General features: G+C 45.6%; 2 protein-coding genes across 4 annotated transcripts; both read right to left on the minus strand.

Moving 5' to 3' along the window:
* Positions 1-773: 773 nt before the first annotated feature.
* Positions 774-69636, minus strand: SPAG6 (sperm associated antigen 6). Of its 3 annotated transcripts, XM_060248379.1 has the most exons (11): positions 69459-69636; positions 68137-68232; positions 49862-50028; positions 36787-36970; positions 32827-33032; positions 31445-31618; positions 26637-26789; positions 22004-22195; positions 8829-8945; positions 8001-8146; positions 774-1606 (listed from the first exon to the last, which is right to left on the minus strand). In XM_060248379.1, exons 1-11 carry the CDS (start codon positions 69481-69483, stop codon positions 1540-1542), a joined length of 1527 nt encoding a protein of 508 aa, XP_060104362.1. In that variant the 5' UTR covers positions 69484-69636; the 3' UTR covers positions 774-1539. The 3 variants fall into 3 exon arrangements, with proteins under 3 accessions (XP_060104362.1, XP_060104363.1, XP_060104364.1); XM_060248380.1 differs by lacking the exon at positions 31445-31618 and having other exon boundaries at positions 1501-1606; positions 69459-69488; XM_060248381.1 differs by lacking the exon at positions 22004-22195 and having other exon boundaries at positions 1501-1606; positions 69459-69488.
* Positions 69637-97675: 28039 nt separating this feature from the next.
* Positions 97676-114525, minus strand: BMI1 (BMI1 proto-oncogene, polycomb ring finger). Its single transcript, XM_060248382.1, is given in 16 exon segments — positions 97676-97738; positions 97740-97999; positions 98002-98032; positions 98135-98215; positions 98933-99031; positions 99500-99545; positions 99643-99751; positions 100021-100071; positions 100173-100228; positions 101351-101447; positions 101631-101750; positions 111663-111733; positions 112376-112410; positions 112519-112582; positions 112702-112813; positions 114302-114525. Coding segments are annotated over 16 exon segments (1434 nt in total). The 5' UTR covers positions 114441-114525.
* Between the last annotated feature and the right edge of the window lie 27178 nt (positions 114526-141703).

Below are 141703 nucleotides of genomic sequence, written 5' to 3' on the forward strand. Positions count from 1 at the left end.
AGAATTGTTTTCTGTGGCCCCATAAGGTAGGACCAGAACCAACAGGTTGAAATTAAATCAAAAGAGTCTCCGGCTCAACATTAGGAAGAACTTCCTGAAAGAGAGTGGAACCTCAGTGGAACAGGCTTCCTCAGGTGGTGGGTTTTTAAACAGGGGTAAATGGCCTTCTGACAGCAATGCGGATCCTGTGAATTTAGGGGGAGGTATCTGTGAATTTCCTGCAATGTGCAGGGGGTTGGACTAGATTACCCTGGTGGTCCCTTCCAACTCTATGATTCTATGATTGTCAGAGTTCTCTCAGCCATATCTACCTCACAGGATGTCTGCTATGGGGAGGGGAGGGGAAGGGAAAGGAGATTGTAAACTGCTCTGAGACTCCCGAGTGAAGGGCGGGGTATAAATCCAATCTCTGCTGATTCTGCTAATTTAAGATTAGTTTAGAAAACAAGTGAGAATCAAGGCTGTGCTGGAGATGTTAAGGCTTATGCAGAGCCTACTGAGAGTAATATTACCCCTTCCAAATACCCTTTCACTTCCACACATTATGGATGCTCAGGCAAGCACTGGAATAATATAAACACAATAAGATGACAGTTTAAGAAAATGGAAGTATATTGTTTCTTCTTGGTACTACATGCAGAGTTTAATTTTGTTTCATCAGGTGTCATCACCTAGAGTGACTCCAAGTTTGCCAGGATCTGATTTTTTTCCTTGAAACCATTATCTTCTTGGGAGTTAAGAAAGAGTCAAAAGAAGCATTCAGAAACATCAAGCAAAATTCACTGCAATGTTTATTTTTATTTTAACTACTTACCAATCTTTACCAGCGGTCTATTACCCAGACAGAAGTTCTCCTGAAATCCACTCCTAAAAATTACTGAGAGTTGCAGCTGTCTCATCAAAGTTACATAGAGTAGAAGATGTCCCATTAGCTGGATGCTAAAAAATCGAATGGCCATTAATTCAAAGGGTTTTACAGTCACATGTTAGTTGTTCAGGGTGTCTGAGATAGTTCTGCGGTGGAAGCCGCAGCAGCAGCCAATCAAAAAAATGGGAGAGTGAAGGGCACAGTCCACTGCTCATCTGCATGTTTGGAGACAGTTCCTGCTTTCTCAAACTGAACTGCAAACTGCACCTCCATGCAAATACCATTGTGTTGAATGAGAATTATGCTGTTTCAGACTAACATACTAACATTCTGATCTGCTGGAACAACTTTTTAATCTCAAGCATCTAATTGATAATTTCTCTGAAGACTGCAGGACTAGTACATTCAGAAAAGGAGGTGAATTCTGCATTTTCAAGTCCTCAAGGAATTCTGAGAAATGTAGACCTCTGAATACACAGACACACAACAGTCTTGGATCGTAGAAAAACTAAGTGCGGCTTGCAGAAGAGAAGGGTGTTATCCTCCTGTTATAACTGGACAGGACAGAAGGCTAACTATCCCATAGACTAGAGTTTCCCAAACTATATAAGCCTCAAAAATACAGGTAGGGAATAGAGGAAAAAATATTCAAGTCATAAATGCTGAAAAGTTTATAGAATGGGCTGATAATTTTCTATCCTTTCCAGAAGAGCTTCAGAATATCCAGGGGAATAGTACCTGGAAGAGAAACAAGCGTTCCTTGATTAAAAACAAACCTCATCATGAAAAATATCAAAGCTGCAATCTAGCAGAGAACAAGGCCCACTTAAGCCCCGCATTGCTGGACAGTGGCCAACGATGGCCTGAGACATAGATTGATATATTTATGAGGAATAAATTAAAGAGGCCCAGAGACTGTCTGACATAATGATGCAATTATCCACCAATTGAGCCTTGATGTCATGATTTCCAGGTGCCTGAGATGCCTCCCTACTTGTATCCTTAGGCTGGAACAAAGTAAGGGTTTAGGGCCAGGTTCTTAAAGTGGCAGGTGCAACATGGCAAAGGCCTTTTGGGATAGGGATGCCAACCTCCAGGTGGGGCCTGGGGAGCCTATGGAATTACAGTTCATCTCCAGACTACAGAGATTAGTTCCTCTGGAGAAGAGGGATGCTTTGGAGGGTGGACTCTGTGCTGTACTAAGGTCCCTGTCCTCCCCAGGCTCCATCCCCAAGTCTCCAGGAGTTTCCTGACCTGGATCTGGCAACTCTACTTCCCCCCACAACACCAGTGAACAGAGAGGATCTGGCAACTCTATTTTGGGCCCCGTGGCAGAGTGTTAAAGCTGCAGTACTGCAGTCCTAAGCTCTGCTCACAACCTGAGTTCAATATTTGGCGGAAGCTGGGTTTTCAGGTAGCCGGCTCGAGGTTGACTCAGCCTTCCATCCTTCCGAGGTTGGTAAAATGAGTACCCAGCTTGCTGGGGGGAAAGTGTAGATGACTGGGGAAAGCAATGGCAAACCACCCCATAAAAAGTCTGCTGTGAAAACATTGTGAAAGCAATGTCACCTCAGAGTCAGAAACGACTGGTGCTTGCACAGGGGACCTTTCCTTTTTTTATGTGCACCTTTATTTATTGACTGGGGAAGGCAATGGCAAACCACCCTGTAAAAAAGTCTGCCGTGAAAACGTCATGATGCGACGTCACCCCAGAGTCGGAAACGACTGGTGCTTGCACAGGGAACCTTTCTTTCCTTATTTACTGAAGGCCTTTCTTTTCCCAACTCAAGGGAACTACATCAGCCCCTAACCATCAGTACATGGCCATACGACACTGACTTGCCTTGACTGAGAATGTCACAGCAATTGGAGCAGTTCCCTATCCACGTTTTTTGAAAAATACTCCCCTGAAATCTTTCAGTGAATTTGAGAAAAGCAGAGGAAATATGATCCTCCTCCTTCGTTTTTATCTGGTTGGAAAAAGTAATGCCAAGCTACTATTTGATGCATTTTGATCCTCCTTCAGCAATTACAAAAAATTAGTATGCATTTCTTTTCCTGATTTCTCTACTTGTCCAATACCTATGGATATATGAAAACTGCATTCTGATTGGGTTTAATGTTTATAAAGAAGATGCTATCTCCGTGCTTGACTTGGAGAACAGAATCAATCTAGAAAGTTGTTTTCATGTTGCTAATCTCTCTGCAGGAAAAAAACTTGGGGAATTGGATTGCATTAGATATTGATCAAATATTAGCTTTTCCCTACTTCTGGCATCTCCCCCCCCGCACTGTGTGATACAGCTCTCTCACTGGGTTGTAACTCTTTATTAGTGCCCCAGGCTCAGGCCTGAGCAAAGCTGACACATAAAGACAGTTTACATGGGTACTGTGCATCTGACATCCCCCCCCCACCCTGGTCATTGTAGTTTAGATCTTAAGAACACAAGAGGTACTATGTTAGATCAGGGCAGTGGTCCATCTAGCCCAAGATCCTTTATCATAGTGGCCAACCAGTTGCCCTGGAGGGCCAAAAAACAGAGCATAGAGGCCAAGGACCTTCCCCGATGCTGATATCCAGGTGCCCACTTCCTCTGGGTATGGAGGTTCTTTAACAAGATGGATTGCACATGCTTCCCCACTGGGAACAATCCTCTCTCATTTGTCTGTAATTAAACAGACATTTGAATAGATAATTGCTGTAAATCTGCCCCCCCCCAAAAAAAAACCCCTCCCCAAATTATACTCTAGCATCCTTAGTGCTTTGGTTACAGACAACAAGGGAAGGAAAGCATATATGCTGAAAAATTTCACCCATACAGGATTTGTATAATACTGATTGTTTCCCTTAAAGACATTTACTTGGAAGCATTTTACTGCTATCTAACTATTGTCTCTTGCAGAAGCAATAAAAGTATAAAAATGGGTCCTAGTGCCCCTTAGATTCAGGCATGGAAGTCAAATGTAAAGTTAGCATCACCATTCATAGAAAAAAGATTTTTAAAAAGAATCAGACAGGGAGGAACTATATGGACAGAACCAGAAGAGAACTCAGTTTGATTGGCTGCGTTCAGATATTTGCCCATGATGGGTGCAACCAGTGATCATTGCTGCACTCATGTGCTCTGCTAGCTCCTCCCTCATCCCCTCATGTGCACTGTAAGACTGAAGGCCCCTGGAGAACCCTCAAATCTGTTTACAGCTTTAGTTGGTGAGTGGGGAAGCTCTCTGCCTTGGGACACTGCAGTAAATTGGGAGCTTGGTTCAAGGTTTCTCAGGTCCAGGAGACTTCAGATGCATTCGACACCCCAAAAGGGAGAGTGTTCAAGCACAGCAACAAGCAGAGTTTGTGCCCATCATGGACAACCTTCTGTCTCTCCATGATGTCTGAAGGTGGGTCATTGACTTAATGCAGCCATTGCACCAAACCCTTGCTTTGTGCTCTTCCTGTTTTAAAGTCAGAAGGCAAACCCCAGTTTAGATCTGCTTGCCTGCTTTTATTTTTCATCTGCTCAGCCCTCCAGTTTGTAGATAGAGGTAAAGTAATGGCTTGCCTATCCAAACAATATGCCAAACCAATGTTAGCACAAACAAGTAGTTTGCAAACCCATTTCAAATCAGGTTTTCTATTCTCTGTATAGACCCACATGTCACACTGAATATAACTATGTTTTCATTTCTTTCTTTCTTGAGCTTGATTTGATGACTGATTGATGCTTAATGTTGTCAAACCACCCTTTTGCCTTTGGTTTCTATCACTTATTTATTATGCAGTCCTATTTATGATACACAAACACAGAGAGAGAGAGAGTCATCTTCCTAAACATAAGAACATAAAAAAATTCCACCAGATAAAATGGACTGGCACCTTCAACCTAAGTAATCGCATTGGCTGTCTTCCTACAAAGTTAGTTTCATAGTCTCTCTGACATTAGCCCAAGACTGTGTCTGTCATTGGTGGCAGAACAGTTTAAGCACATGTTATTTTATTTTATTTACTCCAGAAACCAAAACCACTCTACCAAACTCTCCTGCTCTAGCTGAAGTGAGCTATAACAGACTTCAGTGGGAAAAGCCAGTGACCAGTAGAGGGAGTGCAACTGCATGACATCTTTGTGATCTGGACACAGTGAGTGTTGACCAACTTCTGATATGTTGAGGAGGGAGCTGACATCAGCATATTGTTACAGGGGAATCAGTTCATCTTTATACACCAGAAAAGAAGTATGAGGAAGCATTAAGAAGGTTGAGGTTTGTTCCTACTCATGAGATTAGCAGTGCTGTCTTAAACAGAGTCACACCATCCTAAACCTACCATTTAGGATATTATTCTGCTTAGGAGAACACTGTGGAACAAATTGGGGATGAGGCCAGAGAGCCAAGTAACCAATCAGAAGGGACTTTTCTGTCCTGCCCCTATCTTTGGCCACTGTGGGCCAGATAAAACCATCATGGTGGATGTATGGTACCCATGGGCCAACAGTAGCCCTTTTCTTGTCTAGGAAAATGAGAATATGGAGGACCTTTCTCTTGTTCATTTCAGGACTAAAGGCATTGGATTTCCAGTCATTCCAATAGCAGATCCGCAAGAGGCCAAACATCTCCTCAGAGCTGCGGTTGGGTATTTAAGACACTCTGTTATGATAAGAGGAAAATAATTATATTTATTTTCCCAGCACCTTATTACAATACCTAATTAAAACAACAAAACTCCAAATTTCCCTGTAGTAAAATGGAATTGTTTATGAAAAGGCTTTTATAAAGAGTCAAGGGTTGTAGTTGAGGACACTATTTACTTCATCGATTTCTTGTTTTCACTACATTATTTTCTAACTTCTGCAGTTCAGTTTTTGCATTTCTCATTTCACGTCCTCACTCTTTTTATTGCATTGCTTTCTGCCCTTGTAATTCAATCTTACTACAATGTCTATTATATGGCTTATACAGTCCCTACTGGATTGTGAATTTTAATGATTCACAATTATAATTAATTATAATTAATTGATATTATAATTATATAATTATAAATTATAATGATATATATGGCTAATTATAATTTTTTTAATAATAAAATTTAATAAAATGTCTACAATCCACCCTCCAGTTAAAGCTTGGGTGAATAAAAAAGCTTTATGGGGCCTCCTACAAGATTCCAAGGATGGAGCCAATTCCACAATGTGGCAGCCACAAAAGAGAAAGTCTGGGTCCTCACTGATGCCAGGTGGGCCACTCATAATGGAGGAGTGGTATTTCTACCTTCCTGGCACACACTGATGCCTTAATCCCTGGGTATCATAGTTCAGAATGAGCACATATACAGCACATGACCCTTTGTGGTACAGTGGGAAATGTATACATGGAGGCAAGCAATGGCAAATCACCTCTGAACATCTCTTGTCCAAAAACCCTGTGGGGTCACCAAAAGTCAACTGTGACTTAACAGCAAAAAAAAATGCTTTTTAAAAATAAGTGTACTGTCCCATGCTGAAGATAAAACTCTTAGAAACAAAGGCCACTATAGCTTCATCCCAAGCTTTTTTCTGTAATGCAGGATGGATCCACAGCAACACCAGGACTGTGTCCCGAGCATGATGTAGATGAACCAAGTCAATGCTTAGAGTGAAGGCAAAGCCTCCATCCCTTTTGTAGCTGGGCCTGGTCTCCACAAGCAACAAGGGTGAGGTGGTGGAATAGACTGCACCACTTCAGACTGTAGGTGGGATACCATTTTGGAATGCCCCCATATTATTTATAAACATCCCCTCAGATAGAAAAGCAGCGTATCAGGGAGCAAGATTACAGCTGAGCCATTTGCTTGTGGTTCTGGATTTCTGTTTTCAGGGAATTTTTTTTCTGTGGGGGAGCATTCCAAAATGGTAGATCTGGAAAAAGTGCAGAGGAGGGCAACCAAGATGATAAGAGGGTTGGAGCATCTTCCTGATGGGGAAAAGCTGGGACTTCACTTTAGAAAAGAGACAATTAAGGGGGTCATGATAGAGGTTTATAAAATTATGAATGGGGTGGAAAGAGTTGACAAAGAGAAATTTTTCTCCCTCTCCCATAATACTAGAACTCCAGGGCATCCAGTTAGGCTGATGACCAGTAGGTTCAAGAAGGGCAAAAGGAAATGTTACTTTACACAAAGAACAATTAAAATGTGGGATTCACTGCCAGAGGATACTGTGATGGCCATAGGAATAAGCAGCTTTAAAAGGGGATTAGGTACATTCATGGCTAGTGCTATTAGCCATGGCGACTGAGGAGAACTTCCGCATTCAGAGACACTAAACCTCTGAATCAGAGAGACAGGAGGCAACATCAGGGGAAGGCCTCAACCTCTATGCCTTGTTGCTGGCCCTCCAGAGGAACTGGCTGGCCACTGTATGAGACAGGATGCTAGACTAGATGGACCCCTGGCCCAATCCAGCAGGGCTTTTATTATGTTCTCATAGTATCTTCCACATTTTGTTTGGAGAGGAAGAGCACATGCCACCGCTTCCCCATTCTACCACCTCATTCTGCTGTGTGCATAGATTCAGCCTTTGTCACATTGTCGCCTTCTTTCTGCCTTGCAAATGAAGGGCAGATCTAAAAAGCTTATACATGCTACTCTAAGACCTAAGCTGCCAGTTCTGGGTTGGGAAATACCTGAAGGTTTTGGAGGTAGAACCTGGGGAGGGCAGGATATGGGGGAAGGAGAGACCTCATCAGGGTAGGGGAACTGACCTCTGTTGTCTGGAGATCAACTATAATACCAGGAGATCTCCAGGATGCACTTCAGACTATTTTTGAAACTGAGGTGATGAGAGTTGCTCTTTGAGAAACCCAACCCTGCAAACCTGACTGGGAATAGTTGCACTTTTTAAAATTGGGGTCTTGATAGATTTCTCTCTCTCTCTTTCTTTCAGTAAGTAAACTCATAGAAATAATTAGATACACTTTAAACACACACAAAACAGCAGAATTCTTGAGGAAACAATAGCAGTACACCTACTGTTTTGTATGCCTAACTGGATGCTATCGTTGTCAAACTGAAAAGAAAAGCACACAAGGAACTTAAATTATACTATAAATCTCCCGTGTTTGAGCATGGCTTTGAAGAGAACACTCCACCGTTCTCTCTGTGCCTCACCTGACTATCTCCTCGGGATAACAATTGTTAATAGTATGGATGTACTCCTGGAGAAGTGAGCCAGGCTCTGCTTTTATCTCCTGGACCTTTTTAAGGCCACCACTTGTCACGAAAAGGCGTCGGGCTTTGGCATCGTGTGGCAGAACCTATAAAAATTAAAATAGCAACTTCAGTCTTTCTCATGTGAAATCCTTTTCTTCTGCAATGAGTGCACAAGAAATCAAAAGAGAGATAAACCCAGAGGATACAAATCCTGCGAGAAATTCTCCTCCGCAAGTCTTGCTAAAATAAAAATGGAACAGAATTTCAGTGGGGCTCGTGAAAGACAAGTTCCTGGGGATGATGCCCAGAGAAGGGGAGGGGGAATTACAGCTGTCCTTCGGGGCCTTTTCATCCATTAGGCTTAACAGAGCAACCCTCAGCAGGCCCACTCAGAATTGTACTCAGGTCTATTCAGTGGGGTTTAGTCCCAGGAAACTGTGCTTAGGATGATACTGCACAGCACCTGCTGTTAAAGTGGGTTTGTTAAGCAAACACTGAGGAGAGAGGCCATGGCTCAATGGTAGACCTGGACTGGCCAGGTCAGTATGAGGGGGAAAAAATCCTAAAATCATGGCTGACTATCATTGCCCAGTCCAGAAAACTGAACCTGCTGTCTCTTCTTAGGCTCATAGTGACTGACATCAGAGACCCAGAGATGGAGAACTCCGTTTGGATGCAGAGATAGCTGCCTACTGTCCTGATATTGGTTGCATGTTTTGAAACCTACCCAGAAGACAGGATCCAAGCATGGAGCCCAGCAGGAGGGGTGGACAAGGGCCCACTTACTTTACTAAACTGTCCAACGATATGCTTCAGAATGTTGGGAGGAGCATCATGGAGCAAGGGCTCGAGCGCCGGTAGATAAGTGCATTTCTGGAGGATATTCTTTAAGGCTTTCTTAGTCTGTGCAAAAAAAAAAAAAAGATTGAAAATCATCATCACTTGCATTCACCTAATTCACTTGCAAAAAATGGGCTTGAGTTATTTCATCCACTGCAGATAGTTTTTTGAATACTTTAATGAAGCTTTTTGGCATTTATACTTATATATTTAAAAAGAAATCCATCCTCTTAGTTGGTGGAGGTGGCTCACAACATAACCACTAAAAACACGTATCAGTAAAATGAATGAAAAGCAGAATAAAAAGGTAAAGCAGCAACAGATTGTGATGCCCCCTTGGGTCAAGTCCCAACTCAGCTCCTGAAGACGACGAGTGAAGATGGCTGAGGGACCAGGAGCAAGAAGGCTTAACAACAAACCCATGTGTGGAGCAGGTGTGGCCAGACACCTTAATGTGGGGCAGCACCCACCTCTACTGGGGGAGAGGACATACCATGTGGGGAACCTGGGGAAATGTTCTATGAGAGAGCCAGTTTGGTGTAGTGGTTAAGTGTGTGGACTCTTATCTGGGAGAACCGGGTTTGATTCCCCACTCTTCCACCTGCACCTCCTGGAATGGCCTTGGGTCAGCCATAGCTCTGGCAGAGGTTGTCCTTGAAAGGACAGCTGCTGTGAGAGCCCTCTCAGCCTCATCCACCTCACAGGGTGTCTGTTGTGGGAGGAGAAGATATAGGAGATTGTAAGCCGCTCTGTGTCTCTGATTCAGAGAGAAGGGCGGGGTATAAAACTGCAATTCTTCAATTCTTCTTCTTCTGTCGGGCTGGGGGTTGGAAGCAAAAGGGCATGCCCACATTTCCGTGCAGGCCTTAAAAGTGGTGGTCAGCTGTAATTTGGGGCGGACAGAGGAGGGAGACAGGGTGCAAATCCACAGGCAGGGAAGGCTGAAAAAGTCACTTCCTGGAGAAAGCCCAAGGCAAATGTAGAGCACTTCTAGATAAAGCTACTTTAAAAAGACCTGGCAGTCCCTGACTCCTTCTTATTTATTGATTTATTAGATTTTTTGTCACCACTCACCTGAAGGGTCTCATGGCAACCTACAACATTAAAACTAATAAGGTAAAGACAACATAAAACAAGTAACAAATATAAAATATTAACATTAAAATAGTAAAATGTGTGGCTATCACCATACCACTATTAAAACAGCTCAAACGTGTTTCCCTCCAATGACCAACCTAAATAATTCAGCTTTGCATGCCCTGTAGAAACCATACAAGTCCGGCAGGGCATAGATTTCTTCTGAGAGTGCATTGCACAAGGTAGGGCCCACAATTGAGAAGGCCCTTCTCCTGGTGGCAGCTAACTGAACCATCCTGGAGCCAGGCACCTGCAAGAGGCCCCTAGATTATGGGCAAAGGAAGAGGCAGTCCTGTAGGTATGAGGGTCCCAGACTGTTAAGGGCATGAAGGCAAGTGTGGAACCCCTAGATTTCTGCAAGAACCAGTCCTACAGGCACCCCTTAAGCCCACCCCACCAGTCACACAGATAATGACAACTGCTATTAAAAGGGGCAGCAAATAAAAACAGGACATCAGAGTAGAAAAATTATGGAGCCCAAAAAAAGTCTACATAACAGATGGTGGTTCATAATGGGAGTGTAGTCAGATATTCCCAAACCCAAACGGCCCAGAATAGTTTGATCTTGTCAGATTTCAGAAGTGAAACAGCAAAATACCCTATCAGTATTTTCCAGATATATTCAAGTCACCCAAGTATATCCAGGAATTTTTGGGATACCAAAAAAGGGTCCCAAAATAGCCTGGAAATATTTGGGATTAATGGGAAATAACAGGAGCCAGCGTTGACTGGTTTTCAGGCCCGTGTTTCTCTGTCTCCTGGAGCTTATTATGGGCTTGCCAGGCTGGTTTAAGTAAGATTCTGCAAGTTTTAAGTGTTTTCGTTGTTTTTTAAAAGTTCAATCTTTGCTGGAGTTGGTTTGGGTTGGATTTACTTTTTTGGGTAGATTCTCATGGTTTACATCAAAATTCTCATGTTTTTCATAGGTTGAGGTTCTCATTCAGATTCTTGCACTTTACATTGTATAGGCTTAGCAATGCCCTGAATGTGATGGCCCAGGCTAGTTCAATTTCATCAGATTTCAGAAGCTAAACAGGGTTGGCCCTGGTTATTATTTCGATGGAACCAAGGAACACCAAGGTTCCTACACAGAGGCAGGCAATGGCAAACCACCTCTGCACATCTCTTGCCTTGAAAACCCTACAGTCAGCTGTGACTTGACAGCACATTCAACCTCCAGCAGCAATAATTTGCAAAGGAATTCCTATGGGGGGAGATTCTCAGGTTTTACATTTTTGCAGGGTCCCCCCCCCCCTTCAATAGGAAACAATGGAGGACAACTGGGGGCACCTTGTTCAGGGGGCAATAGAACTGGACCCTGTCATCCAATTCAGTTGAAATTTGAGGGTTATCTAATGGACAGGCACCAGCAGCTTCCCTGCAATTTTGGTGCCAGTACCTTTAAAAACACCTCTCCAGAAAGATTCTTCCTGACTGTGTATGGCCTTAAAGGTCAGTACCATAACAGCAACCTCCCCCCGGCCCGAAAAAAAAAAAAGGATTCAAATGCCAAACCAGTATTTGGAACCCAGGAAACTGGGAATACCAATATTTTCCAGCTCTAATATATCTGAATACAAATATATCTGTTTATGCTGCACATTCCTAGGAGTTCACTCTACTCAGGCTACCCTTGGGGTTGACCCAGAAACCCCAACTGGTGCAAAATGCAGCAGATGGGTCCTTATGGGGATGCCTCACACGGAGCATATCCATCTGGTGCTGCATGAGCTGCATTTGCTTCTGGTGGAGTACTGGATCAGATTCAAAGTTATGGCACTGACCTTTAAGGCCATACACAGTCAGAGGTACCTACGTACCTCTGAGACCACCTCTCCTGGTATACCCCTAGAAGAGCATTATGCTTCAAAGATCAGAACTTATTGTTGGTCCCCCAGCCCTAGAGACATTCAGTTTTCCTTGACCAGATCCAGGACCTTCTCTGCCCAGGCTCCAACCTGATGGAACTCTCTGCTGAATAACATCCGTGCAGTTCCATGCGGCATACAAGGTGGAGTTCTGCCAGGCATTTGGTTGAGGACAGTGACAGTTCTGTCTCGGCACACTCATTTCCCATTTTTCCTCCACCACCCCCCCCCCGCCCCCGTTCCCCTGAGATAGCAGCACTGTTAGGATGTTAGGCAAGTAATGAATTAGATTATTATGTTTTTATTGTCTTCTTTAAATTATATTTTTTACTGATATTTTATATGACTGTGTTGTACACTGCCGAGCCTGGCTTCACCAGGGAAAGAGGCTGATATATTTAAGTATAAATAAACAGAGCTTAGCTAGCTTGATGGCTCAGTAAGCAGCTGAGGAGAGGGAAGAAGATGATGATGATCATGGTGATGATATTTGATTTATATCCCGGGCTATACCCTAAATCTCAAAGTCTCAGAGTGGTCATAATCTCGTTTACCTTCCCCTCCCCCAAAAACAGACACCCTGTGAGGTGGATGGGGCTGAGAGGGCTCTCACAGCAGCTGCCCTTTCAAGGACAACTGATGCAAGAGCTATAGCTGATCCAAGGTCATTCCAGCAGCTGCAAGTGGAGGAGTGGGGAATCAAACCCGCTTCTCCCAGATAAGAGTCTGCGCACTTAACCACTACACCAAACTGGCTAGTGAGTTGAGAGCCACCATGGAAAGGTCCTCATCTTTGGTTGCCACCCATCTAACTGGCTGCGGTGAAAGACACACAGAAGACGGCTTCTATAGAATATCTTAACTGATGGGCAGGTTTATACAGAAGCCTTGGAAGCTTAGGAGGATTGGCCATGATAGCATTTGGATGGGAAACCACCAACGAAGTCCAGGATTGCTACACAAAGGTAGGCAATGGCAAACCACCTCCAAATGTCTCTTGCCCTGAAAACCCTCCAGGGTCGCTGTAAGTCATCTGCGACTTGATGGCATTTGTTTCCAGCACCAGTCAGTCCTTCAAATAACCTGGCTCTAGGCCATTTAGTGCTTGAACAGTAAGAACCAGCACTTGGAACTGTGCCCAGAAACAAACTGGTGGCCAGTGTCATTCTCTTTAAATAGATATTTTTCTATAGCCTGTACAGAATGACAACAACAACAAGAAAAGCATGCAAAAAAATGTACGTCCATTAAGTCTTATGATGGAAGGCTGTAAAATTGTGAATAAGTGGATATGTGCACTAGCAGACTAGAACAAATCTAGTCTCAACACAGTATGCAATAATATGCAATTATGGCTCATCAAAATCAATGGGATTGGAAACAAAACCACTCTGTGCTGGATTGTGGCTTTTAAGTTTTAAAGCCCCAATGAAAATAGAGGAAGCAGGCCAGACAACAGCTGAAATGATGTTTGTTCAGATGATCGTTCATTACATAAAAGAAATTGCAGTAACATTAGTGCTTGTACTCAATACAACTTTTGCCACTAGTAACATCTGGCAATGGAACGCTATTTAGGACAGGAGAGGAGAGGAGACTTCTCAACCTCCCTGCAGGATTTGCTCACAACAATACTGTGAACATTTGCTGGAGAAGATATGACCTGACAGATACATCTTGTTTTCTGCCATTCGACTCACAGTCTGCTAGGCAGGACTCTGGTATATTGTGCAACATTTGTATTCTTAAAGATCTCACACATTTCTCCCCCCCCCCCCTCCAGGTTTCTAGTCCTCATAGTTGCAAAGCATTCTGAAAATACGCACATGGTTTCTGCAAAGCGTCTCATTAGTCTCGAATGGAGCTTCTATATTCGGCAGGGATACCTGTCCCTCTTGCATGACCTCTACCAAATGCAATTAGGTAATGACACGATATTCTATCCTCTGTACTTGTGTTGCAAGTGGATTAAAATGCTCCAAAGATTAACAGCTGGCATCCAGGTTCCCTTTCAAGAAATTTACGGGACAGACATAACTGAGCTAGCCACAGCTGGGAGTTTGCCCTTCGATTAGCTAACTAATATTTACCACCAATGTTCCCTCTAAGCTGCAGAGTCTTGTGAGCTAGTGACATTAAAGTTGCAAGCTACTGGCATTAAAAATTGTGAGCTACTGCATAAATTAGTGTGCTCTGGGGTCATCCTTCCTGAGCTAAGAGAAAAATGTGTGAGCTGGAGGCTAAAAATCTATGAGCTAGCTTATGATAACTCAGCTTAGAGGGAACACTGTTTACCATTCAATTCAGCCATAATACAGCACACTTATCTAGAAGAAGTAAGCATGCACGCAAAAGCTTATACCCAGAATCAAACTCAGCTGATCTTAAAGGACTCAAACTTTGTTCTGTTTGTTTCATACTGGCACAGCTATCCACCAGAATCAGCTACCGAGGGAGGTGGTGAGCTCCCCCTCACTGGCAGTCTTTAAGCAGTGGTTTGATAAATGCTTTTCTGCTGACAGAAGAGAGGACTCACAATAATGGGTTTAAATTAAGGGTGGGAAGGTACCTGCTGGATATTAGGAAAAACTCTTAAATAGCAAGAGTTGTTCAACAGTGGAATTAGCCACCAAGGGAGATGGTGAGCTTCCCCTCACTGGAAGTCCTTAATCAGTGGCTCAACAAACACTTCTTGTGGATGCTCAAGGTTAATCCTGCATTGAGCAAGGGGTTGGACTGGATGGCTCCTTCCAGCTCTGTGATTCTATGATTCTGGTAACATCCTAAGCAGAGTTACACCTTTCTAAGTCCCAATCAAGGCAGTTCATCCTATCCATAGTTTTACCTTCTTGGAAAGGGACGTACCACAGTGGTAGAGTCGACACTTTGTCAGCTGAAGGACTCCAGCATTTCTAGCAAAAAAGGATTTCAGGAAACAAGACTGGAAAACACCTACAACATCCTGGAGAGGTGCTGCAAATCAAAATAAACACAACTAGATAGCTAGATTGGTGAGGAGTCTGGCTCCACATAAGGCAGCTTCAGGTGTCCACATGAGCTTTGCTGCAAGACTGCTTGTGCCACACAATTCCTAAAGCAGCAGTTTGCACAACATTAGGCAACTGAAGCAGGATCTTTTTGTTCTGGTGAACAATCCCTTTGATGTTCCTTCAGTCTTCCTACTTGACCTTACCAGTGCAAACTGGCACCAGTGCAGGCAGAACAGGTTCATGCTTTCCATCTCTTCCCACCAGAAAAAGCCCACAGTGTGTGCTCTTTGGCAACACCAGATGTTTTCCTCAGGGCTAACACAGCAGGGCCAATGGCTGATGACAGCCAGGTGAAAAGAGCCAGCTTCCAGAATTTCCTGCATTGCGCAGGCGGCTGGCCTAGATGGCCCTGGGGGTCCCTTCCAACTCTACCATTCTATGATTCTATTCCAGTGCTACAAGGGGACCATGATTTAACATGTATCAACAACTGACCATCGCATCTTGGCTGTTCCACTACATGGCACTAAAGGATCAGGCTGCTCATTTGCTTCAATCAAAATTCTCCAGTAGATTAGGGTGACGGATCTTAATTCTGTCTGGATTCCAGGGCAACCCCACCCCCTAAAATCTCAGGCACCCACAGGCAGCTTGGCTTTGTCTTGTGATCTTGATATGTTGCGGTAGATTAGGGACCCCAATGTGGTGCCTTTGGGTGCCATGGTGGTCACTGACATCTTTCCTGGCGCCTGGAAGTGCTTTTAGAAAGTGGGCAGGGTAGGTGAGGGATTTGCCCAGCAGGGCTTCTGACTGGCTGTGCAGATTAGAAGACATCCTGTTAGAGAGAGCTTCCACCTGAAATACTGAAGAAGTACTACTAGAGTTGTATATAAAACCTCGCTGCCTGACATCTTGTGGTTGGCTCTGCCTTTTGCGTCAGCCATTCAAAGATTGTGCCCACCACTCTGTATCAGTATTCTAAAGGTACCCATAGGGTCGAAAAGACTGCTGGCTCTTATGGTAGATGTTGTGATACTTGAAGCCTTGGGTCATCAGAACAGCCCTGCTGGATCAGACTGCACCGTCTCACACAGTGACCAACCAGTTCCTCTGGAGGGCCAACAACAAAGCGTAGAGGCTGAGGACTTCCCTTGATGTTGCCTCCTGGCTCTTGGATTCAGAGTTTTAGTGCCTCTGAATCGGAGGTTCCCCTCAGTCACCATGACTAGTAGCCACTGGTAGACTTATCCTCTGTGAATCAATCTAATCCACCTTTAAAGCTATTTATTCCTGTGACCATCACTATATCCTCTGGCAGTGAATTCCACATTTTAATCGCTGTCCATATAAAGTAGTATTCCCTTTTGCCCATCCTGAACCTACTGCCCATCAGTCTAATTGGATGCTCCAGTGTTTAGTATAATAGGAGAGGGAGAAAAATTTCTCTTTGTCAACTCTCTCCACCCCATTTATAATTTTATAAACATCTATCATGTACCCCCTAAGTCATCTCTTTTCTAAACTGAAAAGTCCCAGACTCTTTAGCCTTTCCTTATAGGGAAGGTGGTCCATCCCCCTAATCATCTTGGTTGCTCCCCGCTCTGTACTTTTTTCAGCTCTGCAGTGTCCTTTTGGAGATACGGTGGCCAGAACTGTACACAGTATTCCAAATGAGGCCGCATCACAGATCTGTTCAGGGGCATTACAATATCAGCTGTTTCATTCTCCATCCCTGGTCAGGTCCAGATGTTCCATGAGGTCTTTCAGATGTGTGCTTTCAGGTTTCCCACTGGCAATTTAGTCCTCAGATCTGTAAGTACTGCAGTCGGAACCCTCTGCTCACGACCTGAGTTTGATCGCAGCGGAAGCTGGGTTCAGGTAGCCAGTTCCAGGTTGACTCAGCCTTCCATCCTTCCGAAGTTGGTAAAATGAGTACCCAGCTTGCTGGGGGGAAAGTGTAGATGACTGGAGAAAACAATGGCAAACCACCCCGTAACAAAGTCTGCCGTGAAAACATTGTGAAAGCAACGTCACCCCAGAGTCAAAAATGACTGGTCCTTTTTTGGATCAGAACTTTGGCATGCAGGGAGTGGGTGCTTATATTTCACCTGCCCCTCCACAAACACTATTTTCCAGACCTGAATCACCTCTGTCCAGTGCTCCTTAGCCGAACGGGGCAATGTCTGTGTACCCCACAAGCAGGCCTGTAGCTACAGAGGGGCCCAGAGCGACCAGGCCACTCTATTCAAACGCCCCTTCCATCTGTATGGCCCCTCCACTGGAGGGCCTCCAGTCTGCCCCCTTTACTCACCTCCACTCTGAACAAGTTAAGCATTGTTACTGTAGAAGCTTCAGATTGGCACAGGGCAGTGGGAGAAGCCTACTTGCAGCTGGATCCCCCTGGAAGGTTTACTGAGTTAGACAAAGGGGGGGGGGCTGCAGCTTTACTTGAGAAGTACAGAAAATGCTTAGGGCCAAACCGGGTGCCCCCCCCCAACCAAAAAATGCTGCTGCTGGGCCACCAAATATGAAATCCTGACTACGGCCCTGCCCACAAGCACCTGTGGAAACCCAACAAGGAAAATACTGTCCCCTCCCCCCCCCCGCAAGCTGTTTCAAGTTGGGACAATGGTGCAGTAAGAAGCTGGAGGTCCTTTACCTTCCACACTGCAGCGTCCTGAGCACCCAGGAACTGAATTCGCAGCAAGGAACTCACAAGTGCATGTAGAGCTGGGGAAAAGCCAGGTGACAACTGATGTGGGATTGGGCTCTCAGTTACCCCTAAGGGATTCCTGGGAAAGTTAAAGGCCTGAACCTGTGCACTGAACAAGCATGAACACATGAAGCTGCCTTATTCTGAGTCAGAGCACTGGCCTATCAAGATCAGTAAGGTCTTCTCTGACAGTGGCTCTCCAGGGTTTTGGGTTGAGGTCTTTCATAACTTATGCTATCTGATCTTCTTTAAATTGGAGATGCCAGGAATTGAACCTGGGTCACAAGCTCCTCCCCCATGCCAAATGCTGCATGGTCTGATGATGTCACCACACCCTATTTCATGAAGCAAGGCCCCTTGGTCTGCTCCTGCTCTGGCTGCAATCCCTGCTGCAGTGCTCAGTGGCCACCACTGATGGGTGTCCGGTTTGGAGGCCCAGTCAGTGCAGTCAGCTATGTGCCTCTCTGCACAGCCATTGCCCTGATACATATTGGGCCCACCCCAGCTATGTAACAGGCCCCCATGATCCAATCAGCAGTCCTTCAGGCAGCCCCTTTCGTCAAATGTGGTTCTCTTATGCTCGACTTGAATTATGACTCTTGGTTGCAGAGAGGCATAAACTAGGGCCTCTTGGATGGACAACCAGTAAAAGGAATGGAAGAAATGTATGGGGGGGGGAGAGAAGAGAATTGTAGAGCTGGTGTTTTGTACGACTCAATGTGTTTCTCATGGGAGAAGCAACATACTCTTGGTTACTCTCCATCTGTTACTCCGCAGCCTGTACATTTCTCAGTAAGCTGATTTACACTTCCGTGCCCCAACTGCTATCCTCACAAGGAAGCAAACTCCAGAGAGGCCCCCAAACTTGCCATGACAGATGATACCATGTCATCTTATCCCATGCTGCAGAAATGGTAACGGCTTGGAGCAAGGAGGGCAGAGGGTGAGAAACGTTGCTGCAGACAGCTGTAACATCTGAGCTGTGCTTTTGTTTGCTTTTCCTGCTTCCCAGTATAAAGCTCAGGTGTAGCCAGAGGCACCCTTGAGTTTGTGCCATGTGCAAGTTGGTTTACGAGATCCAGACCCACCCGATGATTGCTTGATCTCTTTAAAATTGTACTTTTTTCTATTAGATTTTTATTGGATTCCCACCCACCCCCCTACTGTTATAAGCTGCTCTGAGTCCCTTTGGGGAGAAAAGTGAAGGAAGTTAAAAAGTACATAAATACAAAATACTAACACCCTGGTCTTAACTTCATTTTCTTGTCAGTGTGGCTCAGTCGATACTGCAATGTTGGAAGGGAGCTATTTCCATAGGATGTAGTGTTGCCAACCCCCAGGTGGTGGCTGGAGATCGCCCACTATTACAACTGATGTCCAGATGACAGAGATCAGTTCAGCTGGAGAAAATGGCTGCTTTGGAAGGTAGACTTCATGGCATTATGCCCCAAGTCTTGCCCTCCTCAGGCTCCACCCACAAAATCCCCAGGTGTTTCCCAGCCCATAGCTGGCAACCCTAATAGGATGTGTTCCATGCCCTTTTTGGAATGGCCTCCTCTATCCAGGAGGAGGCAACATAATTCTGATGTAGTGGGATGGATTATACTGTTTCAGATTGCGGGGAGATGTGATACACTTGAATGCTCCCATGCAAGTAGGCAACTGGCACAGCAGGGAGCAAGCTCAATCTTTCCCCCTGCTATGCTAGTTTTCTAATTACAGGGGTTTCTTCGAACACAGGAGGGAGCATTAAAAATGTTATTCTGTGCTTGCAATCTGAAGTGGTGCAGCCCACTCTACCATTTTAGGACTCTACCACCCAATCAATTGCACCAGGCCAATGCTTAGATGAAGGAATTATATTGGTGAGCAAAAAAAAGGCTCCTTCCTGCATTAATATCACTCTCCTTGTAGGCTGAGCAATGTTCACATGGATAGGAGGCCCACCACAGTCATCGCTCTTCTAGTGAGCCCATACCAGGATGCCATGGGAAGAAGCCACAGGGAAGCGGCTAGTACTAAAAAGTTTTGTCTGCATGTGGTTGCAGAGTCAGACTAATGGGTAAATCGGCCCACTGAGCCGCCTAGCCGCCTGAGCCGCCTAGGCGGGGAGGGCGGGATAGAAATAAAAATTATTATTATTATATTATTATCACTGCTTTGGAAGTTTTTAATGGGAGCAGCTGCCACACAAGTTGGTCAAAACACAGCCTGTGGGGCCACAAGAGTTCAAAATGAGAGGATTGCTTAATTCACCAGTGCAGCCCCTCCAACAATAGGATTTGTCAGTTTTGTAAAACTGTTATATGGATCCTATTAATTATATTCAACTAACCCAGGCAATTCAACTGAAGTCTCCTGACTGATTCTGTATTTCTAGTGCAGCTGAGCAAGCTGCTCATACTTCCCTCACCCTCTAAAAGGAATAACCCTAAAGTCAGTATTCAACTCGTAGCCAATCCCCAACGCAATATTTTTAAGATATGTTTAGCCTGCCCCATCCCAAAAGTTCAGGGTGAGCAACAACACAATTAAAAAAAAATTATTTGGTTGTAAAGCTTGAATTGATATCCCACCTTGAGAATTAAATCAGGACCTCATGCATAACAAAGCATTAAAGCAACATATAAATACGTTCAAGTGGGTAGCCGTGTTGGTCTAAAGCAGCAGAACAAAGTTTGAGTCCAGTGGCACCTTTAAGACCAACCAAATTTTATTCTGGATGTAAGTTTCCGTGTGCACGCAGACTTTTTCAGTGCATCTGATGAATTATACATGCACATGAAAACTTATACCCAGAATAAAATTTTATTGCTCTTAAATGTGCCACTGGGCTCAAACTTTGTCTAAAAGTGATATAAAAAAGAAAAAAATTCTTAAAGTGCAGAGCAATAGTTATGGAAGTCACTTCAACAACATTTTAAAAATACAATCATGAAGGAGAGGTTTTTCCTATTCAAACTTGGTGTGTGTGTGTGTGTGCATGCGTGTGTTAGGGTTGCTAGGCCATATCTGGCAACCAGCATGAGCTTTGGGGGTAGGGACATGGGGGGCGTGGCATTATATGCACTGCACTGTCACTCCTGGGGAACACCATAAAGTTTTAATATGGAGTTTCCAGCGATTCATAGAGCTGCCCTACCTCACTTCCCCCCACTTCCCCCCACTGTCCCAAAGTGACGTTGTGGTGCATGCAACACTAACATGTTGTTTAAAAAATTTTCTCCCACCATCTGTCAGAGTGGTGGCAGGCAACAAGGGACACTGATGGGAAGCCACTCAACATAGCAGGAGGCCTGGTATCCCCATCACATGCTGAGAGATCACCTTCCTCTCCGTGATATGCACCTACTGAGTGAAGAATGGAGAGGAAGACTGAGAGGGATACAGGAGAAATGCAGGAGTTTGCCATTACAGCCTACTGTGCCACCTTCACAGAAGAGGGGCAAGGAAGAAGTCAGAGCTTGAAAGATGACCACAGGGATCCTTCCATGGGCAGGTCCTGTGCTTGTACTGGAAAGATCCAAATCCACATGCTCTGTTTCAAAATTTACCAATGTTAATGCTTCTGACCACTGCTGCCTCCATCCATCCATATATAAGCAAACCCCAAGGCCTACTTGTTTCAGAAATTATTCAAACAGCTGCTGCTCACAGAGCGCACAAGGCTCAATGCATGGGCCAGGCCTAAAGGTACCACCCTTCGAAATGGAGCCTAGTGTTTTCTCAGAATTACAACTGGTCTCCAGGCTACTGACATCACTTCCTCTGGAAGAAATGGCAGCTTTGCAGGGTGGACAGTATGGTGTCATGTACCAACTGAGAGCTAGTTTGGTATAGTGGTTAGCAGCAGCGGACTCTAATCTGGGAGAACCAAGTTTGATTCCCCACTCCTTCACATGCAGCCTGCTGGGTGATGTTGGGTCAATCACAGTTCTCTCAGAGCTGGTCTCTTAAGAGCAGTTCTCCCACTTAGCCCCACCTACCTCACAGGGTGCCTGTTGTGGGGAAGGGAAGGAGATTTTAAGCCACTCTGAGACTCTGAGTGAAGGGCAGGGTACAAATCCAATCTCCTCTTCTTCTTTCCCTCCCCCAAGTCTGCCCTCTCCAGGCACCATCCTGAAATCTCCAGGTATTACCCAACCCAGAATGGGCACCCCTAGCAAGGCCTTCATGCGTGACTTACTTTGAATGTCACTGGATGGCCGATTGGGGCAAGAGGTGTAGGGGTGGGAGGAGCTGGCCTTGCTTTACTGTCCTGCTGTCCTCTCCAACTGAACCACTAAAGGGTGCAATTAAAAATGGCTAATTTGGGCAACAGTCAGGCATCATTGGCTTCCGCACATGCAAATGTTTGGAGCAAGAGGTTGCTACAAAAAGGGAGCAGAAAGGACACTTAACAAATGTGCTTACCTTGACTTGAAGATCTTCTGAACTTTCACTTGCCATATACAGGGAAAGGAACACAGGCAAGACGTTGGCTACCGCCACTGCACGGGCATGTTCTGGGGTGTGTCTCCCAATCTGTCCCAAGGACCAAGCAGCTGCTGCCTTAATATGATCTTCTGGCTCTTCAGACAAGCACACAGCCAGCTGTGGCACCCCCTGCAGGATTCATCAAAAGATGTCATGCAGTCACAATCTAGATCGGAATCACAGAAACTTGGTAGAGTTGGCAAAAAGGAGGAGAAAAATTAAAAGCTTCTCCCTTGACTCAAAGGACCCAAACAGAAGTCAAGTTGCACCTTTAAGACCAACTTAGTTTTATTCAGAACATAAGCTTGAGTTCTGAATAAAACTAAGTTAGTCTTAAAGGTGCAACTTGACTCCTATTTTGTTCTACTACTTCAGACCAACACGGCTGCCTACTTGGATCTATCAAAGGACCCAAGACAGATCCCCCTTTACACAGCGACTGTCTGCAAATGGATTTTGCTCTCCTTACACAGTAAAGATCTAGTTGCACCTCTAAGACCAACTTAGTTTTATTCAGAACGAAAGCTTGAAAGCTGACGTTCTGAGCAAAACTAAGTTGGTCTTAAAGGAGCAAATTGACTCCTATTTTATTCTACTACTTCAGACCAACACGGCTGACTATTTGGATCTATCAAAGAACCCAAGATAGCTCCCTTGAACAAGGTTGTTCCTAAACACAGTGAATTCATGGGTCAGAAGAGTATTAAACCTTTGTCTTTTTCTGACATAAGGGCAGTCAGAGCTGGCATGTTGACTGCCTCGAGGGACTCAGAGAGCAGATACCACAATTTGGGCCACAAAAGAAAGTAAAGCTGGCAGGGTTTTTCCCCCCAGAAATGTCAAAGTTTCAGGTTTCTCTCCCAGTTTTACTGGAAAACAGCCAAACACTCCAGGTTTTACATAGCGACTGTCTGCAAATGGATTTTGCAATCCTTACACAGTAAAAATCTAGTTGCAAAGCGCGTTATTTAGTGTGTGTGAAGGCACCCTCCGACTGTGTTTCTTCCCTGCTTTTCTATTAGACCTGCAGGGCTTCCATGCAAGCCAGCCCAACTGAAAACGAATGGACTGGGTGCAGCCGCAGGGCTTGGAGGCAGGGGAAAGCTTCTTCTCCCACCCACCCCCCTTTCTCCTTTCTTTCCCAGCAGGCATCTTTCATATATTTAGAGTCTTTCCCCCCCTCTCTCGTTCACTGCACACAATAAATTTAAACGCGACTTAACAAGTTATTATTCATGCAGGCACTGACCCTAACGGATGAATATTGGAACTTTCATCAGTCAGACTGGCTTTTAGTCCTGACAATTTTATAATTAGAATACTTTGCAAAAAAAAAAAATCAATACATTCTAGTATTCACCAAGAACCATTGCATTTTTTTTTTTCAAAAAAGGAAAGTAGAGAGACAGAGAATACCATCAATACATATATTTCACATACATGGCAATGAAATATTAGATTTCTCTCTGCCGCATCAGGCTATCTCATAGAACCGATTTCAGCCTGAAAAACCCCAGACACAAAAGCTTGCTTAGCAGTCTACCTATTTGGAATGTAGGAAAACCAAAATATGTTTTGTCTTTTCAGAAAAGACTGTTCCATTCCTAGGGTTCATGCACATTCCATGGGATCCCATAACTGCAAGGCTAACAACTGCAATATAAATGCAAAGGTTTTCTTTGTTGTTACTGGGCTGTTGTTGTTTTTACAGATGTATAATCCTTTTTTTTTTTTTGCCTTAAATCATAGCGCAGTGGGGGAGAAACAGCCACACCAACGTAACAAAAGAAGGCCTATTTTATAAGTTTTTGTTTTAAAGACAATTAAAGCTAGACATCAAATATTTATTCTAAGAAGCCATTTGCCAGCTTCCTTTCTGCTATTTGTAAAAAGGCAACTCAATTAGCATCTCATGAAAATGCAAAACTCTGCTAGCAAACTAATCCATAACCTTTTAAAAAAACAACACAACTCCAAGACGACTACACATCACACTCCAGACACAAAGAACAGGCATATAACTCAGGTTGCAGAGTGCAATTTAATATAATCATTGGGGGGGGGGGGTTGTTCTTGGAAAGAAACATTTTTAAGGAACAATTTCCTTTGATATCTTCGTTTGCCTCAAAACAATCCTGGGTAGGCGATCAACTATTATTTCTGTGTTATTTTTAAGGACAGAAATAATGGTGGCGGCTTAATAAATAAAACCAGCCATAATGTCCATGGGAGAGACTTGAACATGTGTTCCCCTATGCCTTTGGAAATCACAGGTAATGAGAAATGCATGCCTTTGGTCAGATTGCATCTAAAACAGTTTTCCTGTGGTGCTGAATACAGAAATTATTGGAATAACCACTTCCTTCAACAAGATACATTTTTATATAGAGATAATTTTTAGAGAAGTATTATGTGAAATGTATTACAAGTGTACATTAAAATAATAACTAAGAAAAACCTAACCTGAGCAGATCCATTTTGTAAATACAGTTATTACAACACATCTGAACATGCAACTTAACTAAATTCAGTAATAATGATTGAAGGTTGTTAAAAATTTGTATTGTCTGCTCCATGCCATCTATTCCATGAGGTATGAGGCATCAGGAAGGGAAGAGGAACTGAGGGCCCAACTGCACCTTACAGGGAAAACATAATCTATAGTTAGGTTAGGCCTCGTGTCAGCAGAAAATGTAAGTAACAGACAGGTACGTTGACCAACCAACAATGTTCTTTCAGATAACAGATTTTCTGTCTATATTTCCACCAACCACTGATTTGTTGGGGAGTGCTATGTGGAGCTGATATAACCCTGAAGCATGGCAAACCCCACCTGTGCTGAGTAGCTTTCTCCCTAAGAATGCATTTTCTGTTGTTCCACTGCTTGCTACTGCATTTCAGTTGCCAAGCTATAGTGTGCATATGAGAGAGAATAGCAGCAGAGTCCTAAGAAGAGTTCCATCCTAGGCAGAACAAAGTCTGACACCGTTTTCACACACAGCTTACCACGTGGTCACGTTCCTATTCTCTCCGCAGCATCTGTCAGATTTCCCATTATCTGCGCCGGAGTTACAGGAAGTGCCACAGCTTTTGCGTAGCAAACGTAAACTGGGTTTTAGCAGTTTACGTTTGCTACGCAAAGCCGCGGCACTTCCTGTAACTTCGGCGCAGATAATGGGAAATCCGACGGACGCTGCGGAGAGAACAGGAATGTGACACCGTGGTAAGCTGTGTGCGAAAACGGTCTGAGTCTTTGTTGGGCTTAAAAGTGCCACTGGACTCAAACTTTGTCCTGCTGGTTCAGACCAACATGGCTAACCACCTGAATCTACCCTAGGCAGTTGACTTCAGTTGACTTACGGTAGATGAGTGTAGCTCTGCACCATATGTTTTCCTGTTCAGAGAGTCAAGGGTTCTTGCTTTCTTCAGTTAGTCAGTGGGGTGTACTGGTTAGAGTGTTGGATGTGGATCTGGGAGAATCAGTTTAAAATTCCCTCTCCACCATGAATGCTTGCTGGGTGTCTTTGGGCAGTCACATGAACTTAGCCTAACCTATCTAATTCACAGGGTTGATTTGAAAAAAAAAAAAAGGAGAGAGCTACATAAACCACATTGTGTCCCCATTATGGAGAAAAGCAAGGTATAAATGAACTAAATGGAATAAAATAAATAGCTTGTCCTTCCACTTGCCTTCTGAGGTTGCCGAATGCCTCCCTGGACCCACTCTCAAGACAATCATTTTCCCTGCTTCTGTGTTGTCACTCGTTAGTCTGAAACGCAGCAGGGATGATCCCTGGCGTGAGGGTGGCTATCATGAGAATTCTTCACTCAGATTAGTTGAAAGAAATCTATTAGAGCTGCAGGTAGGCTTGCTGTACCTTTATTCATCGCCAAAATAGGAATGTTTTCTTTTATCTGTCTGAAATCTGATATGAAGGATCTCATCCCATAAGTGAAGGGTACAATACCTGAAATTTTACTCCAGTTTGGTGGGGAACAGAAACAGAAATGTATTTCCCGATGAAATCAATTGGAATGAATTAAGAGTAGAATAAAGATTCTTAACAACAATGAAAACAAAATCCCTACTAAAATAAACACCTTGCGCATAGCTTGTGGGTGATCCGAAATTAAACTTGTTGGAGTCAGAGCCACTGAAACAAACAAGGCTGATAACTAAGCAAATGTGTTTAGGTGTCACAATAGCAGCAGAATTTTGCTAGCAGCAGGGATTATATATATTTAGGCAGATATTTGCAACACTCTCCTGCTGATCAGGTCATTCAATGATCAGGTCATCCAAAATGTTTAGATAAGCAAGCAACCTGCAGTGCTTTCCCCTCTGGGGTTACAGTAACAGAGGGTGCATGAAGCCACTGTGGTGAATTCAAACAATAATAAGAAGGAACCTAGTGTCACATAAAAGCTGTTTTGAAAACCAATCTGGCCTCCTCAGTCTTTGGTGTGCCTCACTAGTCAGATGAACATTTAATTCCAGTGCCTCTGCCTCTGCCTTGCACAGTCACACACACTGACACAGTCTTCTCAAATTGTGCTTGCAAGTGCTAACCTTGGAGATTATCACCGCCATGGCCAGGTTCTCTGAATGGGCTGCCACGTAGCCCAGCATCATGATTCCAGGGAGCCGGACATTCCCTTTGCAGCTGCCAACGCAATCGATCACAGCAGCGACTCCCCCAGCATTCACTATCAGTTGCGAAAGCTGAAAGAAGATAAAGCAGAGAGGTCAAAGATGCTACCATTTCAAGCACCTGTCCAAACTGTACAGTCAAGTAGTCTTTTTACCAAATCCCTTCAGTCCTACAAGGCTGCAGGGTCAATCCATTTTTATAGATACGACTGAAGCTCCTAAGAGTTAATCCATTATCCCATAACATGCTTACAAATGAACACAAATTAGCAAAGCATAACACGGTGCTATCAGGGTGGATGCTTCCCCTGTTCTACCACAAAGTTCATTTATTTATTGAAATTTTTACATCACAACATTCCTTTTGGCTCAGGCCTGAAGATTTCCTCTAATCTGAGGAGCCTTCCTCCCAACTGAGTGGCTCTTCCACGATACAGCCCCTAAAGCTGGAGGAAGGCTACTTGGGGGATAGCTGGATCCAAGTCACTGTCTTCCACTGGATGTGCTGGTATGAACTCATTTTGCCCCAAGGATACCTTAGAGTGCTCTTTTAAGAGCATGCTGCTCTGAAAGCATGGTTGCTGAGCACTGGGTGTCAAGGTCCATGCAAGAACAGAGTCTTGTGCCTACATACATACAACCTCAGAGAGGCCTATGTTGATCTATCCTCCCTATATAGAAGTGAACAGGCAAGCCAACAAATGAAGAACATACATGGGCTGTGGAGTGGGGTGTAAAGCATTGCCATTTATTTAAAGCATTCATATCTCGCCTTATCCCCTTCGACTCGAGGTGTTTCAAAAAGCAACAAGCAGTTGCAAATCCACAAAGTCAGTCAGAGCATTCCATCAGCAAGGATCGAAACAGCTTCTGGACAAGACATGCAGCTATCCGTATTAAATGCATAAGACACATCTAATCCAGAGCTAGGCATCCTTAAACTGATTTAAGTGAGCTTAAGCCCACCTAACCCTCTGTTGACTGTGCCCACACAGCATGTGTCTGTTCACACAGTGAGTGGCCACAGACGCACTGAGAACTATAGACTGCAGCTTCTGTAGAAGAAGTAGGCTTCTAGAGAATCTCAGCCTTTATATTTTTAGATGGGCAGCTATGTTAATCGGTCTGTGGTAGTAGAAAACGGCAAGAGTTCAGTGGCACCTTAAAGACTAACAAAATTTGTGGCAGGGTAGGAGCTCCAGTGAGCCACTGCTCACTTCTTCAGTCTCACGAAAGCTCATACCCTGCCAGGGTTGCCAGCTCTGCACTGGGAAATATCTAGATATTTTGGGGAAAGGCTGAGGAGGGTGGAGTTTTGGGAGGTCAAGGACCTCTGTGAGGTACAATGCCATAGAGCCCACCTTCCAAAGCAGCCATTTTTCTTCATGTGAATTGATCTGTTGCCTGGAGAGCAGCTATAATCCCAGAAGACCTCCAGCCCCCACCTGGAGGTTGGCAACCACACCTACCACAAATTTTGTTCCATCTCTAAGGTGCTACTGGAGTCTTGCTCTCTTCTACTTCATATTTTTGGTATTGAGTTTCTAGTTCTCACAGAGCGATGTTTGAAAATTATATGGCCTAAGTCTTCCTTGAAATTGCAATTGAGGTTAGCAAGGCTTCTGGGGTCAGACTTCAGAGGATATCCTAAGCACTGCTCTACCTTCTAAGTCCACTTATTTACCGTAGATAGACTTAGAAGGGTATAACTCCACTGAGGATGGCGCCGAGAGTTCACTAAGCCTGCTCAAAAATCCTACTCCTCCCCCAGTGCTTCAGCCTATGCTCCACCTCCTCTTTACTTCCAAAGTTTTTTTTCTAAACTGTATTTCTCCCTAGATTACAATTTCCTCTCTATTTTTGCCCCCCCCCCAAATCCACCGAGGGAGGGATGAATTTATCAATGGATTCAAAGTTGTACTTTGTTGAGCACAACATTTGATGTGGTGAAGCTCTGAAGAATACAGCATCATCACAAACAGAATACCCAATTTTAGTTGTCAATTTCATATTCTAGACTTCCTCCAAGGAATGCAATGTGGCATTGCTGGGGGCTATTTCTTTTTTTATTTTTATTTTTACAACAGCCACCTTGCTGGCCTTAGGAAGGCAGACAAACGGGGTATAAATTTTGTGAAATAAATAAACCTTGTGAATTGATCAGATAGTCACTGTAACTCTAAAAGTCACCTTCTTGACTAACTTTGGACCTGAACCCAGTTTTTTTGTGTTCAATATCCTATCCATGGCCATGAGTTCACTGAAGAAGGCTAAGAAAAATAAGCTTGACTCCTATGTAGCGTAGTTAATACTGAGTTATAAATATCGCACACTTTCTTCCTCTCTCACACAGTCTTCCTGTGACTCTTAAAGTTGTGCCCCTGTGGGTCAGAGGCACAATTCATGCAGGCCAAAGGGGAAACAGCTGCAGTGAGAGGCAAGAATTGGTGCAAATCTCCATCCTCCTCTCCCGCAAACAAAAATGCCTTCCACAAGCAGAAATGGAAGTTAGAATCAAAGTCACCATCTAATGTGGTAGAAAGTGCCGTCAAGTCTCAGCTAACTTATGGTGACCCTGTGGGGTTTCCAAGGCAAGAGACATTCTGAGGTGGTTTGCCATTTCCTGCTGCCACCTAGTGACCCTGGACTTTCTTGGTGGTCTCCCATCCAAATACTAATCAGGGCACATCCTGCTAGGCTGACAAGATTGTGCTAGCCTGGGTCATCCAGGTCATACATACCTACAAATGTTTATGCATAAAATTAGGGTTTGAAATTGTGTTTGGAAGGTTACTGGAAACCACCAGAGGAATCTGGGCAACTGAGATAACGTGCACCTAATAACCTATATCCCTAGTGGATGTGGGCTAGAAAGATCTACAACTAGAATCTTCAAAAGCAGCACACTGCTGTTGTTTCTGGTGACTATGGTTCACCAACCAGAAATTGGTTGCTATCAAAAACTGAATTGCTATAGACCTGCATGTATTTACTCAAAAGCTGAAATCCTTCAAAATCCATGGGGCAAGCCAAAACAACATGGTGTGCAGAGCCACATTCATAATATAGTTCACAAATATTCCCAGTCCAAGATTCAGTTTGCCCTATAGCTCCTCTGCTCTATCACTTTGAATGAGCAAACCCATCTCCTCTTGATATGAGGACTTCTGTTTGTTCAAACAAACTACCAAAAATGACATCTGGTGCAGCATATTTAGCAGTGTTAACTGAAGTCTCTTCACCTCCAATGCCAATTCAGGGTCCCACATACTGTGGGTCAATTTCATTTTTCAATAGGCCAGTGACACCTCAGAAAGGAGCAGAAACCAGAGCGAGCTAACATTGGTGCAGTTTCAAAGCTTCCACTGGAAAGCGGCAGTAGCGACAGGATTTGCTTCATGATCAAATCCTACATCTAATCAGAGAAGAGATGCGAGGAGAAAGAAATCCTCAACCAAAGCGCAAGAGCAGATCCTCTCCACACAGACGGCTGCTGCCTGCAATTCAAGGAGCCCCTCCCCCACTCCTCCTCGCCTTCAGATGCATGAGCTTTTAGACGCAGAGCAAGGACTCCCGTGGAGACTGGGCTCGATGGCACAAAGGAAGTTTTGACTATGGCAAGGATTCCCCAAATCCTTCCTCCTCCTCCTCCCCCCCATGCATAGCAGCACCAGAGCTCCAAAAAGGGCACATGCCTCATGATATGGGGTGAGAAGATTCCCAAACATCCCAGAGCACCTGAACTAATTAGAATACTGGACTTCTGTGTGGGGTTCGGGGACTTAAATTAATAAATACTGTCAAAAAGGAGACCCTTGCATTCACATGTGTTTGAAACTCAAAAGAAAAGTTCTCCCACCACCTGCATTTCTTTTAATGCATCATTACATTTGGAGGGGCTTACCTTAGGCTTTTTTTTACAAGCACTAATTTTACATCTCATTTGGGGGGGGGGGGGACTTGGAGCTATTGTAGGGAACAGAGGTTCCACAAATCTGCCAAAACAGAGAAAGAACCAGTATGCAAAATGTCCTGAGCTTTGACACATGGGATGTGCATACATTTAAAAAGATGGTGGGAGACAGATATGTACTGTATAAATTCACTTTCATTTAATTCAGTGTGAGGGGATAAATCTAATATTTGTTTGTTTGTTCTACCAGTCTCCATGTTCCACATACGGAGCATCACTCCACTATGTGGTTTAGAGAGACATGTGGTTTAGAGAGATATTTTCCATCAGTTCCTGACAGAACTACGATAAAGCATTCAAAAAGAGGCCACTATCATCCTCTTACTAGGGAAACATGTTCAAAAAAGGATTTCATGCTGATTTAACATTCTGAGGAGTCCATGAAGCCACAATTCAGCACACTGTTCGATACAAATAAGCATGTTGACTTCAGTGGGCTTAATTGTGCGCAATGTGTGTTTTGTTGCAGCTTAAAATTTTTGTCACTTCATAACTGCCTTCCAGCCACTGGCCACTACCTCTGGTAGAACAAACGACAGGAAAAGTGGATTTTGCCCATTTCTTTCTTTCCGATTTGTATTCCAAGCACATCCAATAACAGCAACAAATATTTTCCCCCCTCCATTGTAACAGTGGATATTCCACAGAGGTTTTTGCCTTGCCTAATGAAAGAATAATGCTGGGGATTTTTAAAAAAATATTTAAGTATAAACACTAATAACGTGACCTTGTATTTGCATTCTCAAGGTTTTACCTCAGGCGTATGCCTCGCTATCTCTCTAATTAGAGTTGCTGCATTTTTCTTGACGTATTCATCGGAGTCCTTCAGGCATGTGAGCACAACAGGGAAAATTTCTGCTTCCACCACCATTTCTGCCAGATCCACAGAGTGCTTTGCTATCTGGCTGAGAGCTGAGAGCACCTGACGCTGTGGTAAATAGGAACCAACCAATTGTTTAATAAATGGCTTATTGGGCAAACATTTTATGCACACCCACACTCATACAGAGGGTCATTCAGAGCAATCAAGGCAAGGAGAAAAACTTCCCTTCTGACTGGAAAGGTACCAAAACCACCCAGAATGGCTATAAAATTCACAGTCTAGCCACGTTCTAATTTAACATCAGAAAAAAATTCCTCATTTTTACTGATCAACATTTGTCTTCATTTTCCTCCATGAAAGCAGTTAAAAAGGGAAAATGCATTTACATGAAGGAAATCTCGTTAGTTTAATTGTAATGAGCTCTGAGTAAATGTAATTTTGAATCAAAGACGAAAAATATGCAGTTATAATCATAAACATTCAAAACTGAAGCTATGCAAGTTATTGCTGCTTTTTAAAGCAACTAACTATGAAGCAATTGTTCATTTCTTTCTGCACAAATCCCACAGATCAGTAGTTGCCATTACAATTTTCATATTTGGAAAATATATATTAACATACTGCTGTTTTAATTAAATGGTAAAAACTACATTATAAGGAACACAGTAGTTTTCGTAATTTTATGTAGTGTTGCATTATTGGAAAGCAGTAGGGTTGACTACTTTAGATACTCCAATTTCTTGTCCTATGACTCTCTGTAGGGGAAAATCTATGAAATACGAGTGGATATCACACACACATTAGAAACTTTGCAGCCAGATCCAAAGCTGACTAACTAAACACTATGTTCCCTTCCACTGAAATCACCAGACCAACTTCCAAATAAATGTGTTTAGGAATGCAGTACAGCCACTTACAAAATACCAAAAAATGTAATTACTCTTTTCAACAGTGCCTAGATGACGCACACCAAATGTAAGAAAACAATTCTAGGTAGCATTCAAAAACAAAGACTACTGTACCTCAGACTTGCTCCCCATTCCTGAAACCTGCCCATGCAACATTTGGTCTGGGAAATCAAAGAATCCCAGCACTTCCAAGGTTTGTTTTGTTCATTCTTTTCTCACCAATATAAAGTCACACTCTAAGCAGCTCAATCTCCCTTTTGTTTCCAGTAGTTCAGCTAGCAATTTATACTTGGGGGGAGGGAGGTAAGACCCCCCATTGAGATTGATGCATTTCTATATCCAATCACAAATTGAAGCCTGGTCCTGTTTCTTGGGGGGGGGGGGTGGAGAGAGTTTCAAAAGTACCTTCAGTTTGGCATCGGGGTTGAGGATCATCTGAGCCAAGTGAGCAATGGCCCCTGCATCCACCACAGTCTGCGCCAGCTCCGGAGAATGTTTTGAAATATCACTGAGCGCCGAAGCAGCAATCCTTCTCAGGGCGATCTCCGGCTCTTGGATACAGAGCACTAAAAGAGGGATGGCTCCCGCATCCACCACTGCCTGTGACAGTTCTGTGGGTTGGAGGAAAGTAATTAAGCGAGTCTGGGTGACTGACCCTGGTGCGAGCCATTTGTCACCCTGACAGATCCAGAGGGAAGGGGGAAGGGGGGGAGTGGACTTCAGTGGCTTGACATCTGCATTTCAAATCAGCTCTCCTGGTTTCATAAAACCATGTGGACCAATCCTCGGCTGAAAAGAACACAGGTCAATAGCTGGACCCTCATTTACATGTACTCATTTGAGGTAGATTAGGCTGAAAAGGGTTTGTTACCCTGTGTGTGCCTGCGAGCCAGGGTGTGTTTAAAAAGAGTAAGCAGATGTCAGCTGCTTAAGGCCTGACTGTTGTGCGGTGATCAATAGGCAAGCAGTTTGTTGTGGGGTTTTTGCACAGCTAACAAAGAAAAGCTAAAATGCTAAAATGCAGACCCCCTTCCCCACACACACACTCCACAATGGAATTTGATCCCACTTACATGACAAGCAGAAAAGAGCAGGCTTAAAATACAGTAAGGCATCGTTTTTGGGGGGGGAACCCCAACATGCTCCTGTTTGACCATCCAAATACCTTTTTCAAAGTAGGGAAGTCACCAAGCATCCTCTCTCCCTCCACTCAATCAGGGCCACAAACAGCTGCCTTTAAGCCCCCACAGCCGATTGCTTAACCTGAGAACCCACAATTAACTGATACAGTCAGTGGGCTGTTATTGCAGAAAATTCATTACTCTCCCTCCACATATTTGTCATTAGCTTCAGGGGTGAAGTAGAAAATTACGGGGATAGCAAAGGCAAAGGATTACAGCAAGGGCTGTTTTGGAGATGATGAAAAATGAATCCCAAACCCCATTAATTTCAAATAGGCTATTATCAGTTCTTAAATAAGGTTTTGTTCGGACTTCTCCTTGTTATGCACATAGCCTCTTATCTTTAGCATTTAACCTGCCCTGCACTGCCATGGCAACAAATAGCTGCTGTAATTCAAGGACTCAACTTTGATTTTGCATTTTCAGTCCATCAATCAAACCCCGCAGCAGAACTTTTCTTAATCAGGTTCTTAGAACCACTGATTCTGTACAGTTTCTCAACTGATGAGCTGTGCTTATGATGCAATTATAGATTACTTAATCTAAAATGTACTAAGTGTTTTGTACTCCCCTTGGTGCCAAAATAACTGTTTGGACTAAATTTGCTTTCAGTGGACCATGCAGGACACTCCAGTCTCTAAATCCTCCAGTATCTTCCTACTGTACTTAGAACACATATTGTTTTACCATGTCATCCTGCTCCTACATTTTATTCATAATATTCAATGGTGTAATCATGACAGCAAATGCATGTACTGAGATAACTAGGCATTTTTCATAAAACTGAATATAGGTATCAGGAAAGTACTTTTCCCCATTTTAAAAATATCTCGGTGCAATAGATGCATCCATCCTTTTATTCACTTCATTTATACTCTGCCTTTCTCACTCCCCTGTGGAAACCCAAAACAGCTTACTATATCCTCCTTTCCTCCATTGTGCTCTCACAACAACTGTGTGCAGTAGGTGAGGCTCAGAGTGTATGACTGGCCCAAGGTCAGCCAGTGAGCTTCAGCTGCCCCATGGGGATTCAAACCTGGATCTTCCAGATCCTACTCTAACACTCTAACCGCTATACTACATTGCCTCTCAATATATATTTGCAATGTGATCTTAGAATAAGGAATGGCACTGAGATAGTATAAAATTCTAGCACATTTTCTTTTTTAAAAAAATCTTTGAAATGACTTGTAGAACAAGAACAGGAAGCAAAGAAAGATCTTTAGGATTAGAACTATACCAAATTCCTTTAAAAAAAAAAAGACACCCCCCCACACACATAATAACAACAATACAAAGGCAAATCTTTAAAAGTGAGCATGAACAGACAGACCACTTTTAAATGCACAGTCTTCCTGTTTTTATTCACTAGTTTCAAAATCTGCCTTCCCCATTCTCTTGGTCTCCATCTGGATCATGGATATAGGGAAAGAGAAGGCAAAGAGCTTTTTCACCCCGTAGGTGTTTTTTATAAAAAGCAATGTCTTCTTAGAGGAAGGAATAATAAGTGCCATGTATACACACAAAACTTGGTATATGTTGAAAAAAATCCCTCAGATTTGAGAAAGTGAACAAAAGGCACTAGGGACTTTAAATCCTGCTTCTTAAGATTAATTCTGTAACACAGAAAGGGCTTGTATTAATCGTACCTTTAGTTATAAACCAGCTGGGTACAGGAGAAATCTGACATTTTATTAAATGTAACCAACAGGAATTAAGCAAAATCTCAAAATCAGAGGCAATCTGAGACAGAACTTTAGCAGCAAAGAGTAGCAACCAAGGATGACAAGATGAAATAAAAGAGAAAGAGGGGAATCGGTGTGGTGTGTTGTTATTATGCAGATACTGAATTCAGCCTCTGTTAGGGAAACTTTCAACATCTTAAACTTCCATTTTGCCAAAGAAATCAGCATTAGGTCAGGAGGTGAGGAATTACAGACTAAGCCAGTCTATATGGATACTGAAACCACTTAACACCCATTGTGAAGGTCTTTCTTTGAACTCCAAGGTGTGCTTTCCTCCCTACTGGGCTGCCAACAGCACTGATTGAGTTTATCTGACTGCAGTTAGCTTTCCCCAGGAAAAAAAAAAACAACACACTCCCTCCCTCAAGAAACATACCGTATGTCTCAATCAATCTATTTGTCTTTAAGGTGAGGCAAGATTCCTTTTTGTTTTGTTAAGAGTTAACCTTCTGGGCAATTCTATGCTGTCTGAAGTGTCTCAGTTTCAACGATATTAGGTTGGAATAACTGTACATAAAATTGCACGATAACAAGGCAAGCCCCCTTTGGAAATGTCCCCCGTTTTGTTACCTCAAATGGAATCTGTTGTAATAGTTCACCTCCATTAAAGGTTGTCATTCCTATGAGAGGGAGGATTCCCCAATTGGCCATGTGGTTGGTTCTGCATGCTGTGTATGGCCGTTTCCATGGACACAGCTTCTCTGTGTGTCTGCATTGACTACTGCTTCATGAAGAGAGCAGAAATGCTGCTCTCTAGAAGCATGTTTTGGTAATTTATGAAGTCTTTCTAACAAGTATTTTATCCTGTCTTCTTGACTTCGCTGTCTGGTGAACAAGATGGAAACCCATTTCTTTTTTAAAATGTTCAGATACACTTGAATTTTTTTTTTATTTTTTTCCTTTAAAAAAAAATCACCTTTGCTTTAGTAATTCACTGTTTTGCTTCTACCCTATTTGGATGCTAGGAAATGCATAGAAAAACCTCCAGCCACCTGGAAAACAGATTACTTCTGATAATAAAGAGAAGAGTTTGAAACAAGCAGCCAGGGTTGTATTGGCTCTTATTCCAGGGCTGCCACTAAATACATGATAAAATGTTAGCAGCGTTATTGTTACCTAGGGTTCCTAGTCTCGCACCAGGGCTGGGTTTCCCCCAATTTCAGGGCCCCCAACCGCCCGCCACAGAACTAGCCAGTGGAGGGAGCCCTGCCCCTGAAGAGTACCAGTGTGCCATGATGTGTTCAGCACAATGACATCACCCAGAAGTGATGCTATTAAGCCAGGCATAGAGATTTTTCCAAAGTGCTACAGCATCTGCCCTGCAATGTGCCCAGTGTGATGATGTCACTTCCGGGTGATGTCATCATGCCGGGTGCACTTTTCATGCATGAAGAGGATTCCCCACCAGGAGCCAGGTAAGACCTGGCAACCCTATTTACCTGCATTGTGTCTGGCTATATAGCCAAGAGCCCAGGATGCAGCTTCCTTTACTCCAGGATCAAAATCCTCCAAGCAGATCACCAGTGTGTCTAATGCTCCGCAATCAACTATTGCTTGGGCTAGTTGAGGCGAATGTTTCCCAACTGCTCTCAAGACAAATGCAGCGGCCTTCTTGTAGAAACGCTGCAGGAATACGGAGGGGGAGAAAGAAAGAGAATAAACTGCAGTTATCCAAAGCTTGTTCATAACTTTAAGTGTAAAGTTACCTGCTGTAGATGTGCACTTCATGCATCTGATGAAGTGACCTCTGGCTCATGAAAGTGCAGGCTGGAATAAATATTGTTCAGTCTTTAAAGTGCTGCTGGATTTCTGTTTACTTGTATTTGAGGTGGAAGGGTACAACTCAGAAATACATTAATATCTTGATTATATTATAAAACTTAAGTGATTAATAGAATGATTGAGAACACTTTGTTGCCTCATTATAGTCCCACTTGAAGCAACTGACAATTAAAATAATTTTATGAATATAAAAACAAGCTCCTAGTGATTCATTTTGATTACATTTGGGGGTAATGTTCTACCAGCCCAGGAGACAGGGGCCCATTATGTGTAATTTTAGAACTTCCCTTCATTCTAGGGTTGTCTCTGTTGGAAAATACCTGGAGACTTTTTTTGTATGCTGAAAATTACGATAACAGTGAAGTATGGAGTAATAATAACATGCTAGTGGTGTTTTCTCTGAAATGTAAGGATATAAATATGGGTATATAGCTTTAAGAACAGTTGAAATTGAACTTTTTAGTGATCCTAGGAGAATGGGAACGGTGAGAGCCGGCAGCAGAGTTTAGAGCATGCATTGATCTGTGTCTGAAACAAAGTTACTGTGGGTGACTGTGTATTGTATCTCTGTTTAGATGTGATGTTCGTTATATGTTGTATGAGTGTATATTCTAATGGTTTTACATTATGACAGATCTAGAAAACGACGAGAAAAAAGGCTGACGAAGTGTGAGACAAGTGAAACCGTGAGGACTCCTTTCTATATGGTTCCTCCTTATTCTCTCCATTACGGCATCACAAGCGAAACTTTTAAGGACTCCACCCTATAACACTCATTTATGGACTTTGTTTAGGCTGTGTTCTATGTAGAAATTTCAAAGTGCATGAATTGAGGGAGTACAAATACATTATAGTTCCTTTGTCTTATTTTGTCTAATATTTGCACTAAATCAAATGCATGTACACACACTGGGAGTGTGAATATCTTTATTGCTGACCGGTGATTTTTGTAAATATTCCATTTTTTCCAGGGGAGCTGATCTCTGCAAGCTGGAGATCAGTTGTAAAAGCAGGAGATTTCCAGGCCCCACCTAGAGGCTGGCAATCCTGCTTCCTCCTTCCACTTGACTGCAATGCCCTCTGTTGCACAGTGTTGTCCTCCCACCACTAGGCACTTTTTTCTCTTTAAAGATTTTGTGGCTTGCAATGCACAGAAAGTACACAGCCCTGGAAGACCTCTTCTGCAATGGAGGACTGTGCTGCACAAAGGAAAGCACAGTATAGGATCCAAGACACCATAAAGTAAAATCCTGCAGATTTGAGATTAAAGTCACACTGACAAAGGATTGACTCATGGTTTCTAATGAAAAAAGTACACTCAAGAAATGTCCTGGGTTTAACTCTTCTGAGGAGGCCAAATCTACAGATGACACCAAAATGCTCTTAGAAAGTCCCTCCCCAAACCCTGCCTCTCTCCAGGCTGGATGGTGGGGGGGGGGGGGGGAGGGTAGGGTTGCCAGATGCAAGCTGGAAAATTCCTGTAGATTTGGGGATGGAGCCAGGAGAGAACGGGGACCTCTGTGGTGACAATGCTGTAGAGTCCGCCCTCCAAAACTTCCATTTTCTCCAGGGGAACTGATCTCATCTGGAGATGAGCTGTAATTCCAGGGGATCCTTAGGTCCCACCTGGAGGCTGGCATTCCTACCTAGGCTCCACCTCCAAATCTACAGGAATTTCCCTACCAAGAAGAACTGTCAACCCTGCAAAAACTGCAGGCAACCCTAATTGGCTTATCTTTTCCCTCTAATGCCACCAGGCCAGGGCTGGCTCACCCACTAGGCAAATTAAGGGGTTGCTTAGGGTACCAGGAAGAGGGGACGCCAAACTGGGTTCCTCCAGTGCCCACGACAACCTCCTAGTTTGCCTGCCCCCCCCCACCCCCCACCACCCACCTTCCCTTCCTCCCTGCTACAATGCAGCTGGCGAGTGGCACTGCACTGAGGTTGGGTCCTACCGGCTTCAATGTGGCCAGCAAACCATCTAACACTTTGAAGCCCACATGGGAGAAGGTTTCACTCCCCCTCACTTCCGGTTGCAGGAAGGAGGGGGAAGAAGCCTTCTCCTGCGCAGACTTCAAAGCGTTAGATGGTGCACAGGCCGCATCGAAGTCAGTAGGGCCCAGCTTCAGCGCAGCACGGCTCAGCGTGCCTCTGAGGAGGAGGAGGGGGGTGATGCAGTGCAGCTGTATTGCAGCACCAGGGAGGGAGGGAAGGCAGGCAGCGGCAGGGCCGCAGCAGGGGGATAGCAGAGCCTCGTGCACGGAGGGACAGCAGAGCATGGCACGCGTTGCAGTGCTGCGAGGGCCAGGGGAGCAGCAAACAGGAAGCCTACCTAGGGCGCTATGTGCCATCGGGCCAGCGCTGCACCAGGCCCAAACCAAAGTTTGGACAGTATCTGGAACACAAAGGCCCTGAGGAAAAACTTAAACAAGGCACCAGGCCTTTGAGTGGAAGTGAAGTTGTTCCAAGGCCACAGTCAACTAGCCTGCCTTGAACCAAGGAAGGGAATGCAGCATACCACCTGGGGGGATCCCTTGTCAAAGATTTCTTTAAAGTAATTGGCGGGGGGGGGGGGGGAGGTTTGCTAGAATGGTTCAAGTTTGAACCTGGTCCCATTTTAAAATCTCAATACTCACCTTGCCACGGTCACAAGTTTCATCTTGATTGCTTGAACATTTTTTTTAATATTTGATTACTTGACCATTAGTCAATCTTTTTGATTGCGTATTTTATGTTGCAAGGAACTTGCCCTGAGCAAGTTTATATCCCGCCCTGAGCCTGCCTCGGTGGGGAGGGCGGGATATAAATACGAAAAATAAATAAATAAATAAAATATTTTCCACTCCAGATTCGCATTGGAGCTAATGTAATTTCTGGGTTTTGTGTGCAGGGACAAAAAGGATTTCAAAACACGGTGACATCAAAGGGTGCCAAAAAGCTGTAGTGGAGCATTGGAAAGAGTCATCCAGCGGTACTACAGGTACATGACAACAAGGCACAGTTCACTCTCAGATAGGTATACTGAAATAAAATATTAGCAGTGTGCTAGCAAATGCTGGTGCAATTAAATATGAAAAATAGAGAGAAAACAACAAAAACTATTATTTGACTGTGACAGTCGTGATTTGCAGTGAATCTGGTGAACTATCAGGTGTATGCCCTGCTTTATCATAACCAGCCTTATGGTCCACCTTCACTAATAGATTATGGATGGAAATTTGTTGATTGTAAATATGCCTGCCAAGCCACTCAAGAAACCTTTGATGCCACCCTTGCACATGGGAGTTCTACAGTATGATGCACTAATCTGAATCCTGATTAAGAATTTCCTGTGATCACTGCTTCTGATATGCAGTCTGATTATGACTGAGAATTACGCTCGGACTGATCAGTAGGGAATGTTTATTTATTTATTTACTTCTTGATATCCTTCCTTTCTCCCCAATTGGGAATTAAAACAGTTTATATCATTCTCTTTTTCTCACTTTTATCCTCACAACAGTCCTGTAAGGTATGTCTCGCTGAGAGTGGGTGGCTGGCTTTATATCACCCAGCAAGCTTCCATGGCAGAGTGGGGATTTGAGCTGGATGTCCCAGATCCTTACCCAACAATTTAACCATTACGCCATGCAGGCTCTCCCATGTACCATGATATGGTTTATTTTCACTCAGTGTGCTTATGCATTAAATTTCATATCAGAAGCCAAAGTTCTCATATCTTCATATAAAATTATAAAAATGCCCCCAGAATACAGATTAAAAAATCCATAGGTTGGCCTATGTACCAATAGGAGGGGGTTTCCCTCTAAACCCATGTCTGCAGAAAAACACCCAAAAGGTTTTTTCCCTCTTTTAAAAACCCAAACTAGAAAGGGATATTTGCAACTTTTTAAAATGCTTTGAGATCTCATGTGATCATAGTAACCATTACAATGAGGCATTTTTAAAAACAGAAGAATTGGCTGGGGGGAGGAGAGAAAGTGATGACAGAAAATTTTGGGGAAGGAAGAGGACCCAGCAATTGCAGGAAAATTGGGGTAGGGAGCAAGACAACAGTGGGGCAGTAAAGGTGGTGATGGGGGACACAGGAGGCAGCAGTCTAGAGAGAAAGTGGGGACCAGCAGGAGAGGCTTGGAAGAGAACATCCATATGATGTGTTTTCTGCTCCGAGCCTCCCTCCCCCGACTGTGTGGAACTGAAAGTATGTCCAGCACCCTTTCCTCTCCAAGCCCCTCCCCTATTCAGCCAGCTGGTGGTAGCAGAGGACTTGGAGCTAAAAGTGCATCTACAATCAGCTGGCCAGCAGGGGGAGCACCTTGGCCCTTAAAAGTCTTCTGGGCCTAAGCTACCACTGGCCAGTTAACTGAGGAAGGGTTGGAGCTGGAAGTCCCTGCTGCATGTTTCAATTGAAAGCCCACCCCCCACCCCAATTGTCTAGCTGGACCCATAACCTCTTCCCTGGGGGAAGAAGCAGGGTCTGAGGGGCTGAAATTTCTCTCCGACTTCTCATGAGTCCCCCTCTTATATAAGCATATTATTTATATATTTGTTACAAGACAGTTGTATTGATGTTCAGATATTTTAAAATAACTGTCATTTTAAAGAGAATGTGTCTTCTAGATGTATATTTCTCCTGCATGAACAATCTAATGTACATAAAGAAAAGCTGCTACCAACCAAAGCATTTTAACTAGGTACAAAGCAAGGCAAAACCAGCATTTATTTGGGCAGCCATCTTGAATTTTTCAGTCATATTACAGTTAGGTTTTGTTTGTTTTGGTTTGTTAAACCAGTTTGATAACATCCCAGCTAATGTTCCTGGCACCAATTACTCCCAATTACATGTCACTCAACTATTATTAGAGAATTTTCACAGCCACCTTGGATTCTTGTGAAGGTTACCTCAGTCAAGTTTTTTCAGCACACTTTTCTCAACATGCAAAACATGCTGAAACTACAGACAAACCTACTTATGGAATTCCTACTTATTCTTTCTCTGTTTTTCCTATGTCTCTGTGGGGTATTTACATTACACACACATGCAAACAGACAGCAATCAAACAAACTCCATAGTGAGAGCCCTGTTACTATGTTAAACCAGCAGCTTGGTCCTCTGTGTAGCGCAGGAGTTCACAGGTCCTTCTCCTCTACCATGCATCTGAAAACAGTGATGTGAGCCTTCCCCCATATTTTATTTTTTGGTGGAAGGCGAAAATCCACATGGAAGTCTGTGTCACTAGGTGAAGGAGAGAGATGCACTTCTAGTATCATCACTCAAGAGGATCACACCACTGGGGAATGCTTAAAATTGTCAGTCACAGATGGGTTCCCTTTGACACTCTTTAATTATTCTGCAGCACTGAAAACCATAGTGATGCCATGTGGATTTCTTCTGCCATCACAGTGCATGCATGCAGATGAGGCGTGGCAGTTGTGAAGATAGAACCCACCCCAGCAATGGTGAAACCAGGGTATAGTAGATATTCTAGATTTAAAAACTAATCACACAAGGTGTGATTTGGGGTATCTGAAACAATTATGTCTCAGCAGGACAATGTTAAATGGTCGGTATGAGAGCTGGCTGTGCACTAATCCAGAAACTGATGTAGCAGTTATTCATAATGTAAGCAAGGATTCAAAGATGGAGAAGCAGACCTCAAAATAGGTTGGAAAGAGGCTTTGGTTTTGAAACCGAAAAACTGCAAGAAGTCATCAATGGCAGAACATCAATAACGTTATAAAGACTGAGTATATAATCATGTGTGTTTTTTTAAATTGCCTACTCAAAGAACAACAATTTAAGATCACTGGCACTATTACTAGCAAGTAGTTGACTGTGCATTGGAGCATGCAACATTATTACTTTCAGATAATTAGGCTTGAAGCAGGGGGCCATATTCTGAAGGATTTTTAATATCATTGGTTGAAATCTGTTGGGAGGGTCCTCTATGCAGTTCCCATTCATTTCACTGGTGCCTGTGCAGCCAAATTCCCAAAGGACTGTATCACTTATTGTTATTCAAAATGAGTGATTTCTGAAATAATGCACACTACAAATAGTCGCAGACACAGAGGCTGATACAATTGTGTCAACGTGATTTACATGTGCAGAGCCAGCTCTGGGGTGACTTAACATTTAACAGAAAGTAAGTTAACCTAGTTTAATTGTGGTGATAACTCCAGAAGAGCTGCTGGCACTATCCTGCATTTTATGTGGCAGGCACATAGAAAGATCTGCTCCAAATAGGAGCAGGTGAGGTCAGAAGTGAAGTCTATACAGTCTATTCTTTTTATTAATTTAGCAGTCTTCTCAACCTTGGTTTCTGCCTTCATTATTATTCATCCAAGTAGCAAGTGGGGGGGAGGGGTGGGCTCCCTCTTGGGTATCCTGCCCCCCCAGGGAAAGTGTATGCGCAATACATAGCCTCTCCTTTCCCGGTGTAGTGAACGCCGCGAGGTCACTGTCCGGCTATGTCTGGCAGATGGTCACTGCAATGGCCTCTCCTGCATTACTGCATCCGTGGCAACACCTTCCCGTTGGTCCCCCCCCTCCATTTCTCACAGAGTTTGCCACGTCATGGTGCGACCAAATGTCCGGCGGTATAACCGGATGGGCAGGCTGGGCTCACCAACCTCGCCAGCCAAGAGAAGGAAAACTCTAACATCAAACCCGGGCAGATAGAGTTCGTTAATGTAACACCTACCACCTGGAAGACTCGCTGCCGGCGTCCCGGCTTACTGGGCCATGGCAGATGACCCCAAGGTGAAAGGGTGGAGCCAGTACCACGCACACTGTGCTTCACCTAAAAATTCCTCTGCGCAGGCCTGAAGGGCATATCCACATCCACAACCCACAACACACCAAGTCCTGCAGCGATGAGCAAGGGGCGAAACGGCAGGTGGAAGATGCCACTGGAAGCCGCAGTCCCGATCCTGCATGTAGGCGGTTCAGGGTATTGGTCGCCTGATGCTGACCCGGAGACGAAAGCATTTTTCGGCAGCACCCTGAACGACCAAGCAGCCTTATCTAGAGACAGCACTGCTTGCTCCGCACGGAGAGGGGCCTAGAAAAGGTGGCCTAAACAAAGCTCGTCTCCCCCACCCCAGCTGGCTAGCCGTGGTCAACGGGCATCCTTACTTGCGGTCAAAAAATAACAACAAAGAAAAGGCATGCACCTGCCTCACAAAGTGTGCAAAGACTAAAGCTTGCGTGTTGGAACATCAGAACCATGCTTGACACAGTAGACAGTGGTCGCCCTGAACGACGCTCTGCTCTAGTTGCCCACGAACTTCTCAGGTTGAATATTGACATAGCAGCTCTCAGTGAGGTCCGTTTCCCTGAGGAAGATAATCTTCAAGAACACGGTGCTGGCTATACCCTCTACTGGTCGGGTAAGTCAAAGGCTGAGAACCGCCTTTCTGGCGTTGGCTTCATGGTCAGGAACTCCATTGCCTCCAAACTCGAAAACCTGCCAACAGGTCACTCAGATCGCATCATGTCCATGCGCCTCCCACTTCAAAACAAGCAGCATGCAACACTCTTCAGTGTGTATGCCCCAACCCTTCAAGCAGATCCTGCAGAAAAGAACAAGTTCTATGCTGATCTACGCAACCTCGTACGGAAGACCCCTACAGAGGACAAGGTGATCATCCTTGGCGACTTCAATGCCAGAGTAGGTAAAGACTCGGAAGCCTGGAAAGGAGTACTTGGCAAACACGGCATTGGCAACTGCAATGATAACGGGCGCCTCCTGCTAGAATTCTGCACGAAGCACCAGCTCACCATTACCAACACTATCTTTCAGCAGAAGAACAGCCTGAAGACAACCTGGATGCACCCACGGTCCAAGCACTGGCACCTTATCGACTACATTCTGGTGTGCCAGAGGGACCTTCGAGATGTCTTACACACCCGAGTAATGCCCAGTGCGGAATGTCATACGGATCATCGTCTTGTACGCTGCAATCTCCATCTTCACTTTAAACCCACACCCAGGAGAGGAGGTATCCCTCGGAGGAAGCTTCAGGTTGGCAGCCTTCAGTCAGCCGAAGTTAAAGCTGCCTTCCAGGCAAAACTCCAGTCAAGAATTGAGGACCCCAGTTGCCCCACAGACCCTTCTCCAGAAGCACTCTGGGAACACCTAAAAACTACCATCCTGTCGATCTTTGAAGAAGTCCTCGGGTTCTCCACAAGGAAGAACAAGGACTGGTTTGACGAGAACAATCAAGAGATCCAAGAATTACTAGTGAAAAAGAGATCTGCCTACCAAGCACATCTTGCTCAGCCCTCCTGTTCCAGGAAAAAAGCAACCTCCAGCGCAAGCTTTGAGACATTCAGAACGAGTGGTGGACCAAGCTTGCAGAGAGAACCCAGCTGTGTGCAGACACTGGTGATTTAAGAGGGTTCTACGAAGCCCTGAAGGCAGTATATGGCCCATCATATCAGGCTCAGAGACCCTTGCGTAGTGCAGACGGCTAAGTGCTCCTCACAGACAAGGCATCCATACTGAACCGGTGGTCGGAGTATTTTCAGGTTCTCTTCAGTGCCAACCGCGTAGTTCAAGATTCAGCAATCCACCTCACCCCACTTCAACCAGTGAAAACAGAGTTGGATGAGATCCCCACCCTAGAAGAGACTGTTAAAACCATCAAGCAACTGAAAAGTGGCAAGGCAGCGGGAGTTGATGGAATCCCACCAGAGACCTGGAAGCATGGGGGCACAGTACTACATAGCACACTTCACAAAGTACTTGTCACCTGCTGGGAACAAGGCAAACTACCACAGGACTTTAGCGATGCAATCATCATCACTCTACACAAGAACAAAGGGGAAAAGTCAGACTGCTCCAACTACCGGGGGATAACCCTGCTCTCCATCGCAGGCAAAATCCTTGCCAGAATACTCCTGAACAGACTGGTGCCCACCATTGCAGAAGAACTCCTCCCAGAGAGCCAGTGCAGCTTCAGAGCTAACAGGAGCACCACCGACATGGTATTTGTTCTCAGGCAGCTCCAAGAGAAATGCAGGGAACAGAACAAGGGTCTATATGTGACTTTTGTCGACCTTACCAAAGCTTTCGATACCGTTAGCAGGAAAGGCCTGTGGCAAATCTTGGAACGTTTAGGATGTCCCCCAAGGTTCCTCAGCATGATCATCCAGCTACATGAAGACCAGCGAGGCCAAGTCAGACACTGCAACGACCTCTCGGAGCCCTTCCCAATAGGCACAGGTGTAAAGCAAGGCTGCGTTCTCGCGCCAACTCTCTTTACGATCTTCTTTAGCATGATGCTTCAAAGAGCCGCAGTAGATCTAGATGATGACGATGGTGTCTACATCCGCTATCGCACTGATGGCAGCCTGTTCAACCTGAGGCGAATAAAGGCTCACTCCAAGACAATGGAAAAACGTATCCGAGAGCTACTGTTTGCTGATGATGCTGCACTCGTCTCCCACTCGGTATCAGCTCTGCAGCATATGACGTCCTGCTTTGCAGAGGCTGCCAAGCTATTCGGCCTAGAAGTTAGTCTGAAGAAGACAGAAGTTCTCCACCAGCCTGCACCCCAGGAAGATTATCACCCTCCCTGCATCACTGTGGGTGAATCAGTTCTGAAGACAGTCCAGCAGTTCAGCTACCTGGGGTGCATCATCTCCTCAGATGCCAAGATCGACAAGGAGATTGACAACAGGCTGGCAAAGGCAAACTGTGCATTTGGCCGACTGCACAAAAGAGTGTGGAGCAACAAGCATCTGAAAAAAGGCACAAAGATCAATGTTTACAAAGCGGTTGTGAGGACAACCCTCATCTACGGCTCCGAATCATGGGTTTTATACTGTCATCACCTGCAACTCCTTGAGCGCTTTCATCAGCGCTGCCTTCGTACCATCCTCAACATCCACTGGAGTGACTTTGTGACCAACACTGAAGTCCTCAAGAGGGCGGAGGTTACAAGCATCGAGGCACTGCTGTTGAAGATGCAGCTGCGCTGGGCAGGGCATATTTCTAGGATGGAAAACCACCGCCTTCCCAAGATTGCTCTGTATGGCGAACTTTCCACCGGCCATCGAAATAGAGGGGCACCAAAGAAGAGGTACAAGGACTCCTTGAAGAAATCCCTTGGCACCTGTCGCATCAACCATCACCAGTGGTCTGACCTAGCCTCAGATCGCAAAGCATGGAGGCACACCATCCACCAGGCTGTCTCTTCCTTTGAGAACGCACGCATAGCTGGTCTTGAGGACAAAAGGAGATTGAGGAAGAATCGCACTGCTACAGCACCAACCCCAAATCAGACTTTTCCCTGCAGCCACTGTGGCCGGATCTGCCTGTCCCGCATTGGTCTTGTCAGCCACCAGCGAGCCTGCAGCAGGCGTGGACTACTGCACGCTTCTTAAATCTTCATTCGCGAAGTCAAGCCGAGAGAGAGAGCAAGTGGGTAATATTGGTATATGAGGATTTCTGGCTAATATAGGACAGTGTGACACAGATGCCCAGTGACATCTTAGAGACTAACAAATTTTACTAAGCGTTCGTGAGCAGAATTTACCTCTTCAGATGCAACGTCTTCTGTAGCTCAGAGAAGAACTTAAGAATGGGGCCTAAAATCACAGCAATGGGGGGTTCCCTGGCCCTGCACCCCTCCACTCACACAAAGGAGAAAAGAATGGAGAAAGGGCCAGCCATTCCTTCCTTCCCCCATACCTGTCTAACCAGCCACGCAGCGCTTGGCTGGGAAGGGTGCATTTCTCACAACATGGCTCAGGACTTGGCTGGGCACCTTCCCACGCCCTCCCCAGTCTAGACCTGATTGCCTCTCCCCCACTTCCTGAGTCTCAGGCAGCACAAAAGATCACCAGCTATTGCCTGAGTGAAGCTACCACCACTGAGACTCTGCAGCAGGGGAGTATGCTTCTTGGCAGTGGTGCACAGGGGCCAGGTAGCATCAGGGTGGTGGCGGAATACCGCAGCATGGGTCCCAGGGCAGCTACCCAGGCTGCTCCATGCATAAGACTGCCCCGGTGCATGGGGCATGCATACAATTCACGCATTAGACATGGTGAGCTCTGACTCTCAAAAGCTTATAGTGGAATATATTTTGCTAGCCTTTAAAGCAGCACTAGAGTCCTGTGCTGCTATGGACTAATATGGCTACTCCTCTGGAATTATAGGGCAAAATGAGGAATCCTAAAGAAAGGGGAAAGTGTATTTAGGGAAAAGAGAGTACAAGATAGAACCAGATATGCTAAGGAAATAAAGACAAAAGCACAGCCAAAAGACTGACTCAGCTAGAAATGGAAAATAAAAGAATGGAGCAAGAGACTCAATTCTAAAGTATCCATAATTGCAAAGAAAGTTATTTTGCCATCAGCAGGGAAGTGTTTACTCTCGGCAAGGAACAAAGCAAGTCTCTTTCCCACAATCTCTGGCAGATGCGATTGTATCTTTCTTGTCCAACAAGGGCGGGGGGGGGGCACTTGCTTTTATAAGGGGAAAAGAGTTTTAACAAAGGATTTTTGGTGTGTTGTCCAACTGCCAGGGTAAGGGAGTCAGCCACCAGCCTACAAGAGGAAGAGATGGGAGAAGCCTCATCTCTTGCTTTGTGGGTGATTTTAAAGGTTTCGCAAAAGGGTTACAGCCTGGCAATGGGGAGGTGTGGGGAGGGTCTTGTCTCCCTCAGCTCATTTCCCTTTAGTTCATCTTTTAAACCAGAAACTGACAGAGAGCCCACCATGCCCCCAATCCAGTACACCAGCTAACTCAAAGCTATGTTATGACTCCTATGAATGTTACATAATATATCAGAGCCAGTGATGTGGTGGTTAGCAGACTGGACCAGGATCTGGGAGACCCAGATTTTAACACACACACCCTATTCTGCCACAGAGGGGCCAGTCACTCAGTCTCAGTCTAACCTACCTCACAGGGTTGTTGTGATGATAGAATGGAGGACAGAAAAACAATGTAAGCCCCTTCTGGTCTCCACTGGAGAGAAAGGTGGAGTAAAAAAGGTCCAGGCAAATAGGTGTGAAAAACCTCAGCTTGAGACCCTGGAGAGCCGCTGCCAGTCTGCATAGACAATACTGACTTTGATGGACCAAGGATTTGATTCAGTAGAAGGCAGCTTCATATGTTCATATAAATGAAATAAACAAAGTAAATCAAATAATACAGGGTAAATAAACAAACTGTGAATGTTCAATATTTTTCCCTGTATAATATTGCCACTGAGTGAGCATATATAAAAGCTTTTTAAATATATATATTTCACAATGCAGCCCCAAATAATTATATTTGATATTTAAGTGATATTTTCTAGACATTCATGTCTTGCAGAATGATTGATGGGATCATAGAAGTGTAGTTTATGTGCATTTTACATATATTCTTAACAGGAACATCTAACTAATTACCAACAGAGCATTTCAGATTATTTCATTTTACTCCACAGTCTTTTCTAAACCATCATTTCATTAAACAGTTCAGGAAATAAAATTAGGAGTAATATTCTTCAGCTAATGAATTAAGAATAAAATCTTTTTTTTAAAAGACTCATTAAGTCACAATTATGGATACTTTCTATCCAGAGAGACCTTCTATCAAGAGAGATCAATGCACTTACTGCATATAGCACAGCAATAACCATAGATGAATCTGAAGTCTTGTTAAATACCTAATTAAGACAGAAGATCTGACAGCTATAAAAGGCATGTTTAAGAAAATCATAGTTCCTTACATTCTGTTCAGCCAATGAATAGACAAGCTGTGGAAGAATATCCCCCTTCACTACCGCTTCTGCCAGGTCATCATTGTAATTGGCGAGTCTCCCAAGAGCCAAGGCAGCTGTCTGTTGAATATTTGGAACCACGTCCAATAGAAGCGGTCTCAGCAGAGCCATTACACCTAAGTTAGGAGAGAAAAACCATACAGTAATTAGAAAACCAACCCAAGAGCCACTCCAAAACAATTAAATGCTAACTCTTAGAATGTCCAGGGAAATTTGCAGATAAACCTAAATTGTGTTTATCCCACCAGCCACCAAATATGGGCCAAACGAGATCAAGAGACCAACTTTTATGTGGAAGAGAAGATAACACAAAACTGTTTTCCAAATAGAAGGTTCTATACTTGTTTTCTAAAGCCCTTCCCAAATATCCGCCACAGGTAGGTTAATGCACCTAGTTCTAGCAGACAATTGTTTTTGATCTCTCAAGCATGGCAATGCATAGGTTTCTAGTCCTTAAGGCTGTGAAAAGCCCCCAAAGCATGTGGATAATGGGGAAACCTTAGAAGCTGGAGAGGGGGGCTACCAGGATTTCCATAGATCAGGGGCCCATTGCTCAGCTTGTACATCATCACATCTCACAGAAGTAGGGTGTGGAAACCAATATAAGCAATTATGCAAATATACTCAACTGGCATACTTTATATTGGTCACAAGGTTCCATTTTCCTTAGAAAAAAATATGAATTACATAAGCACACATTTTTTTTTAGCACTGAGTACACTAAGCTATTAAAAATAAATGTTACCCATGCCAAGTTCTTCAAACCCAGCAAGGCTCCCAAATCCTTTTTCAGCCAATCAGAGCATTTTCCCATCACAAACACACCTCCCACACTGCTTGTAGTTTATTCAATGGCCAGGGATTCATTTCTTTTAAAAGCACATGGTGGAATCTCCTCCAGCATTGCATTCTCTGGCACAAAGTCCCTGACCCTGACCTCAGACATAGCTGGAGCTACTCACAGAAGGGCAGAGCTCCTGCCATGGAAGGAACCCACTGCATGCACCACCCTCCCTTTCATGCCTCTCTCAATAAGAACAACACAAGAATTAAAGTGTCTTGCGGGGCATGCTGAACCCAGATGACGAAACAGGCCACAAGTGGCACAGGGCTTTGTGGCCCACCTGAATAAAAAGGCCCATGGGTTTGGGCTGGAACAGAACGCTGGGGCTTGCAGTCCTTTTGGCCTGCTCTATGCTGCCCTCTTGCCAGCCCTCCAGTTCAGCAGGCCCAAGAAGGCCAAACCACACTGAGCAGAATATGTACTGAGTGCACTCAATAAAGGCACTATCTCAACCTCTGAGACTGACTTGTGCTACTCACCTAAAATGAACCTAAAAAGAAACTCACCTAAAATGAACTGTGAATACTGAGACAAGGAAAAGGTCTCAGAGCAGCTTGAACCAGCTGGCCCCTATGAGCCACTTGTCTAGAGCCTGAGCCACCACAATGATGACAACAGGGGGCAGACACCCAATGGGCAATTGTCACTGTTGCCACCACCTGAGTTCTGGCCAAACACACCTGGCCTCAGTGCAAGGAGCCCCTGAGCTCAACTCGCTCCTGGCCAGCAGCAGCCCTCCAGAGCAGAGGCCTACGCCAGGGACATTCCGGTCAGTATGCTTAAGGAACAGTGTTCAGAGGTGAAAGTACGCTAATATAGGTCATCATGGAACACCAGCAAGAAAATGACACCACTCATTTTCTGTTTTGAGCCTCACAAAAGATGCAATACCAGGAAGACATCAGTTGTTTTCACCCCTACCTGTTTTACTAACCCCTGCTTGTTACACTTTCACAGACATTAACATGGACACTTTAACTATGTGCAGAGGCAAGAACAGGACGTTGGGCAAAGTAAGCTTGAGATATTGCACAGGAGCAGGAGTTGGACTGAGTGAACCTATAGATTATTTCCTGCATCTGTACTTATCACTGCCTCGCATGGCGAATGGGAAATTGTCTGGGAAGAGGAGCTGAAGAAGCCTGCATGCCACCTCCCTCTTTCAGAACAGCGATTTCTATCAGTTGCACTGAAACCACCTGAAATGCTGCCAGTGCCAGCTTCTTGCTGATGGACAGCTTCTTCCACAGACAGGATTAAGGTTTTATTTTCCACTCAGGCACAAATATGTACTGGTATTTATAGTGGTGCTTCCCCTTCACTGGATTGATTGGAACAGATATTTTGATTGCCATTTTTGTATATTAGATTGTGGTTTTAAACGCCGATAGTTTTAAATTTGTTTAGGTGTATATTTTATTATTATGACTATGTTGTACCACTCCCTGTGCCCGTTCACGAGAAGGACGGGCTAAAAACTGAATAAATCAAATCAAACCATGTGGGTCCTGAATTGCAGGCATCCTTGGTGTGTAAATCAAGAATTGCAGGCATCCTTGGTGTGTAAATCAAGTCTGAGTAGCAACTCACAGAGCTAGATCTCACCCGCATCCGTCGCTGATGGACACTACCGTGTGCTGGCATGTTCCTTTCTTCCTATTCACTCACTTTGCTCAAACTGTTTGTTCCTGGCTGTCAGTGGCCCTCCAGGGTACCGCCCTTCCAGAAACTTTTTATAAGTTAAAGAACCAGTCAGCTCCTGAAAAGGTATCTTTAGTCCCTCCTACATGATTCCAGTGTCCCAGCACAAGCAGACTAGTGTGGTTTGGGGAGCCCCTTGGAAGCAGCAAGAATACAGTCCTCCTAACCCGGGTAGCCCAGGCAAATCCAATCTCATCAGATCTCAGCAGCTAAACAGGATTGACTCTGGCAAGTACTTGGATGGGAGACCTCCTTAGAATACCAGCAGTAGGGAGGCAGGAGCAGGCTTATTCAGCCACCTCTCTGAATATCCTCCAGACCCCCAGTAGGGATCAGACACCAGAGGTCACCATGACTTCCAGGTGCACACACACTCACATGCACATATAAAAATACAGAAATACCGAAGAAGAAGACTGTCCTTATACTATAAGAACTACCACATACATTCAAACAGTAAGAGCTTACTGGCACTCTAGAGTTAGGGGGAAGGCACATACAAACCAAATCCTTCCTCATCAAAGAATGAAAGGCAAAAAATATTCTAAGGATATATTGGCAGAAGATCAAGGCTAGTATTTCTAGTTAATTAATTTGAATAGAGACAACCTCCCAGCTGTGTATTCACAAACATTAACATGGATACAAATTTACCATTTCACCCATACACATGTCCAGAAAGGGTGAGAAAAACAGTCCTTTGATTGTGAGTATGACAGGGTGATTAAAGGGTAATTAATCTGTGTTAGCAGCCTTCCACATGCACCCTCCAGTTTACCTTAGCTACATCTTGCGTCTATGGCACCACAATAACCCAGGCACTACTTTATCCAACCAGGATGAATCACAAGCTATTTTGCAATTGTGATATATTTTAAAAAAAAGATTTTAAAAGGTTCTAATAGCAAAGACACCAATGGTCTTACTTAGGGAATCCTAAATCCTGAACAGACATTGTCAAATCTCCCAAGATGTTCCTAACATACTATCTATCACCAAGATAATTTCTGAAGAAAAGAAATGCCAAGATTCCAGATCTCCATATTACACTTAACATTTTTTTTGAAAAAGCAGCCATTCAAGTCTGCAAAGACATTTATAAAAGAAATATTTTGAAAACATTAAATTATAAATTGTATCAAACTCCTTTATTATCCCCAAAGCATATACAGCAACATGCCATGACCTGTAAATATATTACAATTTAAATGAATAACTTCATTAAGTGATTAAAAAGCAGGCAATGAATCAACTGTACAAAAATGGTAATTGCTGGACATAGTTAATTTAAGAAACGTTACCAAAATAAATCGTATTCTCAGACTATCATGGGGCTGCTGTTCTGAAAATACGCATGAGTTTTAACAATAAATAAAGGCAGTTTCATCCCATATAGAAACATATGCAAGTATGTTAATAAAAAAATAGAAATACAAACAAAAAAATTATGTGATGGGTTCCAAAACTTTAATGTGTGCCATATGTTGATTTATCAACCCACCATAACTTCTTGGACAGAATTACATCACATTATGCTTACATATATTAGAAACTACTAATCTGGGGAGCAAACTATAATTTATGGTTCTTTAGGTAGCAATTACAAGGAAACAAGTCTCAGGGACTCAGGCTTATTTATATGCTTAATTACAGTAGCTCCTGCAGCATTTGTGCTGAGTCAAAACTAGACAATGGTACAGTCCCTTTGTGAGAGACTCTGTGTACGCTTACTCTGGAGGGCCGGGCTTTGAAACAGGACATTCTGTAGCTAAGCGAAACCATCCAGAAAGATTACCTAAATTACTCAGCAGTAGTTTACAGCCAGTTTCTGCTACGTGCATTTCCAACATTAAAAACCCCCATCGATCAGAGAAAAACAAAAGGCAAAAGCAGACTTGAAAGCTGTGTAGAACTGAGCACCATGAAGAGAGATTTTGAAATTATGGAGAAAAGAGGATTTTCTCTCAGTCATGCGCTCTCTCTCACTCTCTCTCACACACAAAAAAAACCCCACACACAGGCAGAGAGAGCTAGAATTCATCCAAAGAAGTTGAATTGCAATAGATTCAAAGTAAAGGAAAGAAATGTGGAGATGGTCACTTTTTAACCTTCTGTAACTGAGACTGCACCGCTGCAATAAACTTTATGTGGGGCTGCCCTTGAACCTTTTGACAGGTGTCAGCTGTTGGGTGCACAAAACAATCAACATGTTGCAGCTACACATTCAAAGCAATCAAGTTTACAAGTCAAAGCTATAAAATGCCAGACATGCACGTTCAATGAAATGTATTGGGAGGACAGCAGGATCATACTTGTCCATTGTACTGTATGTATTTTTGTGCTGATCTATGAATGTAGGAAACAATTCATTTGTTCATTAATTCACACTTGTCCACCACAACATCTGTACACTGGGCATCAGATACACATAAGGGCCTGTGTGTGTAGACTTCAAACATGCAAACTATACTCTGTTTCATTGTGCACAGATAACACTGTTAGGGACTATGTATATAAGATGCTTTGCACACAAGTGTGCATGCACTGGGGACAGGATTAATGAACATGTCTATTACTTCTTCACAGTGCAATAGGTCTACCATGAGAATAGGATACAGAAGTACTTCTTCACCCAAAGGGGGATTAACACATGGAATTCATTGCCACAGGAGGTGCTGGTTGCTACAAGCATAGACAGCTTTAAGAGGGGATTGGATAAACATATGAAGCAGAAGTCCATCAGTGATGCTCTGTATTCTTGGTGCTTGGGGGGGGGGGGGGCTTCGAGTCTCCTGGCCCCACTGATGGACCTCCTGATGGCACCTGGTTTTTTTGGCCACTGTGTGACACAGAATGTTGGACTGGATGGGCCATTGGCCTGATACAACATGGCTTCTCTTACGTTCTTAGAAAAAGTGAGCTTGATTTTCAGTTGCTCCCCAGACCACTCTCTTTGACTTTGATCCTACTCAGGAGAGAGAACATTCATGGTTTTCTCCACCCCTTCTTTTTATTCTCACAAAAACCCTAGGAGGCAGGTTGGACTAAAATGGTCACTGTCCTGATGTCACCTAGGAGCTTCATGGAAGGGTGGGGATTTGAACTGGGTTCTTTCTAGCCCTAGTTTGACATGCTAGCCAGGCTACACTGATTCTCAGTGGGCTGTAACACAAGATACTGTTCAGAGGGGACAAAAAGCTGCTTTTCATGCTAGGCATTGGATTCGGCTCCCATTACAAGGACTGGGATGTTAAAATGACCCTAGAGAAAGCTGAACTCAAGAGCCACTGCAGTGCCATGGGGCTCACTGGGCTCAGAGCCAGCCTGCAGCAGCAATTATATACCAGTTGTCAACATCACCATAGCCTGGGTTCAAGCACTGCTAGCCAGGGCTGGCCTGACCACAGAGGTGAACTACGCAATCTCCCAGGGCACCAGACTTTAAGAGATGCCTAATCAGATGGAAGTGAATTTATTTTCTCCATTTGATACTTTATCTCTTATTTTGCTTTGTATTGAATAGGGGGACCTATTCACTTAGAACGCCAACACCCCTTGGGACCAGCACTGTTATGGCAACTTAACTTTTCCAGCAACTTAAAAGGCAGACCTGTCCTTTCTGAGGATGTCCTTGAGAGTATGCCTTTATCCCCTTGACAAGCAAATGTCTCTCATTCATTCCTTAGCAAAAAGTAAAATGCTGCACTGAGACTCAATATTGAAAGAAGGACAATATCTACTCATGTCTCATGACCTCCCCCCCCCCCAAGATCATGGGTGATTTCAGAGCTGGGGTGGGGCTTGGAAGGGGGAAGGCGATTATGCATTGTATTGCCTTTCTCCATTTTCATCCAAAGGCAGCTTTCTAGATCTGTGGTGTGTGCTTATGAATATATCCATTAATATTTCCTTAGTGCCAAGAGAACATTATTTTGTTTGGATGGGAAACAGATTTTGAAAAACCGACTGAAGCCTGGCCCTTTCCGTCAGTTGTCTCATATGCAAGGGCTTCACTTAATGGCTTGGTGTGTGGAGAGGAATAAAGAGGGTGGGATTGCAATAAGAAATTAGAACTCCTTATTCTTTTCCTGTCAAACCTGAGAAGCCTTTCTTAAGTGGTTCCCAGTTCAGAGAAAGATCAAAAGCAAGTGAAAACACTGCCACTCAATTCATGGCACTGACTCTGAGAGATACCAACACCCATTTTGCATGAAGACTGGCCACCAGCTGCCTGTAATAATGCATTTCAAGATCTAACTTCCTGGGCTGTAACTGCTGAAAAAGAATACAGATATTCTTTAAAGGCAATGCCTAAAAATATAAACACAGAAACAGACTTGATGCATAAATCACAACACAGTGGGAATAAAATTTGGGGATAAAATTTGATGGGTAAATTGCTTGCTGTATCTCAGCTACAATTTCATCTGAGGAAGTGGCCTCCCCCCACCCATACACACATATGCCATATGTCTGGACTTCAGGCATAAATTATAAGCCCAGCATCTGCAATCTTCTGTCAGACCTAACTAATATGAAGAAAGAAAGAAAGAAAGAAAGAAAGAAAGAAAGAAAGAAAGAAAGAAAGAAAGAAAGAAAGAAAGAAAGAAAGAAAGAAAGAAAGAAAGAAAGAAAGAAAGAAAGAAAGGAAGGAAGGAAGGATCCTCCTAGAAAAGACAGCATTCTGCTCCACAGGGCATCCAGCTTCCCCACCACAGGAAGGAAATGCTGCCTTGAAAGTTGTTTGGATGCCTTGACCATCAGCACTGGGATGGGAGCTCCACAGGCATGTGATTCCACAGAATCTTCTCTCTGAAGCTGCAATTTTTCCCAGGGGAAACTGATTTCTGCAGGCTGACCCATTGAACTTATTATAGCCACAGAGTAAAAGAACAGCTAGATTCAAGTCCAGTAGCACTTGCCCTGACCTGGATAGCCCAGGCAAACCTGATCTCATCAGACCTCAGAAGCAAAACAGGGCTGACTTTGGCAAGTACTTAAATGAGAGACCTCCTTGGAATACCAGCAATCGGGAGGCAGAAGCAGGCTTTAGTCAGCCACCTCTCTGAATATTCTCCTGGTCCCCAGTAGGGGTCAGTCACCAGAGATCACCATGACTTCCAGGTGCACACCCACCCATTCGTTCACATATATACATAAAAATTCAGAAATAAAAAAAAGTCCAGCAGCACCTTAGGGACAAAACAAAACAAAAATATTTTGGAGGTATAAGTTTTCAAGAGTCAAAGCTTCCTTCATGAGATATGAGTTGGAATAGAGATTTCTGAGTCCTTCTATACCAGTCAGAAGGTGCGAAGGAACTCAGGATGCAAAGGTACAATGTGCAGGATAATTAGCTAGATTAGAGTACAGGGAAATGCTCAGAGACAAAAAGTTACCATTTGTAGTAAGATAAGAATCCTGTGTCCCTATTGAGCCCCGGGGGTATCGATCATGCTGAAGTCATTAATGAACTCCAGCTCAGCAGTCTCACATTGTAGCTTCTCTATTTGAGGACTGCCACTGACACTTCGGTTGGTAAGGGAATTAACTGGAATATTAAAATGTTCCCGTTGGTTTTTAGTGTTGTGGTTTTTATGTCAGATTTATGTCCATTAATCCTCTGAAGGAACTGGAGTACCATTTCCTTTGAGCACTGATGAGGCTATAGCAAGCCAAGTGTCTGGATCTGATCCCAGAGGTTTTTTGGGGGTTTTTTAGGTGTGAGGATTCTGCTGCAAATGAAAATATGACTAAGGGCTATTTCATATAGGCCCTCAGCAGCAGGTTCCATATGCAATGGGCATGAATCTTGGAAAGATGCTATATGCTATGAGGAAGCACTGCATGATGCATAGTTTCCCATGCATCGTATACTGACAGTCCATTACAACAACAAAAGGATAGTTGGACTGTGCAGGAAGTCATATGTGTGAATGGGTACTGCCCCCAAATTTGCATTATGTTCTATAACTGGCAGTAAAGAAAACTGCTCAGCTTCATATTTGATGCCTTCCTCTGACCTCTGGCTCACATACTGTCTGGCTATTCTGTTCTCTTTCACTGCATGTATTTCCCTTCATTTCTTTGTCTCTGGAGGGCTTGCATAACCAGCGTCATCTTAGCAAAGCCAAACCATTTGCAATTTTAGAAATGTGATCTCAGCGCCAAATTCCCTGCACTTACCGAATACCAGACAGCCAGAATGTGATCACTGGAGGCATGTACAACTTTGTATGTTTTATTTTTCTTCTGAATACATGAGGCCTGTCGGACATGCAGACTGAAAATTTTAATTCTCACTATTTTAATGAGTTGTTCGCCTCGAAATGAAGAATCGTGGTTTTTGTCAGATTTTTAACAACTCAAGACTGCCAACTTCTGCTTGGAAAAAAACTGGAAATTTGAGAGTGGAGACAGTGGAGGGTGGGTTTGGGGAGGTGAGAGGCCTCAGAAAGGAATAATGCCATAGAGTCCACCCTCCACAGCAGCCATTTTCCACAGAGGAACTGAGCTCTGTTGTCTGGAGATCAGCTGTAATTCCAAGGGATCTCCATCCCCCACCTGGAGGGTCACAGGCTTATTCAAGACCTAGAAAGAGTCCCAGCTTCTCAGCATGCATCTAATGGATGAGACCGTGACTGGTGGGTCAGAGCCTTTGGGCTGACTAGGAGAGAGCGAAAGCTCTGGGGATGGCACTCCCTAAACTCCTTTGAATGGGAACTAGTGCAGAGGTTTCTAAGATTCAAAAGAAGGGTGCTGGTGGCCAAGGTGCCCAACCCCTCCTCCTTTGGACTCGTATTATACCCTTGACTATGACAGTCATTGAAGAAAAAGATGGGAAGGAGAGGGGAGTTCCTCTCCCATTCAAGCAGACAAAATGTGCTATTCCATTGCAGTCTTTAAGAACAGCCAATGTGAGTGTGAGTGTGACCATACTGTCTATACTACAAAGGCCAAATAATATATGTGAAGTGCTTTGAATATTTGAGAGGCAAAATTTAAAGGCTTATTGTTATTATTATTATTTCAATAACAGACATACATTGTGAAGGCCTTCCTTCCCTTGAAGAGATGCCAAAGCCCATGCCTGGAAGTCTGCTGTTCTGAAAATGCCACAAGATTTATTTTTATTTGAGTTGTCTCTGAACTGCTGGGGCAAAGGAGACACATGATGGGTTTAGATCTGGTATTTGATGTCAGCATACTATTTAACTGGAATTTTGGTTTTAATATTGCTGCCCGCTTAAGTTTCTAAGATGTCGTGAGTCAGAGAAAGAAAGAGACACAACCCTCCAACCAGACTTCACCATTCCTCTTCCAGCTTTAACATGGAATCCAAACTCTCATAAAGAGATCTGTGGGAGTCCTCTGTTTACTGGAAAAGTGTGGAGATCTGCCTGTGCACAGCAAGAGGAGGCAAATAAGTCTGTTCTATTTTTAAACTCAGTTATGCTCCTCGAACCGTATATCTGTTATCACAACCGCCAACTGTTAGGAGGAGGACAAACAAACCCACGGTACAGTCCAGTATTAGCATCCCAAAAAACGTAACAGAAAATGCAACTGCACACTCAGCGCTGCTTGGAATAGAATAGAAGCAAACCATCTGGAAGCTGGTCCAGCAGAGAACTCCTCCAGCTAGCTGCCTCTGGCCACTACTGAGACCAGTCAGGGGGAGAAGAGCAGCAAGCAGCCTCAACCAAGACATCACCAAGAGCTTGCTTCCTGAATACATTTTAACGATATTGCAATTGCTGTTTTAGAGCCAGTGTGTTAGAGTGTTAGATTTAGATCCAGGTTTGAAACCCATACTTTACTAGGTGACACTGGACCAGTCCTACATTCTCAGTCCAAGCTATCTTGCAGGGTTGAGGTGAAGATAAAGTGGAGAAGGGAGAATCATATACATCAGTCTGGGTTTCTTGGAAGAGGATCTGGAGAAAAATGTGCCAGATGTTTGTGCTGGGTTTTATAGTCATCAGGTGTTGGCTAGAAAATAAAGTTTAATCCATTATATATCCTACCACATGGTTGCATTGTGTATCATCAGTGTGGAGGCATCTCGTCCCAAATTTTCACCAGCAGCGGGGCATGAGGTCACATCCTAGCCTCAGCTGTACTTCTGCTACCTAAGGTGGGATTGATCCTGTCATTCTAAGCACACTTACTTAGACAATGCAAATTTACTGAAAAAAACAGATTAAATCAGATCAGAAGGCAAATTAAACAAAAGTCACTGGATTTAAACTAGTTTTGTCTCATGTGCTTTTTCAGTAGGACCAGAAACCTGAGTGCATACATGCTTACAGAACACTGGTGTAGTTTAGTAGCTAGGGAAAGCAGCCATGCTATGAGAAATCCAACACAACATCTCATTAAGTTTCTATTGGACAGGACTTTTTTCCTCCAGGTGGCTGGCAATCCTAATAGGACGTGTGGGAAACAGTGTTCCCTCTAAGCTGTTCTACTACTTCAGACCAACATGGCTGCCTACTTGGATCCCTCTAAGCTGAGTTAGAGTGAGCTAGCTCACAATTTTTTAGCCTCTGGCTCACACATTGTCTTAGCACAGGAAAAATGCCTCCAGAGCAAACTAATTTATGCAATAGCTCACAACATTAATGCCAGTAGCTCACAAAGCAAAATTTTTGTTCACAAGACTCCACAGTTTAGAGGGAGTATTGGTAGGAAGTGCTTTGAGCCCAGGCAAGCCCAATCTTGTCAGATCTCAGAAGCTAAGCAGAGTTGACTGTTGGATGGGGGAGACTTCCTTGAAATACCCAGTCGGAAGGACATGGGCCGGCTCTATTCAGCCACCTCTCTGAATGTCCTCCAGGCCCCCAGAGGTAGCTTCCAGTTGCAGACACACACACACATATACAACCCTTCCCAAAAGATACTATATTAGTGCCTTGCTACTCATGAGTAAGATGCATTGTATTCTACAATGTTTACCCTTATATTAGTGTCCACAGGACAGCATCTCAGGCCAAGATCTACCTCTAAGAGGTGTGTGATTAAAGCTATTGAAACTTCTATTTGTTCAGAGTCTCCAAATGACCTTGGCAATTCTACATGACTAAGTGGTACTTTAGCAACTGTAAGTACAGTACACCAGAAGTGTCTAAGTGATGAACTGGAACCACAACTAGATTATGCTAAAAATGAATCATGCCAGCAGAAGCACTGGATGCTCAACTGGAAATAATTAAACCTTAACATCATATTGTTGTCTCCTTCAGTTCAAATCATGTGAAAACTTTAAAATCTCTGAGCACCTTGAGTGACAAAATGCTTAATAAGTATGCTGAATTTGAGCTTGGTTCAAACCCCTACTCAGCCATGAAGCTTATTGGATGGCCTTGGGTTAGTGAGTCTCTCTGCCTAGCCTAGGGTTATCAGCTCTTGCTATAGTGGGACATTCCTGCAGATTTGGGGGTAGAGCTTGGGAAGGCAGAATTAGGGAAGAGGAGGAAGTTCAGCGGGGGTGTGATTCCATACAGTCCATCCTCCAAAGCTGCCATTTTCTTTTGCGATATGCATTTAGTACTTTATCAGTTTCCTTCAGGGGAACAGATCTCTGTCGCCTAGAGATTGGTTGTAATTCCAGGAGAACTCCAAGCCCCATCTGGAAGATGGTGATCTTAATAGCTAGTATACCTCAAAGACTTCTTGTGAAAATAAAATGTTATTCTTAGCTTAGAAGAAAGACAGGATAAAAGTGCAGCAGAAATGAGAAGCAAATCTGGAACCGTCTGCCTTGAAACATAGGTTTCAAGTATGTTTCAAATATCATCAAAAACACTGCAATTAAAATATCTCTATTAAATGAAATGTAAATGCTTATATTTAATGTTTATATTTAATGTTTTGTAAATGAACACTGCAGATGTTTTTTTTTAAATCCACAGAAATTGCCGTCTTTATTTATTTAAAATGTTTATATGTCTGCCTTTCTCTGAGTATCTCAAGGCCATGGGGGGTAGAATTCTATTCTAAATACAAGCACAACCGATTTTTTAAAATGTATTGCATATTTTAAAAAGTGAGATTGATATTCTCATTCTGAGCTCCTTAGGTAGACAGAGGACAGATAGACATTTATAATACTTGTTCAGGTATATTCTGATGTAATGTGAAAGGGTGATACAAAAAAGGTAAACATTCAAATGAGATTCCCAAATGAGCTGCTTGAAATCAGGGACAGTGTTCTGACAAGAGATTGAGAATACTCAAAATGGTTCATTCATAAGGTATCAGGAACCCTCATTTCTTGAAAACAGAAACATTTCCTATCACAAGTATGAACCCTGAAACAGGTACAGTAAAGAACAGAAAATGTAATAGTGCACTGCACAAAAACACAGCTGCAAGGCCTGCATCCTAATTGTCCTGGCTTTGATTACAATTAAAGTTACTATTAATAAGAGCACAACTGGCTCCTGATACCCCTTTATATTTCTATGTGTGTTAGCTCAAAATCCCATTGATTAATTAGGGCTCTACTATGTGAATTACCTTAAGATCACAGCATTAATGTAAAAACAACAAAAAGGGCAGCTTATGACATTAAGTTTCACGGACTAGTCCACTATCAGATGCATGCAACATATCTTCAGCTGGCATATATAATTATATTGAGATCTGTAATTGGTAAGAGCCTGATTTAGTGAACTGTAAAAACCTTCCATCCATTTCCCTTTGAAGTGAACAGAAACCTAAGATATTCCATAGCTTTCGGAGTAAGGCTGGACTCCTAAGCAGACTTTCTTGGAAGTAAGCCTCAAAAAATACCAGACATTTCTGAGCAAACATGGTAAGGATTAGCCTCCACAAAGCTATGGCCACAATCCAGCACAGAATGTGTACACTGGATTGTGTCTCTTTTTGGAAACTGAAATAATTGTTTGCTTAGAAAACAATACAGTTTCTTAGCAGAAGGAGCTAATCATTGTTCCTTTTTCCTCCCTTTTAGTGCTATATAGATAACTGTGCCCTAGCCTTAAAAAAGAAGCCGGAAAAGCTACACTGCTTTGTCCCAAACTGTATTATATTTTTCTTTTTGAAATTAATTAGCTGCCATCAATTTCTCAGCTAGCAGTTTCTAGACAAAATATTGCAATTGAACCAATTAATTATAGCCAGAATATTAGACGCGAGATTCAGACTGCACTTCAGTTCCAGGATTTACCAGAATAATCACATTGGAATAAATTCATTGCGAAGTTTTCCATTTCACTGTAAGTCAACCCAGTGCTTAAGAAAAAAGATTAGTGGCACTAGAACAAACCACGTGTGGAAGAGATGAGAGTTCTATAGCCAACACCACCACACTACAAGAAGCCAGCAGATGGTTTAAAGTATACAATGAAACAACCTTAGTTGTGCTAAGGAGACCTGGATCCCCTCACTACTTGGATGGGACATTGCCTGGGAACCCCTATGTGCACTGCCTTGAATGATATGAGAGAAGAAATATATGTAATTTGCTGGGTAACTTTGAGATAGTCACACATTCTCAGCCTAATCCATCTCACAGCATTTTTGTTAGAATAAAATGGAGGAGAGGATCATGATCTAAAAGTCTTTGGGTACGACTGTAGCAAAAGGTAGAGCACAAATGGACTATATAAATAAGCAAAAATAGATCTAGCCTGTTTGGTGCAGTGGTTAGAGTGTCAGACTATAATCTGGGGGATCCAGATTCAGATCCCCACTCTGCCATGGAAGTTTACTGGGTGACCTTGGGCTAGTCATACTTTCCCAGGCTAACCTATCCCACAGGGTTGTGGTAAGTATTAAATGGAGGAGGGGGAAACTGTTGTATGCCACTTTTGGATCCTCATTGGGGAGAAAAGTGAGAGATAAACTGAGTAAATAAAATCTAGATTGAACACAGTTTAGATAAAGAAAGAGATCTTGTTTGAACAGATTTTTTTGGTGATTCCATTCCAAGGTCTATTCAAGGGAAGAAACTGAAAGAGTACTTTATGGTTTTATGATGGATACTAATGGAGAAAAAAACAATTTAATTTATTATCTGGCTTTATGGCTGTTGATAAAAGCAAGAGATTATCTCCTGCTTCTCAAAAGTGTGCAGTACTTGTGGACATTGCAATTTCTGCTCAGACATATGACTGGAGATCAGGATGACATATTGAAGTATGTGAAAACCATTTCCTATTTTACTTAGTTGCTGCTTGTGAAAATTGCCCCATGTCCTTATTTAAAGGGATAGCCCTGGTCTTAAATGCTATAATCGATGACCTACTAAGACAAACTGCATTCACCAGCTATTTATATGCTGTATCCTACTGGCTAGGAGGTTTGTGGATCTGAGGTTCCAGTTTGCAACAAATAACCAGAATTATTATGCACCCAGCAAGCCACCAGACAGGGGTTGTGAGCTACATGAGGCTTTGTGGGTCACAAATGGAAGTCTTGCAGAAGTGAGACATCCCAAGGCTTAACTAGAGTAGATCATAGAGGTTTTTGCAACATTTTCCACTGTCAATTATGTCCTCTGGCTTCTAATGAGAAGGATTTCTGTGAGTAAAGTTTTTAAGACTGGGATTGTAACCAGATTTCTATTTTAAAAGAAACATTCCGCTCCCTAAATTTAACCATTTAAAATTATATTGCAGTATTAAACCAAATTATGGTAACTACTCCTGAAGTAAAATAAACAGTCAAAATATCAATTAGAATTTAAAATGTTTATCTGAACAGAAACATTTGCAGCCTCATATTTCAATAAATGAATAGCCTCATGTGATTTTTTTTTTAAACCCCACACAATAAAGCCTTGGTGTTTTCCACATGGCATCCCCAAGTGACAGGACAGGCTGATTGGTTATGAGCGTAACCTGGACTTTTTTTGTAGCAGGAACTCCTTCGCATGTTAGGCCACACACCCCTGATGTAGCCAATCTTCCTGAAGCTTACAGCAGATCTTGTACAAAAAGCACTGTAAACTATTGGAGGATTGGCTACTAGTAGCCTAATATGCAAAGGAGTTCCTGCTACAAAAAAAAGCCCTGAGTGTAGCACCAAATAGAACCAAACACAAGAATACATATTTTTGAAATTATACCAATTTAAGACACAGCCTATGGATTTGGAAATGATTTATTTATTTCCAGGGTCCTTTGTTATCTATACTTGCTTGAAAAGATAAGTCTGGAAAGTATTTAAGGAAAACAATATCTTTGGAGCAGTTTCCCAAGCCTCATATTGCTTTTTTTTAAAAAAAAAAAAGCTCAATAAGGCCAAGCCCAGTTTCTGTAGCCTCTCATCTTAATCTAAATGCCTACATCTTGTTCTTATAACTATGCATCTCTACATAAATTAGGAAAGCATCCTGAACAGCAGAGACAAAAATAAGATGTCTTTACTAAAAGAAATTTCAATTTCATTGTGTTTTATTAAGTTCTTCTATCATAATATGTTCTTCAGGTTCTGCCATTAAAAACATAATTCATCAGGTTTGTAGAATTCTTTAAATGCTTCTAAACCTCTGAGGTCAAGCCATCAGGAACCCATTGATAAATACAAGCAAGTTGTGTGTGGGAGGCTTTGCATGGCTTCCATTCAGACTACTGAGGTTTACACAGGAGCAACTGGCTACAGGCCAGAACTTGCTGATGCCTGCTGACAACCAGCTTCTGACATAATTTACTTGGAAGCAAATTCAACTGAGAATAGTAAGCGCCACAAAGATGTTTGTGGCATTTTACAGATTTGCACGTTTGCCACGGCACACGTTTTTGTAAGCATCAGAAACATCCTTCAGAAGCAAAAAGCAGCAGATGAGAAATTGGAATAACAACTCTGTTTTGCAAGGGTTTTTTTTTTAAATGGAAACCTTTAAAAACATTCATTCAGAAACTTTAACAATAATTTTTACATAATCTTTTTAACAGTGAAAATGACATTTGTTTATAAGTGATTCTTAGCAGCTGTGGAACATTTTAAAGCTATAATTAATCAGAGAAAAACAAATACTTCTGGAATAATTGGGAGAGCAGTATCTGAAATTGGCAAGGGCAACAATCCAGCAACATTAAAAACCCACCAGGTAAAAAAAAAAATTAAGCATACAATTAAATTTCTGCCATCAGTGGAACACAAGTATTTAGCTTGGGCTGGACCATGCTCTATGAGCAGGGTTTTCTTTAAAACTGCATCACTGAAAGCTAAAGGTACTAGAAGCAAATGGCAAATTCTCAAAAAAAGCTGCTAAGGGAGTTAAATATGTGTCTGGACTGCTACGCTTCATTGCATATCCAAGTGTGCATGGAATGCTTCCTCCCCCCCCCCACCAAAAAAATGCTCCCACACATAGAAAATGAACATGTGAGTCTTTGCTACTCCCTAACAATTAAATTAAAAACTGAAAAATAAATCACACATGCATGCTAAAATGCACAAAAGCCGAAATTTGACTGGAAATCAATCTTATAAGCACAGCCTTCAGATCAGTTCAGAAACCTGATACAATGATTTAAAACTGTCTGGTTTTCACATGTACACTTCAATAGCAGAGTAGTGGCTGGTAAGCACTTTAACTGTCCTACAAATCGTTGTTTTCTACTGCAGGATTATTATTATTATTATTATTATTATTATTATTATTAGGAGGATAATGAAGGCTCTGAAGTGGTGTGGTGGGGTCCTGAAACAAGGTTACAACCTCAGTGCTCTTGGTGAGAATCAGGCTTAAGACCAGCAAACTGTTTAAAAGTTAATCAAAAAGAAGAATCAAAAGTCTGTTAGGTTTCCCTCACATCATTTCCATACATTTACTGCTTGAATATAAATGCCACCACTGATCATGCAATGGAAAAGATACCATAGGTATCCTGAATCTAAATAAGATTTTTAAAAATGTAAATGGTAAAAATAAGATAAAAACAAACTATTACCCCAAATAATTCCCATAGCCTTTAATAACTGGGTAATGGATTGTAGTAGTAGTTTCATGTTATTATAAAATTATAAAATTAAAGATTAAAAAACAAAACAGAAAGCCTCTAACAGCATCACTTGTTCATCAGTGTAATCTTTTCCTGATATACCGGCAGCTCTTCTGGATTTATAAAATTTCAACTATGTTAATCATTTTTCCCTCTGCTTCACTGGTAATACTTAAATTTAAATATTGTTAATTTTCTCTTTGAATGTGGGACCTCCCAAAAGTGCACACATTTACTTCTCAGATTAACAGTTTCAGTACCAAAGAAGCCTTAATTAAAACTGGGCAGGGGACTTGTCAACTTTCTGTTTCTACGTCATACATGTACCACATTTTCCTCTGCCAACAGCTGTGACTAGAGTAGGGCAGAGAAACACTGAACACAGAGGAGGGAACTGCACCCCCTCCCTTCCCCTCCCTGTTCTGGCTTCAATTATTTCCAATAGCCTTATAAATAGTCACACATGGCAGGAGTCCCCTTGGTGCAATGAGTGGCTCTATAAAGCAAATACACCAGATGATTTAATATTTAAACCATATGCCTTACCTGATCATTTTCCTAGGCCTTCTTTGCCCTATTGGAAAAAACTAGGGAGCAGAAAGTACCAAAGGGCTCAATTTCAAGGCAAGAGAAATAGAAGGCAGAAAAACTGGTTGTGTGATTACTACTACTGCTCCTGCTGTTACTACTACTGTGGTTACCTGCATTCTGGAGGGTCTCAATGTTTTGCGGCCTAGTCGCCAGTTCTGCCACTGTTTGCACAAACTGGGTCCTGGCTCTCTGGTATTGCTCAAAGACTAAGAAGGGGGAAGAAGAAAAGGCAGAGGGTGAGTGCTTTTCCATAGGAGGATCTCCCCCACCTCATCCCTCCTGTTCACAGTTCAGAAGTCCATATTGGCCAAACCATCCCCAGAGGAACAAACTAGAGGAGACTTTCACAGATTCGGGGCTGGATTTGGCCCTACAGCCGGGTTTGGATTCATGGAGTCTGGTGGTCCCCCAATGTGTCAATGGAGGGAAAGGAAAGGGTCCTTGAGAAGGTGATAGCCCACCACCCCCGGACCTACTGAAGGGCCCAGGGCTGGATTAACAATTAGGCCAAGCAGGCACGAGGGGAAGGACGGTGGCTCAGTGGCAGAGCATCTGCTTGGGAAGCAGAAGGTCCCAGGTTCAATCCCTGGCATCTCCAAAAAAGGGTCCAGGCAAATAGGTGTGAAAAACCTCAGCTGGAGTCCCTGGAGAGCTGCTGCCAGTCTGAGAAGACAATACTGACTTTGATGGACCAAAGGTCTGATTCAGTATAAGACAGCTTCATATGTTCATATGTCCCATGCCTTTAGGGGCCCCAGCTGGCTTTCCCCCCCAGTTTCCCCCTGCTTGCAGCCCTCCAAGCCTGCATGTGCAACCAGCAACTGAGCTGCTCTTTGCCCGTCTTGCCTGGTAGGCTGCTGCAGGTGTCCTTGCCAAGTTCGCCTCTCCCTACTGGGGAAGGCAATGGCAAACCACCCCATTAAAAGTCTGCCATGAAAACGTTGTGAAAGCAACATCACCCCAAAGTTGAAAAACGACTGGTGCTTGCACGAAAAACGACTGGTGCTTTACCTTTTTTACAGTTTGTTAAAAGGGCTTTTGAGAAGGTGCCTACAGGCTGCAGCAGGGGCTGCGGGTAGTGGGGCGGGTGCTCCGACTCTTGAGATGATTTGTGAGGGGTCCTCTGAGATTTTGACTGCCTAGGGGCCTCCACAGGATTTAATCCAGATATGAAGAGCCCCTCCCCTCCCCCCACCCAGAAGGGCCTCTTCAACATCGCTGCTCTGCCCAGCCTGTCGGGAGCCTTCGAGGGGCTTCTTGGCCCTGGCAAAAAAAACCTTCAAGTACCCCCGGGCTTGGCTTTCCAAGGCGCTCTTTTCCCACCACGACGACCCCCCCCCGAAAGCCCCACAAGCCTGGTTTGAAGAGCCCCTCGCCCCTACTCCGGCTCAGTGTAGCTTTGGGGGGAGCCTGGGCCCGGCGCCCGACCTACCTTGCAGGACCTGCCTTTGGCTCATGGTCGCCCACGCCCCTCTGCCAGCCGGCGGGCTTCAGGGACTGTGGGGCCGGGGGCTCTGGCCTGGGGCTCCTCGTCCTCGTCCCCCGGAGGCGGGCAACAGCAGCAGGGCTCCCTCCCTCCCTCTCTCTACCCGCCGGGCCTTCTTGTCACTGGCGCGGGTGTGGGAGTGTGTGCGCGTCTCTCGGGCTCCTAGGCAACCCAGCGGAAGTGGGCGCCATCCAGGGCGGCCTCCGCCCCATTGTGACCTCAGCGAGGGACCGTCTCTCTCTCGCTCGGACTGCAGCAGTGCCAGGGGCGGAGGCGGCCCTCTCTGGCCTGCTGCTGCTGCTGCTACAGTAGAAGGAGCCGCCAAACCCTTTCGGAGGCAGCGCCTGGGGCTAGGAAGAAGGCCGCGCCTCAGCCCGGAAGTCAGTTCTCGGGCCAGAGGGACCCGGCGCGGCTGGGGGCTTGGGCTTGCCCCCCCAAAGGAGAGGGCGGACGGGGTCCTTTGGAGACAGCCCGCGGTGCCCCAGATCGCACTGCTGCGGGCCAGCCAGGGGGGCTTCCGCTATTGCGCTGCTTGCCATCTAATCCCCCCCCGTCCCCTTCCCAAACGCCTTCAAGGATGCTCCCCGGGGCCCCAGGGCTGTCAACAATTCCGGGAGGTAAAGTTTGATCCAGGTGGGCAGCTGTGTTGCTCTGAAGCGACAGGACAACGTTTGAGTCCGGGGGCACCTTTAACACCAGGGAATTTTTATTCCAGGTACAAAAACGGGCACAGAAGGAGCCCGCTGAGAAGTGTGCATGCACAGGTCTCCAGATACATTGCAGCAGACTTCCCCAAGCCTTACGTCTAGGTTGAGGGAGAGTGGGGAGGGTTAGTTTGCCAGGAAGGAGCTAGTTAGAGTCAAGATGCATAAGTAAGTATAGCGAATATTGGATTAAAGCAGTTGGTAAGAAGACCTGTTGAGTGGCAGCAAATTAGCATACAAATACAGAGAGTTAACATACAGAGGTGGGGAAGTCCCTCGGAAGGGATTTGAAGCGAGACCAGTGGCCGCCCTAGGATAGGACCTTGCTCACGTCTGAAGCTCTCCCAGCGCCCGGGCTACAATTGGGGGCGCCGCCAAGTTCCTGAAGATGCCACCCGCACCCCCAAAAAAGTGCACAGGAGGCGTCTGAGGTGCCGCTCGCTTCCAGTGGGCCAGCTGTGGAGGGGGCGGGGGTGGCGACAAGCCGCAAACGGGTCCAACCGAAGCATTTTGCTCTGCTCCAGCCCTGCACATAAATAAATAACAAGCCTCGAATCCGCTTTCCCTCTTCCCTTATTTTTTCCACACTCCCCCCCCCCCAAACGTCCCTCAAGTTCAACGGGCATTTCTGTCTGCTTGATTTGGGTCCAGCAGTACCACGGAGACCAACAAAATGTTCGGGGTGTAAGATATGGAGAATCCAAGGCACCCTTCCTCAGATGCCGGGTGGAATGGAGATCTTGGACTCTTCAGTCCAGGGAAGAAGACAGAAGGGGGGCTGGACTCGAAATCTAGCTGATCTTCTGAGCCCGACCTGACTGCCTTCTAAAAACTTTTTTTTGCCAGTGGCACACGACTGTGCTCAGTGGGCTCGTTCTGCACCCCTCCCTATAGAGACACTCAGTCCCTCTGGACAGGTCGGTGCTGGACTCGATCTGCAGGCAGGACTGGATGCAAATCCAGGGGCGGCAAAGCCACCAGGGTTAGCCTGTTCCCGTCTCAGTCTGTTGAATGGAAGCTTCCCCACGGTCAGAGAGCCGCGGAATGTTCTTGACATTCTAGTCGTCTCTCTGTTTACATCTTTAGCTAATAACTTATTAAAAACATATGGCAAATGTATGGCTTTCCACCCTTCCCAAGAATTGAAACTTCACACGTTTGGCTAACTTGCGGTTTTATTGACCCCCATTCTTGACGCGGAAGAGAAAAAAGTTCGCTACTCGATAAACTGCCCAAGCGCTCTGATGAGAGCCCTGCAAGCTCTTTTGTTGTGGTCCCCACCCGCAAGAGCCCATTCCCGCTTCTCAGGTTCGGAATCCCTGCATTAGGGACATGTGTAGGGCGCTGTTGTTGTACTCTAAGCGGGTATGGAATGGGTTGCTACGAACATTCCCCCAGCCAGATGGACCGACTGGTCCTTTCCTCTTCACCTGAACGAAGCGTGTTTGTCAGATGTTCATATCTTAAAAGGGGCGACGCGGGGTCATCTCCGGACACTTGGGCAGGGAGTGGACTTCAGATGCCCTTCCACCTCCTCCTCCAAGGTGGCCTCCGGGTCTTCTACGCACCAGATCTCCAGGCTGGCTGACCCTAGTCAGGCTCAGGGATCCGGCAAAATGCTGCGCTGCTGACTCCAGCGGGGAGTCCACCTCCCAGTTACAAAGGGCACCTCTCCAGATTGTAAAGGACTGGACACCGTTTCTCCGACGTCCGGTGGATCTCCTTGATGTATTTCCCTCCCGCCTTTGCTCCAAGGAGTTGGTCCCTCCATCATTAGAGCCTCACAAGCAAGCCTGGGGGCGGGGCGTGGTAGGCTACTCGGAGAGAGAACGAGGTCTCCCAGTTAGTTTAATGGCAAGAAGAAATCCCTTGAAATTCTTTTCTTCTCTCTTCGTGGTATCCGGCTGTGAAGCCAAGCTGGCTATCACTTCCGGGCCACTCCGAAAAAGATGGCAGATACATGCCTGTGGACGCCTGACAAGATCCTAGTTACATTTGCACAGCGAAACACACCGTTGGGTTAGATTTCCTGTTATTATTCGCCCCCAGAGTAGGAACCCTTTACAAGCAGTCCGATCCCCCAGAGTCCAAGTGAAGGGTGAACAGGACTGCTGCACTGCAGCATTTTCTTTTCAAAAACCGAACAAGGCCCTCTCATTTCTGCCTGGGATGGCTTATGCAAGTCAGTACTGCAAATGGGTAAAATCAACGCCAGCCCGTACACGGGGCTTTCTCCCGTGGGGCCCCCACTCCATGGAAGACTCTGCCAAACTGGATTATTCAAGAGAGCTTCTCTACTTAGGCAATGGGGAATCACTGTACGGAAGGCTTCACGAAGCGACTTGGACAAATTATTAGGGACTCTGATCTATACTACTCTGCACAGTATGCTGTAAAATTGGATGCTATCCTGTCAATTTGAACCCTTTAATGTGTCGTGCTAACACTTAGTTTTGCTTCAGTTGTTTTTAGACTTCTGGTTGTTCCTACAGCCCAAATCCTATTTCATCTTTTATTGAATGTCCCATTTTGTTGATTGTATTGACTCACTCTGTAATCCACCCAGAGTTCCAGTGAGAAAGACGAACTAGAAACAACCTAAATAAATAAATATTGTCTGCGCTGACCTGCAGCGACTTAGGCGCAGATCTTTCACAGCAGATCTTTCACATCACACCTAAACTGGAGATGACAGAGACTGAATTTGGGACCTTCTGCAAGCCAGGCAGATCATCTACCCCGAGCCAGGGCCCCTCCCCGGGGATTCCTGTAGAGCAGACCCTGCAGCGGTTTTGTCTCGACATTGATTTCCAATTGATCAGGGGCTGCCTGGGAAGCGGAAAAGTGAAAAGAGCAGGAGTTCAGTAGTACCTTTAACAAAATTTGTGACAGGTTATGAGCTTTCCTGAGTCACGGCTCAGTTCTTCCGATACAGCTAGAATGGGAGTCCATCTGTCCTACATATTGGAAAGTGGAGTGATTTCAGATGCCGAATGACAGCAGCGGGCAAATGACAATAGCATGTGTGATATGCAGGGCGTTAGTAGTATCTTCTGCATATCACACCTAATCCAATCTGACCTATTGTCATTGTCCTGCTAGTCATTTGGCATCTGAAATCACTCCACTTTCCAATATATAGGGCAGATGGATTCCCATTCTAGCTGTATCTGAAACTAAGCCATGACTCACGCCCAGTGTGCTAGAAAAAGCGGCGGCTTGCTCCTTGGCTGAAGACAGGGGACTGGGGAGGAGGAGAAAAACCTGGCGAAGAGCCATCCTTTGAACCATGCGCGGAAGCGGGGGAAATCCGCAGAAGGGAGCGCTGGCGATGGGGCCTGGGTATCTTGTTTCTGCACCCCAGCGCCTACCACCTGTAGGGGTTTCTTCCGCGCCGGAAGAGCCCTCGAGCGCCGCGGCTGTGCCCATGGCAGGCCAGGTTCGCATGCCCACTTGAGCCTCGGGAGCTGGCTGAGCCTCACCTGCCTGCGTCGCAGCGAAGAGAGGAGGAGGCTGGAAGCCGCCTTGGGCCCCCACTGGGGAGAAAGGCGAGGGCTCCAGCAGGGACTGAAGAAATCAGTCGGGGCTGCTAACTAGCTAACTTTTGCCACCCGCCGCAGCGGGGAGTCACAGAAGGGAAAGCGGTCCCTGCTCCGAAAGGGATGGGGGGGGCGGGGGAGCGGCTCAGCCCTCCAGCCGAGGGACTTCCCCCTTTCCGTGGGGCTTTCGCAGCAGGGAAAAGCCCAGCGCCAAACCGCAGCGGAGGCCTTAAGACTCGGTCGTCTCAAGCCCGAGGGGGAGGCGGGCTCAGATCGGCCTCTTCCTGGCAAAGCCCTGCCTGCCAGCCGGGGAAGGAAGGCGAGGCCCCCAGCGGCCAGAGGGAGGAGGCGAAAAAGAAGGCGGAGAAGCCAGCAGGCCAAGGAGGGCCCCGATCCACGGAGGGGCTTATCCGGAGCTCCGCTGCCTTAAGGCTCTTGCACGCCACCCCCAACCTTTGCACCTTTCCTCAAGCGGCAGTGAATTCAGGAAGGTGTTAGAGGGTGAGGGTGGGCGAAGTGCGTCGTTGGGTCCACGCATTCGGAGCAGGCAGGCCGCCCCGCTTTGGAAGGCTTCCGAGGGAAGAAAGCCCGCCAAACCCCTTCCACTCGCGACCTCCCACCCCCTTCTGCTCCCGGAGTCGCCAGATCCGGGTTGGCGCTGCGTTCAAACCGCATTAAAATCCGGGGCGGTGGGGGGGAGGAATGCAGTCCTCCTTGTGCAGGAATCCGCGGCTGCCTCCGGCCTGCAGTGCGCATGCGCAGCTCTGAACCCTGCCTTTCGTTTTCAAAAGTCGCGTTTCCGTCCCGGAGGACCTGGCGAGTCTGACGCGGATCCGATGCAGCCGCTCTTGCGAGGACCCGCGCAGGTGCCGGAAACTGCCCACTGCTTCCCCCAAACCCACACCAAGGGGGAGAAAGGCCGCGATCCGGCACCCTCTTCCTTGCAAGGAGTGCAGCCCTGAAAGGCTGGTGTAGGCGCCTCTTTCCCGCTGCCCCTGTTCGCCCAAGGCTTCCTCTGGGCGTCCTGGAGGGTGAGACAAAGCCCTCCACCGCTCCACATCCGGGCAGTCTCGTAGTAGACTATTTCTTCCTGGATCCACAAAGCACTTTAGGAGGAAGTCTTGGATTAAAGAGCAGGTAGCTGAACAAGTGCCCGAATCCTTTATTCGTGGGGTTTCTGGCCTCGGTTGGCACTCAGTCCTAAAGAGATGTATTTAGACTGAGCTTTTCAAATGCTCAGTTGCGTTAATTAATGTATTGCCCATGCTCCATGCTCTTTAAAAGGAAAAACAAGTCAATTGTTTTCGAGGATATTTAAAGTCAGTGGTCAAATACATGCAAAAAAATCGAGTTAATGGACCAGTCCGCCCCTGTATGGCATCAGAAGCTTAAAATCCGATGCAAATTCAACTGTTTTTAGTGAAGCTCTTCCAGGGAAATGAGGTTTGCATCTCAGCAGAAAGCAGGACATCTGTGTAGCCCCCTTGTAATAAATCCTTCAGACAACCCAGGAGTGTTCCTGACATTCTTTTAGGTGATCCCTCCACGGAAGAAGACGGTTTATACAGTCTAACACACAGGATCATAACCCTCCTTAGCATAACAACTAGAAATAAATAATAATAATTAAAATAAAGTGAGCCGTTTCTACACAGTAGAGACCCCAGGTAGCCAAAGTGAAGCATAAAGTCCCATTTATTCCACTAAACTCCAACGGCAAGGGACGAGACCTGGAGAGTTTAACTTTGTTTGGGTCGTGCCCTGTGTGTGTTTAGAATGAGGACAGAAGGAAAATCAGGACGATGGAGAGAACTGTTTTAGTGCCCTGGCAGACAATAATCAGGTTTCTAAAGTGACGGACCTTGTCTGCATCCGGGAGCGCCCAAAAATTAAAAGGTAGAATCAAAATCCTAAAGTTCTCCCCCAAAATGACATTCTGTTTTGATGACGATTCCATAACTTACAAACGCAAATATCTTCTCCATTTCATGTAGATAGTCCAACCTGAATCCATGCTACCACAGAAGAAACGGCACAATTTGCATTTAATTTTTGATTACCTGTAAAACTCGCCTCTTTAGTATCAGATTTGTCATTATCAGAGGTATATTTTTCAAAACAGACTCGGGTTTAGGATGTGAACCTGCTCTGTGTTTTCTGACGTTGAAGTGTCAAGTAGCCAGAGCGACTTTATAATCCCTGAGCAAGCAACCAATGCGATTTCTAAAGGAGATTCGGGGATTCCAGGGGGTTCAGGATCTGCGATCAGCGTTGATCTGTCCTGGGATGAAAGGCTTCCAGAGCCCTCACAGGTGTCTTTTTCGAAAGAAGCGGGAACTTCAAAAGAGTTTCGAATAGAAAAAAGGGATAGAAAACCATTGCGAGAAATGGCCTCTCGGACAGCGCCCCTCCTTAAGGCACCTAGGCTTTGAAGGACTGAAGTCAGGGCTTGATTCCTGTCTCAGCTTCCTTGGGAGTAAATCTCATTTGACACACTGGGAACTTCTGGGCCCCAGTATGGGTGCATGAGTATTTATGGGACAGACTACCCCCAAAATACTCATACACCCCATATTGGCTAAGTATGGCCAACCATGTATTGACTAAGCCTCAGCTGAACAATTATTTCCCTCCACCATCCCGCTGCGGGACTCCTATATCTATATCAGACCCGCGCCCCATCTTTCGAAGGAAGGCGCAGCCTGATCCTGTGCACCTTTACTGCGAAATAAGTTCCGGAGTGTCCAATGAAGCCTACTCCCGAGTAAATGTGGACGGCACTGTTTTGCACCTCAGATCTCAGCACCTACAAGGCTAGCCTGTCAAAAGGTTAATCTAACTATCTCTAACTTGTGATTCTTTTAATCTGCTAAAAAAAAATTCCATGACTGCATACTAACTCACTGCCTACTCTCTCTATGTTTACGGTTGCTTGCCATTCCACACTATTATCTGATGAAGTGTGCTTAGCGCACACAAAAACTTACATTCTAAATAAAATTTTGATGATCTTAAAGGTGCAACTTGACTCTTGCTTTGTTCTACAGCTTCAGACCAATACGGCTGCCCACTTGGATCTATCTAACTATTTCGGGCATCCCACCCCCACCCCCACCCCCCCATATGGAAAGGAGGATTTTTAATTTTCCGGGGGAGCTGTCCAAACGTTGAATGTCCAGACATTCTAACACCGGTTTCCTACAATCCGAAAAGTCCAGGAAAAGCTTCTCTACTTGGTTCTGCTGACTAAGCTGCCCCCCCCCCCCAAACTTCAGCTTCTCACTCGCTGTTCTCACTCATGTTTACTTTTACGTGTTAACATTTTGCTGAACGCTAACAGCGGCTGTGTCCCTTGAAAGCACCCGTAGATTCTCCTGCCAGCTACTGACGCCTTAACTGCTCAGCCTTTGCCCCTTGATAGGCCAACAAGAACTTCATTTACCATTGGAGCGGTTCTGGGCCTCCTGACCACACCTTCTGTCCTTGGTCGTCCCCAGTGGCCCAGATGAGTAGGAGGGGTGATTCTTGGATAGAAAATAAGAGGCACTTTCAAAACATACTCAAACCACCGTGGTGGCTATTCTTTACCGCCTCATTGCTCCACAAGTTTACTTAAGAATAAATTCCATTGGACTCAGTGAGACTTCCCTCCCCACCCCCTCCCATCAAGTCGCCTGCAATTTTGGGCGACCTCATAGGCTTTGGCAAGAGACGTTGGGAAATTGCTCGTCTCATCTAGCAACTCTGGATTCCCCTCGATGGTCTCCTATCCAGGTACTAATGTCTGGCCCTGCTTAGCTTCCGAAATCTGATCAGATCAGGCCAGCCTAGGCAATCCAGGTCAGATTCTGAGGGCCAGGTTTCCTTAGGCAGGGCTAAATTCAGGATTTTTGCAGCCTGCCTGTTTCAAAGTCGACGTGGTATGAAGAGTAGATTCCGGGGCTCAGCAAGCCACGTTTAAGCCTTAAAGCCCAGCCAACAAACACGTGAATGTGATCTCATTGAAGGCAACCTCATTGATTTCTTACAGAACTCAGTAAACTGTTCGCGCTCCGACATAAACCTGCTTCACATCCGAATTCTTGGCCTGTTTAGAAGTCAAGAGGTTAAGAAAATACCTGGTAAACTTTCCCCAACAATCTGGCTGCTGTTCCTTCACGGGGTCTGAAAACTCCGCTTTGGGGTTAGACATAATCAAGAAAACCATATCCCCGAACACCGTAATGGATGGGAGTAGAAGATCCAGCCAGAAAATATTATCCGTGCCAAGGGTTGGTAATCAGCAACCGAACAACACCTGGCTGCTATGCTGTAGATTCTCCTGCCTGCCCCTGACGCCTTAAATGCTCAGCTCCCTCTTAACTGATCAATAGGGGCTTTAAACCCCTTGACACCCGCCGCGCATTCTAGATCGGTTTTCTGACTCCACCAATTAAATAAAACCGGTTTCAGTTCTGCAGTCAAACTGGTTTCACGGTGCAGTTACCTCCTCTAACGCTTATTGACGTCAGTGGACATAGAAAGGCGTGACTCTGCTCAAGATTGCGAAGCAAGTTTTGGAAATTCTATTTAGGTCATTCAGAACTGAGCCCTGCGTCGGTCGCTGAGTAGGTGTCCCTTTGAATGCAGGTTTCAGTTCTGAACCGAGCAAGGCCAGTTCCTCCTCTACAAGGCAAGGCGCCCCGCTGAGTGATTTGGGTCTGCGTGCCGCCACCACCACCCTTTAGTTCTTCTCAGCCATTGACAAATATTACAGTCCTCCCATAATGCCCGGAAAAGTCCGTAGGGGGAGGGGGATCCATGTTTAACTACCATACTTGCAAAGAGGACAGAATCATTACTCGAGGGAAGTCCAGAGTCGCTACGCAGAGGCCGGCAATGGCAAACCACTTCTGAACGTCTCTTGCCTTGATAAGTCTATAGGATCGCCATAAGCTGGCTGCCCATAACTATGCCCTGAAAAGTGCCTATGGGGGCGGCGGGGTGTGTGTGTCAATCTAGGTTCAATTATCATGCTTGCAGAATGCTTAAAGAAAGAACATTTGGGGTGATGGTGACTTTTTTTTCTTGATCCGACATCCAAATGGAGCATTTCAAGCCAGTTTGCCCAGTGCTCTCTGCCCCCCCCCACAGCTTCAGGAAACGGGAGGTTCCAGTGTTCCCTCTAAGATGAGTTAGTGTGAGATGGCTCACAGCTTTTTAGCCTCCAGCTCACACGTTTTTGTCTTAGCTCAGGAAGGATGGTCCCAGAGCAAACTAATTTATGCAGTCGCTCACAACTTTAATGCCAGTAGCTCACAAAGTAGAATTTTTGCTCACAAGACCCCACAGCTTAGGGGTGTATTGGTCCCGATGAGCTCTGCTTGCATTCCCCAGAATCCCTGTACATTAAATGGGTGTTCTCCTCCCACTGTTAAGGCTGCGATGCTGGCTCGCCTAAGAAGACCACGGAGTGAGCTCTTTCTTTCGTTTGAGGTGAGATTTGAATCGGGAACTGCCCCTTGGGTATCTGTGTTGGCGCCAGTTCTCAAAAATGGTTAGGAGGAGTCAGCGTGAGTCTCCCGGCGAGACAGAGCCTCTAATGGCAGCCCCTCTGCCTCCATCCATCATGCAGTGGGTAAAAGGATGTACGGGAGGCTTCTGCTCCGCCCACCACTTGGATTGCAAGTGTTTTGCTGGTTTGTTAATTTCCTTGCTGGCATCAAAGGAATGAACTACTGAGGGATCAGGGGCAGGACATCTGCTTAGTACACACTAAATAATGCATTTTCAATCTACTTTCTTTGCACTTTCCAAAGGGATTTTGCTGTGTGAACTGGCAAAATCCAGTTGGACAGTGCATTGGAAGTGAATTGAAAATGCATTATTTAGTGTGTGTGATCGCAACCAGAAGGTGCCAAGTTCGGTTCCCGGCATCTCCGGTTAAAAGGGGGACTGACGTAGTTGGCAATGTGAGGACCTCGGCTTGAAACCCTGGAGAGCCGCTGCCAATGGTCTGTTTCAGGATTATGATCCCATATAAGAGACCTGGGCTGCGATCACACACACGAAATAATGCACTTTCCATGCACTTTCCAACTGGATTTAATTGTGTGAACTGGCAAAATTCAGTTGGAAAGTACACTGGAAGTGCATCATTTTATTTAATGTGCGTGCTCGCAGCCCCAGTATGGTGTCCCGGTTAGGCGTATCGACTAGGATCTGGGAGGTCTGGTTCGAATCCCCTGGTGCCATGATTGTTTGTCTCCAAAGTCAATCATGGAGACAAACTGGTACCATGGAAACCTCCTGGGTGACCTTTGGGCCAGTCACACCCTCTCGGCTTGATCTACCTCAGAGGGATAAAATGGAGGAGAGAACAACGATGTAAGCCTCTTTGGGACCCCATTGGGTAGAAAGGTGGGATATAAATGAATGGTTAAGAGATGTTGTGTGGGGGGAGAGTCAGAAAGAGAGGGAGGGAGGGACTCAAACTTTGTCCCCCAATCTAAGAACGATGTATGGGTGGAAGAAGTTGTGTGAGTGCATGGACAGGAAATTCTGGACTTCTGAATCCATCTGCTCATATATACCCAAGGAACACGTGAAGCTGTTGCGTCCCAAACCAGACCATCGGTCCATCAGGGTCACTATTTTCTGCTCAGGCTGGCGGGGTCTCTCCGGCGGAGGATTTTCACTCCGCCGCCTAGCTGAGCCTTTCAAATGGAGATGCCGCCGCTGGGGACTGAACCTGGGACCTTCTGCATGCCGAGCAGCTGCTCTGCCGCTGAGCCACTCACGGCCCCTCTCCAGGGCTACGTCACTCGTGAATAGACCTCAGAGGAGGAAACTGGCAGCCCAGCTGAGCCGAAGGATTTGAACTTCAGCCAGGTGGCCTGGAAACTTGTCCAGAAATCTGAACACGCTTGACCATCGAGTCAATCTCAGGGACCTGGCTCCCGAGGCAAGGCCTTCCTTAAGATGCGAGAGCTAGCCAAAGGGAACCCATATCTCCCCAGCTGCGACCCTCAGCTCCGAAAGCAAGGCTGCCTGGCTCTCTGTAGCAGAGTTAGGGGTCTAAGCAGGCGGCCTCTGGAGAAAGGGGTTTCTGCCGCAATGCATGGGCGTGGCCTCTTTTTAATTTGAGACGGGGCAGGCTGGCCCCCTGGAATGTGTGGATCTGGGGGGGGGGGGAGAACAGTCAACACGAGAATGTTCTGGCTGATGCCTTCAAGGCACTTTTGTTTTCGTTGAGATGCACACCAAGTACTGGGAGGAAGGAACATGCAGTTTCGTTGCTCATCTGACCCGCGCCAAGATCTTCCCCGAAATCGGGCTCTCTGGTTATTATTGTTCTCCGCTAGCATTTTTGTCTTGGGCTGTTCAAAGTCATTTTTGCCTGTTTTACATAAGGGGGAATTGTAATTTGCTCTGGGACTTCCAATGAGATCACGTCCATGTAGGGATTTATTTCGTTATTTATTTACTTTATTTATAGTCCACCTTTCTCACCAGGGCTCAAGGCGGATCACAACACAGGACGTCAATACAAGCAACAAGAAGCACTTTCAACTCACTTTCAAAGCACTTTCCAACTGGATTTTGTCAGTTCACACGGCGAAATCCAGTTGGAAAATGCATTGAAAGTGAGTTGAAAGTGTTTTATTGAGCGTGTTGATCACAGCCAAACTGATGCAAAGTTACACCAATAGGATGTGAGCCCAGAGACTGAAGATCCCCCCTGGATATCCTACCTCAGCGGTGAGGCTGTTTGACAGCTGCCACTAACTGGGGTCCTATTTTGAAACCGAGATGGTGAAGTTGATGTATTTTTTTTTAACTCGAGGGTGGGAGAAAGTGATTATTTTGTCTGAGGGGCTCTCCCTTGCCCATAGAGGACGCCATCCCAATAAAAGCCGCCTTGGCCCCAGCCACACCCTTGCGCCTCCAACCTGCGTCAAAAGCGCCTTAGTTCAGTTCAGTCTGCGCCTGCGCAGAAGTTCTGCTTCTTTCCGCCGAACTTCCCAGTATGTCTGCTGCGGGTTGTCAACACGAGGCCGGCGGCGGAGCTGAGCGCTGCTCGATTCGCAACCCATTTAAGCAGAAGGCTTGTCAGAAGCCGTTTCCATTTCCTCGGGAGTTAAGACTCCCTTACTCTGTGTAATTTGCCCGAAGTGGGCTGTGGAGCGCCCGGTATGAGAATGACGACTCTGCGATTGGAAAACACTGGGCATGACCTAGCCGGAATTAATGTATTAAACAATTGGGTACATTTTATCCCGCCCTTGCCCAAGGAGCTCGAGGCCGTCTTCTCCCACTCACCCGCCATTTTATCCGCACAACAATCCTGTGAGGTAGGCTAGAATGAAACAGGACGGCTCCCCCAGAGCCTACAGCCAGCTCGGTGGCCAATGGAGACCTGGATCCGAGGGTGCTTTCACTCGGCGACTGTTTGCAAGTGGATTTCGCCATTTTTGCACCGAAATCCAGTTGCAAAGCTGGTTATTTTGCGTGTGTGAACGCATCCGAAGTCTTCCGGATCCTAATTGATCCCCCTAACCATTCAACAACACCATCCTTCCGGTCCTAAGAAATGGGAAAGCTAAGTTTCCACCGAACGGGTTTAAAAAGAGTTACTAGCAGTGCCATCTACTCCAGTTTAAACCCATTGGTTTCAGTAGACTTAAACTGAAAGTTAAAACTGAGCTGCTAAAACTCTGTTCAGGATTGCACTGTATGACTGTTAAGTCGAGGGTGAGCAAGGTTTGGCTGGGGGATTCTGGTTTGTTTTAGTTGTTTAAACTGTGGCTGGATCCTGCCCGCTGTGAGTAGGATGTGGCGGCTGCTGTGGTGCCAGAAGACTCGCTTTAAATCTCGACTCTTCTGGGAGGTGACCTTGGGCCAGGCGTTCTTTCTCAGCCAGCCGAGCCTACCTCGCGGGGTTGTTGTGAGGATATATGAAGGAGAGGAGAAGAGTGTGGAGGGAGGGAGGGAGGGAGGAATAGAAAAGTGCAAAATACAGAATAATAACAGGGGGTTCCAGCTGTTGCTAAGCGACTGTTCAACTGATAAACGCTTCTGGTGGCGAGCCCGTTCATTGGCTTGGTGAAGGGCGATATGAAAGGAAAGTGCGCTCGGGTAGGAAGAACAGTCATTTGGTTGCCCTTCTGGCCACAGCACTTCCACTCCCTTCCCGCAGGCGATGTGTCACAGTGGACGTCAAGACTTACCGGCAGCTGATGACAGCGGGGCATACAGAGACACACCCCCCAGACTCCAACTTTGTTCTGCACCAGACTCAAGTCTTGGTGACTCTCAGGAGGCTCATGGGACCAGGAGATCTTGGCGAAGGGCCTCTGGGAAGCTGGCCTTGTGGGAGCACTCCAAAGCCAGAGTCCTTCCTCGAGGCCTGGGCTGCAACAAAGCTGTACCTCCCCCGGAAGTGCCCCTTTAAAACCAGCAAGGTTTATCGCGGCATTGGAGGTCATTCATCCTCAGAGGAAGACGGGGCGGGAAGACTTTTTTCTTTACATGAGACCCCAAACCACAGCGGGGGGTGGAGCAGGATTTCGGAAGAAGGAACAGCTTCCAAGTCAGCAGCCCTGCAGTCCCAGCGGACGCGTCGAGGACTGAAGCCGGCAGAGACGTCAATCCTGGGGAGCCGGCGCGATCTCCTTGGGAGGGAATGGAGCCTGGGAGGGTGGGAGATGGATTGACCCAGGGGCTACTGGCGCCCTCACCCCAACCGCGCGCCTACTGGTCCGGCTACTCTTTCTGGAGCAAAAAGGACCCGGGCAGACAGACAGCCGCGGTCTTGGGGCCGGGGCGGTCCAGAGTAGGGCCCTTGCAGCAGCGCCAGGGGCTTGTGGCGGCCTCTTCAGCAGCTTAGGGGGGCGGGGGCCCCGGGGGGTAGTGGGATCCCCCGGGAAGAGCTCCGCTACAGGGCTTTGGAAGGGGCTTTCGAAAAGCAGCCTTTTATTGTTCACGCATTTAAACCTAACTCCTGTTTTATATAGGCCACTGACGCCGGGTTCCTAAACGCTGAATGCATCGGAAGCGCCTCCCACAGGTTTGCGGTAGCAGCCCACTGCAAAAACTCTCTTCCTACCCGTGTAAGGACAGGAAGGAGGCTTTCCTGGGTGCAAAGGCCAGTCCAGATTCATTGGTGGTCGATTTTTTTTCTTCCAGGCAAAGGTTCAGCACAGAGATGCCGGGAGAAGAGGCCTTTAAAATCATGGCCAAGAGCGTCTTTTCTATTGTTTGTTGTTGTTTTGTCACAGTCAGATATCTGACTGGTAGATGGTTGTTCTGCAGTTCGAGTTCTTGGGAACTGCAGAGGGATCTTTGTAGGATTCTTGCTGCTCCAAGCAACACCGTCTTCTGGAGCTGAGCTGGGATTATTTGCTCAATGCCCAGAGTGTCCAGGTGTTTCTAGGCACTAATCCAAGGGCCCCAATGACATCTGGCAAGATGACAATCTTCTTCTTCCAGATGTGCTCAAACTCTGCTGCCAGGTCTTGGTATTTGTGATCCTCTCCTGTTCTTTCTGTTCTGCCGCTGTTCTTCTATTCTCCTGGGATTGCAATGTCAATGATGCAAACCCTGTTTCTCATTTTTTCCCCCTACAATTGCAATGTCAGAGGTGTTATGCTCCAGGTGTTTATCTGTTTGCAGTCAGAAGTTCCAAAGGATCTTCGTTTCATCATTTTCCATGGTCTTGTCGGATTTGTACTCCCATGAGTTTCTGGCTGATGGCAAGCCATACTTTTTCTAAAGATCCCAGTGCAACGTACCTGCAACTCTATCGTGAGGTTCTTTATACGCGGTTTAATCACCTTTACTGCAGGCAATGACCACGTGATCGACTGTTTCATCCTTTGACTTGCAGAGTCGACATTTGCTGTTATCCCTGGTCTTTTCCTCCTTCAACATCCTACCTGAAGAAGAGTTCGGGTGAACTCCTGAGCTTAAGCACTGTTTGGTGTCCTTGGCAGCTGGTTCTAATAAAAGCTTTTCTCTGGATTGTGGTTTGTTTTGGGGTTTTGATTTTGGATTAATAGGGCAGCAAGTAAGTACTGAAGACACAGACAATGTGATCTCATCACCTTATTGCTGTCCTTTAACCCCAAACCTAACCTACAGAACCAACCTCCATTGGAAACAGTGTGACCTGCCCTATTGCTTCCCATGAAATGTATTACCACAGAACGTGGAAAGCGTCGTTTCACAGAACTTGAGGCCAATGGTCCCTCTACGCTGTGGAGTCTTGTGAGCAAAAATTCTACTTTGTGAGCTACTGGCATGAAAGTTGGCAGCTCCTGCATCAATTAATTTGCTCTGGGATCGTTTTTCCTGAGCTGAGACAAAAATGTGTGAACTGGAAGCTAGCTCAGCTTAGAGGGAACGCTGCTTGAGGCGAACATTCCAGGACAGGGCCGTAGCCAAGATTTTAAAAGTCAGGGGGCTTTTGAAAAAGTCAGGGGGCACCCTTTCCCATCCACTGTGGGGCTTGCTGCTTCTCAGAAGCTTTCTGGGGTGGGGGCAAAAGTTGGTGGCTCTGAATGTGGCCAAGTTGAGGCAGTCAACCCTAAAACTTCGGAGTCAAGAAGGGCTGCGCCTTGCATGCAAGCGGGGTGGTGGTGGTTTCCTTCTCCCCCAGCCCTGCACTTTACAGCCAGCAGCTCCATCCATGGCCCCTCCCCAGCCCATTCTATGCGGCTTACTTCGCCTCCCTCCTCTCCACCAGTTGCTTTTGCTGCTGCAGTGCACTATGCTGTGCTCAGCTCTCCCAGCTCCAGCTGCGGCTGTTGACGCTTCACTGGCTCAGCCATCGCAAAAAAGAAAGAAAAGCAGGCTGCCTCCAGAGGCCCCTCCCACCACCAGATGTCAGGGGGCCGTGCCCCCACGGGCCCCACTGTAGCCACAGGCCTGTTCCAGGACCTGCGTGGTGCAGCTTCAGACTGCAAGGTGGCTTCGGGGGAAACATAGACATGCATGGCCCTAGAAGCCACAAACCATACTCTAATCCACGCCCCCCTCCCCCCGGTCGGGATCATAAACATGTTTCCCCTTCTGTAGCTTTACGCGAGTCTCAGCCCAGTTGTTTCAATTCATCTAAACTTGACAGTAAAAGAGGACCAACAAATTGGAGTAACGCTGCGTAGCGCGGTTCCTTTCCCAAGAAGTCTACACGGAAGCAACTCCCATTGGAAATCAACGGGGTGGTTGACATCGGAGTCCACGGGCCTGATTCATTGATCCAAAGGCTTCCCTTCGGCGGGACTGTGAGCGGGGCTGCCCTTCTGAGATTGTTGGGGGCGGGGGCGGGGGGGGGGAGGAAGCAGACTGACCAGCAGAGCTGCGGATCCGCCGAGTTGCTTCTCTTTAAAGCTGGGGGTGTCAGGAAGAGACTGGAACTGAGAGGCGTTACAGCTTCGTGGGGTCTCCGGGGCTGCTGCCTGCTTTCGTCAATAGGCCAATCGATATGAATACATCGGGGGTTCCTGAGCAGCATCCGCAATTGCTGCAGGGGAAGGTGTATGGAGGGGGCGGGGAGTCGCGCTTACATCCTAAGACAGCTGCTTGGCCGGTCAGTCTCTCTCTCTCTCATACACACACACACACACACACACACACAAGAACCCAGACCGCCGAGGGTCTCCAGATTTCACCACCCCACCGTGGCCTCGCTCTCCCTTGCTGTCTGGCTGGCTCTCAGCCCCGGAGAATGGGAGCGGCGGGCGGGCGGGCTGGAACAAAAGACCTCCTCCGCCGCCGCCGCCGCCGCCGCCGCGGTTGGGAGCGGAGGGGCGGCGTGACGCGCCCTGGGGGAGGCGTGGGGGGCGCCCAAAGCAGGCTGCCGGGACTCAGGGCTGGGCGGAGGGAAGCCGCGAGCCCGGCCGCCTCCTCCTCCTCCTGTGCCGGGGCTGCGGGGGGGCTGCGGGGGTGGTTGCTGCCCGCAACAAAGCGGCCCAGAGCAGCAGCAGCAGCGACGCCCGGGAGGGAGGGAGGCGGCGAGAGGCGGGCGGAGGCAGGAGGCGGCCGAGCTGGCGAGGGCTGCAAGGGGGCGTCGGGTGCAGCCGGTTCCGCTGCCCCAGAGGGGGCTGCTGCTGCTGCTGCCATTGCAGAGGGGCCTCCCGCCTCCGCCAGGGCCGAGCGAGACAATGAGAGGCAAGATGGCAGCAGCGGGCGAGGTGTGCTGGATGGGGGGGGGCACTCGGCGGCTGTGCGAGCGAGCGAGGGGACGGTCGCGTCCTGCTGTCCTCTGCCCATGCAAAATGCCTTCCAGGCCCGAGCGCCGGCGGATTTGGGCCTAGGAGTCTCCTGGTAACCCACATGGAGAACCCCGTCGTGATTATTCCGGGTCAACTGCTTCCCGTTTGCAACCCCTGCAGCGGACCGGATTATGGGTGTTCTTGGGTTATTGTTGTTATTCCTGAACCACAGTATTGAGAGTGCGGGAAGTTGTTCTATAACTAACTCCCGCCCCCCCCCCCGCGCCCCCGGGAAACTGAAGCACCTGCCGCCTGAATGTTATGGAGGGGGGGATCGATGGCAGAGGGAAAAGCGGACATGAAGGGCAGCCCATTCAGTCATTGTGCACCGTGGTTTGAATCCAGAGCCTAAGATCTGCCCTGCCAGCTCACAGAAAACACCCGTAATTTAGGCCAGAATCCTGTTTCTAATAGCAGACAGGCGGGTTTTCTGGAAAGTTCCGGGGTAGGACATTAAGGAATCCTCGGCACTCTGACATACACTTCTTCTAAACTTGGAAATTCCACCTAGGCGTCACTGCTGTAGCGGAAGCTACTTTCGTGACCATCCTTGTTTTCCTAGTCAAGCAGTACCACCTCCACCCTCACCCCACCCACCCATGCAGGCATAAAGTGGGAAAGGATAGGAGGGTGTAAACCTGTTCATTTCATATCACTATCAGTTTCGACGCTGGTTTCAGTGGTTTGCTAACTCTGTCTGGAGCAGCTTCTCCAGATCCCTCTGACCTGGATAGCCCAGGCTAGCCTGATCTCGTCAGATCTGGGAAGCTAAGCTAGGGCCCGGCCTGGCTAGTATTTGGGAGGAATACTCCAAGGAATACCAGGGTCAGGACGCAGAGGCAGGCAATGGCAAACCACCTCTGGACGGGTCGCTGTGAGTCAGCAGTGACTTGAAGGCACCTTCCACCCACTGCTTAGGAGAAACGACCTTGGAGTCAATGGCGCGGTTGGCACTTGTCATTCAAAAGGGGGGATAATAATATTGACCTCCCTTCCCTGAAATACTCTCTTTAAACACTCCCAAAGCCCATCCCACAGGCTTTCTGTTCAATGGCTGAACATTTGCAAATAATAAGGTAAGATTCCAGTTGCGCCTTTAAAACCAACAGTGTTATTAAAGGTATAAGGCTACCCACCTGGATCTATCTGCTTGCAAAGTGGTATCAATGAGCCCCGGAGGGTAGGCCGAACCTTAGGATGGGAAATGAAAGAGGCCTCCGGACCCATTGAGTGATATTTTTTGAGAAGGATGAAGATGAGTAGCCCTGTAGACTCGTCTGTAGCAGCAGGAAAGAGTAAGAGTCCAGGAGAACCTTAAAGACTGACTAAGTTTGTGGCAGGACATGAGCTTTCGTGAGCCACTGCTCGCTTCCTCAGATACTACCGGATTTTTTTAGAAGAACCCGCAAAAACTTTAAACGAAGAGGTCTTCCAGTTGCCTGGCCACAGGGGACACCGCTCCAGCCGTCTGTCGCAGGCATCTGCTTCCTCAGAAAATGAAAAAGAGAATCGCGGTTGGTCTAGCTGTCAAAGCCCTGCCCTGGGGCACATTTCTTGAGCAGCCAGGCCTCTCCAAGCCAGGCTCGATCCTCTGCCCCGCGGATCCCCCTTGACCTAGACGCCAGGCCCAACAGGGTAGTGAGAAGAGGGAAAGATGGCTACACTCAGCAAAGGTCAGCACCGATGGTCTCAGCTGCTGCTCGACCAGGGGTCACCTGGAAGCCCAGACACGCTCGAGACTGGGACTCCGACTGCCAGCAGCCGTCTGACTTTCCATCTATCTGTCCATCCACAGAATATGGCACCGATCTGTACCCAATACCTACAGATCTCTGTCTGTCTGTCTGTCTGAGATTAGCTTCATCGTATTCCAGTGCGGTGCAGCGGTTAACAGGGTCGGACTAGTACCTGGGAGACGCAGGCTGGAATCCCCCTCCTTCTACGGAAACTCTCTGGCAGCCACACTCCCTCAGCCTAACTCAACTCACCGGGTTGTTGAAAGGATAACACGGAGGAGAGGTGACCTCAGCCCCTTTGAGGGAAAGGCCAGGGATAAATGAAATGAACAAACACTGGAACCAAGCCGACCAACTTCCAAGTCAGGGTGTTCGAAGGAGAGGAAGCGAGCTGATTTCCCTTTCCCAGCAATTGTAATATATTACTGCTCTCCATCTTCTTAGCTTAACACAATTCCCCACCCCGTCTTTCCTCTCTCTCAGAACCATAACAAGTAAAGCCTCCCCATCTCTGCATCGCCAGTGCTTACCCAGTTGAATTTCTGCCTGACACGCAGCACAGGAATTCTGTAATTTATTTTTTTTTTTTTTTTAAGTTTCCACCTCTCCCCTCCCCCGGTAGACTAGACAGCCTGCGAGAAGTTTAGGCGGGCGTGCCGAGCTGGGCGGGGCGGGGCCAGGAAGGGGATTTCCCCGGGTGCACTGCTGCAGCCAGAACTCTCCGCGGGCTCAACCCACAAGTTTTGGCTGCTCCGTGGAAGGCATTATTTCCCGCGGCTCGCGCCAGTTCCGGGGAGAGAGAGCTGGCTGCCTTTGGCTCCCCGCAACCTCCAGGCCGGGGGAGGGGGGAGGAAACTCAGTCTCTGCACGCCTTTTGTTCCCCAGAGCAGATAGTTCAGCTGGGGTGAAGGTCCTGGAGTCTGAGAGGGCGCCGCCGGCTTAGTCTGCCAAAGAACCGCGCAAGCAACTGTCCCTCCCGCCTGCTGCCCCCGGGGAATGGCAATGGGGCAGAGGGTGCAAAGCACTTGGCGGCGCTCAGGCCCTGGGGCAGGTCAGCGAGGACAACCGACCCCTCGGCCAAGGCTTCGAGCCTTGAAGGCCAACTAGGCTGGTCTCATCAGTAGCGATGGAAGGGGAGGGGTTCGTTCGTTGAAAAAGAGCCTCTGGGCATGTGCAGCCTGCTTTGTCGGCACTGTCTGGACTGCAGCGGGTTCTCTGAAACCTTTTTCGCCCCTTCGTTGACCAGATCCTAGCCCAGGGAGCTATTCACCGGATCCTTGACCTTCGTTATGTCTGCTTTTGTCTATTGCCCCAGTTCTAAAATCTTGGTTGGGGGAAACCTGCACCGAGGGCATTCTGCATCCGGCGTAACTACTCTATCCGGCCCGCAACAACAATAATTAAAAAAAAACCCGACCCCCAACTAATTCCTGCTACTCCTGCCCAGTGCCACCCCTCCCGGCGTCTCTCTCCAGAGAGGGCATGGCGCAGCGGAGAGGCTCCGGCCGGCTGCAGTCCCTCCCTGGGCGGGGTGGGGCCCCTGGGCTGCGCGGGGCGGGAATCTCCGCCTTTCGTGCCCTGCGCGGGGCCTGGAGCCAAGGCGGCGGCTGGATCCGAGCTGCCTGGAGCGCAGTTGAGGGCCTGCTTGCCGGGGCTTGTGTCGTCGCCCGAAGGTCCAGATCCTGACCCGCTCGACCCACTCGCTGACAGTCGCATCTTGACTGAAATGTTGGAGGATCAAATGAGATCGCTTTCTCTTCATTCGCCGGCGGGCCTTGGCTAAGAAGCAGCCCTGTTGTAAGCCGGGGCGGGCGGGGGGGCCCCGGGGAGTTCTTAGCTGCAGTGGTTACGAGCATCTGTCGGTTGCAGGAAGCCAAGACGGAGCAAAGCTGGAGCAGAGCACTCTCGAGGCACCTTGCAGTCAGAGCAACAACGTTTCCTTCAAGGGATGAACTTCCGCGAAAATCCAGATGGTGAGGGACTGCCGGGGCCGCCCCCCGAGGCGACAACAGTAACCCCACCCCCCACCCCTTCTCGGGTTTAAATGGTGCTCATCTTCGGGACAGGTTCACGTCCCAGCTCCTGCCTGGCATCCTTCTTCCGCTCCCCTCTCCCGTGGGGCTACTGCACGCCTCTCTCTCCAAAGCTTCCCTTTTCTACCCGCTCTGCAAAATCCCACCCCCCCTCCCTCCGGCTCTTCACCTTTTGGGGGCTCCTTCCCAACCTCCCGCCTTGCGAGCAGCCCGCCAGCCCGGCCAGCAGCCTTCGAATTTGGCGGCGGGGCCCGCGCGAAGGTGGAGACGGACTGCGCAGGCGCAAGATGGCTTCTCCTTTGCCAAGGGCCGGAACGCCACAGAGGCCGCCCCCGCCCCAGAGAGACGCCGCTGCGCCCGCAGCCCCGAGCAGCGAGGAGGAGGGAAGCTGCCCCACCCCCGCCCACAAGGCCCGAGACGAGGAGACGCTGCTCTCTCAGCCCCGTTGGGTGCCGCCGAGACCAGAGCCAGGCTGCCTCCCCTCCCCTTCCCAGCTCAGCAGCAGCAGATCGATCTTCCTTCCTTCCTTCCTTCCTTCCTTCCTTCCTTCCTTCCTTCCTTCCTTCCTTCCTTCCTTCCTTCCTTCCTTCCTTCCTCCTTTCCTTTCCTTTCCTTTCCTTTCCTTTCTCTCTCCCTTCCTCCCTCCCTTCCTTTTCTTCCTTCCTTTCTCTCTCTCCCTCCCTCCCTTCCTTTCTGTTTTCCTTCCTTCCTTCCTTCCTTCCTTCCTTCCTTCCTTCCTTCCTTCCTTCCTTCCTTCCTTCCTTCCTTCCTTCCTTCCTTCCTCCTTTCCTTTCCTTTCCTTTCCTTTCTCTCTCCCTTCCTCCCTCCCTTCCTTTTCTTCCTTCCTTTCTCTCTCTCCCTCCCTCCCTCCCTTCCTTTCTGTTTTTCTTCCTTCCTTCCTTCCTTCCTTCCTTCCTTCCTTCCTTTTCTTTCTTCCTTCCTTTCTTCCTTCCTTTCTCTCTCTTTCCCTCCCTCCCTTCTTTCCTTCCTTTTCTCTCTCTCTCTCTCCTTCCTTCCTTCCTTCCTTCCTTCCTTCCTTCCTTCCTTCCTTCCTTCCTTCCTTCCTTCCTTCCTTCCTTCGCCCACTTTAAGAACCGGCTGTTTCCCAGGCAAGGCGGGCCATACCTGCTGAGAGGAGCCAGTGGATCGCCAGCGGGGTCCTTTGTTCCTTCGGGCCCTTCGTCGTCGGCGCTCCTCCTTCGCCTCCAGCCTTTCCCACCTTTGGGTCGCAGGCCATCTCCACTCTCCCCTCGCGTCCCGCCCCTGTGGGGAGTATGCGCGCCGGCCCCGCGGCTCTCTGCCCATTGCTGCCACGGGGGTCCCTGGGGCTGGTCTTGGACGGTGGAGCAGAGGGGAGCCTTTGACGGGGCCGCCTGAAATGCCGAAGGAAGAGAAGGAGGGTGAGGCGGGCTCGAGAACATTTTATTTATTTATTTATTTATTTGAGATTTATATCCCGCCCTTCCCACGAATGGCTCAGTCACGAGGCGAGTTCAAGCTGTCCAGTCAGAAGAGACAATTGGCCACATTCTTGCAATAGTGTTGTTGTTGTTTTTAAAAGGGAGTTTATCTTCTTGAGCAACTTTGTCTCGACTACCACCCAGAAGGTTGCAGGTGAGCTGAGTGAAACACAAAGCCCGCCGGGCGTCTGGAAAACCAGTCTAAAAAACCCAGCAGGGCGCAATCCTGGGTTCGCTGGCCTCCGCATCGGGGCCAAACCCACCCCGGGTTGGGGGGAAAGGGTCGGGCAGCCTAGGGGGAGCCATCAGGAGGTCCATCTGTGGGGCTTCTAGTGTCCTGGCCCCACTGGTAGACCTCCTGATGGCACCTGGGGTTTTTTTGGCCACTGTGTGACACAGAGTGTTGGACTGGATGGGCCATTGGCCTGATCCAACATGGCTTCTCTTGTGTTCACTGCTGCACCCTGGCTGCTGGTGCGAACAGGAGGCGGAGCTGGTGGCTGGGTTTGGTAAGGCGGCGGATTCGCCAGCGGAGGTTCAGAGGGCAGGGTAGGAAAGGATTCAAGAGCCCGTCCGGAAGACCGGTGAGAGGGAAGGAAAAACCGGTGGGTGACAATGGAAAAGAGAGACAGAGACTCTTCCTCCATGTGTGTGGTGGAAACTCAGGGGCTTCGCGATCTTCTTCGGCAAAGAAGAGGCAACACAAAACCCAAACTGCCACAACCTCTCAAACCTGGGGCAAATCAAAGCCGAGAGCAACCCAGAAGTCCGCGCTTGCAGGGGACCCTCTCGTCTTCCTCTCGGTGCCTCCAGCAGCGACTCCTTCCCTCGGCGGCCTCATCCCAAGACCCAGCATCTCTTGGCTGTCAGGAAATCTCCCTTCGACCCAGGCTGGTCTTTAGCGACTAGCTTCGCGTCTGGAGCCGGACAGGGCTGCCTCGGGGACTGCCCCCCTGAAACCCAAGCCCGCGGATGGATTGGCTAAGACTGGAGATGGGGGGAAGCCCGGCCAGCCCCATGTCTCCTGCAGCCCTCCTCCAAACAGGTTGCGGGCAGTCTTTTCAGCGGTTGTTCTTTCTCCTGGCCGGATTCCTTCCTGCTTCTCAGGACGAGTCGTCGGGGCTGCTCGCAACAATTGCTCCCATTTTACAGACGCAGCAGCCGCGGCGGAACTTGGGGTGGATCCCGAACCGAGAAGTGCTCCATTTCCCAGATGAGCAGCAGGCGGTGCGGTCTTCGAGGAGGACTCCCCCCGCCCCACCGGCTCAAACGCGTGGCGACCAGTTTTGCAACACGCGGAGCGTCCCGCCTACAAATGCTGCTGGTGAGTGCGGAGAGACCCCCACCGCGGGCCTTGACAGCCAGCGCCGCTTCCGGCGGAGCCTGCCGGGCTCTCTACCGACTATATACAGCCCTGGGATTGACAGGCATCACCGCCCTCCAATGCAAAGCTTTGCCGCGAGCAGCGCCGGCCCTCCCTCCCTTGGTGCGGGAGGAGAACAATGAGCAGCGCAGCGTCCCCCACTTCCGCGCCTCCGCAGACTTTCTGTGCGCCCCAGTCCGATTTGCGCGGGAGAGCCCGCAGCAGGCAATTGAGTTTGGCTTTGGGACTTCCTTTCAGAGTAGAGTCGTTCTCCGGCTTTCAAAAATAATAATAATTAAAAAAAAAAACACCAGCACTTAAAGGGGCTTGTAGATGAAGCGGACACAAGTCTAGAATTTCCTCAGCCTTGCAGTTTCGTCATCTGATATAAAACACATCTCTCTTGGGGATGGGGGGAAACCCCCCTAGAAGAAGAATTGAAGGCTTTCACAGAAAGCATCAAGTTCATTTGTCTCCAAGGGACATACAGTGCGATCCTAAACGGAGCTGCACGTTTCTAAATCCATTTGTGTCAAGGGCTTTAGAAAGGGGTAATTTCTCTTAGGAAAATCGCACGGCAACTAAGCGTGGAGGGGTGACAGGGTGTCTGTTATCTGTCGGTCCGGCTGCTCTGTTTCTTCGCAGCCGCTCTCCAACACAGAGGCGGCTCACAACACCATCAGCTCTTGACCTCACACAAACCTAGACTTGTAGCAAGAGCAGTTAACAGGCAACTTTTATTACCTTTTGTTGGTTTCTCACGCAAATGCTATCCAGACAAATGGTCTTTCGATTTGTTTATGGCACTATTTTGCCACTGGATCCTAACTTTGCATCACTTTACATTCTTAACCACTAACCATCCGCTATATGTAAGTTCTGCTCACTGTACCCCAGCCCCTCGCCTGAAGAAGTCTGCGTGCACAGGAAAGCTTACATTTCTGTATAACACTTTGATGGTCTTAAAGGTGCTACTCGACTCCTACTTTGTTCCACAAATCAATATAGATAGCGAACACGTTCGGTATTGGGCCATTTTTTGCCCCGTTTCTAGTTCTCTAAAGGGCTTGTCTCGCTTTGGGGTGGAGTGGACCCAGAGGATCATGGCGAGAGGAGGAAATCGTTGGCCGTGGCCTAAAGAGCCGGTCAGAAGACGCTCCCGAGGCTGCTCTCGGGCTCCTTCATAAGGAAGCAAACCCCCTTCCCAGGAATCAGGTTTATTTCCGAGCAGCCACTATCGCCAATCCGTCGGATTTTCACGGATGGGTTATAAATACCAATATTAGCTCAGTTTTAAACGGCCGCGTTTGACAGACTTGAACTGGATCCAAAATAAATAAGCTTGGAGTTTGATTTATCTGCACTCCTGAGTCTGAGGATCAATGTAGGCCTTTGTGTGAATTATTTCATATTTTTCAGGAGAAGGAAAACTGCCAAGACACACAGTTCGGTCACATATATAAGTTATCTTTACCGTTTTTCTCTCCTTTAAAAATAACCCATTGAGGACTTCCCTGCTCTCCCCCCTCCTCCCCCCCCCCAAGGTAATCCAAATCTGGAAAAAGAGCTTTATTTATTACGCGCAACAGGATCAAATCCTTTCACTGCTAGTGTGGTGGAGCTTGCGACAGAAACTTTAGACAATCTCTAAAAGATACACCCCATTCTTAAGTAAAAAATAATTACATGACATCCCTATAAAGTGATACAATCAGGAACCTATCCGTTGTTTCGAAAGATTGAAGAAACTCCCTTCCCGGAGGCGTCTTTAGGGATCGGAATCAGGCACTGAGGTTTGCTGTCTTTTTTCTTGGCTCTTTTTAGAACTATAAATAAAAATGAGTGGAGTAACCACCACTGCTCTGTCCTAAAAATAGGCCTGTCCCTGTGTGCCACCTGGAGCCGGAGAGCTGCGTTCTGAACCTTAGAGATTCCCTTGCAAATAAATCTCATTAACTCCAGCGAGGTGTTGATCAACCCCGCACCGAGCCTGTAACACCCCCCCCCCTCCCCTGGAAGGAACTCCCATCGCTTTCGGTGCTTTCCAAAGAAGGGCGCTAAGAATTGCAATCTGGCTTGGAACCCAGTTCAGCACCTTATAGGCCTATCCAAATTGTGCTGTGTGCTTTAGGAGCACAAATGCCACATCTGAAACACTAAATGTTTCCTAGAACCGCAATGAGTAGCGACCAGGCGTATGCAAAAGTAATGATTTAATGACCGTAAGCAAGACAAAGCAATAGAATTTGTGCTTCTTTTTGCAGACTGGAGACAACGAAACGTTCAGCTACAAGTTCCCCGTACAAACATGAAACAATAGTCAAAGAGGAGAAGGAGATGCTCACAAAATGTTGAACGGATGGGTGAAGAACACGCACACACACACACACACCATGTTGGACCAAAGCAAAGCACAAACTGAAAAATATTTGAGGGGGGAGGCGGTATTAATTTTCTTTTCTTTAAAAAAAATGTTCCTTCTTGTTCCAGCGCATCTTCGGAAGCCTCGCTGTGGCTCACTTCCCGCAGCTGATCGGAGCAGCTACCCAAGTACCTGTTAATCTTTAACCGAGTTAGTACTGTACCATATACATACATACATACATATATATATATATATATATTAAAACAAATTTAGATTAAAAGCCTTCATCCTGCGACTTCGCTGATTTCTTAAGGAAGAAAAGAATGAATGGATGAAATTCCTGCATGTTTTATGGCTTCTGGGTATGACTTTTCCTGTGCTTTTTTCCCTCTCTCTTTAATTAAAAAAGAAACACGGCGCGCGCACAACCCCATCACACCGAAGAATAAAAGCGAGTGGAAACAGTGGAAGCTGCTTCCCGGGTCCCTCCTCCGCCCTCCCCCCCCCCCACCGCTGCAGCATTAAAACAATTAATCACATGGTGTAAAAATAAAAGCAGAAGAGCGGACTACTCGGAAGGAGACAAAGCTGGGTAAAAAAAACAACCTTTGGAGATTGCCAACTGCTTCCGGGTTAAGGGCGAGACTTCCTTGCCCTCCAACGGGGGGGGGGGGGGGAAGGCATGAGCCAGGATCCAAAAGGTCCTCCAGGGTCAAGCCAGGCTGGAGACTGAACACCCCCTCCCCCATCGGGCCAGTGCCTGAAACACCCCCCCCCCCTTTCGTCTTTATAAATATATGGTACAATACTGCTTCCCTGTTTGGCGTCCCCTATACCAATATGGCATTGCTCAAATGAGGATCTTGACGCATCAGGTTCTTACTAAAAATGTAAGCGTGCCCTTCTCTCTCTCTCTCTCTTTTTTAAAAAAGTGAGATCAAACGCCGATACCCGCTTTTTAGGCAAACAGATTGCAAAAATCGGACGTTGCTTGACTCGCTCCTTGTTCGGGTCCTCCCCTCCTCCCACCGGCAGCCGCAGAAAAGCCAGGGCCAGGAGGCGGGGTCAGCGGAAGGCGGGAAAGCGAAATGGCCCAGAAGCAAGGCATTGTTATTCACAGTGACCGGGCTACCGATATGCACAGTTGTAGGCATATTCTTTCCGGGTGGGTTGATGAATCCCAAGATGGAGGGGGGAAATATATAGATATAGATCCACTTGCTTTCCGAAACAGCGCAGTCACAATTAGCAATCCAAAAGGGTATCGATGTGAATCCGGATTAGCAAAACTATATCCCAGATCTTGATATGCATCCATTTCTGTAGACTCCCGAATCGAAACGACGAGGCTGGGGCCAGAAAGCAAGACCTCTCCCTGTCCGGTTTCTGGCCGCTAGTCCTTAAAAAAACCAACCTTTTGCAGTACAAAAATCCACACACACACACACCCCTCCTGTCAGTTCGCTCTTCCTGTGAAAAGTTCGTCCCTGCCGCCGCTTGAACATCCCAGTCGCCCCGGAGTGGAGTGGAGTGGAGTGGGGGGTTTGCTGATGATCTCTTTGTCTCCAAGCCCCTGGGAAGGAAGGAGAGACTCTCACGTGGACTCCGCGTCTATAAAGCTTCATGGCAGCATGGAGGGGCGGGGTGGGGGGGGGGGGAATGGAGGCGGCGGCTGGCCCCAAGTCGAGTCCGAGGGGGCGGCTGGCAGGCTCAGCCGGAGGAGGTGGCCGAAGAGCCGTTGAGCGAGGCTTTCCGGGCTCTGTTGGCGAAGGAGGGTGGTGGGTGTCGTGCCGCTGCTGCCGGCGGTGCCGTTCATGGTGCTGGAGATGTGCGGGAACTGCGGGTGGGGCGCCTGCACCGATGGCGGCGGCGGCGGCGGCGGGGGGGCCGAGCAGAGCCGAGGAGGAGGTGGAGGGGCCGCGGCGGGGGGGCTGCTGCTGCTCGCCTTCTCGCTCCCAGAGTCACTTTCCAGCTCCCCGCTGTGATTCAAGCCCTCGCGATGGGGGCCGCCAAGCTTCATCCGTTTGCACGTCGCCGGACCCGGTACTTCAAAGGCAGGGGGCCGTTCTGCGGAAACCCAAAGGACAGGCGGGGTCAGCGCCGCTCCCCGACAGCACCCCCTCCCCTCCCCTCCCGGGGGAGTTCAGGCCCGCCCGGTAGCCTGTTTACCCTTCGCCACGTGTAAATATAGGCGATGTCCATTAGCGTGTAGTAGTCCTTCAGCGGTTCCTCTTCATACATCACATCGATCTAGAAAAGAAAGCCAGGAGATCTCCCTTTGAAACCCTTCCCAAGCACTGACAAGCCTTGGTCCCCACACCCTCTCCTCCCCGCTCCCCCAATAAAGTGTGCGCTTTAAACCCCACCGCTTCTTCCTACAGCTGGTCCAAAACGTTCAACTTAGTAGTAGGAATAGATGGTGGGAATAGACACGTTCCCAGACCCAAGGCCTTGAATGTATGGGTTGTGGGCCGGCTCTTAATAAACTAATACTAGGATTATTATTATTAGTAGTATTATTTCAGGGTTGCTCTTGCTTTCCACAAACTGGTAACTCAGAAGCATTAGCACACTCCTTAGCATGAGAAAGGCTTCAAACATTTCACACCCCAAAGATGTCTCAAACTACATTGGCTATGATCTTCAACTGTAGGCAGAAGACCTGACAAGACAATTTGATGCTATCTGATCCTCCCAGCTTCTCAAATAAATGCCTGCTTTGACCCAATAATGTTTTAAAAAGAACCTGAAGCATTTTGCTGAAACAGACAGGCATTCTGATAAAATATACAATATCTTACCAACTGAAGCATATCCCTTCAATAGACAAGAGCCTATATTTACTGGCTTTTGATTTTTTTTTAAAAAGGTCTTTCATTTAGCAATCTAAGACCATATGGAAATTTCACGCGAACTTTGGTCTTATTGTTGTTTTCCACCACTACCATCCCTTTTAAGTCAAAGTACCTGGAAAGTATTGGGTATGTCCATCTTACTCCGAAGAAACTTTCTCAGATGCATCACAGTCATCGCTGCTGGACAGCGGAGATACCTTTTGTCATTCACCTAGGAAAGCATTAAACCGGGGGGGGGGGGGGGGGGAATAATTCATACAGATGAAAACCTGGCCAAGGATACCTCACTCTAATTAATACAGCACAAAGTCAATTGAAAACTTTTATTTAAATCTTTATGCTAACAGCTGAACCAAAAGAACCAAATGGAGGTGCAGAAGGTTAGCTAGCAGATGCAAAATATTAGTTATTACCGTGTTTGATCATATAAGATATCTCCAAATTCCTTTTTTACAGTTTTTTAATGAAGAAAAAAAAGAAACAACCTGTAATGCTCAAAGTTTCTTCAAACCTCTTTTGATATTAGTTGCCAAGAAGGTACACTAAAGGCTGTCTGGGTAATTGTTATTCTTCAAAGGATTTTTTAAAAATAAAACTAATTAATGTAGCTAGACCACCAACCAACATCTTATTTTCTGATGTACAGATCTTAGTATGAAAGGAAATGAAATTTATTTACCTCTTCTTTGGGTTTCTCTTTCTCTTTAATTCCTTTCCGTTCCACCCTGGGAAAAGGAACGATAGAATTATAACTCTTATTACAAGAGAGCTAAGAATAGACAGATCCACAGGTAAAACTAAAAAATCGCCTCTGAAACTTGCCTGTTGTGGTCGAAGAACTCAATTGATAAACTTATTATCTCATCATCTGTTATGATTCGTTTGTCTTCATCAGCAACTTCTCCCCTGTCTTCGTTGGAGCCGTTGGCAGCTGCAGAGGAAGTGTCCAAAGCAATTTACAGGGGGAAATTCAAATCAGGAAGAAGGAGGAACAAACCTCAGGAACTTGGAGGGGGGGCCTCTCTTTGCTGAGATTATATCTACAAATACTGTGGAGTTTAAGTGGATTCTGCTGTATATCAGCATTGAATTGTTCTGTCAGTTTTGATATTGGGGGGGGGGATGCTTTAGCAGTCTTAGCCTTTTGAATAACAGGAAAGTTTTATCTCTATAAAAAGAATAAATGGAAAACTTTTTTACCATCAGCAGATGGGTGAGCAGCATAAAAGTCTCTTCTTCTTTTCATTTCATCTGAGTGAGAATACATAATTGCCACTTAGATTATTAGATTATTCTAGGTACAGGTACGTTCACAACTTGTGATTGTCGGTAGCATTGAAGGGCTTACTTACTTTTGAAAAGGCCTGGCACTAACTTGTACACAATGTCTTGGAGAGTTTTGTCTGACCTGTAACATAAAAGGCCAAGACTTAGAAAGGTGTCAGTATTCAGCCCCAAAGTTTCCCCTCCAACTTGCCCAAAACCTGCTGCCACAAGGGCTAAAACCAGCAGCCAGAACTTGAATTCCCTGCCAAGAAGTGCAGTTGTGACAGGCTTATTTGCTTTTGATTTGACTAGCAGTTATTTTCTATGGACCAGTAATCTTAACAGTCCCGGTATCTCTTAATACATATAACTAATTAATAAAAGGTCACCACAAAAGAGAGATGGAAGAATAAAAGGCAGACAAAAGAGGAGGACATCTGAAGGGAATCGATATTTTGCCTGTTTTCCTTAACATGATGTGTCCATAAACTACTGTAGTTTTCACTATGGTTAATTTAAACATTAGATAATATGGTGCCTTGTATCAGATGATGAAATAAAACGGATAAACAATTTCCTGTTGTCTAGTGAATGCAAGTCCGAGTCTAGCAGCACTTTACAGACTTAACAAATGTTCCCACAGAAGTTTTCCTGAGTCAGAGACCACTTCGTCAGATGCCCCTGTTAGTTTCAATTGCATCCAGAAAACTCACGACAGCGGCTGGTGGAATGAATTTTGTCTGCTTTTAAAAGTAAAAAGAGCAAAAAAGAGAAGAGATCCCTGTAGAAAACCACAGAAGGTACTGAGTACCAGAGGCCACGATAAAAGAAAAGAGGGGGGGGGGGGAGCAATTATCCTTAACTGTGTAAAACCAAATTGTTAATATATACAGTGCAAACAGTCCCTATAGACAGTGCAAGCTACAGTAAAGTATAACGAAGTCTAACAAATGCCTGATATAGTGAAGTAGAACAACGGAGGGTCTGCCGGCAAATTAAACCTCCCCCCCTCCCTCCACAGGGCATCTTCTTCAGAACTGTCGCTTCTGTTACAGTCCTTAGAAGCGCCACCAAGGCGACCCCCTTTGGAATTATTAACCTTATGAAAGCGAAGCGCAAAGAAAAACAGAAACAAACTTCAGCGAAGGAGGGAAGACCCGCACAGGCCCTGGCTCAGTCACCTCAGCCTGCCTTTGTGAACTAGCAGATCTGAGTTCCTGAAAGAAACGCCAGTGGGGCAAATCCCCTTCCCTCTCCGGCCTACCTGATGTTCAGCAGCGGCCTGGTCTTGTGAACTTGAACGTCACAAATGGGACAATACTTGCTGGTCTCCAGGTAGTGCACGATGCATGTCTTACAAACTAGAAGAAGAGGAGAAGAAGAAACCAAAGATCGGCAGGGGGTTCCAGAAAGCGGCAGTAGCCGCCCCCCCAGTAAAGGCCAGGCCCGGGTCTGTTCCTGGACACCGACCAGGCCCGAAGCCGCCGTCCCCCCATCAGCGGCGGCCAAAGCGCTGGAAGGCAGAAGGGCCTCGGGAGACTCACAGGAGTGCAGGCACTCGATGATGGTGGTGGCGTCGATGAAGTACCCCCCGCAGATCACGCACATGAGGTGGGGATTCAGCTCGGTGATCTTGATGCGGGTGGTGCGATGCATGGTGGCGCCGGTCCGGGCGGCTCTGCAAGACACACACAGCCCCAGCCTTGAAGCGGGAGGGGGGAGGAGAGGAGAGGACGGCCCCGTGGCGCATACACCCCCCTCCCCCGCGCAGCTCCTCGGCCCTTCTCCTCCAGAAGAAACCCTGAAGGGGCGGGGGCCCTGGAAGGGGCCGGAGGGGTCCCCTGGCTTCGGGAGCGGGCGGTGGCCGGGCTGGGGCTGCGGCGGCCAAAAGGGAGGCGGGCTTCCTCGGGGCGAGAGCGCTGGATCCTGGGGGGATTTCCGGCAGGGAGACAGACGGCGGTGGCTGTAGCGGCGACGGAGGGAGGCGCCCGCGAGGGCAGGGAGAGGGGCGGGCGGCCTGGATCTGGGGCCAGAGGAGGAGGCGGTGGCCTGGCCCTGTGCAGCGGCGGAGGAGCGGAGGGGACGGGCCGTCGTCCCTGCCTGCCTGCCTGCCTGCCTGCCCAGGGGCTGGGGACCAGGCGCCGTTCCGCACCATTCTATCCGGGGGTTGCTATAGCAACTTGCACTTACCCTTGCATCCTGCCACCGCCCGGAGCGCGCCAGGGGGAGGGGAGGGGAGGGGAGGGGGCTGCAGCAGGCCAGGCCAGGCGGGAGGGAGGGCGGGGGCTGCCTGGGGAGGTCGGTCCGCTCGGGGCGCCCGAGGGAGCGGAGCGGAGAGGAGAGGGGGAAGTTGGCGGGTGCGGGCAGGGAGCCAGGAGGAGACGCGACGGGGGGGGAGGGGATGCAGCTGCGGGGAAGGCGATGGGGGCGTGGCGGGGGCGTGGCCAGGAAAGAGGGGGGAGGGAGGGCTGTGGGGCTGGGCGGGGAGGCGAGGCAGCCGCGTCGGGGTCTGCGCCAGCCGCCCAGCCAGAGGCTCCTCCCGCACCTTGGCTCGGCCAGTTCGGATCCTCTCGGGGCCTCCTCCACGTCGACTGACTCAGTCGGGGCAAAGAGCCGCCGCCGCCGCGCCCTCCCCTCCTCTCCCCTCCCCGCGCCTCTCTGCAGCTCGCTCGCTGGGTCCCCAGAGCTAGCGCCGTCCGCGGCTCCGCGACGAGACCTCGGAGGCAGGGAAGGGCTGGCGGGGCCCGCCGGGAAGAGGGGGGAGCCGAGCTAGCCAGGCCAGCGGTTCCTTTGGGCCGGACTCTGGGCAGCTGCGAATCCACCCCCACCCCCGAGGCAGCCGGGAGAGCAAGGCGTCTCTCTCTGCTGCTCTCTCGCCCCGAGATCAAGCGAAGGCTCCGGCCGGCGCTCCGCAGAGGCTGCCCCCTGTTTCCTTCCCGCTCTCCTCAAGGCAGAAAGCAGCGCGGCTCCCCCCCAAACGCCCCAGCCAGACTTGTCCGAGGAGAAGGGGCAGAGGCTGTTCCCCTTTCTTGGCAGCCCCTCGGCCAGCTCGGTCGGTCCTGGAAACTGTTGCTGCTTGGGAGGGTGGGAGGAGCGGAGAAAGAAAGCGGAAAGGAACTGGGGGGGAGAGGGGGGGAGGCAGGCAGCCTTGGCCTTAGATCAGAGGGGGGCAAAAAAATCCCCAATCCATCCACGGGGGCGCTGGGTCCGCACATCTCCCCAGTTACATCACCAAGCAAGCAGCTTTCCCATCTGTGGCACCGGCCTGAAATCGGTCTGTCAAGGACTCGCGTCTTTCACCTCCCCCGTGGATCAGTCAGAGACAAGCCCGCAGCCCAAGCTGAAATAACCCCTCACGGAGAAATAAGGAGGTCGTGTGAACCCCTTCTCCGGCACCCAGAGTTGGAGGCAACTGCAGAAGCACCTGGCTTGGAAAGACTCCGACAAAGGCTTCCTTGGGAGGGCGGGGGGAAGCAGCCTCCCCCGAAGGCAGAAGGAGACAACTCAAGCGGGCCCCGATTCACGGTCCCTGAACCTGTTAGGCTCCAAACTTCCTCTTGAAAAGCGCTTCATTTCTTAGCCTGCTCGAGGCCATCTCTCGAGCCCGGAATCCCAACCAGCCAGCGTCGGAACCAGCCACAAGCTTCCCTGGAAGACAAAAGTGTCTCCATTCCTATCCAGCAGTTCTGAACAACTCGCTCGCCTCCGCCCCACCGGCCGCAGGATCTCCCGGCTCGGGTCGATAGAAGGTGTGTGCGCATTCCGCCAAGCCGCGCTGACCTTTAACACCAGACGATCGGTTGTATTTTTGCTCTGGGCTCCCTTCTCCCCACGCACGTGGGGGTGGGGTAAACCTTGTCCTGACAGCCCCCTGAAGGCTTGGAGGCCTTGCCCGGGTTAGCTCCGCGTGAAAGGAAACAGAGGAGGCCAGCCCTCCGAGGAAGCCGGAAGCCTTCACCGGGACCAGGCAGCCCCATGCAATAACACGAAACAGCTGTCCTGGCAGCCCCGGACCGGGCCATGTGTTCGAGACTGCCCGAAGGCCAAGAAAAGCCCTGAAGAGGGTAAAGCCGCCGACAGCCGTGCCAAAGAGGAAGGGGGTGGGGCTGGGGGGAAACCAACAACAAAGCCCTTGAAGGCTGCGACCTGTCCTTGTTTGGAATTGGGTGGTGTTGGGGGGGGGGGCACCTCTTGGAATCTGCCTCTAGGGGTGGGGGGAGGGAAGGAGTTCTTCCTGCCCCTGCCGGTTCACAGCCACCAGTCTGAGGACAATCTGCGAGTCAGGGAGAAAGCCCCAAATGTCATGCGAAGCCCTGGGTCTTTATCACTAAACTCCTCCAAGCAAAGGGGACCCCCTAGAAGGACATCGCCTGCGGACCCTCCTAGCTAGCTGGACACCGCCTGAGGCTCCTTCGCAAGGCGCAGGCGGCGAGGGGTTGGCATCATCGTCATCAACAACCAACCCCACCATGTATTGTCTAGAAGTCCACCTGCCCCACCAGCAGAACGGGATCCCCAGGATTTCTCTCGCCCCTGAACAGGAGGGAGGCTTTAAGCAGATGAGAGCCCTGCCTGGCGTCTCCCCCCCCCCCCCCCCCCACCAAACAAACAAACAAACAAACATGGAGCCCAGGGCAACCAAGTTGTGCAAACTCCAGCCTGGGTCTCCAGCTCCAGCGGCCCAGGTGAGTCGACTGGCAAGGAGGGAAGGTTTGCTCCCCTTCGCAGATCGACGGCCTCCCAAGCGCTGGATGGGGAAAAAAGCGACCGGTCAAGGCCCAAGGATCCCGGAGCGCTCAGCCCCAGCCCCTTGCCGCTGGGCTCCTCAGAAGGGGAGTTCAGTCCCCTTGCTTCCCCCCACCCCTGGGAAAGAGAGGGCGAGAAGGAGCGGCGCCCAAAGCCCCAAGAGCCCCCAGGCCTGTCCGCAAGTCCTGCAGCTCCCATCCCCTCCGCACATGGCCGCCTCCGCCAGGATCGCTCTTCTTGGCGCGCAGCAACTTCTCCTCCCGCCGCACGCCCAGCCCGAGCTGCGCGCTGCCCTTTCCTGCCCGGAGGCGCCCAGGGGAGAGGGACCCGCGGCAAGCCGAGCCAGACCCGCCATCTTCCCAGCCCTTCCCTCTTGCTCGACACCGCCATCGCCCCAACTTAAGTTCCTAAAATCCCCCGCCGGGCCCCTCCGCGCCAGGCAAGGCCCCCCTTGCCGCCCCCGACCCCTTGCCGCCCCGTCCCTATAAGCTGGGCGCCCTCCCGCCCTCGGCCGGGCCCCCCGAGGCCTTTCTTGCCAGGCCCCCGCCGGCCCGCCAGCCAGGCGGCTCCGCATTTCCTCCACCGGCCCCCTTCGCTCCCCGGCTGCCTGCCCACAAAGCCCGCCGAGCCGGAGCCGTCGGAAGGGCCGCCAAGCAGCCAGTCTCCCCTCGCAGTCCCTGGGCCCGGAAGGGGCTCCCCAGCCTCCGGGGGGGAGGGAGGAAGGGACTCTAGCTGGCCCCAGAAGGGGCGGGGGGTGCACAACGAAAGGCGGCGGGGCTGGGGCCGGAGAGGACAGCTGGGGCGCCCCGGGTGTCAGCGTTGCAACTTTGCCCGCCCCCCCCTCCGCTCCTCTCCCCGGTGGGGACGTCGCCGGTCCCCCTCGGCCCGCTCCCCCCACCCGCCCCTCCCTCCCCGCCCGGCCCGAGAGCCCCCGCCCGCCCTCCCTCCCTCCCTCCCCGTCGTGGCGGGAGACCTACCCGGGCGCAGGAGCCGGCGGGAGCCGCGCGGAGCGGCCGGGAAAGACAATGAAAGTTAAAAGTCGTTCAGCAGAAAACGAATGTGAGCCAAGCGGCCATCTTGAAATGAACTGCAGACGCTGTCAGTTGCGACGAGCCGCTTGGCTGCTGCCGCCGCCGCCGCCGCGCTGGGCTCCTCCGGGCACTTCCCCAACAGCCGCCCGCCGCCGCCGCCGCCTCCTCCTGCTGCTGCTGCTGCTGCTGGCGGCCGCCCAGACCCCCGCTCCCGCGGCCCCGCGGGGCCCCGCCGCGCCTCCTCCTCCTCTCCGGCCGGCCGGCCGCCGCTCAGCACCCGGCGGAGAAGCAGGAGCCCGCGGGCTGCTGCTGGCCCATTGTCTGGCGGCGGTGGCGGCGGCGGCTCCTGCGCTCAGGCGCTGCTCCCCGGGCTCGCCTGCCTGCCCGCCTCCTCTCCGGCCGCGCCGCCGGGCTCCTGCGCCTCCCCCGCCGCCGCCGCTTTGTTCGCCGATTCCGGCCCCTGCGCTCTCCCGAGGGCGGGCGGGCAGGCCCCGATCCTCCTCCTGCTCATTGCATGGCGGCAGCCAGGGAGGGAGGGAGGGAGGGAAGGGGGGAGCCCTGCTGCTGCCGCTGCTGCTGCGAGGCGCACACTGGAAACTGACACCGTCCCCAAAATGGCTCGGAGTTCGCCCGCCCCGCCACCGTCACGTGGGGCGGCTCATTCCTTAAGGGCGGCCTGGGAATTCACCGCCGAGCCCGTCAGCCCCGCCGCCCTCCAGGCCCGCCCCGCCCCCCCGCCCCGCCCCTCCCCGCCCCCTCCCCCCGCCCCCTCCCTCCCTCCCTCCCTCCCCCGCGCCCCGCGCCGCCCGCGCTCCCACCTCGCCCGCAGGCCTCCTTTTCTCCACGCCGCCGCCTCTCTCGCTCCCTCTCTCTGGCGCGCTCACACTCGAGCTCACACACACACACACACACACACAATGCCCACTCTCCTCCTCCGCCTCCTCCTCCCCCCCGCCTGAAGGTACACACCCACCCGGCTCCACACACACACCCCCGCAGGGACCAGCCCTCCCCTCCCCTCTCACCTCCCGCGCCGGCCTTTGCCAACCCCCCCCCCCAACCCCCTGGCCCGGCTGTCACAAACCTTGCTCTCCACCCCCCCCCCGCTGATCCGCACCCTTCAGGTTTCGCTGCTGCTTTCCTGTGCTGGGCTCCTTCCTCGCGCCAGGCGTGCGCCCAGGCAGCGGTGGCATCTCCAAGGCAGCCTCCGGGGAGAGAGGATCCCCGCTCGGCCTGTCCCTCTGGCGTCCTCCTCCCCCCCCCCCCCCGCCGCCGCCCTTGTCCCGTCCTCAGGCCCAGGGACCAGGCAGCCCTGCGGAGAAGGGGGCAGCTGCCTGCCGGAGCCTGGAACTGCGCGTCCCCGTCCCTCCTGCCTCGCCCCCTCTTTTGCCCGCCTTCCTGCTCCATTCACACGTGCCCGCGGCGCCCACGGCGGCGTCTCACCTCCAGCTCATCTTTCCACCTTCCTCTCCCTCTTTTCCCGTTGCCCAGCCTGTGCCTCACTTGGACGGAGTTTTTGGTAACGTCTGAACCCTTCCCAAAGGCTCCCAGTCCTAGCGCCCGGCCCGGGGTCAGCCGGTCTTCTCTTCCTTCTTTCCCATACCCGAAGGAGCCCGATCTTCCCTCGGCTTCGTTGGGCTCCAGTCTTCCTTTGCCCTTCTGACTCCGACTCATCCTGCCGTCGCCCTGTCGCCCCTCGCCTGCCAACCGACCCAAACCTTCTCTCCCGCTTTTGTTTTGCGACCCACCGCTCTCCTCAAATATTCCCGAAGCCCCACGCTCGGTGAATTCGTTCCGCAGAGAGGCGGCCAGCCAGTCCCGCTCCTTTGTCGCGGTCTCGACACGCCTTCTCACGTCCAGCGGCGCACGAGTCTCTTGGACTCGCGGCCGGTTCTGCAGCTGCACTCCCATCCCAGGCCCCCAAGGCGAAGGGGTGTTGGCTGCAGGAGGTCTCCACAGCGAGGCACAGCGAACGTCTTTCCAAGTCCCCGTCCTTACCTACCTTCGCCACCAATTTAAACCCTCCCCCTTCCGCCTTGCTCTTCACACGTGCATTCTTTTGCCACGCATTTTTCTGCCTTCCTGACGCACGCGTCCCTCCTACGATTCGCGCGGGGAGAACCACCGCCGTCCGAGCCCAACGGAGGCTGGCCATGGCTGTTTTCTTCGAGGGGCTTTTCGATCGCCGTAAACAATCCCTCTCCCCTCCCCCCGAGAAGCGGCCTCTGCAGAGCCAGCCGGGTGCTCGGCGCTGCTGCTTCGCCGGGGAGACACCAGGCCGGCTTTTCTCTTCCGCTTGGGGCACGTTTGGGGGTTCGGGGGGGTTCCGGACTTGAATTGCCGCCCCCCCCCCCCCGGACAAGCGTCACTCTGGCATAGGCGGTTCCTCCCAGCTCAGACAGAGCCGCGGTGCATTTTATAGACCAAGACGCCTTGGGATTGGATTTATGGCGTGTAATCGAAGAGGAGCCGGGCCGGGGGGGGGGGGTAGGTGTGTGCTGCTGCCGCTGCAGTCGGAAAGGGGCGTCGTGGGCAGGCAGGCGCCGGGCGCCAGACGGAACCCAGGGACTCCATTGGAGTGAATGGACCGGGGCTGGCTTCAGCGACGGAGCAAATGCTCCTCTTTTGGGGCAGGACGTTTCTTAACATCGATAAAACCCGGACCCAAATGGAAAAGTTCTTCCTCGTTCTTCTGTCTCCCCCGAAGTTTGATCCGCGTGCCTGAATCGATGCCTCCCCGCTGCGTAATCTGCCCCCCCTTTTTTCCTACGGGGGAGGGGACTGCAGAACTGGAAGCGCGGAATAAATCCCCGACAGCGGTGGAAAGACAAACCCCCTCCCCGCTTGCCATGGAAGCAGCAGCTCCCAAGCCCACCCGCCCGCCCAGAGGTCCAGCCCACGGTCCAGCTCCTGCCCCGATCCAGGCTGCCCGGCGAAGTCCAAATCCTCCACCACGGATTTCACCTCGAGGCCAGCCCCCGCTCTTTAGAAGCCCGCACAGGAAGCAGAAGAGCTGATGGCCCCGCCGTTTAGCTTTTCAGACCGGTGGGAAATAGGCGTGGGGTCGAAGGGCTCCGCTCAGCCGGGGATCAGGGCTTGCGCTCCCCCCTTCCGAAAAGCAGAACCGCCCCCAGCCCGGAATCAAGAGATGCCGGTGTAGCTAATCGAGACACACACACACACCCATTTTAAAATGAAAGGCGTTAAGGGAATAATCGTCACCTTTATGTTCCCCCCCCCCCACACACACACGCACAGACTGGACAAGGCTGCCCCACTTCTCCCCTCAATCGCTAACAGTTTATAGGGCAGGAGAAGGGTGGCCGGGCTTTCTCATTAGCTCCGCAGAAGTCATTCAGAAAAGCCCTGAGCCATTAGGAGACCCTTCCCTGGGTTCCATCCCGGAGGGAGATCAGATTTTTGGAGTAGCAGCCCATCATAAAATGGGGCTTTTATTCCTTATCCCTTTATGCATGTGAACCAGGGAATCTGTAAAGGTATTTGGTAGCTACCAGTAAGCATTCGTGACTCCTCTGGAATACAAGGGCCAGTTCTTGTGGCCCCAGCTTCCCCCCACCCCATGCATCATTGGTATCATCCTTCCACACCAGGCCCTTCCCAGCACCAAGGGGAAAATGTATCCTTCCTTACAGGTACATCTTTTCTGTTCTCCAAGGGTCAACAGGACATGAGACAAATGAGAACCACAGAGCTTCCCTCTCAACTCAAGCAGTGTTCCCAGCCCAGGGATTTTAATTAGCAAGTAGGAAAGCAGCCTCTTTATCCCCCCCCCTGCCCCTAACAAAATGATGTGTGTAAGAGAGAGAGAGAGCCTGAGAGCAAGAGAACGCAAATGCCTAATAAAAAGGGGGGGGGGAGAGGGAGAGACAGATTCTTAGTTCTTTTTCAGTTGCAGGGAGAATGCTGGTTCCATTCCAGTTCTAGGTATTCAACTGTTACATCCAAGAGAAAAGGGATAGTCTGGCAAAATTAAGGGCAAACCGACTATCATGCTGAAGTGACTAAATCTCATCAGAAATAGATGAACTGAACACCATCTCAATTATACTGTGAAGCACATACATCTGGTGAAGATGTATCTTATTTTAGTGAAGTCATTCCACAAGCAGGCTGAGAACTTCATTACAGTACAACCAAATAGGTCTTGGATCCCCTGCTTCATATTCCTTTAAAATCTTTGGCTTTTGTGAATCCCTGCTCACTTCTTCAGAAGAAACCTCATCATACCCTACCACAGATTTTGTTAGTCTTTAAGGTGCTACTGGACTCTTGCTCTTTTCTGCTACTGCAGGCAGACTAGCACAACTACTCGTCTTGCTCTTTAAAATCTTTATTAAACTACTGGAGAGGTTAATCTTTCACATTAACTGGGGTGAATAAGTATGCCATTTGTGAAACCACCTTTCTTCCTTCCAACAAACCACTGTATCATAAATATCACACACAAAACAGACTGATACTTTTTATTTATTAGAGATTATAAATAGATCAAAGGTTTGTTCCAAAACAGTGAGTACCATGGTTATTATGATAGGAGAAAGTTAACTGAACATCAGACAAATACACATCTCCGTAAGATATCTTTTTGACAAAATGCTGCAATCTCTTCTATACATTAAACTTGTAATACTGGCCAAAAAATAGGAATTCAGTTTCAACCACTCTAGTTTAGAATAGCCAGAATTCCATCAAATAAATGAAGAACAGGATTCCTTATACTTCGAAGAAGAAACAATTAGATATAGGAAATTGTGTCTCCAGAAGACTGCCGGGGACTGCAATTACAGCTGAGTCGTTCTCTCTAGGCTTTTAGCTGCATCTTTTAATTTCCCAACTAAATCCTAAAAACAAGGGGTCACAACTTTAGAAACAAAATGTCATGAAGTACATTGAGTCATCTGCATAAATGAGAAGTGCCATGAAACTCTATTGTTCTCAGAGCAGATTGAATTTACAGCTGAAAAACTCAAGTGTCAAATGTGTTAAAAAGAATTTACCATTCTGCCCATAATTCGTCAATTAAAATTTCTACATCTTTATGAAACATACTGCTGTTTTGTCATATTTTAACAGAGAATACAAGCTATTCTTGATAGGAATGTCGTGCCAATAATATTATGAAATTCAACTACTGACCCAAAACTAAACACATTTCCTTACTATTGAATGGACCAAAAACAATTAAAAGGATCCAGCAGTTTTCTAAGGTTGCAATCCTAAATATACCTCTATCAAGGTGCATTCCTTCAAAACCAACAGAATTTTTAAATAAATGCAGAGTTTGCAACTAAAGTGACTTGATGCAAATCTTACATTGCAATGAACCTTTCATCTGCTACTTATGCTTCTCAAACTCCTTTACAATCCTTTACACTCAAGTTTGACATTATGCTCCTTTTTGATAAACTGCAAACCTCTTTGGAAAAATGTTCAGTTTAAAATTCTTCCATTTTTTAAAAGTTAAAACCTATCATTTATAGACAAGCCCACTTCCATGTCGCTTTGAACCCTGAGTAGCATAGTAGACAGTTGCTGAAAATAAGTGTCCTCTCCAATATGACACTTCATTTGCCACTTTCCCCCTCTTGAATGCATTTACCTACAAGATAGGAGCATCATGAAACTTAACTTTAAAACATCATACCATGAAAGACAAGTAAAATACTTTCATCATTTTTAGAAATACAGGCACTTCAAAACATTTTTCTAAATAGTCTTGAAAAGTTTAATTTGGGCAAGACATTGATGCCACTGCAGGTTCACTCACAGAAAATGATATGAAGAAATACCTGTAATTGCTCCATAGAACAACTAAAATTAAGGTCTGGGTGAGATCTTGAGTCACTGCTCTAAAGAAACAAAAACCCCGAAGTTAGAGATTTAACATCTGACAAACTGAAAGAAGCCTTTATTCTAGTAATTGTGAAAAATGCAAAACAACAGATACATTACCTCTACATTTAAGGTCATCAGATAGGCAGGATGATAATTCTTATGAAGCTGATTAGTCTAAAGTATAACAAGGCAGAGAGGAAAATCAGCATTTACCAGGGAAAAAAAGCAGAAAGTGGTAATGCTCACAAAGTCTAAATTACCTTTATTTGGTATTGCAGACGCCAAGAAACATCCGTTATATGCAGTGGACATCTGCCTACACTGAAGAACACAATTGTTACCTTTACACTGAGTAGGGCAGCCCAACTATTGCCTAAGTCCCTCAGATCCTAAAATAGGTCACTGTACTTTTACATTAAAAAGAGTTCAAAACTGGGCTAAGAAAGGCAACACATTAAAACTGCAATCCTAAGCAAGTCTCCTCAGAACCTTTCTTAGGTCTATTCAATGGGTCTTATCCCAGGAAAGTGCTCTTTGGATTGCACTTTTTTTTTGCCTCAATCTATAAAGGTGCAGAATTGTAGCTATTTTAAGTAGGTCCTGATAGTGAGAATTTAAAGGTGCATTCTAAATTAACATTCATTCCCTTGACATACCTTCCCAATAAGATTTCCAATGAATCTTTATTTTTCTGTAAAAAAATAAAAAGGGGAGGGGGAGAAATGTTTGCTATTTGCTACAGGTTCAACAAATAATATAAGAATGGGAAAATTAAAAAGGATCAAATTGGCTTGAAAACCTGATATTCGGTGCAAAACTGTTCAATTCTTTCTCTGTCAAACTTACAGTCTTCCAGGCAAGTGCTAGAAAGGCGCAGGAAGATAAACAAACCAAAGGCATGGGTTAGCTGTAGTGCCAGTATAACAGAAAACAGGATGTAAAGGCAGAATCCCCATAGAAATTAATCAGAGGACTGAAATACCTTATGGCAGCTCTCTCAGCTCTGTGTTTTCCAGCTTCCACTATACAAGTTGCTACTGCTGCATGACAATATTTTAACACTGCTGAGTCAATATGTTCCAAGTCTGGATGATCTAAAAATAAATGAATGGTTGTTGATATACTTGGGGGAAGTTTTCAGATATTTGTTACTTGTATGTACATTATACTGCTTAAAACTTTCCTTAGGGATTAACTAGATTTATAGTTACAACTATAGCATATTGACTGCAAAATATGTTTTCTTTACATACCAAGTCAACATTAAAGTTTGGGGGTGGAGAAAGCTTCCCCACAAATTATTTAGGGATACAATCAAGATCCATAATATAACCACAGTTATTTCCAGTGTTTCTTTTTCAAATCTGCCCTACAAAGAATTTTGGCAACCGAAGGCAGGACTAAAGAAAACGATCTCGTATTTCCTACATAGAGCGTCCTGGTTTTCCCCTTTGCACTTCGTTTTTACAATGAATTTCTGAAACCAATTGGCAAGCATCAACGTATGGTACAAGTTAAAGGTCAAGTGTAATTGCAAGAGTTAATGATATTTTTAGGCCTGGGATAAAGAAACGCTTCAACAGGGGGAAATAAGTTGAGAGATTCATTTCTTTATTTTGCTGGGAAAGACACCCGGTAGCGGCGATCACTTTCGTGAAGTGTTTGCTTGGAGCACCATACAGAGAATCTACACAGGCAGGCTCGCTCTTTTCCAAACTGCCCTCCTCCCTTCCCAACTGGCTGCAACCTCTCCTTGGCTAAAATTTCGAACTTTGTGCCAAGACTCCCTTAAGTAAACAGAACTCTTATCCGACAACCGAGCGAGTCTCCCCCAGAGGCCGCGCATACCCCCCGCGAGCCCGTTGCTCCGCCGACCAGGCTAATCACCCCCGCCTCGAGACCAGATCACCTTTGACAGGGCGCGATCGGCAATCGAGGATCGACGCCCGAAAAGAGCATGCAACCAACCCCAGGCTGCCCCGCAAGCTGCCAAGCGGTCCGTCCAGGCTGCAACTGAGCCTGCCCGGGAGAAACGAAAGCGCAAACAAACACACAAGCTGACGCCGCCGCCTCCGCCGATCCTGGGTGGTTTCGCTTTCAGGCACCGGAGGAGACCAAAAACCAAGGGAGCCGGAAAGCCCGGCGGGCGGCGAGCGCCGTGCAAAGGAGCCGAGGTCAGCCGGGCTGCTGCCAAACCCGTCCCGGCTTCCGAGAGCGCAGCCCTGCCGGCGCAGAGGCCGAAAAGAGGCGAGCGAGTCGGCGCCTTCGCCTTTCTGCACGGAAACAGCAGCAGCAGCCGCCGTGGCGGAGGAGGAGCAGGAGGGAGAGGAAAAGAGGCCGAAACAAAGAGCCTGCCTGTGCAAGCCGCGGCTGCTCCCTCCACCAGCGGACCGAGACTTCCTGCCTTTCTTTCGGGAGAAGCGACCGAGGCCAGCGGGCCACGCCTGGGCCAGGGGGGCAAGAGAACCGCCGAGAGAGCCTCCTGCCAGCCAGCCACCCCGCCGGGCTCTCCCCGGCTTCCCTTTGCCGCCCCGCGGCTGGCTCTCCGGCAGGGCCGCCCGCCCACTCACTCACTCACTCACCCAGCGCGGCCTGGTCGGCCTGGCCGCCCAGCAGGCTCCGGAAGGCAGCCTGCAGCAAGACAGCGTAGGCTCGCGGGGAGAAGCAGCCCGGGTCGCCCAGGCGCTGCAAGCCGCTCTGCACAGGCTCCGACAGCTCCATTGTGAGCCTCGCCGCGACCTTTGACACGCCGCCCACGTGATCCGCCGCGCGCTCAGCTGATTCTGCCGCTCAAGACCAGCCACCGCGGCGGCTGCTGAGAGACCCAGGCAGGGCCAGCAAAGGCAAGGAGCTGCTGCTGCCGCCGCTCTTGCAGCTGCCAGCTCAGCGGCCGTTGTTCGCTTGCTCTCTGAAATCCTTTTCGTGCCATTAAGTCGCTTTCTTTCTCCCCCTTTCTCTTAAAATGAAGGGGGAAAAAGCAGCTCTGTATTTGCAAAATGAAAAAGGCCAGGCGCTTCTGCGTTTTATCCTTTCTTCTGCAGTTGGATCTACTGTTGTTGTTGTCCTTTTGGAACCAAAATGCCATCTTTGATTTATTTCATGGGAGATGGCTGAGGAAGCTGGTTTTTCTATGCACCCAGAGAGTTCCCAGGCGCAGGGAAATGCTCTCTCTTCGAGCTTGCGGTGTTTTTATAGGCAAATGGGATTGGATCGGCTGTCTTTAGGAGGCTTGGTGTAATTTTCCGTAAAGCAAATGGCTTCAAATATTAAGGAAGCATAAAACAGTGGACGTATCTGGAAGTTGCACGCAAACGGCACACATTTGTTTTTGGTGAGGTTAGTAGATAATGACGGTTCCCCCAGCAGTCGAGCTTGAGAAACAATTTTCTCTCTTTCTCTCTCTCTCTGCAAAAGCATATGCTGATAACCATTCAAATATTCCTTTTAAGATGCTTATAGTATTAACAGGAAAGGGTCTAGTTATAATTTTGGAGTGGAGTTAACATTTTCAATGCCATTAATTTCTGCAAAGTACATCTTAAAGGCCATCCTTTACATGGCGGACTGGAATATGCTTACTGAACTAGGCCACAGGAAGTTATTAATCTGAAACTTGTTTTTGCTGAGTTTTCTGCCCTTCCCCCTTCCAGTGAGCTAGACCCTGCTTTGCAAGCAGCCTCATTTTGCACAGAGCCTGAAGTATTGTGCTGCTGGTTTCTCAGAGTAACTTTCTAGCAACTTAAATTTGTGTGCATCTGCTGAAATAGGCTTTGGCCCACAAAAGCTACAGACTACATTTGTTTTCCTTTATGCTACTTTAATAATTGATTGCTCTTTTTTCTCTATCTGACCTTACACTATTGCCCCTCTGAAATCTGTCACTGTAGAAGTGCTAGTCACAGTGCATTTATATCTGTCTTTAAATAAAAGAAATTGTAATTCCTGGAAGAGGAAATCTAGAGAGCAAGTTTGTCTTTTAAGAAAGCTCCAAATGGTATTTACAAATACAAGAGATTGTTAAGAAAAACAGTCCTAACTCAGTGCTTTATCAACAATTAATTTTGGATATTTTCATATACTTTTGGAAATATTTAGCTAGGCTGATAGAGTTCACATGTTGCAGTGTATAGAAAAGAAGTCATGGGCTAGGTTTGGAAACTTTAGCTCTGTTCTTGTGGGAGCTTAATTCCTGTGGGTGAAGTGATGTGTCAACAGCCTTAATTTCTGATAGATTGATTCTTCATTTCCTCACGGATTAAAATAAGCTTACTCACGTGGCTACTTCAAAACCTGTGTGTTTCTTTGTTACCATTGACAAAATAATATTCCACACAGCATAGCCCTCTCACTGTTAGCTATTAATCTTCTGATCTTTCAATTTTAATAAGATTTTGGCTTTGTTAACCATCTTGACAGTATTTAAAATAAAGAAGTGGGTTAAGTGTTTTAAATAAGAATTCATATTGTTGAAAAATCAAAGATCTTTTGTGATTGTGATTGACATTATTTGTGTACTTTGGCTACACAAAACCAATTGATGCATCAGCCCCCCCCCCACACACACACAGTGTCAAGCCTCCCCATGATTTCTAAAGTGGTCATGAACAGTACCATAACTGGTGTGATACTATAACTATCTGGATTTAAGCTTTTCCTTCTACACAAGCTTATGTACTTTTGCTTAGAGCTGCTGATAATATATGCATATGATTTTCACTATTGCTATAGAAACATGAGTCATAATTGCCAATAAATGCATTAGTACAATCTTGGTTTAATTAATGTTTCTTGTTAGAAAACTCAAACGTGCATTTAACATGTTGAAAGAAAACTAACCTAAAATACAGCTCCCTCAAATATTTCCATGAGAATGGCAGTGCAGATAATGTTGATAATGTAGGTATCATCTATACCTTCTTAACCCTCCCTAGGAAAGGCCTACCATTTTTTTCCCTTGGAAATCATAAAGGAAGAATTTGATAGGCTCCACAGACTGCTTGTTCCCTGCCTATAATGCGGAAATCTCCTCATCTTATCTTCATGTAGAATTTGAGTCAAGATTGCTATACAGACTACCACTCCTTCAGTCAAACCTTAATAAGAATGATAAATTAGTTAATGGTTTTATTATAGTTCAATTAATTGCTGCTTTCTATTATTGCTGTCTCCTACGCTGCAACTTGAACAATTTCATGAGTGTGTTGTGAAGTCCTATGGCAAATTAGTTGAAGCTGCGTAAGAGGATCAGCTTAATATTCCTGTAGTGAAGTATGCTTTTATGCCATTTCATAATGGTTTTTCTCCACTACTGTCTACCTTCTGGTAGTTTTTCTATTTCAAATCTACCAAGCTTTCTGAAGAGGTCAGGTAGTACTGGGCCAAGAACTTTGATAAAATCAAAAGTATCTAATTTGCATACTGTTCCAAATGCTTGCTAAGGAGAAAATTTTGTCAGTCTTCAGATCTGTTCTTAGTTGTTCATAACTGGCTATTTGATGCCTTCTTTTCATTTATGATTTTAAGATTGGTTATGAGAAATAACACATTAGCTGATTGATTAGTGGGGCCTATGAAAAAGGGCAGGTATTTATTTATTATTAGAGATATATTGGTTCCAGCATGTTACTGCAAATTGAGAATAAAAAAGATATAGTTTTTAATTGTAACAATGACCTATTTAATATCATACACTATCTCAAAAAGGTATCTACTGAGGTTTTGGTAAAGTACCATGCTTTAAATGTGGTTACTTGATTGACCACCTGTCTTTTAACCAACAAATGGTTTGATTTTTCTTACAGATTGGCAGCTTGCTCTTTCTTTCCTCTTTATTAAGAACCGCTCCCTTTATTTTGCTTCTCTTTGGGTTTTGCAACATAGTAATAAGTAGTTATGAGATTTCACTAAATAATTTTGGGCCTCTGGATAAATGAGATGATCTGTTGAATTGGATGCAAAGCGTAGCTTTTGAACCAAAGATGCCATTCTGCACATAGGTAGTTTTTTTAGACCTAACTCAATGCCTTTTACTAAGTCCAGATCTAAGCATTATTTCATCTGCCTGTTTTTGTGACATTTAATAATTAATAATAAACAGCTTTAAAACATACACAAGTAAGTAGCACTGGTGTTTATAATTATGGGCTGCTTTTTAAGCTCCTTTCAGATTCAAAAGCAGTTTTCTTTGGAGGATTCTGTTGAACAAAGCTCCTTCTGCCTGGCCAGAGACATTGCTTTTATACATTAGAAGGTCTTAAATGATTTTGTTGTAACCTGTCACAATTTATATTTGCTCCAATGTAGCCCCGCAATCTTCAGCAGCAATCCTAAAGAATTGCAAGCTCTGGGAGGAGAATGTGGCCTTTTAAATTGTTGGGCAAAAATGATTGCTGAAATATTTTTCATGAAATTAAATTTTGATTTGCAAGCCCCGCCCCCTTAATCTAAGAGGGTGCCTTACCAAGAGGTAAGAAACTAGCTTTAAAGTGAAACTGTTGACTAAACAAGAGTTAAAATGTGACAAATGGGTATTTCCGGAGCATGCAAAACTAAACAGTGTAGCACAGTGGCTACATAGTAGAAAACATAGGTTCCAGTCTCTACTCAGCCATGAGTTCAGTGGGTGGTCTTGAGCATGGCATCTTCTTCCGGTCCTGCTTACATGGAGTCGTTTTGAGGTTGAGATGCTACTCTGAAATTGTTGGAGGAAGGTGGTAATCAAAGTGATGAAGCTTTTAGAACTGTTGAATAGAATGTTTCTGTGTATTTGCAAAACTTACAGTGCAGTCCTATGTATGTATACTTAGAATAATCACTGTGTTCAATGGATCTCACTGCCAAGTAAATGCACAGTATACTTTCCTTGTCCTCTTACAAGCCAATGACATGTATTACACTAAATATGTAAATATGCTGCATATTGCTAGAAGCTCAAGTTTTAGTGAGAAAGGAGAGCAATAAATAAGATAAATAAACAGATTTAAAATAATTATTCAAATAGTACTGATGTGAGAGCTAGCAAGATCATATTATCTGATTATATTCTCTAAATACCACTTTTAGTATATTGTAATCTTAAATTTAACACAACCAACTCTATCAATATATTTGAAATCAGTTTTCTAAGTATTTTAGACTCAAGCTTTTCCTGACATATAGATTTATCTGGATAACAATGTGTTCTTAATGACTTCTTGGAGATTGTTCTCTATTTCAGGATACTACTACAGTTTTGAAAAGAATACACATTAATACATTAAATCCATTTTATCTATCATGATTGGAACCCTTTGTTTCTAAAAGATGTGGATTATTATGGATGCATTATTATGCATTATTTATTCTGGCAACACGTTTACAGAAACACTGTCAGATTGAAAAGTGGTTACATTTTTAGACCATCTTTTTTTAAAAAAAATGAACCCTTCATTCTCTTTGTCATTCTGTGAGACACACCCCAGTAGGACAAGGTACAAAGACAAAGGTATGCATATACCTTTATTACCCCAGTGGAGATATACTCCCAGTAGTAAAGTATGCTTGTGTTGACCTGGTTGCAACTTTAATTGTTGGAGCAGTAGAAATTGCTATGCATAGATTGTCAGAAAGAGAACAGACACAGGCAAAGAAAGATCTGGAGATAGATAATCTCTTGTTAATATTATTTTTGTAATTGTTGATCTTTACTTCTGTTGGTAGTGGAAATAAGTTAAAACATATGACGGCACACATCATTTTCTCCAAAATATAATAATTAAAAATCAACAATTGGTAAATAAATGACAAGTGCCATTTTGCTTGTCAGCTGACATAAGCTGCTCCCATTTTTCACTCGCCTTATGATGACAGGTTGTGGTTTTCCAACAGATTGGTCGCCTTGCTGGGGAGCAGCTGCAAAATGAACATTTTCAGCCACATTCTTAAAAGAACCATTCATAAGTTTCAAGGTGATTAACTAATTGCATTGTCATGCATGTAGTGGAAATTGAATTCCTGAACATATATCTGTCTTCCATGAGTAGGTATAGCATCTCAAATTGTACTTAGCAACTCTTTTCTGTTCTTGAGTTAAATTGGGCTGATGCCATTGTACCCAGTGAAACTACCAATTAATGGCACATTATTATTAAGTGTTTTGAGCATAGATAACTCATAGTGCAACAACAGTAAGATTAAAGTGTTTGCTATATTTTGGGAGGCGAAGGTTTATGGAGAACTGTCTTCCACCTCCAACATTTTTTTCTTAGATCAGGCCCCAAACCCCCTAATGTATGATACAGATGGTCTGTGTCTGCTTTCATTGTCCTTGGTTTGAACATGTAACAAAATCTTTTACTGTCATGCCAATCACCCATGAAATATCTGTGGGGCTCACTGCTCACAAATGTTTATCTAGTGGACACACTACTTTAATCCCCAGTTTGCTATTGCTAGTAATTAGTTATAGTAAAGGGAGGACTTTAGCCAAGGTCCTCCCAGTCCTACTCACGATGGTATTATGGGGAGGGGGGGAACACTCTTCAAGTACAGGATCAGGCACTGAGTATAATGCACACAATGCTATGCTTTGTTAACCATGATTTCAAGGACCAAAAAAAAAAATCTGCCTTGTGTCTTGAAGCAGTATTTTTGTTTTGATACCTTGTCATCAAAGTGAAAGTCAGAAGGGTAATGACCCCAGAAGACCCAACCCGCACATCATGGCTAGTTTTATTTTTCTCTCTGACAGAGAAGAGTAGCAGAAGAACAAAAGAGAACATCAGAGAGGAAGTCAAAATATCACTAAATCATATCTTTCTAAGTACAATACCTATTATGCTCAGAAAAAAATTAAAAATTCAGGGGGAGGAGCAGAGAAATAAAATGAAAACAAACGTATAGCTATAGAGAGATGAACAGAGAGCACAGTAATGGCTATATGCATGGTTATATAATTTCTCCTATGTTTTCCATTGCAAGATACGTTTTAACTTTTGTGAGACTTAGTACTTCAGTTTGATATTTTAACTCTTAAAATAAAAGGAAATGTTCTAACACACACACACATATGGTAGAATGTTTCCTTTTATTTTAATATATATATTAAATATATATATTAAAACCCACAGTTATTAGTTTTTCCAATAAAAGCTTGCTAGGCATTGGTGGTGGTGGGGCCATAAATGAAATACTGGACAATTTATTGCAATGTGAATCTATCAATTGGACTAAATGTCATGAGGCTAATAGGACATTTTTAGCTTAATAACTAAATGCAGACTGATGGGTTGAATTAAATCCAAATTAAATCCAAAAGAGAATTTGAAAGTTTCCAGGGGGCATAGTGGACAAAGGAATTAGGATAGAACCTAATATAGAGAAAATGTTTTTGCTGTTTCATGACAAATTGTTAATGATATTAAAAAGAGGTTTAATTTGATTGACAGACTGTTCTGTATCTGAAGAAGTGCACATGCACCTGGAAGCATATAGCCAGAATACAACTGTGCTCGTCTTAAAGGTGCCCCTGGATTCAAACGTCGTTCTGCTGCTTCTGACTAATGCTTCTACCCACCTGAGACTGTTCTAAAATCATCCCTTTTGTAGGCATTTCTTTCCTGTTTTTAAAGGAGGAAGCAAGAAAAATGTGTGTCATTCTCATAATGACTGCAAATGTAGCACAAAATAGCCAACCCCTTAATTCACAATTTGGCTACTTGCTTAGAAATAAAAAGGCTCAGAAATTATTTGCATTATTTTTTTCTTTATGTATGTTACAGGGAGCAAAACATGTCCAGCGGTCAAACCACTGACAACCTATTGTATGGCACTGAAAAAACATTTATCAAGTAGAGTACAAAATACACATTCCAAAAACAATTGCTCAGGGGTTCGTTTGTTTTTTACTTTGCGAAACTGTAAAAAATGTCCAATACACTAAGACAGTATGGAAGTGATGCATACATAATTATTCAACAATGTTAGATTTCCCAACTTCCTTAAAAATGCCTTTATTTTGGTAATTTGTCTCAACTACTAATTAAGTGGTGAATTATGTGTTTGTTCCTCCACTCTGTGAAATCCAGTTTGCTGTTCTATCATTGGAATTGTTGGATATAAATGTGAAAAGGTGTGCATTACATTTATTTATAATAGAGTCCCCTCTTGATAACTTTGTGTTTTATTCTTCTTTGCTATACAAGGAATCTAGATTTGCATTCCTATGTTTTCTTCTTCTAAAAAGGCCCAGATACTTGAATACAGCAACAGAAACAAAAATAGATAAAATGCACATAGGAATGGAAGTATTTTTCAAATCCCTCCATGTAGTTATTTCATTTCAATTCATTTTGAGCCAACCATCCCTGGAAAATACCCTTTAGAAACATAAAAGACATTTTCAGAGCACAACAATGTATTCAAGTATTCCAAATTTTGGAAGTTCTACCTTTCTTTTATTTAAGTGTCAGATCAATTTTAAACAAGAGTTGGTTAAAAATTGATTCCAGGCAACTGGTTTGTATTTAAAAACAAGAGCATGCAAAGGGAGCGTATACATGAACTTTTTAAAAAAAGTGATTGATCAAAATACAGTATTCTCGTTCTATTATTGGTTTCAATTAAAATATAGTATCTGTCTACAAAGATGTTTGGGCCCCATTCAGAAGTAGAGTGTGAAACAGAAAGCTGAAACTGGGTGCACGTGTATTCCAAGACACTTTGAACAATTTCAAACAGACTATTGTACGATGCTGTAGTTGAGACACAAGAGCAGCCGGAACAAGCTAGGCCATGCTTCTGCTAGAATGCAGTACTTTGAGCCTTTCATGGTCTTTAGCTTGGCCTAGGGTGGATTTTAAGGGGTTATTGAGAATTAGCATTTCTTGAAGGTGAAATAGAGCATGTGTGAATGTACTGAATATTAGCCCTGAGGCCTAGAAATGGCACCTGGCTTGACCTACCAGGAATGCAGCCAATAGAACAAACACTACTGTTTCTGTTTTATGCCAATTTATGCCAATAAACAGATACAGCTAGTGTTTCTCTTACACTTTTTGCTACATATCTTTTCACAACAATACAGTATAAGTGCTCAGGTATTACTATAAATTATCTTGATGAAACCACTATTTGATAAATAATACTGTACACTGTTGTATGATCATTCTTGCTTGCATATCCTAATGCAATTCTGAAATAAAAGTTAGCCTAATTCAGAAGAGATATGGAAAACACTGTTGTTATAAGGAAAGGCTGAAATAGTGATTAAGATTGTCCTCTGTATTTATATCTCTTTACAACTTTGTTTTACAGAAAGAAGCAATGAAAGATGAATGCTGAAACCTGCCAATGTTTTAAAATGTTATAATGCATTGATATTTCTTCACAGTTCAAATCATGTTTTCCCAATTGAACTCTTATGCAAAGTCATTTTGCTCTCCAAAGCTTCTGATGCAGAGCCAAGGATGCATATATGAAAAGGGGAAACGGGACATCATTTTGGAAGATAACATTAAAGGACTACAAGGGGAGAAAACAGACAAGCTGAAAAGGAAACAAAAGGACATGTTTGAGAGCTGGGTGTTTGTCATGGTACTAAAATGTGATTTAGCATGAGGCCAAGCTGGTAAAATAGCTTGTGTTTATATAACAAACAGAAACGTGTTTTCCTAAACTCTGCTTTGAGTTATTTTTTTTTAAATCAAGGCTTAGAAATTAGTGATCTCTTTTCAGTAAATGCAGCAATGTTTGATCAGTGTGCAGGCGTACACAGATAACAAAGGTGTTTGTAAGGGGAGTGCATGGCTGAACTAGGCAGGCTATCTCACCAATGTCTAACAATAATGTAAACAAATTGTCCTGTTAAAACAGGCACTGTAAAACCATTTTTAGAATTCAAGGCAGCATCTATGCAAGGATTCTAATCAAACATTTAGATTCCTGTAAAAATACTCAGGAGAGCCAGGAACCAAACCCTATGCATTACTTGAAGTAAAAATTCATTGTTTTGCAAGACAAAAACCATAATAGTCTTTGCTGCATAATGACATCCCCCCATTGTATTTTAATAGTGTAAATATGGATTCAACAGTTTTAAATGCCTAGACACTCATGTAACTAGCAAAAGAATGCTTAGCAATGATGTCAAAAGAAAACCTTGTCTTGCTCTTTGGAACTGTATTCCAAAGACATTCATAGCCCATCAAGACGACCAGAAAAGTCTGAGAATCAGGGATCCACAAATGAAGTGTTTTGAATTCTTGTGGCAATTATATTGGGTTCCGCTTGCAATTAACAAGCTTCCTGATGAGCATACATCAGCTGTTATATGGCCAGAAGCTGGTTAGATTTGTTTTAGGAGAACTGTTGTATTTTCTCCTTCAAGAAATAAATTTGTCTTCAGAAATCTACTTCATTCTTAAGTGGTATGATTCTATTTGTATAGTAGAAATGTTAAGGATGAAAAGCTGTTTAGTAATTGCGGAGAACATATGAACTGAGCATATGAGCACTGAGCACTGCTTGATAATAATACTTTGGTGAATAGTTCCACACAGATCTAGACTTTCAGTTCTGGATCTGCTTTTCCATATGGCAGAAGCAGTTTATCCTATCATGGTTGTATTAATCACAGACTACGGTTGCAATTCAGCTTTGTATTAAATGGTGATTATAAAACTTAACCCATGCAGAGACTGAACAAGTTCCCTGTACCCTTCAGCATACTGGTGTGCTCTGTTTTATGCCATGCTTGCTTTCTTGTGAATGAAGCCCATAGTAGCTGGCTAGCAAAATGAGTCCCTAAATACTTAATGATGTTGGGAGATGGGTTGAGAACATAATTGTTCTCAACATTCAAGTGTCACTTTCAAGCAACAGAGATAAACATTTTGAGGGGTAAGGCTCATTTTGCATGAAACCTGTGTAAAAAAATGAGGGAAGATTCTGGGTACAATATATCAGAACATTAATCTCTTCAAACTTCATTGAAATTATTAACACTTCTGTTCCAACTATCTATCCAGAAAGCAAACCCTCTAGGCAGGTAACAGTGCTAAAAACAAACTTGACATTACAACACAAATGCCACAGATTACAATTAAATAGACTTCAATTTCTCATTCAAGCAGCCTCAATAAAATCAGCATCATAAAAAGCACACCTGTAACTATTGTTAGTGATAAAATTAGGGAAGAGTACAGATGGTGGCAGGATAATCAAGGTGGGGTGAAGAACACCTTGAGATGGGAATTCCAGAAATTAATGGGAGTTCTGCAACTACCATTTATACCAAATGTTCTGGTAGGTTGTTATCTTCTGGACATTATTACTCCCCCCCTTCTAAAAAAAATTTGCCGTCTTTATGAAGGTTTTTTTAAAAAAAATCTCATATAGAAGCTATAAGTTTACACAGACCTGCCATTTTCTATTTTAATGGTGTTAACTTCTGTTTCCTGATCAGTGACTGAACAGCATGTTGCAGATATTGCAGAGAAGGCAGGAATACAAAAATGTATGATAATTAATGTCACTGCAGATGATAGTCATCTAGCTGTTAACAAAAACCTAGAATTGTGCAACTATGTTTATTAACATAAAACATCACAAACAGGTAACAATTAGACAGATTTGCAGAAATAAAAGTTTCTACCATCTGGATGTGGAGCAGTCATATATTTTTCAGAAATATAAATTATGAGGAAAAATACTGAAATAGGTCCATCAAACTAAGGCTCATAATGATCATTTTACACATCTGACTATTTCAGGAAATTTCCTAAGGATTTAGGAAGCAAATTGAAAAGTTCTCCATGATGTGACCTGAATTTTTCACAATGATGGTATATTCTTCGCAGTGTATTCTTTTATTCCTGTTTAATTTTTGTTTGTGAATGGGGAAAACTGACAAAAAAGCAGCTTTTGTGATCTGGAATATTTGAGTACTTCTGTTTGATTCATCATAGCTGCTGATGGAATACCTTGTCAAACTCAGCAAAATCAATTTAATTTCATCTTCAGATTTTAACAAAACTTGTTTTTGTGCCAAATCTGTGCTCAACAACAAATGAACAGTAGGACAAACACATCAACAGCTCTTGGCATACAGGAACTGCCTTAGCGAACTACCTTTATTACAGTGAAATTTTCTATTACTCTGTTCATATATTGTCTCTGGAAGACTCCCTACATGCTTTGATTGATGAATCTCTCTCTTGCTTTTAAATAAGAATTTTGGTAATTTACCTCCAATGTATTGTAAAATAAATTATGGAGATTAAACAGCTACTTCTGCTTTTGCAGTCTTTTCCCTCCATCACTTGGACATGAACAGTCAAAATTTCTGATGGGGGAAACATCCAAGAATATCATTCAATTGCATGGTTTGCTGTAAGTACTAATAAGGTGAGTACCAACACTGATAATATTGATCATAAACATTAATTCTGGTCCATTACATTTTATCTAGGGTTGTGTTGTATTCTGTTTAATGCTTAGTTTGTGTTTCTTTCAAAGAGGTAGTTGTCTATAATTAATTTCCTACTAATTAAATGTGTGGGCATTTCCAAAATATTTTAATTTGAGCGGTTCTTTGCAAAAGGTTGGTAAAGCGTAATAGCACTATTTTAGATAACGTATGCAGTTCTAGATCTCTGGATTTGTTCAGTGTGTTTAAAATAAATTTTTGAAAGAGTAATTTATCTGTCATCTTTAGGCTAGCAAACTGTTATTTTTAATCCAATATGTACAATTGTGTAATCACCAGGATCCAAAAGACTGAACAACTGGATCCACTACTCCAAGGGGTTTTGTATTTAGATTGTTCACACCATAAACCACTTTTTAAGATACTTTATAAAGCAGATTTTTGTATAATATTGGTTGCTGTTCAGTAAAGTTTCCAAAACTTTTCAAGCAGTATGCTCTGAATATTTTGAAATAAATTTTTTAAAAAATGTATGTTATATCAACTCAGGGTATGTGAACAACAACAAAGAAAATAATCTTTAAAATTGTCTTTACACTGAGATGTGGTTTATTTTTATTTTTTTTAAATCTTTAACATAACATGGGAACAAGGAACTCTTGTGCAAGCAGAAATGGTCTGTTATGTAAAAAAATTAATACCATAGGAAAACATACTTTCCATATAGAAAAAAGTCTAAAAGTTTTGTGTATCAAAGAACCATAATGATACTGCACAGAACATATTAACATTGTTTGTTAAAAAAAACCCTTATAGTAATTACTATGCAAAACAAAAGCAGAAGTTCCGATCTAGCTAAAGTTTCTTATGCCTATGGCTACAATCTTAAACAGGCTTGCTATGGAGTACATTCCATTTAACTCATTTGGACCTCTAAATAAACATACTTAGGATTGCACCGCATGTAACACTGGAAAAACCAATGGGACCCAAGTTGGTTGTGAAAATTTTGCTTAATTGGTTTCAATGGGATGTGCAGCCATATCCTGTATGCGTGTTTACATGCAAGTTAAATTACACTGTTCAGTAGGGGCTTATTCCCAATGAAGAGTGCATAGAATCTTAGTCTACCTTAGTTGCATAGGGCCCAATACCATATGCATAAAGAGACAAAACAACTGATGCCCATGACATTTTATCGACAATTGGCAACATTTAAACAAGAAAAAATGCATCTTTTTTCAAAGTTCTTATTTTCCACTGTAAAGGTTATTCTTGAAGCAATATTAATCCCAATATTCTGAACAGAAGAAATACTGGAATGGAGTAGTGGAATGGCTACTACCAGCAGAAGGCTAGTAACCAAACAGCTCGGACCTTGGCATGACATTAGGAAGCACAAACCCAATGGTTACATAGGCAAATAAAAGTAGTTCATGGCCTTCTAAAAGGTAAAGGTAGTCCCCTGTGCAAACACCAGTCGTTTTCGACTCTGGGGTGACGTTGCTTTCACAACATTTTCATGGCAGACTTTTTACGGGGTGATACAGCTAAAGAAAATGCTAGTCTTTGTTCTTTGGCCACTAGCAATTTTAATGAAAGGAACATAAATTATTCTAATGTGCTAGAAGTTCTTCCCTAAAGTGATAAGTCTGTAGAACATTTTCTGTAATATTTCCATGCATTATCACTTCTTTTGTCAACTGTGCTTTTAGTAGCAGTTTCTTCTGTCAGTCATTTCTCCTCATGTAGCATGATATCCATACCAAGGCTTTCATGGCCTTGGTATAATGGAACAGACTATCAGAAGGAGTTTGAAAAGTAACAACTTTGATGGCCCTCATCAGGCCCGTAAGAAAGTTCATTTTCAGCAGGCTATCTCTTTAGGGGTATTTGTATCAAGATGAACATGAACTGAGTTATTGTTCAGCGATTCATTGCTGTGTTGCTTTCTTTTGTGACTTTGGAAACTTTTGAATTGGAATGTAATATTTTGTTTGATTATGTTGCTTGACCTTGTGGTCATCTTCATTTGCCACCTTGGGTTGAATAGAAAATAGAGAATTTATATTTATTCAGCAGACAAAGAGATTATCAATGGCAGGTCCTGAAGGAATATGTTCCAAGCATAGCATATACTTAGCTCCTTCCCCTTCTCTGATGCCTGGTACTAAATGACAGAAATTAATTAATTTCTTGAGAGAGACTCTCTCTGTTTCCTCCTGAAGTCCTTCAAGTGTTAATGAATATAGTTTTAAATTTTATCATCTCATTAAAAAGAGGTTTTTATAAGTCTACTTTACAATGCTTAACATGGAAATATTCCATTGCTATCACCAGAATACTAGGTTGAACACTGGTCCTCCCTGTTTCATTACAGAAGAATATAATTTGTTTTAATTAAAACATCACTACAGTCTTCATTAGTTATTCTCTTAAGGGTGCAATCCTGTTCCCATTTATTTGGGAGCTCTATGGGACTTATTTCTGTGTAAACCTACACAGAACTGGGCTACGTAATTCCGAATAGTTTTCCTTATCTAGATTTTGTCACATGGGGCATTACAGATTATAAACAACATGAGTTGTAACTACTGTGATGCAGAGTGTACTGTTTGTTAATTACAAAAGGAAACCATCCTTTTTGTCTGTTTGCAGCATATGCCATGCTTCAATCACTAGGGGACTTTCTCTTTGGGGAATGCTGCTTTTGTTAAACATTTGGAATCCATTGGCCTTACTATATTCATTTTTTGTATGAGAATGTTCTTAATATTATCTTGAAGGGAAAATATAGGTGATACAAATAGAAGTAGTTCATAGTTTGCTAAGGATTTGGTGGCACAAAATTAGGGGAATGTTTCTTCCACATATATAGGAATAGATATGTAAAACATAGTTAAGATTACCCTATTATTCTGTGCAGGGAAACTGAAGCATGTGCCTTAAAAAGGACTTTGGTTTGTTTTCTGATTTGTAGGCCAATGGAATATTTTTTCTTTTGAAATCCATAGGTGATTAATGATGATTTGGTTTTTTAAAGAAATATATATATATTAAAAGTTGGTTCCATTTTCTCTGTTGCATGTTTATAAATGAAATCATTCACAAATAAAGCAGACAGCATATCTTTTCATATTATTTTAGTCATTCATTTGATCCTTCTACAGCTTCTATCTTCTAGATCTTTGTCTTTCCCCATTTTGGAAACTTCTTGAAGAACAGTAGTAGGCCTGTATGCAGGTAAAGGGTAGATCAATCAGTGAAAATTTGTTGATTGACCGGTGGGTTGAGCTCACATTTTTGAGGTAATTTTAACTGTACGATGTTAGCAGACTAAAGAATGAATGAGAAATATTGAAAGTTACTTTAAAAAAAAATAATAAGTGATAACTTTTATTAAATTAAGAGTTCTCTCATTTTTTCCAGTATCCTCCATCAAAAATGTATTATAGTTTAAAAAGTGGACAGTGCTTCAGTTTAACTTATGGACTGTTGGATTTCTGTGCAAATAAATGGCAGGTTTCTCTTATCAAAAATATGTCTAGATCATTTCCCACAATACAGTCATTTTCTCCTAGGTCTTCAGTTGTAGTTCCTTTAAAATAGCATCTTTTATGTCCACTGTTGTGTGGCATTGTTTAAAAATATTTTAAGATACATTTCCTTCTTATTTTTAGTGTTACTTGAAAGCATATAATCTTTCAATTCTTGAATTATGTGAAAACGATCAGTTACTGTCAATCTTTCATTCTATATATATTCAAATAAAGAGCTCTTAATGCAGCTGTAGAGCTAGCTCCCTTCTTGGCTACAGATTCAGTTTTCAGGTAACAGGTCTCTAGGCCTGCATGTGAGTAATTACAGATATGCACCTTAGTTTTTCAGCCAGGTTGTTTCCAAGCATCAAATTTACAGCAATATCATAGACAACAGAACTTCCATAAGCCATCCCATTCCTTATATTTTAGAAGGGTTTGAGAAGCCTGAAAACGAGGACCGCTAACTCCTTTCAATTTAATCATTTCCCTTTCACAATTTGTTCAAGTCTAACCAATTCAAGGTGGATTGCCGAAACCTCTGCTCTCCTATCATGCCACACATAAAGCACTGGGTCATTGACCTTTACGGGGTTTTTAAACATTTCCTTTTAACTCCCTCAGAGTCAGCCTGCTCCTACAGATGAAATAGTAGGGCATTTTTCCTCAGGAGTTATTGCTAACCAGTCTCATGCTCTTTACTTTAAGATTCTCTCTTCTTAACATTTAGTTGCTTATTAGAGTCTGGAGTAGATTTTAATTTAGGACAGTTGCCGCAGTAATGTCTTGCTTTAGTACAGTAGAAACAGACAGGTTCCTTTAGTCCTTTGGACTAAAGTGCCTTCTCTACACCTTAATTTTCTGTCAGGATTTCCTCCTGTTTGCAAATAAGAAGCATTGTCCACTTTTTAAACTATAATACATTTTTGTTTGAGGATATTAGAAAAATGAGAGAACTCTTAATTTAATAAAAGTTACCACTTATTATTTTTTTTAAAGTCACTTTATTAACACCTTATTTTCTGTCAGGATTTCCTCCTGTTTGCATGATATTTAGTTTATCCACTTCAGCTTCAACCTTTGTTCTGTAAGGCAGGACCTGTCATGCCACTGCCTCCACTTTTATTGTGGTGGCTACAAGGTGAGAAAGAAGGGGGGGAGGGAAGGCTCTGAGACAACTGCCTTCTGGACCGAAGAATATCCAGGCCCCCACTCTGGCCTTTCCTATAGATTCTTTATTCCCCAACTGTCCACAATAAAAAATAAAGAGTGACAAAAGCTTTAAAATAAATATTGGTAAGCTATGTGCTCCCTAAAGATCTCTTATTTGCAGACATGCTGGACTAAGTCTGTACTTAGATGTGAGGTTAATAGAGTCCACTGGTTGTTAGATTTTTTACTTGACAGACGACACACAGATGGAGATGAACATCTAAGATTTATTTAACAAAGAATGAAGTATTAAACAGGATAACTATGATATGTGGAATGGATAACTTGTACATATATAATAAAGCTGGTTCTCAAATAAAGTGACTAGCCCTAGAGGGGTTCCCCTTTCTCTGAACAGGGTACCTCAAGCAGGTTTAAGGCTGTTTTTTCTCTCACAAATAGAACCTTATCACAGAACCTACACACACCAGTTAGGAATGATGGGCCCTTAACAGAATGCTTATTTGTTCCACTAAAACAAGCTCTCTTCCCTAAGCTGACCTCCAAATCCTAACTAAATGCTAATAAAAGCCTGGCCAAGTGGATGCTCTTTTCCAGAACCATGAAATTCCTATCCAAAGGGGTTTTTTTTAAGGTTTATTTATTCTTGTTAAACTGAGGCTGGCTCACCCCCTCCTATCAAGTGGAGTTTCATAGACTCTGTTGGCTGACAATCACTTTGATTTATATACCGCCTAAATAGGGATGCCAATCCCCACCCCCAACAGCAAGCACCAGTGGCCATCTATCTACCTCCCCTCCTGCAAGATTTAAACGACCTCCAGCTGATTGCAGGAGTACATGGCCCGCTGATCAGTTGGAAGGTCGTTTAAATCTTGCAGGAGAGGAGTGGATGCTGGCCAGATGCCTGAACTCTAAGGGGCAAATTCATAACTGGAATTCAGGGGTGTGCAACCCCTGTTTCCTGCAAACAGCATTTAAAGAAACCTTTTAAATGCTGTTTGCAAGGGGGGGGCACCTGAACTCCCAGCAGTGAATTCACTGCTGGGAGTTCAGGTGTGTGGGGTGCTGGTCCCCAATGTGATGACATCACTTGCGATGTCATTGTGTTGGGGTCATCCCCACCTCCTCTATGAATGCCTTCCAAAGTCTCTTACCAGGGAGGAGGCAGGACCTGGCAACCCTAGGCCTAAATCACAAGGATCACCAGAGCCCTGGAGCAGAGGTGGGACTTTTAAAGAATAATTTCCACAGGACCCCAAACTGTTCAGATAATTCTCCTATTCTTCATTTTTACTAAAGTCAACGAAATAAGTATAAAGTAAATAAAATAACATCTCAGACAGATTCAAACTGTAAATAATCACTTATCCCAGGAAAAAATAGCTAGATGTTAATTTTTTTAAAAATCATACATAATAGAGGCATAAACCAGATATAAGTCTTGCCCAATAAATTGGGATGGCAAGACAATTTAAGACAGAAGTGGCATGGGAGGGAGTGCTAATGTAATTGAGATACCATATTTACTGCAAAAGAAGGTGACCCTGAATGTAAGATGCCCCCCCTTAAAAATGTTATTCATCCTCCCAATTTTTTTACTGGACATAATTAACCTTTTTTGGGGGTATTTTTGTATTTGTGTGTGTGTGTGCTTGCCTGGAAGTCATGGTGACTTCTGGCAACCGCTACTGGGGCATGGAAGACATTCAGAGAAGTGGCTTGATACAGCGGCCTCCGGGTTCTGGTATTCCAAGGAGGCCTCCCATCCAAGTACTTGCCAGGGTTGACCCTGCTTAGCCTTCAAGATCTGATGAGATTGGGCTTGCCTGGGCTTTTTAGGTCAGGGCTGAACACAGGGCTTTTCCATATAAAAAGCCCAGCAGGAACTAATTTGCATATTAGGCCACACCCCTAATGTCACCATTGTTTCACAAAGGGCTTTTTTGTAAAGAAAGCCCAGCAGAAACTCATTTGCATATTAGCCACACCCTAACACCAAGCCAGCCGGAATGGCATTCCTGTGTGTTCCTGCTCAGAAAAAGCCTTAGCTGGACATAACCTGTATGCCAACATAGGACAATCTTCTCTGGGGTTTTTTGTAGTATAAAAAATATACCTGAGAGGGGGGACTACTCTTGCATTGGAGCAAATACTATTGGTATTTTGGACTACTGGATTTTTATAATGTTATAGCCTTGAACAGAGAACAGTTGCTTATATTTATTTATTTATGTATAATTTATTTATAGTTCACCTTTCTTTATGAGGAATCTCAGTGGATTGAAAAATCAGATAGGCCCCAATACCTTAGTTTTTCCATTGTCAGTGTGAAATGGTGCATTCTACAAACTACTTCTGTAGCAAATCTAAATATAGTTTGAGCAGATAGGCTACTCAGTACCTTCCTTAGTGTGATTATACTAATGTTGGAAGAAAACAATGGGGTGGATCTGACCCCAATCCTAACACATCCACTGGTTAAAGTTTATTCATTCATTAAAATACTTGTACTGCACCTTTCATTTTGACTCAAATCTGAGGTATTTCCACAGTCCAGGGAGTCTTTAATGAACTTAAATAGCTCCTCCATTGGAGGAAGAGCCACTTACATTGGAGAAAGGCTAGTAGGAGGATGGTTGGATCCACCACACTATGGGGTGATGACCAGTTTATATAGCTTAAAAAAGGATTAGACAATTTATGGAAGTGCTTTAAGGGATACTAGTTATCAGAATAAGGGCTACTAGTTATCAGTTATCTAAATAAACCTCCATGTTTAGAGGCAGAATATCTCTGAGCACTAGATGCCAGGGAGTGGCGTCATGAAGAGTCTACAGTGTTTGTGTTCTGCCTTTGAATTTCCTTCCGAGGTCTGTAAAATGAGTACCCAGCTTGCCCGGGAGAAAGTGTAGATGACTGGAGGAGGCAATGGCAAACCATCCCGTAAAAAGTCTGCCATGAAAACGTTGTGAAAGCAACGTCACCCCAGATGTGGAAACGACTAGTGCTTGCGCAGGAGACTACCTTTACTTTTTTTTTTTAATTTCCCAGAGGCATCTGGCTAATTTCTGCTGCAAACAAAATTCTGGTCTAGATGGCTCTAGTAAGACACTTCTTATGTTCTTACATTCCTGCAGGTCACATGTTTTATTACTTCTGCTGTCCAAAAGATATACTGGATTCCTCCTTCCTTAATGCTCCCAGGAGAAGTTCAGTTATTTAGCCAAGAATGAAGACAGAATTTTTGCAATAGTCTCACTATTTTGCTAAAAGGGAGATTACTGACTTGGCATGAGGCTAGTAAAATCATACTAATTACAATTAGAAGGCATTATATAGTATGTTTATAAATGTAAATCCCATCAGTGTTCTAGTCTATAAGCTACATGTGTGTTTGAGTTTCAAAGCATATGGGCTCCTGAGAACTCTTTGGAATGCTTCAGAAATAGACTATACATAGTGGATTTACAGGGGAAGAACTCTTGTAACAAACAGATTATTGCTAAGATCTGTATAAACCTCTTTCCACATGTGGAGCTGCTATTTTTATCATACAAGGCAAGAGACGTTCATGAATACATGAGGCAGTAGAAAACAAAAATGTGCTAATAAAGAGTGTCCTGAACTGCTTCTATTAGAACTCCAGAATTGGCATGTATCTCCAAAACAGTATGCAAATGGAGTAGTGTGATAGTACCCCACACAGCTGTTCTTGCCTGCTGATCTCTTTAACTGTACCGTGCCATTGGGAATCAATGAGCGCAAAATTTAAAGCTGAACAAACCGGTTATGTCTTAAAGCTCCCTAGAGGAGAGAAAGCCATGTCAGACAGACAGACAGACAGAAAGCTCAACAGTTTTCCTCCCAATGTAATCATCATGAATGCCGCACAGCACACAGTGCACAAGCACAGATGCAGAACAGAGAAAGAGACCCCTGGAACAGGAAAGGAATAGGTAGGTTAGCCGAAGAAAAGAGCGAGCGGGAGCAAAGAACAAAGAAAAGAGTAATGCTGAAGTGAGAGACAAAGAAACAGGAAATATGTACGCAGAGGATGCAGGAGGGTGGGGGTAGAAGGTGATAGACAGGCAAGGAGACACAAAACATAAAAGAGTGACAAGCAGAAGAAAGCCGAGAGAGACAAAGAATTTGCACTAGAAAATGGGGTGTATGTGTGTCTATAAAATTTTGTGTGCATATGTGTGTGATTAAAAATGTGATTAAGAGTACACTCACCCTTACTAGCTTGAATAAAGGTATGCACATTGTATGTGTAGGATTTATTTCAGCTAGTAATCACAGGGCTAGGGAAAGCTCTTCTCTTGGACAGACACCATTGTTACTTATATCCCTTGTCTTTGTTTCTGCTGCAGCAAGCATTGGGCTTGTCGCTGTTTATCCTTCTCTCATACTTAGTGCTCCCCTTAATAGATAATTTGCTTATAAAACACTGGATGGACTGTGATTATCTCCATTTCTAAATTCCTATGACTCGGTTGTACAATGTTTAGCAAATTTTAAAGGCCTAGCTGAGCAAATCTTGAAAGCAGAACTTAAATATAGGAGATGTTTTGCACCACATTAGTGAGCACTGTGGTCAAATCCTTCATATAAGTTGTTTTGGAGGGAACCAGTATCAGATCTCAGAAGCTAAGCAGGGTCACCACGGCCAGTATTTGGATGGGAGACCAGACCACTAAGGAAGCTCAGGGTCACTACACAGAGGCAGACAATGGCAAACCAACTATGAACCTCCCTTGCCTTGAAAATCCAAGGAGGGGGTCTCTCGCTCTCTCTCTCTCTCACACACACACACATACACACACATAAAATGTATTTACAAACATATAACCTGTCTTTCTGTCCATTTAGGGCCACTGAGGCAGCCAATAATTAAAATCACAGCCCTATAAAAGTGTATTATGAAACCAAACCAAAAGTAGAATACATACATAAAACACAGAAAGGAGGCTTGCCAGTTCCCAGGTCCAGGCAGGAAATCCCCTGGTTTTGAAGGCTCCTCCCTGTTGCCAGCCAACTGGCTGGTGTGGGGAAGCTCTGTCCCGACAGCCAAGATGTACCTTTAGATCTCAGGTAGGTTCAGAAGCTTGCAACTGCTTCTGTTTTGGAAGGTGTGTATATGCATTTAAATCTCAGAGGGACTGAACAGGGAGGCAGAGGGCGGGGGGGAGGTTGAGCAGGAAGAGCCACCTGTGTGTGTGAGAGAGGAAGCCAGAGACCCCAATCCCTCTGTTCATTTTGCATGCCTTTCAGAAGCTGTTTGCATAGTAAAAGGGATAGCAAAGAGTTAACTAGAACCTGAGTATCAGGAAGAGGAAAACTGCACCCCATAGACCTCTCTCTGTGTGTAAGTTGGTTGAAATACAGCAGATTGTTACATTCAGCAACTCTAGTGAGTAAAGCTATCTATACCATTGCCCCAGGGAAATCATGAAAGTGTAGTCATGCAAACTTTTATTTTGGCTGCTTTGTGAGTTTGTGAGTTCAGTTTCATTTTAGTGAAAGTGCAGTTGCTATGGAACCATTTGAATGCAAAAAAGAGGAAGAAATGAAGACTCTATTCACTGCTGTACTTTTTATTTATTTATTTATTTATTTTTAGGGAATGGGAAAGTAGAGAGATTGACTATGGTACTATGAGCCATTTCACTATTAACAATTTTATACCTTGAGCCTGGAATATAAACAGATATCACAGACATGATCCTTACCAGAATATCTGTGCTGGCAGTTAGCCATGGAAACTATTAGCACAACCAAGATGTCTTTAAATTTATGTTTTACTATGCAATCCAAAGCAGGTCTACTCAATGAGGCTTACTCCCAGGAAAATGCTATTGGGATCGCACTGTTAGAGAGTAATATTGTCTTGTGCTTCCCTGAATAGTAAGAAGTTCTTGCACAATTTTCAGTGACACATTATTTGGGGGACGTGGGGTTCAGGGGCATCCATGACTCTGCCTTGCTTAGCTCCCTTGTCCATCGTGCTCTTTTCTGACAGAAGCTGTGCCACCCACCTAAGTATGGGAAAAAGATAAACAGCAACAAGCCCAGTGCTTGCTGCAGCAGAAACAATGATGTGGGATATAAACAACAATTGTGTCTTGCAGACCTTCCATACTGAAGAGGGAAGGGAGTTTGCAGCACCTGGTCCTTCCTCCTCTCCAGTGGATCTTGCATGCACAGCCTGGAAAGAGAGCCCAGCTGTCTTCTGAGCTCCTTATGAAGCTGTTGTAGCAGGCTGCACACATGCTCAATTACTTCCCCTGAAGTCTCACAAGAACTAGCAATATTGTCTGCTCAGATTGGCAGCAGCTCTGCAGGATCCTTAAGTAGAGGTCTTTCTTATCACATACTACCAGGGCTTTTTTTTTTTAAGCAGGAACGCACAGGAATGCAGTTCCGGCTGGCTTGGTGTCAGGCCTAATATGCAAATGAGCCCCTGCTAGTTTTTCTACACAAAAGCCCTGTGCAAAACAATGATGATGTCAGGGTGTGGCCTAATATGCAAATAGGTTCCTGCTGGGTTTTCTCTACAAAAAAGCCCTGCTTACTACTGATTCCCTCTCTCTCTCTGGGATGGAAACAAACCTCTCTTGGATGTAAGCCATATTAAGAATAGGCCACCAATTACTATTTCCCATTCTCAAGTCACCCTTTGAAGCTGCTGTGAAGAGACAAAGATGAGTACAGATACTAATAGGAGTTGGAGGGGAGATTTATGGCATAGGAGGAAATGGGAGGAGCTGTGGCTTGGTGGCAGAGCATCTGTTTGGCATGCAGAAGTTCCCAGGTTCAGTCGCTGGCATCTCTATTTAAAAGTTTCAGTTTCATGGAGAACTACTTTTCCCTCACATTGACATTTCCCTGATCAAATCAGTCATCTCATACAGCTATTTTGAAGTGGAAAACAATTGTGCAAAATCCTGTTCACACATCTTCTGCACCATGTCTTTGTAAATACTGGCACTTTACAATGAGCAATGAATCAGCAGAGTGGCCCATCTAATCCAGCGTCCTGTTTCACACAACAGCCAAACAGTTGACTTGCAGGGCAAATAGAACATATAGACCCAGGCCGTCCCTTCCTGTGGACACCATAGATAGTAGTCATTGATGGAGCTCTCATTCATGAATCTGATTAACACTTTCAAAGCTGTCTTTGCTTATGGCCATCATTACTTTGCCAGGTAGTGAAATCCACAGTATAATTGCTCATTGAGTAAAGGGGAGGGCGGGATATAAATAAAATATTATTATTATTATTATTATTATTATTATTATTATTATTATTATTATTAAGAAGTACTTCGTTTTGCCGGTTCTGAATCCTTCCCAATAACTGCATACAGTATTCCAAATGAGACTGTTACCATAACTTCATAACAAGGCCATTTTAATTTCAATACTACTCCTAGTAATTCTTAGCATTGAGTTTGCCTTTTTCATCACTGCTACACACTGGGTAGAAATTTTCATTGAGTTTTCCACAGCAAGTCCCAAAGATCTCTTTCAATCTCAATCTCATCCAGTTGAGACCTGATCAGCATATAGTTAAAATTAGGACTTGTTTTTGTTCAAATATTATTTACCTTACACTTATCTACATTGAACTTCATTTACCAAGTGGGTAACCAAGAAAGATCCTCCTGTAACTCTTCACAATCTACCTTAGTGTTTACCATGCATGCAAATTGGTGTCTTTCCCAAACTTGGCTACTACACTGCTCAGCCCCAATTCCAAATTATGAACAAATTAAATAGAACCAGTCCCAGTACAGATTCTTGTGAGATCCCACTTACCTCCTTTGCAGGAACTGCCATTTATTCCTACTCTCTGTTTCCTGTCATTTAACCAATTTTTAAGAGCCATGTGGCGCAGAGTGGTAAAGCTGCAGTACTGCAGTCCTAAGCTCTGCTCACGACCTGAGTTTGATCCCGCAGAAGCTGGGTTCAGGTAGCCGGCTCAGCCTTCTATCCTTCCAAGGTTGGTAAAATGAGCACCCAGCTTGCAGGGGGAAGGGGAGTGTAGATGACTGGGGAAGGCAATGACAAACCACTCCATAAAAATTCTGCCATGAAAATGTCGTGATGTGACGTCACCTCAAATTCAGAAACAACTGGTGCTTGCACAGGGGACTACCTCTTCCCTTTTAACCAATTTCTAATCCATCAGAGGACTATTCCTCTTATGATTGCTAAGTTTACTCAGAAGTCTTTGATAAGGTATCTTGTCAAAAGCCTTTCGAAAGTGCAAGTAGATTGTGTTTACTGGATCACTCTTATCCACATGCTTCAGGCATGCTGTTTGGAGAACTCCATGAGGTTAGTGAGGCAGGACTTCCCTTTGTAGAAGGCATGCTGCTGTTCCCTCAGCAGCGCTTAATAACTTTCTTTTAAATAACAGTTTCTACAAATTTACTTGGAACAGATATTAGACTAACTAGCTTGTATTATAATCAATCTCCTCTGCAGCCCTTTTTAAAAATTGGGATGATCAACTATCAATCACCACCATTCTTTTTTCATATATAGAAGACCATACATCCTAGGAAAAAAAATCTATATTTTTTGGCAATATGAATTTAATGCTTGATTTCTCAAACAGGTGTTTTAGGTGCACAGAGAGATAGAATTATCTTTCCTACAGAATGATGAAGAAAACTGTTTTTTTCTTAAAATGAAAGACAACCTGTGGGTTGACATCTGCCCCAGTAGACACTATTGTCCGTCTGGTCCCTCATGCAGTATCTGCATTTGGCTTGCCAAATGTATTTCTGGCCATCCTGCAGGCCTACTAAAATAACTCATTACACCACTGCACTTCCAAAGACTATATTAACTTCCTGACTCTGTATCATAATACCTTGCAGCTGGTTCAAATAAACATTCCTAGCTGATGCATTTTTTCATCTTTAAAAATAAAGAGGCAATGCCGAATAAGTTTTGTATTTATTTAGTGTCTACTGTCACTGCATTAGACACCAGATACAAAAAGAATAGCTTAAAAATGGTAATTCCTCTTTAGGCATTAATTCCATCTTGGGTTTTTGTGATGTTTTTTTTTAAACCACTCACCTTCGTGAGAGAGAGAGAGAGAAGTAATTGGTTCGTGGAATTAATTTTCATGAGTTATTGCACTATTCTGTCATACTAACACTTCAGTGTTATTTTTTCATATTTCAAACAAAATGTTGGTATTTTCTATCCAAAATAGGATCTAAGTCATTGAAGTTGATCCTGACATTACTGTGGTAACGTAAATATGTTGCTGATGATGCACAGGCTAAATAAGTAAGTAATTCAGTATATGTCAGCCTATTGCCTCCTATTGGAAACTTATTGCTCTGAATATCATCAGTGTTTTGACTGACAGCTAATTTGTTTTTTAATATTCCTGCTACAAAATCAGCAGACTTAACTTAGAATTGTTGCCTTAAGAATGCAAGCAGTGTAAGAGTATAGTCATAGTCTCAGAAAAACCCTGGTATATTCATATGTCTTTTCGATAGCCCATGATACACCCCAACAGAATTTTGTTCACCATAGCGTAGGGGTGGGTAGAAAGCTAATTATGATCTACTGAAGATGTCCTAAAGCTCCTGACTGAAGCCACAAGAAGCCCTCTCTCCCTTGTGCTCTACAGATTAACTGTAGCTGATCTCAAAGGATTGTGGGGCTCTTTCAGGAAGCTGAAAATGTGTGTTGTCTCAGAGTAGCTCTGAGGAGCCTCATCCTCATAGAATGGTCACACTGTGAGAAGTCAAGACTTGTGCCTGATTCAATCTTTCTCAAATAATACGTTTTTCATGGTATAAAAGGTGTTAGGTAGATGATTAAGGAAATCATTTCAGTATGTTCAGTGTGTAGGTCAGAAAAGCTGACAGTGTAATAGCTGAATCATAAATCAGAAAATGCCTGGTCTGAATCTGTCATAAAATTGCTGGGTAATCTTAGGAAAGATGTTCTTTGTGTCTTCCTTAGTCCTCCACCTCCATCATAGAGACAATAATACCAATCATGTCTCTGATTGACCTCATTGTCTACAGTACTGCCACTACCACACAAGGTGTCTGTTGTGGGGAGCGGTACAGAGAACCACTACCAGCATCAAGTTATAAAGTATTTATTAAAAAGAAAATGTTCACAAGCATACCTTTAGCACAGCCCCAGATTGCACAAGGGATTCGAAAGAAATTGGTGAAATGCAATTCCTCTTTTCCACTCCCTATACATGCCCTATTCAATTTTAAAATACAGGACAAGCTCCTTAGCATAGGAAGTTACAGATCTCTACAGATGAACCGTTACCTTGAGGCTTTCTTCCACTGACCAGGATACTGCATGGCTAATGGTCACATTCTCCAGGCCTCAGTTACGAGTTCTCCCTGCTCTGATGGACTCAGCACAAAAGAGAGCTTTTTCCTTGTTTCCAGTTTTGTCTTTATCCACCCACTGACCAGGTCAGGCTAGGTCAAAAAAATTTTTCCTGCAGTTTCCAGAGGTTTCTTCTTTGAGTCCTTCTAGTCTTAATTCCTCCAGATCTTTGTTCCTTGCTTGAGTGGATGGACTGGACCATCCTGTTGTCTCTAGCTGGACCTACTAGAATGTCTTAAGAGGCAGCTGAGGTGAGGCTGGAAAGCCATTGAACTGACTTCCCCCTCCCTGCCTGTTCCCTGCTCAGAGAGAAACACTTTTAAAACCTAGAATCGTACAATTGGAAGGAACCTCCAGGGTCATCTAGTCCATTCCCATGCACAATGCAGGAAATTCACAATTACTCCCCTCCCCACACACAATGACCCCTGCTTCATGTCCAAAAAGTTGGCCAAAAAACCCCCCAA

The sequence above is a fragment of the Heteronotia binoei genome, chromosome 10 (assembly GCF_032191835.1).
Source record: "Heteronotia binoei isolate CCM8104 ecotype False Entrance Well chromosome 10, APGP_CSIRO_Hbin_v1, whole genome shotgun sequence".
Classification (NCBI taxonomy): Eukaryota; Metazoa; Chordata; class Lepidosauria; order Squamata; family Gekkonidae; genus Heteronotia; species Heteronotia binoei.

Excerpts from the sequence above, each read along its gene's own strand:
- SPAG6 (XM_060248379.1), bottom strand. The coding sequence starts at position 69,483 with ATGAGCCAAAGGCAGGTCCTGCAAG. Across the intron at positions 36,971-49,861 it reads ATTCATTGGCTGAACAGAAT|CGTTTCTACAAGAAGGCCGC; the intron begins GTAAGGAACTAT and ends GTATTCCTGCAG. Across the intron at positions 31,619-32,826 it reads ACCCCGATGCCAAACTGAAG|CGTCAGGTGCTCTCAGCTCT; the intron begins GTACTTTTGAAA and ends TATTTACCACAG.